This window comes from Tenrec ecaudatus, chromosome X (genome assembly GCF_050624435.1).
Source record: "Tenrec ecaudatus isolate mTenEca1 chromosome X, mTenEca1.hap1, whole genome shotgun sequence".
Taxonomy (NCBI): Eukaryota; Metazoa; Chordata; class Mammalia; order Afrosoricida; family Tenrecidae; genus Tenrec; species Tenrec ecaudatus.
Genome location: NC_134548.1, coordinates 143,177,802 through 143,288,897, shown reverse-complemented (window position 1 = coordinate 143,288,897; position 111,096 = coordinate 143,177,802). Strand labels below are relative to the sequence as shown.

The following is a 111,096-nucleotide window of genomic DNA, read 5'->3' as shown; positions in this document are numbered from 1 at the left end:
AACCCCACAGAGACAGTGGCTATACGTTGAAACCAACTCGTTGGAAGTGAGGATTTTGTTTTGTTCGAGAGATGAGTAAATGCCCTGTGATTTGGAAAGGATGGACTTACTGGGTTTGCTGTTTTGATTATTGTTTTTTCTGGTGAATCTTATTTGCAGGACCAGAAGCAAAGGACATACTGCATAGGTAGTATCTGAGCCTCAAGCAGAAGATTCATCTGTCTCTAAGAGTGGTTTTTCTGGCTTTGCACGAGTTTCCGGTGACATTTTGTGGAAATTAATCTGGGAATCAATAATGAGGTTAGAAGCAAGGGCAGTCTACATGAGAAAGAAAAAAAGGAGCTCTAATGAGAGCAATTGACAGACTTCAGTGACAGGACTGGATTTATGTGTTTGTTAGGGAACAAAAGTGACAAAAATTCAAGTTTGAGTCATTCTTGTGAACCAGGAGTGTCATAAATCTAGTGAGGAAAATGGGGAGAGGAAACTGTCTTTACCGCTCAGAACAGAATCTTTTTTAAAAGGTTTACCCAAGTAGTGTCCTGCATAAATGTTTCACCAACATGTTTTTGCGAGCAGTTCTTCTTGTAATGTACTTTGTATCAACATTTTTAAAAGTATCCATCCAGATGCCATTAAAAGCAACAAGGCGATTCGAGCAAATCTAAGTTTAAGACAACTTTGCTGAAATTGACCTATTAGCGTAAATAACCTTTCTTCGACTCATTTGGTCTTCACCTCAGTCTTTTTTTTTTAAGTGTTTTGGTTACTTTTGAAATGGCGCCTCTAACCCATACCCCCAGAATTCATGTTAGATTTCGGTATTGCAACCAGGTACGGAACTGCGTGCTTGCAGAGAAGGTCCAGAACTGCGGGCGGGACCCTTATCCTCGCAGCTGGCGGCACGCAGCTGGTTGCCGCGCGCCGCTGCCTTCGCGAGTCTGACTGGCGGGCACTTGTCCACGCCCCCCATACCCCCCGCCCCCCGCCCCCCGAGTCTGTTGAGAAAGAAACCCGGATGTGCAGAGGAGGAGGCGGTGTCTACCCATAAAGCAGCGCGCTTCTTTATATATGCACACGCCTGCCCCCGCCTTAGACGCTCATTCCACGCTGGGAACCGCCGCCGCTGCTAACCCTGCTGCAGCCGCTACCGCCGCCGCTTCGTGTTTTCGCGCTCTTCCCTTCCCTTCCCTTCCCTTGCCGCTGCCGCCGCCGCCGCCGCCGCCGCCGCCGCCGCCTTTCGAGACTCCTCCGGGCTAATCTCTCCGCCGGGTAAGCGTCCCCCGCCGCCCCGGGAAGGCAGCGACTCGCCTTCCCAACCGCGGCGCCGCCGTGAGGGTGGCGGGATGGGGGACTCCATGCTGGCGCGAATCCCCGGGAGCGCCCCAGGCGCGGGGGAGGGGATGGATGGCGCGATGGCGACCGGGCCACCATCTTGTGCCGGCTCCAGCGGGAGGGCTGGCTTCGCGGGGGCCGCTCGGTGGTCCGCTGCGTTGTGGCGGCGGGCCTCCGCCCGCGGGTCCATCGCCCCTGCCGCATCTCCCTTCCCGGGGCCTGTGTGGCTGTTGCCACCGGCATGGTTTGGGCCCCTCCCGTGGACTGCCTCCTTTTAGTGTTAGGGACGTGTGGTGCCTGTGCTTGAGGAGACCCGCCCACCCCCAAGGCTCTTTAGTGGAAGAAAAGAGCCCCGAGGGGGTTCCAAACTTTCCGGCCTTGAGGCCTCAAGGGTCCTTTCCTTCCTTCCCGGTTGCTTCTCACCCGGGTGACCGGTTAGTCCTCACAACCTCATCCTTCCCAAAGGGACTTCCCTCCTCTGTCATCCCGTTATTGTCTAGAGAAGAAACACTGGGAGTTTGATACCCAGTTGGCAGGTTTGACCTCTGGAGACTTTACGGGGGGAAAATGACCTCATTGTGAGGTTGTAGCCAGATTCAGAGATGGAGGGAGTTTTCGTCGTTCTGAGTTTGGATGCTTCTGAGGTGAAAGCAGAGCGAAAATGTGACAGTAAGGCAGCTTCTGCAAGTACAGACGACCTTCCTCCAAAGGATTCTCTTTGTTTGCAAATTTTTGGTCATTTAGAAAGCAAACAAATCTTTGAAGTCAACTTTTGCTTTTTTACTGTTCTCAGGTTTGGACTGAGGGTGGTCATGTCTTTTAGTGCCATTAACCAGAAAATGGAGCTCCAGAGGTAGGGTTTTTAAGCCCCGAAAGCATCCCTCAGTATTTGTGAGGTATCGTGCTTTGGGAGTTACCATGCAAACTCACTCCCTTTCCAGCAGACAAACTTTACTGAGCCTGTGAAGGCCCTGGTTTGCTTGGGGATTTTTTTTACTAAACAAACTCCGTGTACTCTTGGTGTGGTAATAACCCTAGTTAAATTATTGTATCTTGCGTTTGTGTTCTTTACTGCTTTCAGTCTCTTGGACAAAGGCCTTGGGGTGTTAGAGAACTGACTTGAAGAGGAAACAACTTACTGGGAGAAAACTTTCCTGAGATCATGTGCTTAGAGAGTGACGGAATCAATTCTAGATCTAGGTCTTAGGACTTTGCATCCATTGCTCATTTCACTACTGTATTTTTTGTATATAATACATCCACAAAAGTAATGTACACAGGCATAGAAACTAATGTATGAGGTTTGTGCCGCTTGCCCCCTCTCCAAAATTAATTGGTATAAAAATATGGTATAGTCCCTGGTGGAGGGTGGGGGTCTGCGAGTGAGGCGATTACAGGGACTTGGCAAGGAGATTCACTTAATAAAATGTAAGAAATACTATTCAGTTCTGTCTTGTATATTTTTAAGGCGTCCATTTCGTTTTCACTTTTTATTATTGAAATAATACTGTGATCTTATTTCCAAGCATGGTGAGAAATCAAAGCCCACTGATTGGCTACCTGTAATTTCACCAGTTGCTACCAGCTTGCTGTATCTGTCTTATACTCTTTGCTGAACCAAATTAAAATTTAAACCAAAATAAATTAATGCTTTAAATTTTGCAGTTAAAATGGCACTTAGCCCCTAAATATTGCATGGCAGTACCTGTTGTAAAATCTAGGACCTTCTTTTCACTGTCAAATCTAAAAAAACCAGATTGAGAATGTTCCTTAATATCTAGTGTGTGCGCACACACACACACACACACACACACATACACACACACACATGAGGCTTCAAAATATGTGTGGTTAAATAGTAATAGATTTTTTTCCACCAACTTTTGGAAGCACCTTACATAAATACGTATTCAGGTGTTCCTAATTTCCCCTCAAATGTCTTTCTTATTTTGTATTAGTTTCCTAACTTTGAATAGTCCCCCCCCCATAACATTAAAAAGCACCATCTCCTGTATTTAACTGACATTTTCCTCCACATGGTATTTAACATGTGCCCTCTAGTCCAGTGGTTCTGGACCTGTGGGTCATGACCCCTTTGGGGGTCGAACGACCCTTCTCACAGGGGCTACCCGATTAATAACGGTAGCAAAATTACAATTATGAAGTAGCAATGAAAATAATTTTCTGGTTGGGGGGGTCACCACAACATGAACTGTATCAAAAGGGTCACTGCATTAGGAAGGTTGAGATCCACTGCTATAGTCCTATGAACTAGTAGTTAGTTCCAACTAACCCCCACCCCCCAAAAGAACCGTTTATAGCTATTGTCGATTCTGACAGCTAGCTACCTTATAGGGCAGGTTTCTGGAAAGTTTTTCTGCAGAGCGGCTGGTGGCTTTGAACTGCAGTTAAAAACTCTGTATAGCCACTATACCACCAGTGCCCCTCAGAGCTAAAGACTTCAGTAAATTTAATGTTTGATTTTATATAAATCATTTTATTGGGGGCTTTTACACCTCTTAAAACCATCCACGTACCAAGCATATGTTGCCATCATCATTGTCTTTCTACTTGGTATCAGCTCCTGGGTTCGATTTTTTTTTTTTGCAATAACACTCTCATAATTCATCCTGTGTACTTAAAATTCTATAATGTTAAACTCAAAAAAACTCAGCAACCCCACTACTAATGAGTTAATTCTGCCTCATAGAAACCCTATAGGAAAAAGTAAAACTGCTCCTTAGGTCTTCTGAGACTAAATCTCTACTTGATTATAAAGTCCCATCTTTCTCTCAGAGCAGCTGCTCGAGTTAAACCACCAAACTTGTGGTTGGCATTCTAACCTTTAACTCAAGACATCACCTAGGCTCCTTTTTAAGTTAAACCCAAAACTCAATGCTCTGACTTAATGGAACCCTTATGAGACAGTACAGCTGCCCCTGTGGCACTCTGAGACTGAAATTTGATGGGAGTAGAAAGCCTCATCTTTCTCCCTCAAAGCAGCTGGTGGCTCCAAACTGCTGACCTTCAAGTTAACCCAATGTATAACCTATGCCACCAGTGCTCCCCCTATATGTTAAGAGGCACATAAAGTTGACTTTTTCTAGGAAAGGGAGGGCATTAACACTTAGCATGAGTTTACCTGTAATAACTTAATATACACAGTAGAGACCAGCCTACTAGAAATGGGTAGTTGGGAATTAAGAACGAAGGGGGCAATTTTGGAGGACACAGATTTCCATAACTAGAATTGCTGCCCCCAGCTACACGGAGGCATTGGGATGATAGGGGAAAAGAAGTAGAAAATAGGAAACGATTAGAATAAGAGACTGCCTCCCCTGGAAGTATGCCTAGGACCAGGAAAGAAGAGGCTTTCTACTCCTGGCAAGAGCTAAAATTTCAGAAACCCGTGAGGGACAGTTCTACCCTGTTCTTTTATAGAGGAAATGAACTAAAAGAAGAGTTGTGATGTGGGAGGACTACAAATCACAGCTTCCCCAGTTTAACTCATTTTCTTCAGGTTATCTAGTCCAATCTGGCTTCTTTAGCCTACTGTCTTAATTGCTAGGCGTTGGCTTTTAGATTAGAGAAGCCCTGGAGGAATTCTTGATTACACAGGGGACTGCTAACCACAGGGTCAGTAGTTAGGATTCAGCCGCCACTCCTTCGAAGAAAGATGAGGGCTTTGTAAGGGAGATTAATTAGCCTTAGACACTCACAAGGGCAGTGCTATTCTGTCCCCTTGGACTGCTATGAGTCAGTCAAGTCTATGGTAGTGAGCTTGGAGTTTATACTCCCATGAAGATTTACTGCCTCCAAACCCTGGAGAACAATTCGAGCCTCCCCTTTGGGTCACTGTAGATCAGATTGGTCACCATGGCAGTTGTTAAGTTTTTAGTAGAAGAGGCTCGGCGGAAAGAAAGAAACCTTGTAGGCTCCTCTGCTACTTGTTTTCTTTATTCAAGAGATTAAACCCTGCCAATATTTTGTTGTTATGACTTGGGGGTGGAAAATACCCAAATGAAATGCAAATTTTGAAGAGAGAAAGTAATCTACATATATTAAACTCTTTTAAATAATCTTTGTTATTTTTAATCGTATTTTAAAGAGAAGAAACATTTGGAGATTAATATTGAAAACATACAAGGGGGCTTAAAATTTTGTGGAAAAAAATAAAAGATAATGACATTTTTCCATGGCCTTTTAGAAGCTTAGTCCTATTTTACTATCTTAAGAGTGACTTTTCTAAGAATGGAAATATTTGTGTTATATTCACTAATTACAGATATATATATTCCCAACTTTTTCATTTTTTACATTGCATCTTCTAAGAAAGACTTGAAAATAACTTCTTTTCTATATGGTCAGTTTAAATGAAAGCATTGGTGGTGTCCTACTTCTAACCCAAAGGTCTATCTTGCAGTTCCATTTTCCATGTTCACAAACAGGAGAGCTTGTTAAGATGGCATGGCGTATGTTCTCTTGCACATAGGGTTGTAGACCTTCGGACTGACACAATGGCACCTAACAACAACATACATAGGGAGGGGGCTTCAAAAAGTGCAGGGGGAAATTCCATTATCTTAATTCCAATGTTGAGCCAATTGCTGAAGCGCAGCATTCTTTTCTCTTCTGCCTGTTTGGAGTCCACTCAGAGACACTCTGGAGTTGGTGTCTAGATGTTCTAAGATCCCCCTGCATATCTTTGGTGGACATTCGTTTCCTTTCTTACAGCTGATTCAGTCGCCCCTAGAATTCCAGGACCTGCCACAAAAACATTGAAATAATAACCTAGAGATTACTATTTTTTTGGTATGTGGGGTGATAGTTTTGGAGGACTCCTGTAGCTGAGATTCTACGGGAATCTCTGAACGTTTGCATTTTAAACTAGAGTTGAGCATGGCTGTGGTTCTTTCGACCGGCACTAGCCAGTGGAAATGTATAGCTTCACTGCCCAGTATAGTAGCCCAGTAGTCACTTGTGGCTTCTGAGTACTTGAAATATAGCTAGTGTTCCTGAGCTGACTATTTTAATTCATCTTAATTTAAGTAGCCTTATGTAATGAGTGGCCACCTTCTTGCAGTAATGTAGCTTTAGACAGAAGGTAAGGTGGTTCTAGTGGCAGTTAAGGATTTCCTTGTTTGGGGAGTATTTACTAATGGATTAATTTGAGGTCCACTCTTTGATGGCAGTCAGGGGCCTCAAAAGGCCCGTTACAGTCATAGGCTGGATACATGAGTGTGTATGGCCAGACCCCAGAACTAGGGAAATTTACTTAAACACAAAATTCACTCAGAATTCTCATAGTAATTCATTTACACCATACCATCTTCTAGAATTCGCATAATATCTTTTTCCTTTAGACTAATTTAGTCCAAATAATTAGCAATTGGAAAAATCAGGATAACTTATTTTTGCCAGTCTGAGGATAAAAATGAAATGTGAAGATTGAATTGACTCTAGTATCCTAATGTTTAACTTTGGCCTTTTTGTTTCATAACTAAAATTGTTTCTATGACATACTACTTTGTAAAGTATGATTTTGTATGTGCATGAAAATCCATTAATACAAATTCCTGTTTTAGATGAAGCAATTCAAATGTTTTTTGGTAAGGTTTACTGTAACAGATTTTTTTTTATTGGGGGCTCATACAACTGCTTATTACAATCCTTCACATACATTCACTGTGTCGAGCACATTTGTAGATTTGTTGCTATCATCATTCTGAAAACGTTTTCTTTCTACTTGAGCCCTTGGTATAAGCTCCTCATTTTCCCCCGCTCCCTCCCTCCCTCACTCTTGAAAATTTATGAAAATAAGTTTCATGTCTTACACTGACCAATGTCTCCCTTCACCCAACCACTTTTCTTTTGTTCTCCCCCACCAGCAAAATGAAAAGGAAAAATGTATAGAACGTGTTTCTTATATTAATAATTAGATTTATTTCTGAAATATGAATGGGTCACAGTTAAAGATTAAAATTCAGGAAGCAAGTGTGGTGAAGAAGGCTGATGGTATCCGGCTACTGAGAGTATAGCGTCTGGGGACTTAAAGGCTTGAAAGCAAACAAGCGGCCATCTAGCCCCAGAAGCAACCAAGCCCACACGGAAGCAGGACACCAACATAGGTGACCGTGAAGGGCAGAGGAGACCAGGTCTCCAACAACAAAGGTGGGGTGGTGGTGAGAATCACATCACCGTGAAAGAGGGGGAGTGCGTGATGGAGACCCAATGCCCATCTGTAGACAGCTGGACACCCCTTCCAGAGGGGTAGTGTAGAGGAGATGGGCCACTCAGGGTTCAGTGTAGCAACAATGAAACTCAAAACCTTCCTCTAGTTCCTGAACGCTTCCTCCCCTCCCAATCATCATGACCCCAATTCTACCTTGCCTTGCAGACCTGGTTATACCAGAGGATGTGCAGCGGTGCAGTGGGGATCTGGAGGCACAGGGAATCTAGGACAGACGAAACCCTCAACACCAGCGGTGGGAGTGGCGACACCAGGAGGGAAGGGGGTATAGAAAGGGAGAACCGATCTTGGAGATCTATGTGTAACCTCCTCTCTGGGAGATGGGCAATGGGGAGGCGGGTGAGGGGAGACGCTGGGGAGTGTAAGATAAGATATAATAATTATTTATAAACTATTAAGGGACCAGGGGTGGGATCGGGGAGGGAGGGGAATGGGGGAAAAAAAGGGAAACCGAGCTGATTCCAGGAACCCAAGTGGAAGGTGAATTATGAGAATGACGAGTGCAACGAATGTATAAGGGTGCTTTGCTCAATTGATGTATGTACAGACTGTGATAAGAGCCTTATGAAAAAAAAAGAGCCTTATGAGCCCCAATAAAAAGATTTTAAAAAAATCAACAATTAAAAAAAAAGATTAAAATTCAGGTTTACTAAGATGGTGAATATTCATTTTTACAAAAGAATGCCTTTACATATTATTGGTAATTTAATCATGGAGATTTCAGGTTGTAAGTACGTAGTAATTCAACCTGTTTACTTGTGTTCATTCATAAATGAACAAGTTATGGAAGATAATCAAACTCACATAGTGTTGATTTTGTTGGCAAATAGATTACCTTAAATACATGTTTGCAGTTAATTTCATGAACTGCATCGTAATCACAGGTACGTTTTATCTTATAGGGAGGGAAATAGACCTACTTGCTGCTTTGTCGGGAGGCACATGGTGAGTTTGCTGGAGATCAAAATTAGACTCAAGGATTTCTGAAATGTATGTTTCAATATTTGGTGATGCTTAGTGTGGCTCATAAAACTGACATGTCATGTGTTGGTTCTTAGGTGATAATTTAAAGTCAACTCAGCAACTTGATGGATAACGACAATTCTTTGCAACCCAGAAGTAAGTATCGCCACCACAACTCATAGACAAATCTGTGGGGCTCTTGGAGAAGAGAGACAGAAGTGGGCACATTTTTTCTCTAACAACATTTACTGAAGTCACACGCACTCAGTAAAAAATGAACAGTATACAATAAATCTGTCAGCAATGTCAAAAGGAATTGTTTCCACCTCATCCCTAGGAATAACTACTGTTATCACTCTAGTGTTTATAATTACATTGATTTCGTATGCATAGACAAGAAAGCTTCTTGTTAAATAAGATCATGCTATCTATACATGTGATATTATGTGCCCTCTTAAAATTTTACTTAACCCGTTTCTGAGATGGGCTGTGTGTGTTTCTTTAAAAAGAACCAGAAACTCCTCCCGGATTCCTTATCCCTGAAACCTAAATAGTGGTCTGAGTTTTTTTTTTTTTTTTTAAGGAGAGTAAAAATGAAGTGGACTTGGAGTCTTTACCGCCAAACAAGTTCATCTCAACTCCTGCCCCCTCCAATTTTTCCCCTCAACATAAAAACTGATGAGACTGTGTTGCAGAGTAGAACTGTTCAGTAGGGTTTTCTTGGCTGGAGTCTTTTAGGCAGACCTTCCGGAATTGAACCACCAGTCTTTTTAGATTCACAGCCACTCTCAAACTGCTTGCACCACTTAGGTTCCCAAGCAACATTATAACTTGACTATGTTGGTAATGGAAGTGCCCAGTTAACCTCCCTGGCGGTCTAATTATGTCAGTAATTTTGTACCCAAAGCAGTACGTTGTTTTGCATAACATTTGTTTTACATTGTAGGCCTGTAATTCTTAAGAAATTACTAATTTTAATCAATCTAGTAGACATTCCAGGTGTGATAAACTTCTTCTGACAGGTAACATTTACCCCAAGCCACACTTGGGATTACCACCAGGGAGGTTACACAGAGTAGAAATGACCTGTGTCTGCCAATGCGGGTGTAAGAGTTTTCATCATTATTGGTATGCTACCCTAATTTTTAAAATTTTAAATCAGACTGCCTAACGTCACCTTTTCTAGCCCATATATTATCATGTGTGTTTTTTGCGGGGTTGGGGGGTGAGGGTATATGCAAGAGACTCCTGTGGATGGGAAGTAGTAGCAAAAGGAGAACTAGAAAGAAACGAACTTCCTTTGGAGTTGGCTGTATGCGATTAAGATGTTGAGAAATACCAAGCTTAAAGTCTAGTTTAGAAAAGAGGGAAGTCTTTTTTACATATAGGAGGGCGGGGAGGGCATTTTGGTTTTGATGAGTTTGGTTGGGGTAGGTGGACTGCAAAACAGCCAATATTATGGCATTCCCTTCTTTGTTACATGAAACTCATGGCCGTGAGTTTGATCTCCGAGGCATGTCCTTCATGGCATGAACCCAAAAACCAAACTCACTGCCACCGAGTTGGATGTCAACTCCTAGTGACTCCATAGGACAAGGTGGAACTAACTGCCTTGTGGGTTTCCAGGACGATTGAAAGCCCTGTCTCCTGCAGCGCAGCTGGTGGTTTTAAACTGCTGACCTTGAGGCAAGTGCAGCCTGATGCATAATGCCCCCAGGGCTTGTGGCCTGTAAAGAACCTAATTATGCGCCCTTCTGGAGGCATTGCCTTCAGAACAGACCACATTTAAAGAGGGAGCGGTTTTGTGTGAAAGTTTTCCTTTCCTTCCTTTTTTAGCGGCCACCTCCCTTCTTCATGTTAGCGCATTCTACATGTCTGCCACTGCTCTTATCCATCCCCTGTTGCTATCCCTTTAGCTTAGGTGTCTTCTCCCCACCCACACCCCCCACACTTCCTTGTTTTTAACCAAACCAATGTACACCCAGTAAATGGCATCCTGAAATAGTAGGAATAGTCATTTCTTACCGGGAGGGAGGGGAGCAGAGCCGAGCTCCTGTCTACTTGAGTTTATTGTTGGCTCCTCAGACTCGCTGCCATCAGTCAGTTCTGACTCATGCCTAAGGTTACCTCTTGTCTTTTCTGGAACTATTCCAGGATCCTCTGTCAAACAAGGGGACGGTTTTCCTAGTTACCCTTTCTCCAAGCACCTCCCAATATTCCTCTTAGCTTTTCCTTAACATCATATTTGGTGTCTTCATTATGATGATCACAATAAATACTGATGAGCATATAATTACCATGTGAAGATGCTATGGACACATCTCCTTGTTCCTCTTTGTAGATCTAGATCCTGTACTGAGGTGTTTTTTCCTCAGTTTTATTAAAGATGGATAGCTAAGTCTTCCCAACCCTGCCACTGTTCAGGGTTCTACCCAGTAAGACTTGCCAGATGCTCTCCACAATTTCATTTTAAATCCTTTCTTTTCCTCTTTTTTTTTTTTGTCTCCTGGAAGCATCCTTCGGGGAGTAATGTTTTCCTCTTCTACTCCAGCTGGGCTACTCTCTGGGTCTCCCAAATAGCTGGATTGTCCTGGGACTTTCCTTTGGCTTTGCATTGTGTTTAATGCTAGGCTTGCTGCACTCTGTCTCTTCCTCCGTACTGGTGAGGTCTCTCTCTCTCTCTTTTTTTTTTGGGGGGGGTGGGGGGTCCTGTAGCAGCAGCTTCCTGAAAAGGATAGGGGGAATGAGTGGTGACTACACAACATTGCTTCTCTTTATTCTGTCATGATTGATGAAAAAATTTGGCTGTGGGAAGAATTCCAGGTTGGATATATTTTTCTATGAATAGTGAAGGCATGTTTCTCCTTTGCTCTTAGCATGAACACTGTCAAAAATATTCTTACTCTCTGTAAGGAGCCACAGTAGTTCTGTTGGGTAAACATTGGCCTGATAACCACAAGGTCGACGATTCAAACCCACTAGCCACTCTGCTGGAGAAAGTTGCCGATGTAAAGCTCCTGTAAAGACTTAACAAGTTCAGAAACCCTAGGTTTGGTCACTACGAGTCAGGAATGACCGATGGCAGCGAGTTTAGTTTTCCAGTTCCTCTGTGGCAGATTTTTAGAACACACATCATCTAAAGTATACTGAGGTGTTCTGAAATCTCATGACTGCAGGTCCCTGCAGTGTAGGGTTTTTTTCTTCATTGGTGTGTTGGGTGAGGGTGGGCCTTTTCACTATATGGACATTTCTATCCTTTAGAACTGAGACATTTGCTACATTAGTAATCTCCCTTTTTCTCAATTTTTTTTCCTGGAACTTTTATTTGGTAAGTGTTGGGCCTTTGACATTTGTTTCCTAACTATTTTGATGTCAGTCTAAAAGGATATTCCCATTTGCTCAACTTGGGGTGCTTGATTTACTTTCTTAATAGACTGAAAATTTTATAGCTGTCATATTATTGATCCAAAAGCTATTTTCTGGTTTCTGTATGTTATTATTATAGCTTTTTTTCTGTTTCTAAAGATGCTAATTATACTTTCTCTAGTAGTTTCTCTTCCCCTCTGTACTGCCTGTCTCTTTTCAAAAGATCCTCTCAACTATTTTATTGCTTTGGTCTTTCATGTCGGAGGTTTTCTTTAAATTATCCAGTGCCTGTGAGTTGTCCACCCATAGCATGAAGCACCTAAATGTTTCTTGGGAACTCTGTCCTGGGTCAGAACTAATAGGCTGGTAGTATATTCACAGTATGCTCCTTTGATGGTTTCTTCAGGTAAAAGAAATTGATTTTTCCTTGAGATAGAAAAAAAAACGAAACAAAAAAAAACTTAAACTCACTGTCTTGGAAGTGATTCCAACACAGAACAACCCTATAGGCCAGCACAGAACTGCTCTTCATGTTTTTAAGGCTGCAAAATTTTATAAGAACAGAGAGCCTAATTTTTTTTTTGCTCAGAGCACCTGGTGGTTCAAACTGCTGAGTTTTCAGTTAGTATCCTAGTATATAACACTACCACCAGGGCTTCAGAGATGTGATAGACCTTATTTAATCCCCCTATTTTCAGTCTCTTATCTCGTCCCTGCTTTGCTCTGCATGGCACCTCCGAGTCTGTTTTTTTTTTTTTTCTAGTATATTACCCATCTATTGGCTCCTTTTCTTAGTTTACCTCCTTTGGTGTTGATAATGTGTGTGTGTGTGTGTGTGTTGGGGGGGCATGTTTTTTTCCTTAGAATGATTAAGTATCATGCTTCTATGCCAATATAATTGTATTCCAGTCACTTTGATTGGATTTAATTTTTCTAAAATTTGACCATTATAAATGAGTATTGCCCATTAACTAGCTCACTAAACCCCAAACCAAACTCTCTGCTATCAAGTCAATCCTGACTCGCACATAGCAACCCTATAGGACAGGGCACAACTTCCCTTGTGAGTTTCTGAACTTGTAACTTTTTATGGGAGTAGAAAGCTTAGTCTTTCTCCCAAGGAGCTGGTTGGTGGTTTTGAACCGCTGACCTTGAGGTTAGCAGCCCAATACATAACTACTATGCTACCAGGGCTCTCACCTAGCTCACGAAATAGTAATTTAGATCTTAGAGCTCTGAGTTTCTTACTGTGGTTACCATGTACTGCCTACAAATGGCAATGCAATAGAAGCTACTAGGATTATTTCAGTACGTCAAATCTCTTTTTGCGTATTCTTCAAAATATTTTGCTTTTGAAAATAAGGTTTACTTCCCTTCTGCTGAAAATTAGGTAATTCAAAAATGGCAGAACTCTTCATGGAATGTGAAGAAGAAGAGCTGGAGCCATGGCAGAAAAGAGCAGAAGAAACTGAGGATGAAGATGATGATGAACTAATCTTTGTTGGGGAGATATCAAGTTCAAAGCCAGCCATCTCAAGTAAGCGTTTACTTTGAATCAACCTTCCATTGAGTCAATTCCTACTCAAAGCAACCCTATGTAGGGTTCCTGAAAGTGCAAATCTTTACAAGAATAGATAGCCTCAACTTCCCCCACTAGGGCCAAGTTTTATAAGGTGTTGCTACTAATCAGCTCTTTTATATGCCTCAATGCCCTTACCATGCTGTTGGAAGAGTGTTGAAGCTCTGTGCACCTGTGAGGATTCACAACCTCGGAAACCTTATACAGGGTCCCTATGATTTGGAATTGCCTCAATGGCCGTGGGTTTTTTCCTGTGTGGAATGTCTTTTTCCCCTCCACAAGGAGGTAATTGAGGGAAGCTGGAGATAAGGTTGATAAGAACTTGTTCAAATCAGGATGGAGATATGGCTGAGGACTTGAGAAGCAGATAAACAATTAAGATATACGATGTGAGAAAAAGGGAAAGGTTAACTAAGGGTCTGGGTTACCTGGTGGCATTGAGAGCTTGCTAAATTAGAAATCATAATTTGTAGTATTCGCTAAGTAGCTTATTGATGTGTTTGTTCATTCACAGACAAGGAAGTGTTTGGAAGGCTTTGCTGAAAGTAGCAGAAGGTCCTAAATAAATAAATAAGTTTGTGGTGGTACCGCTGATATTTGTGAAGACTTCTGTTCAAGGTGTAAAGTAGCTCATGGGATTTCAAGGGAGGAAAATGAAACCGATATTTTCCCATACGCTATTGTTTTCCTAAGCCAGTTTTATTTACAACCGCCCCCCAAAAGAAAACAACAGTATGCCACTGTTTGACTACTTCCCATGGCAGTTTGTAAACTGCTGGTTAAGATACCAGTTTTACATTACTATCATCAGAAACCACTGGGTGGGATCTGGTGCTTTTTCTCCAGTGGTCGTGCTTGTAGTTGTTAATTGCCATCCATTCAAATTGTACTCATGGCAACTCTGTGTGCAATGTCAGAAGATCGCTAGCCTGGCCATCAGAAGTGCCTCTGAGCAGGTATGAACTGTCAACCTTTGGGGCTTAACCGTCTATGCCACCCAAGAGCTATCTTTTCTGCTGGGGAGAAAGGAAACATTTTGAGTAATTATGTTTTTCTTGCCATGTGTTTGTTGCTTTGTACCTTCTCCTGACCAGCCATTTTCAGTAGAGCTCTACTTTTCCAATTTTTTATTGAGTTCTTAGTAATCTTGAAAGTAATGGGACTTGTGTGAGTGCAAGAGAGAGCAACCTTAAACTGACACAGAGACACATCCCATTCAATATTTTCAGGTTTACTTCTGGTATGAGCATTGTTTTGAAATCATTTTACTTTTAAGATACTCTAGTACATTCTAGGTTCAACTCCGTCTGAAGGCTCTGGTAGCTTGCCTTTCAGAACTTCAAAATACTGTTGCAGATACTCCAATCAATCAGCTGTCCCATAATGAAACTTCTAGGCTTTCACGATTGTGAATGGGGCATGCGAGTTGGAGAAGGCTTGACTGTTGAGTCAATGTAGATTGTATTTGAATGTTTTTGAGAAAAAAATTTCTATTATGAATGTTTCATTCCAACAATAAAGTGTAAATGTTTTCGTAGATATCTTGAACAGAGGAAACTCTGGCAGCTCATCTCAAAGGTCAATAAAAAGTGAGTCGCTCAATCCAGGTACAGTACTACTGTGCTCGTTTCATCTTAAAGTTGACTGTTTTGACATAATTGATAAAATCAAAATATATTCAATATATTGTATCATTTTTAAACTCAGGTATTCCTGAGTTATTCAGGTCTACAAGTCAACGTTTTGGAAACCAAACACCAAGTCCAACACACTCGACTAAGTCAAAATCATCTTTGCAGAGTTCTTCTGCTCAGAATCTGCCTAAACCGGTAAGTGTGTCTGGAGGAACACAGCCAGTGCTCAGGGATTCTTTGACTCTTTTTTGACACCATAAGGAAGGGCACTCTGAGCCTCAGAAAATGACTCCTTCTTTATGAGACCTAAGCCCCAAGTTATAATTGCCAGAACTAATTACCACCTTTTATTTATTTATTTTTAAACTACCACCTTTTAATAAAGTAAGTTTAATAAATTAAGGAGTTAACGTGTTTAACTTCTTATGCCCTGGTGGCACATTGGTTAAGTGCTCAGGGGAAAGTAGGACTCACCCAGAGGTTCCCTGGCAGAAATGCTTGCCCATCCGCTGCCATACAGATCGCAGACTCGAGGACATTCCAACTCTGTCCCGTCGTGTCAGTCACTGTACGTTGAAAAATGGATTCAGTGGCACTTAATAGTTACATATTTAAATTATCCTATCAGAATATGAGTGAAAGCATAATGGAAATTTAGTTAAGACTGTAAACCGAGCCATGTATTCTTAAATAGGGCAATGTTTCAGAGGTTATTCATTTTGCAAACAACATAACTTTTCATTGCTTTGATTTTTAAAACGTTTTCAGAAGTAATAGATAATGGCAAGAGTTGCCATTTCTTGTACTATTAATGTGTGCAAGCCTTTGTGCTGAATGCAATATGTAAAAGAAGTCTTACTTAATCCCTATGGAGTGGGCGTTGCCCCCATGAATGACATGTTGCCTCTTCCTAGTCCCACGTTTTGGTGGTCACTGCTATGTTTGAGTCCGTTGTTGTGATTATTTTGTAGTGCTTTCCAACCCAGGGGATTCTTCTTCCAGCACTCTATCAGACAGTATTCTAGCAGAATCCATCTGGTGTTCATTTGTTAATTTTAGAATATCAACAAATCTTCCTAGTCTCAGTCTGAAAATTCCTCTAAAACCTGTCCCCCAGGGGTGGCCCTGCTGGGATTGGATATACTGATGGCATAGCTTCCAGCCGCACACCAATACACAAATCACCGGAGTCGGACAGACTTGCAGCCAAGGGAGTAGAGGCACCATCAGCATCATCCCTATGTTGTAGCTGAAGAGAAAGGCTCAGAGGTTAAACTATACATCCAAGGTCACACACCTGGCAAATGATGCATCTGATCCAAGCTGCCACACAGTTTAAAAAATAATGGGTATACACAGATCTCTTGATCAGTACATTTATATCTAAATACTCATTTTAAAAAATAGCATTCTCTTAGAGCAATGGAGTCTCTGACTCTTAGGGTGCTGGGAATTTCTGGGGTCTATGAGTTTAAAACTATTCTCGTTATTATGAATTCAACCTTCGAATACACATTTTTAAAAATAGTTTGAGATTGAATGGGTCACATGCCCAAAACGTTTCTATATCTGGAGAAATTTGGAAGACCGCTACCTTGAAAACAGGAAGAGATTTATATTTGTGCCCATTCCAAAGAAGGGCGATCCAACATAAAGCGAAAATCATTGAACTAGATAATTAATATTGTACGCATTCAATTTTCCTGAGAATCATTTTGAAATGGTTGCAGCAGTACATTGATAGGAAACTAGCAGAAATTCGAGTTGTGATCAGAGGATGTGAGACAAGGAATATAATTGCTGATGTCAGATGAAAGCAAAGAATGCCAGACAGAAAGACCTTTTGTTTTAGTGATTATGCGAAGAAATTTATGTGGATCATAGCAAATTGTGGATAACATTGCAAAGATTGAGGAGACCAAAAGACTTAGTTATGCTCATGTAATAGCTGTGCATAGACCAGGGGGAAGACTTAAAAACAGAACAAGAGGACACTGCATGTTTTCAGATCAGGAAAGGTTGTATCCTTTCACCATAAGTATTCCATCTGTATGCTGAGCAAATAATTCAAGAAACTGGGACTGTGTGAGGATGAGTATGGCAACAGAACTGGAGGAAGACTTATTAATAGCCTTTGATAGGTTAAATGACACAACCTTGCTAAAAACGAAGAAGATTTGAAGCACTAACAGAATTACAGCCTTCAATATGGATTACATCTCAACATAGAACAAAAATCTTTAGTGTTTTAAACTCAACTGCCATCCGGTCAATGCTGACAGAGTGACCCTGTAGGACAGCCTAGAACCATCCCTGTGAGGTTCTGAAACTGTTACTGTGACAGGAGAAGAAATTCCCAACTTTCTCAAACTAACTGGCTGGTGTTTGGAAACTACTGACCTTGCAGATGGCAGCCCAATTCATAACCACTGTGCCACCAGGGTTCCTTCTTAATGTCTTAAGGCAACACACATTTGCCTTCACGAAACCAGGCTTCTGTGGATCAGAACTCAAGGAGTGGCTTAGCTGAGACCGGGGTCAGGGTCTCACAGGGCCAACAAGCTAGAGCAGCCAAACATAGAGTTTTCATTTGAGGCTTGCCCAGGAAGCTAGCTGTGAGTTGTCAGAATGTGTGCCTTAGTTTTGTTTCATACTGTGAGTTGAAGGCTACCCTCAGACCCTTCCTTGCTACATGGGTCTGCCTAACAAAACTTGTTGCTTCCTCAAAGCCAGCAAAGTAGAGTTGTCAGCTAGGTACTTCCTGATCAAAGACAGCTGCCACAAAGACAGCTGCCAACTCTGTAAAGAAAACAAAAATCCTTACTACTGACCCATTAGACAATCTCATGATAAGTGGCAAAGATTACTGTTGTCAAGGATTTCATTTTATTTGGATCCACAATCAAGGCTTATGGAAGCAGCGGTCAAGAAATCCAACTGCACACTGGGCAAAAGTGCTGCAAAAGATGGCTTGAAGGTAAACAAGTGGCAATCTAGCTCACAAGCAACAAAGCACACCAGCCTGTGCGATCACAAGGTGTTGAAGGGATCAGGTATCAGGGATCACCAGAACAAAAAAAATCTTACCATAGTAATGGGGGGGTGGTGGCAGAGTGGAAACCCAAAGTCCATTTGTAGGCCACTGGAGATCCCCTTGCCAGAGGGGTCTTAGGGAGGAGATAAGCCAGACAGGGTGCGATGTAGCAACAAGGAAAAACACAACTTTCCTCTAGTTCCTAAATGCTTCCTTCCCTCCGCCCCCCCCCACTATCATGATCTGAATTCTGCCTTGCAAGTCTGGCTAGACCAGAGGAGGTACGTGAGTGGCGATACTGGGAGGGTAGGGGGTTGGAAAGCGGGGACCGGATTACAAGGATCTACATGTGACTTCCTCCTTGGGGGAAGGACAACAGAAAAGTGGATAAAGGGAGACGTGGGACAGGGCAATATATGACAAAATAATAATTTATAAATTATCAAGGGTTCATGAGGGAAGGGGCAGCTGGGAGGGAAGGGGCAAAATGTGAGGGCCTGATGCCAGGGGCTTAGGTGGAGAGCAAATGTTTTGAGAATGATGAGGGCAATGAATGTACAAATGTGCTTTACACAATTGATGTATGTATGGATTGTAATAAGAGTTGTATGAGCCCCTAATAAAATGATTTTAAAAAATCCATCCAAAAAAAAAATCTCTAAAGTGTTAAAGAACAAAGATGTCAGTTGGAGGACTAAGGTGCTTCCTGACCCAAGCCATGATGTTTTAAACAGCCTCTTAGCATATGAAAGGTGAACAATGAATAAGAAAGACCAGAGAGGAACTGGTACATTTAAATTAGGGTGCAGGCAAAGAGTACTTTGGACTGTCAAGAGAATGAACAAATCAAGTCTTGGAAGAAATATACCCAGAATGCACTTTCAAGTTGAGGATGGCCAGACTGTATCATGTCCTCTGGACATGCTTGATAAAGTTAGAGGGTCAACAAAAAAGAGGAGGGCACTCAATAAGATGGATTGACACAGTAGCTCCAACAGTAGGCTCAAGTATCACCAATTGTGAGGATGACGCTGGAGCAGGCATCGTTTCCCTTCTGGTGTATGTAGGGCTGGTGCGAGTCATCACCAACTCAACAGCACATAACAGCAATAGTGGGTCCGTTCCTAATTGATTTGCAATGGGACTATATTTTAGCTTGAGAAAACCACAGACTAATAATTGACTCATCATGGCTAGCTTTATAGTACTGACATGCAGCTAAATTTACCTTTATAAAAGTTTATGAAAGAAAATAATTATAACGATATTGAATAAATACACCATTTTTCCTTTGAAACATTTTATAGGATTGTTCTAATGATTCGTCACAAGCTGATTCATATCATTCTTCACTGTTACTATATGACTTGACCCAGGAGACACCACCACAGAACCAAGTGGTACAAACACCTCCAAAAGGTTTGTTTTCGCACCTTTTCAGAGAAATTACAAAATGAAACTTCATGGCTGTGCATATGAAAGTGCTTTTGTTTTGAAGCCCATACCTTGATGTTACATTTTTCATTTGTTGTAAAATGGAATGCAGTGAATAGTTTTTTAATATCTTTGCTGGGTGATTTTATTTAGTATCTTACATAAGATTAGAATCTTTCATTTCTATTTAGTTGGCTAACATGTATGAGGGGCTTCCGAAAGTTTGTTGGAAAATTCCATTCTCTTGTAGTTCCATTTATTCAGTATCCTTTCTTTTAATCATTTTATTGGGGGGGGGTCATACATCTCTTATCACAATCCATACGTATATCCATTGTGTCAAGCACATTTGTACATTTGTTGCCATCATCATTCTCAAAACATTTTCTTTTCTCCTTGAGCCCTTGGTATCAGCTCCCCTTTTTTCCCCGCCCTCCACTCCCCCTTCCCTCACGAGCCCTTGATAATTAATAAATTATTATTTTGTCATGTCTTACACTGTCTGACATCTCCTTTCACCCACTTTTCTATCCAGAATTTTTTTTTAGCTCAAAACTGACTAGGGACCAAAAATCTTAATAAAACTTTTGAGAATTAAGAAAGTTCCTTAATGGTCTAATAGTTTAGTTTCAGTTTTTAGTTAAAAATTTAGAAGGTTATTACTGTCAAAAAAAGTCTAATAGTGACTTTCTTAATAGGCTTAACAAGGCTACTGTCTTTCTATCCAAATTATGAAGATCGAATAATTATGTATATATATGTACTATAAAATGGCAGTCCTAAAGAAATTACTGGTTTGCATATGGTAAATACTAAGTCAAGGTCCACTGAAGTATTAATGAAATTTTCTAATTCATTAACAAATTTTTACTGATAAATCAGTATAAAACAAACCAAAAACCTCTTGTAATAGAAGTGCCAAAAATGTTTTCCTGGTTTTTTTTTTGTTTGTTTTTTTGTTTTCCTGTTTTGTTGAGAATTGGTTTGCTATTTAACTAGCCAAGAACCGCAAGAAACAGGGAAATAAAATAGTTGTCTCATTTTATAAAGTACATGGATTGTATTAATAAAAACAAGTTGAATTGTTGCAACTTGTAGAGAGTACAGACAATAGCTCTTACTCTCCTTTGCAGTTTTTATACCACAGTAATTGGGACTTCGACATTAAGAGTAAGCAGGATTATCCACGTACTCTTCACTTACAAAACAAAGACCAGGTCATTATGTGAAAATTGGCTTTAAGGAAAAATGGAGGGTGCCCACCTCAGATCACAAACCAGATGATGACTTCATTCATTACATGGCTGCTGAATTACATCATCACATAACTGCCAAACTATTGAGAATCGAGGCCCAATCAAGTTGACACATTTCAACTATCACAGTCAGTATAACCCTTAACTTGCCCCTCAGCATTTGTTAGTGCCAGACATACGGCATTAATGTGTAAAATAGATAGTAGGTTTTTTTGTTCGGTCGGTTGTTTTTTTACTAGTATATGTATGAAATGTTAGGTATTGAGATAATCAGTAAATGAGGAGGAATTATGGTTATGAATCTTTATTGCTGAACCTCATTTTTATCATATTATTGTGTCTATTAAAATAATTAGTACCAAACTAATCGCGAGAAGATGGGGATGGATAAAACACAAATGTCCAACTCTTCCAACATGCTAGTCGGCTCCATTTCCCCAAATTCTTCCCTTAAGTATATGTGAATCTCTACAGTGCCCACACAGAAACTTATAAAAGTTTAAAGAAACGTCTCACATGGTGGTAGGTACTGTTTAGTCCAAACACCGAAGGTTAGACAGCGGGAAGCCAGCTGCTGAATCCAGAGGACAAGAGGACAAGCTCCACTCCAGGCTCTTGCTGGTAATGAGATCATACTTCCTGCTTCTCTGGGGGTTCATTTTATACACAGCAAGATGGCATTGCAGAGAATCCTGTTCTCAATTACTCATAGGTGAATCCTATCAATTATCTTCCCCCACCTTACCAGACCCATTCAGGGAAAGGTTGTTTGGTATCAATAATGTATTCAAATTAACATACAACCTTTCACTTTTTTAATGTTACTCAAATAGGAAAATCTATTCTACACCCTTGAATTGTATCTTATTTATGCACATTTGACCTGGGGTCCCAGGTTTTTTACCCAGGCCACACCAGAAGCAGTGTTTCTCCTCTCAGCTGTAGCACATACGGTCAGACATTAATCTCAGCCTGTTCATTACCTTGTAATGGTTTTCGAAATGGGAACGTATCAATATATGTATGCAGTCCACAATTATAATCTATCCTGTACATGATTATGACTGGAAGGGCCATTTTAACTGATTATCATTCAATTATTAAAATTGATTACCCCCCACAAGTAATGTATTCATTTTTCAGACCTGAAATCAGCCATTTGGATGTATAATTTTAATTCTTAAATATATATCTTAGAAATTTTAATGTTAAACATTTTTTATGTATCAGAAAGGTTCTTTAATGTTTTATTTTATTTTTTATTTTTATTATTTTTTTAAATGTTTTCTTTAAACATTTTATTAGGGACTCATACAACTCTTATCACAATCCATGCATATACATACATCAATTGTATAAAGCACATCTGTACATTCTTTGCCCTAATCATTTCCTTTTTTTTTTTCTTTTTTTACATTAAATTAGGGGCTCATACAACTCTTATCTCAATCCACACATATACATACATCAATTGTATAAAGCACGTCCGTACATTCTTTGCCCTAATCACTCTCAAAGCATTTGCTCTCCACTTAAGCCGGTTCTTTAATGTTTTTAATGCATAGACTAACATTAACTTTTGACAGATTGATGTTAGATACCATACAAATCCCATTAAAGACAGACTTGGGAATGGAATGCATATGTATTTGGGGATTGCCTATATAAACTTTCAATGACTTAATAATAAGCAGCCAATGGAATGATAATTGTGAATGATAATATGTGCTGTGGGTTCGGAAGCATGATTGATTTCCTCCTGTGGAGGGTGAGCACGGAGTCCTGGTGGCACATGGATTAGGTGTTGAGATGCTAATAACAACCTACCAGCCGCTCTTTAAGAGGAACATGAAGTTATTTGCTCCTGTAAAGATTTACAGTCTGAGAAACCTTATATAGGGTTCCTAGAAGTTGGAATTGATTCAAATTCTATTTTCTTGCCCCCCCCAAAATGAGAACTATTGAGAGTAGGCAATAGTAGATTCCAAAGGCAGCAGAGTTAAATAAATCAAAGGGTCAGAATAAAAAACTTTTAAATTTAGCATATTTTTATGTTGGATATTTCCTCATGCTTAAAACAGTGCCTAGTAAAGCATCTAGTTTTACTATCCATTCTATTATTTTGTCAAATGCCTAGTTCAAAATGCCAGCGATCACTGGTTGTTCAAGTAACTTAAGCATTGTAGTAGAACATTAATGTGATGGCACAAAATAATTCACAATACCTGCAGCATGGCATTACTGCTGTTAGATGCCATGGAATTGGTTCTGATTCATAGCAACCCTATTTTCAAGCGAACAAAATATTACCTGGTCCTGATCATCCTCACAATGTTACCTCTGTTTGAGTCTATTAGAAATGCAGCTATGGTGTCAGTCCACCTCATTGAGAGTCTTTGTCTTTTTCCCTGACTCTGCTTTACCATGAATGATGTCTTTCTCCAAGGGACCTCGTCTCTTTTGATAACATACCCAAAGTTGGTAAGACAGTCTTGTTATCCTCACTTCTAGGGAATCTTCTAGCTGTACTTCTTCCCAGAAAGATTTGTTTATTCTTACGGTAAAGCATAATCTTGAACACCATAACTCAAATGCATCAATGTGTCTGTGGTCTTCCTTGTTCATTTTCTAGCTTTGTATACAATGGAAAGTACCTTAGGTACACCTTAGTCTTCAAAGTGACACCTTTGCTTTAAATGTTCTAAAGATATCTTTTGCAGAAGATTTGCCCAAGCAACATATCTTTTGACATTTTGACTGCTTCTGCCATGGGTGTGGATCTACATAAAATTAAATCCTTGACAGATTCCATCTTTTTCTCACAGTTTATGAGTTTCGAAATATGAATGTAGGTTGCTGGGTCTAGTGAAAAGAGTTCTCGGCTTTAGAGAAAGTCTTTGGCTCTCTTTCCAGTATCTGTGGACCTGACACTCCTTGGAGATAACCTGTGTCTTGACATCAGTTTTTCCCTGGGTCAAGGAGATTCTTAGCACAGGGACTATGGGTCCAAAGGACACTCTGCTCCTGGCTCTCTCTGGTTGCTTCTCTCTCCTTTTATCTCTTGTAAGTCAAAAGGTGTGTCTCAAGCAAGGATATGACTTGAATATTTGAGTCAGGATTCTGACTTCAGATATACCCCACACATTACATATTTTAAAAAGCCAAAACCAAATTCACTCCCAGCCATTCAATTCTGAATCATAGCAACCCTTTCATATAGAGTAGAACTGCCCCTGTGGGATTCTGAGGCTGTAGACCTTTAGTGGAGCAACAGGCTTCAGCTTTCTATAGAGGAACAGATGGTGTTTGCAGCCCAATACATAGCCCACTATACCATTCGAGCTCCATATATTAACATATAACGGTTAGGATTTATGGTAAATAACAAAATGGAGGCGAATCACTAAATATGGGGAATAATGGCCTAGCCAAATGGGCATGCATTTCTTGGGGGGGGGACACAGTGCAATCCCTATTGCTGACAGTACAAACAAACCCTTGAGTTAATTCCGCATCATGCTTATGCACATGTGCTTCAGTGTTCTCAGTGCCGGCACTCTTACAGAATGAGACCCTGAGTATTGCAGATGGCGAAACAACCAGTAGGTTAACTACAATTTGAACCTGCCCAGAGACTCCTCAGAACAAAGGCCTGGTGATCCACCTGCAAAACATAGCATCGAAAACCTGTTGGAATTTTAGGGGGATTCCCAGGCCTTTCTTTACTGGCACTACTGGGTGGACTCAACCGTTGACACCCCCTAGATTTAGTATCACCTAGTAACGATAATAACTCCCATATGTGCCAAGCGCTGTGTTGGGTATTGGAAGTACATTATCTTATGTGAGCCTTAAAAGTGTCCTTTAGAGGAAAATCACTCCTATTTACAAACCAGGAATAAATGACCCAGAGAAGCTTAATAGGCCAAAAAGATACACAGCTATTGAGTGACAGAGTCGTGATTTGAATTGACCTCCTCTGGCTTGGAGGTCTGGAATATTTCTAAAATATCTATTTGCTAAATTTCCCCATTAGTGTGTAGTAGAGAACTTCAAAATGAGATGTGCTGTTTAGAATCTTTATTATAAATTATTTTCAGAATGGACTTTTTGCCTTCTCTGGTTAAGTAGCCTCAGTAGCCCCATTTCTCTTGCTAATGCTTAGTTAAGTCATCCGGGAGCCTTTGAAGTGAGAATTTTCAAGCTTGGAGTGATTTTTAGCAATGAAATCTCTTACTTAAAGTTTAATGAAAAAGTTTAATAAATAAATATAAACGGAGAGCTATCCTCTCTGGCTTGCCCCATTATATGCTCTAAGCTGAGCCCATTAGGCTCTGGGGAGCATGGCTTTAAAGTCATTTTACTAACTCCTTGCCTTTCCATATGACAGGGTGAGGTGTTGCTCAAGACAAGTCCTACTTTTTACATAGGGAACCAACACATGATTTCATCTAAACCCATGAGAAAATTATTTGCCGATTTCTTAGGTGGAAAAGGTGTTAACTTCCACGTTTTTCACTATAAATATTAAATTGTTATAGAAAAACTCTTTCAGAGGGTCTCTAATTTTTAGAATAAATAAAAATTGCTTTGTTTTCCTTTGTAAACTCAAGCCTCTCTAGATTATTTGCTTATACGAATTTAGGTCAGTGTGTTCTCTGTGCTTTAACTGTGGGAGGGGGGCACTTGGGATTTCGGGTTCTGATGTGTATTATAGCTGTTTATATATTTCTTTATTTGAAACATTGATAATTTCCTGCATAAAAAGTAGTGAATGGCTTAAATATATGTAATTGATAATAGCCGTACAGTTCATTCCTTTCCACCCCTTTACTATATACTTTTTATCATTCTTTATTGTTTGTGCGATACAAGAATTTAATGCTATTTCATTTCACGCCAAGGAATTTTTACTTCGTTTTTAAACTTGTGACCATTTTAATAGTGGTGCGCAATATTCTGTAATAAAGCGTTTACAAGTCTTATTTCACTGTTTACATTACTGTAGATGCAGATCCCAGTTTGCCTTCATTAAAACGTTCTTCTAGTTCTGAAGTAAACAGTGTTAATTCAAAAAAGCCAAAGACCAGCACAAGTGTGTCTCACACACGTACCTCATCTTCGGCAACATCTTCCCGGGCTGTACTGTCACAAGGTAAATATGAAATCCAGCCTATGAAAGAGAAATGAATCTGTGGGTACATTTTAGGAATCATGGTGGTCAATTCTGCAAATATTCTTAACAATTCTTTTAGATTTTAAAGATATATTTGAGATATAAAAGCCTTTAATTGGTTTCAGGTTCAAATACCTCAGCAAATCCCAATGAAACTGGAACACCTCAAAGAGCTTGTCCAAAATGTAATGCTAAATTCAATCTTTTGGATCCTTTTAAATATCACATGAAGGTAAGACTTTTACAAAACCTATTTTTAAAACTGGTCATCAGATTGTGATAGACAGTGAGTGCTGGCTTGTGTAGCTATGTAGATAAGAATTTTTGCCTGCAAATATTTCTATATAAGTAAAAATGTTGATTCATATTATCTGTAAAGGATTTGGAATGTCTTCTTAATTGTAATATTATCAACTATCAAGTTTTATAGAGTAAGATCATATGTGCTGCATCATGCCCTTACAACTTCCTATATTTGTTATATGTTTCATTTTACTAGATGCTTAAGCTTTTCTTGGAAATTCCCATTATTTAATCCCCAGCGTTAAATAATGCATCATATCTTTGACTTTTTATAGTTAAATGTTACAAGTTTTACTTTTTACCCTATGTAATCGTGTATTAGCCTAATTTTCAGCAAATTTTTAATGCAGTTTTTGGGGTAAAATTTGGTGCCTCGGCTGATACTCAGGTCAGTGTATACTCAAGTATATACGGTTATCTAGTGTCATTTTGAAATTCATTCTCACTTTACACCGGTTGAAGAAGCTCTAGAAATTAGATTGTAGATACTTGTCATAATACTAGTGAGGTATGTGGCTTAAGCAGTACTCAAAATATTTTAGTAAATAGTTGAAGGTCCTCTTGTGCTATTGTAAAAGTTGTCTGTATTGTTACATGCCCAGCATAAATGGCAGGAAGGAAAACAGGAGCCATGAAGACAGTGTAGCTTATATGAGCCTAGGATGGAGATGAGTGCAAGCCAAAGAACTTGGAAGTGTCATTGCTCACTGTTTCGAAGATGGGCACATTTTTATTAAAATTCAACCTTTTGTGTAAATAAAAGGAAATGTAGGGAGTTTCCTAAAAATCCCCAAATGTCATTTCTGTTTTCTTAGGCAACTCTGTATTTGATCTATCACTACTACCTCCCAGAGGAGCTTCTGAAAACGGGACTTTGTGATTTGGATTTAGGGAAGAAGTATTCTTTCTAAACACTTAGTTTGCCTATCTATATAATGTTATCACTAGATAATTAATGTTTTGTTAACTTTGTTTCCCATCTTTTTTGTACACAAATCATAGCATACTATATGTATATCTATGAGGAAGAGGCAACCATCTTCTAAAATGTGGCTTTTATTTCTTGTAGCATTGTTTGTGTATAAGCTGATAGGGAGAATTTCTAGCTTATATAACAATTTATTGATCAGGACCAAGTGTCAGATAGAGCAGCGAGCTATAAAATATTGTGGTGTTAATCCCTTGAAGATTCTTTATAATTGACATTTTTCTCATTGTCTTAACAACCAATTTCATTTTTATTTTATTGGGGGCTCATACAACTCTTAACACGACCCATACATACATCCATTGTATCAACCACATCTGTACATTTGTTGCCATCATTCTTTTCTTTTTTGCCATCATTATTTTCAAAACATTTTCTTTCTACTTGAGCCCTTGGTATCAGCAAATCATTTTCCCCTCCCTCCTCTCCCCTACATTCCTCATGAACCCTTGATAATTTATAAGTTAATTGTTTTTTCATGTCTTACACTGACCGATGTTTCCTTTCACCCACTTTTCTGACAGCCGTCCCCCTGGGAGGGGGTTATATGTAGATCATTGTGATCGGTTCCCCCTTTCTCCCCCCACCTTCCCCTTAACTTCCTGGTATCACTACTCTCGATATTGGTCCTGAGGAGTTTATCTGTCCCAGATTCCCTGTGTTTCCAGCTCTTATGTGTACCTGTGTACATACTCTAGTCTAATTGGATTTGTAAGGCAGAATTGGGGTCATGATAGTGGGTGGGGGCAAGCATTAAAGAGCTAGAGGAAAGTTGTATGTTTCATTGGTGCTATAGCGCACCCTGACTGGCTGTCTCTTCCTTATGATCCTTCTGGAAGGGAATGTCAGTTGTCTACAGATGGGCGTTGAGTCTCCACTCTCCTTCATTCACAATAATAAGATTTTGTTTGTTCTGGGGCTTTGATGCCTGATACCTCATCCCATCGACATGACACTTCATGATCGCATAGGTGGTGTGCTTTGTTGCTTCTCAGCTAGATGGCCACTTGTTTATCTTCAAGCCTTTGAGACCCCAGATGTCATATCTTTTGACAGCTGAGCACCATCTTCTTTCTTCACCACATTTGCTTAGGCACCCTTTTTGTCTTCAGCAATCCTATTGAGAAGGTGAGCATCACGGAATGCCAGCTTATTAGAACAAAGTGTTTTTGCATTGAGGGAGTACTTGAGGAGAGGCCCAATGTCTGTCTGCTACCTTGATACATAACATATAAATATATGTACATAGATCTATTTCGCTATCGTCAGATATAAATATATTTACATATGTACATACCTGTATTTTGACCTCTATAAATGCCCTTTGGCTCCTACTTCTTTCCTTTATTTCCTCTTATTTTCCTGTTGTCCCATTATCATGTTCGACGTTCATTCTGGCTTCATTAATGCTGTTCGGTTTCATTGTCCTTGATTACGCCCTACCAGGCCTCCCCCTCTCTTTTGCCCTCTGCCCACCCAAACATTGGTCCCGTTGTTTTTTTCCAGATTGTTTATCCTACCTATCTTATCTAGATAGACATGCAGAGACAGTAATAATCAAAAGCACACAAAGCAACAGCAACCCAAAAAATGACCCAAAAAAGAAAAAGGCGTGAAATTGTTTCAGGTATGTTTGTTGACCTTTAGGAGTGTTTTCCAGTTGAGTCTGATGGGATTCCACGCCCTGGCCCCAAAGTCTATTTTTGGTGTTCCCCGGGGACTTCGTTGCTTTGCTCCCCTTGCTGCTCTGTTGCATGCCCTAGACATTTGGCCTCCAGTGTGATGGGGTCAGATCGGGCACAATTCATGCACTGTGCTTCCAGTGTTATACCTCAGTGAGGGATGGATGCCATGTGTCGTGGTGGAGTCAGGCCTATGGTCCTCTCTGTGCATTGGCTGCTCTGTGCAGGAATATTGTCCGTGGGGCTTGGTGGGCCAGGATGTGCTCCACTCTCTCTCCCCTGTTCGTTTGCTCCTGTGTGCTCTGATCCGTAGTGCCTGTCTCCCTGAACTGTAGCTTCAGTGCTGTCCTCTGAAGTGAATTTTGTGGGGAGGGGAGTGTCCACGTAGTTGGCTTTGGGGCCGACCCCAAAGACCTCTCTATTGCTTCTCTGCTTCATGCTGATATGTTGCATTCACATCTTGGTGCACCTGGTTTAACAGCAAATTTCAATCTCTGGTGGTAAAGCCCAATATCTCACAAATACTATATGTTTTTTTTATCATTCTCAAAAACACTAGGACTATTTTCTTGAATGTTATCTGGCATTTTGATTCTTAATTTTGTTTAGAGTATGGAATTTGATTACCAATCAGATTTAACTTATAATTAGGTGGCTTAAATTTCTACATTTTCATGTATATTTTGTCTATTCAGTCTCATGGTTGGAGAAAGGTGATTCCAAGTCTACTACTATTTTCTCTGATGTTTTCCAATCTGTCTTATGGCTGTTGCTATTATTTGGGATGTTTATTATAGTTTCAATACTTAGAAGACTTCGTGAAGAACACACTCTTTAGTGTTTTTGTAAAGTGTGTCTTTTTTTCACTTCATGTTTAGTACATTGTAGCCCGGATTCTACTTTATTTGGTAGCGGGCTCACAACCCTTGCTTTTTAAAAACTTTTTATGATGATGTAGGTCAAAGTTTACAGGACAAATTGGTATTCCACTCAACAATTCAGACACATTATTTTGTGTCATTGATTGCAATCCTACTTCCTCCCTGTGTTTACCCTTCGCTTTCTCGTTCCTTTCCATCCATTCCTGCCTTCTGAGCTGCGTCCCTGCACAAATGCTACCCTTTGGATCTCATGTGGTTGGTTGTTCTAAGGAGTATGTACTTCCCTGGTTTTGTTCAATTTATAGGCCTGTCTATTATTTGCCTGAAAGTTGTGCTGTGGTTGTGCATATAGTTCTAGACTCAAAGGGTGCTTCGGGGCCTTAGACCTGAATGAGCCCAGGTTTTTTTTTCTGTGTCCATTTGCTCGTGGTAGCCTTTTATATCCTTTTATGTGAGCCTATATGAAAAAAAAAATCTCTTTTCTTTTAGTAGCCCAGGTAACCCGTTTACATTTGTTTACATGATAGATGAATTGGCTCTGTCACAGTTATTTTTTTCATTATACTTTCCAAGTTTTTCACCATGTGATTGCTTTATGTAGTTTTGAGCTTTTAGGAAAATTGTCCTGGTTATTCATAAAGGGAATTCTTTCGAAGAAATCTTAAAACTGAAAATGTGTACCTAAGCAAACTCACTGCCATCAGTCAATGCAGACTCCATTGTGCCCCTGTAGAGTGGGGTCATATTGCCCCTGGCGTTTCCGAGAGTGGAACTCTATGGGAGTAGAAACCCTCCTGTTTATCCCTCCAAGTGGCTGGTGGTTTCTAACTACTGACCTAGTGGATGGTAAACCTAACTTGTAACCACTGCATCACCAGGACTCCGAAAATGTGTACAGTAAATGGATTAATTTTATATTGGAAGGGGGAAAAGCTCATGTTTGAAAGTCTCTCACATTAAGATCCGTTTATATAGAAGATCTTCATTTTAGTATTGAGGTGAATGGTAAATGCCTCCTTCTGCTATTTACCGAGTGTTGATAGAATGTGCTGGTTACAAGATCTACCCAGTGCTTCTTCTCTATTTGTGTCTCAGACAATTTCTAGCACCTTGAATCCAGGGAATGGCAGGGTAGCTGTGCTCATATCCATTTTTAAGCAGGTTTACTGATGGAATACTGGTATATAGAACTGCCTCCTGGTACACAAGGTCTGAACACAGGTATGACAAGAATGACTCTTGGCTGACGGAAAAATATGCTTATGTACCTCTTAGAAGGTACATTGCAAGGCATGAAGGAGTTTAATCCATAGCCAGTCCTGATCTTAGTAGGTTTTCCATTTACCTGGGGGATTATTTCTTGGTGAATTGAAAATGACCATTATTTACTATTTGAATATGTTTTTTTTCTCTTGCAGCGTTGTTGTCCTGACATGGTAAATAACACACTGGACAGTAATACAGACGAACTTTCAAATGCAGAGAAGGGAAAATTGGTCATGTTAGTGACGGACTTTTATTACGGAAGACATGAAGGAACCTGCGAAGAACAGAAGACGTACACAACCTTTAAATGCTTCAGCTGCTTGAAAGTCCTCAAAAATAATATCAGGTGAGCCAGGAGTTATTTTTGTGTTCAAAATGAAATGCTAAAGCTGTAGAAATAAAAGAATTTTTCCTTCACAGTTTCCTCCATCGTCCTTGATGAGCAATTTTAGCATTTTTTACTAAAATCCAAGGCAGAATATCTAGTAAAACTTGCCTTATGTTTTAGGAGTCTGGGTACTTTACCCACTCAGCCATCTCTTTGAGATAATTTAAGCATGGACAAATTTTATTTTAACTTGAGGAAGAAGTACTTCTTTTTTCCCACTCTATTAGCATTAAAGTATAAATTCTCAAGGACTACTTTGTTATTTTCTAGCTAATTTTGAATCTTTATCTTCACATTACAAGAAGGTCACTCTATACCTTTGGCCTCTTTCCTCGTAGCCATATGTGTAATATTCACATGTTTACATTCATAGGGATCATTCTTAGTATACAAGGAGGTACCCCCCAAAATAGAAGTTTCCACCCAAAGCTATATACTTAATTTTTTTTATAAAGCCTTATCCCCAGGGACAAAGAAAAGCATGTGATCTAAAATCAATGACGAGGAGGGCATAGGATGCCTGGTAGGGCTTGATCAATGGCAGTGTAACCGAAAGGAATTACTGAAACCTGAATGAAAGCTGAACATGACAGTGTGGCAAGAGGAAAATAAAAGAAAATAGAGGGGAAGAGTAGGAGGCAAATGGGCATTTATACAGGTCTAAATACAGGCATGTATACAAGTAATTATGTTTATACTTGATGGGGAAATAGATGTGTAGATACATTTATATGTTAAGTATTAAGGTAGCAGATGAACATTGGGTCTCTACTCAAGTACTCCCTCAATGCAAGAACACTATGTTCTAATAACCTGGCATTCTGTGATGCTCACCTTCTTGACAGGATCGCTGAAGACAAAATGGGTACATAAGCAAATGTGGTGAAGAAACCTGGTGGTACTCTGCTATCAAAAGATACTGTATATATTCATGTATAAGCTGAGTTATCCAGCGCATTTTTAATGCAGTTTTGTGGTGAAATTAGGTGCCTCAGCTGATAATCGGATCGGCTTATACTCGAGTATATATGGTATAGCATCTGGGTTCTTAAAGGCTTGAAGATAAACAAGTCGCCATCTAACTGAGAAACACCAAAGTCCACATGGAAGAAGCGCACCAGCCTATGTGATCTTGAGGTGGTGTCGATGGGATCAAGTATCAGGCATCAAAACCCCAGAACAAAAAAATCCTTTCATTGTGAATGAGGGGGAGTGCAGAGTGGAGACCCAAAGCACATCACAGAAGGATCACAAGGAAGAGCCGAGACAGTCAGGGTGCAGTATAGCACCAGTGAAACATACAACTTTCCTCTAGTTCTTTATTGCTTTCTCTCCCTGCACCCATTATCATGATCCCAATTTTACCTTACAAATCCGGCTAGACCAGAGCATGTACACGGGTACAGATAGGAACTGGAAACACAGGGACTCTAGGACAGATAAATCCCTCAGGACCAATAATGAGAGTGGCAATACCAGGAGGGAAAGGGGAAAGTGGGGAGTGATAAGTGGGGACCGATCACAACAATCTACATATAACCCCCTCCCAGGGGGACAGACAACAGAAAATTGGGTGAAGGGAAACATCGGTCAGTGTAAGGCATGAAAAACCAGTTATATATAAATTATCAAGGATGAGGGAGGCAGAAAAAAATGAGCCGATACCAAGGGCTCAAATAGAAAGAAAATGTTTTGAAAATGATGGCAACAAATGTATAAATATGCTTGACACGATGGATTGATGGATGGATTGTGATAAGAGCTGTACGAACCCCCAATAAAATGATTTTTTAATGGATGTGCATTAAAAAAATACATGACCTTATCACCTACAAAGTACTTTCCATTACATTTGATATATTTATCAAATGTATTCTTGAAAATCTGCAATGCCATTTTTGAAAACATTTTTCAAACTCACTTGTTTGGATGACTGATAAGTACCTCCCTCGTTTTTTCCTTCATATCTTCTACGTCCTCATATCGCTGTCCTTTCATGTCCCTCTTCATCCTCATAACTGAAGTTACAGAGTAAGGACAGGTGAGTAAGGTGCACGGGGCAAGAGAGGCATGCTATTTTTTGCCAAAAATGGCGCACTGAGATGGCTGCTTGAGCAGGTGCATTTTCGTGGTGGCAAAACAGTCTCCTGTCTGCCACACATCAGGCCTTGTTAGTTGCATACTGGTAACACTGTTTTTAGAACTTCTAAATAGACAGGTTAACATCTGACCTGATGGAACCAATTCCAAATGCACTATCTCCACACACATTACATCCAGATTTGGGGGGCACCCCCTTGTATTTATATTGCAGAAAACATGATTTCTTTGTGGTTGTCTTGAAAAATAATGAAGAAACCTGCTTTGATTTGTATATTTAAGACATATAAAAAATTGATAGACTTCCCAATTGAATCTTGAAGTTCTTTTAATACATGTGTGCTTTAAAATTTTAGGTAAATGTACTTTTCCGTCTTTGAATTAGATGACTTTCTTTGTTTATTGTGGGGATTTTCCTGCTACATGGAATGTCCTCAAAACCAATTAGGGTTTTTTAATTTTGTGTGGATCCGTGCACGAGGCCTGCTGCTTACTTTGTATGCTCATCCACTGGTTTGAGAAGTATGAGCTGCTGCTGGGAGCTAATATCGTAATTGAGAGACAGCTAAGATAATGACCTCATGTGGGTGGACTCTTAAGTACTTGAATTTGTGGGCTGTGAGATTATTGGCTCATGGCCTTTTGAAGATCTGTGTGTAAATGTTTAGCCAAGACTAGAATTTTAAATAGGTTCTGTAGTAGAGCTGGTATCTAGAACCCCAAAAGATGTTTCGGGGTGTATCACAGCCAGCTAAAAGAGAAAACTGTGTTTTGGGAGATATATGGACTAAGGTTAAAACCTCCATTAGGTTGATAAATAGGCTGATGGCATTTTAAAAATGTGTTTATCTTTTATTAATAGTATTTGGAGTTCTTACAGATCTTATAACAATCCATAAATCAATTGTATCAAGCACACTTGTACATATGTTGCCATCATCATTATCAAAACATTTTCTTTCTATTTGAACCCTTAGTATCAGCTCTTCCTGTTCTGTCTCCCTCGCCCACACTCATGAATCCTTCATCAATTATATATTATTCTTCCTTTTGTATCTTACACCGTCCACTGTCCCCTTTCACTCACTTTTGTTATTTGTCTCACTTGGTGGGGATTATATATCTATTGTGATCGGTTCCCCCTTTTTCCCACTCCACCTACCCTCATGGTGTCACTACTGCTTATGAGGGGTTTATCTGTCCCGGATTCCATGTGTCGAGAGATCTTGTCTGTACCAATTTTTGTACTCCAGTCTAGCAGGATTTGTAAAATAGAACTGGGATCATGGTTGGAAGCATTCAAGAAGTAGAGGGATGTTGTATGTTCCATCAGTGCTATATTGTACTCTGGTTGGCACATCCCTTCTTGACTTGTTTTTTCTGTGTGATGCTTCTGTGAGGGGATGTTCAATTGTCCTAATATGGACTTTTTGTCTCTATTTAGACCCTCTGTTTGCATCGATAAAATTGTTTTGGATCTTTTGATGCCCGCTACTTGATGCTGTCAATGCCTCATGATCACACAGGCTTGTGTGATTCTTCCATGTGGGCTTTGTTGCTTCCCTGTCAGATGGCTGCTTGTTTAACTGCAAGTTTTTTAGATCCTAGATGCTGTGTCTTTTGATAGGGGGGCACTTGATGGCATTTTTAAAGACAACGTGAACAATTGTTAATAGGTGACAGTCTAAAAATAGGAGTCTTGGTTGAATGACTTTCGAATTTAGCAAATAGCTTTAATAAACTCTTTGAAATAGGTGTTCCATTAAAAACATTTAATAGGGGGCTCGTACAACATTTTTTCCTTTTTTTAAAACTTAATCATTTTATTAGGGGCTCGTACAACTGTTATCACAATCCATTGTGTCAAGCACATTTGTACATTTGTTGCCATCATCGTTCTCAAAACATTTGCTTTCAACTTGAGCCCTTGGCATCAGCTCTTCATTTTTCCCTCTCCCACCCCGTTCCCCCTCCCTCGTGAACCCTTGATTATTTATAAACTATTATTACGTCATATCTTACTGTCCAACATCTCCCTTCACCCACTTTTCTGTTGTCCATCCGCTAGGGAGGAGGCTATACGTAGATCCTTTTAATTGGTTCCCCCTCTCTACCCCACCTTCCCTCCAACCTCCCAGTATAATACGCCACTCTAACCACTGGCCCTGAAGGGATCATCTGTCCTGGATTCCCTGTGTTTCCAGTTCCTATTTGTACTAGTTTAGTGTACATGCGCTGGTCTAGCCAGCTTTTAAGAACTAGAGGAAAGTTGTATGTTTCATGGTTGCTACACTGCACCCTTACTGGCTCGTCTCTTCCCCGTGACCCTTCTGTAAGAGGATGTCCAGTTGCTTACAGATGGACTTTGGGTTCCCACTCTGTACCCCCCCTGATGCCATTTTTATTGCATTCGATGCTTTGAAGGTCATAATTCCTGCTCATAAGACCTTTTAGGGATGCTGAAATAGCAGACCCTGAAACTGAAACCTAAATGAATATTCTGTTAATAGTAAACTAATGTCATTAAATAAAGCAAGCGGGTCTTATAGCCATTAATTTTGCTATGGCATGCTTGTAGAAATCAAGGAGCGAGTGAAAATATGAATAAGTTGTCTTTTAAGCTACTGGGACCTACTAAGAGATCTGGCAGGTCGACAAAATATTTCTCTCATGACTCTTAACTGCTTTCGTTGGTAGTTTATTTCAAGTATTTTATTTTCAAATACTAGGAGTACATCATGCATGGAAAAGAAGAAGCTTGCTCTTTTTCTTTGGCGCGAACACACACATACTTTAATGTGAAATAATTGTTAAGAATTACAGCTGATTCATGATACTTTATACTAATTAGATGAATAGCTTCTTTTCAAGCAGATGAAATGAAAAGTGTTAAGGGAGCCACTTAATAAATGTGATGATTTTAAGTGTGTACATTTTCTGGATGACTGCGATTTTTCACCCCTTCTGAGTTTTTCTCCTTGTTGACATCCTGAACAGGTTCATGAACCACATGAAGCACCATTTGGAACTTGAGAAGCAGAACAGTGAGAGCTGGGACAACCACACCACCTGCCAGCACTGCTACCGCCAGTACCCGACGCCCTTCCAGCTCCAGTGCCACATTGAGAGCACACACACCCCCCATGACTTCGCTAGTAAGTCATATCATAGAGTGTGGCTTTTCATGTGGACTTTGAGGAACCTTAGAATTCTGAAGGCAGACAAAAACAAGAAAACAGGCTTAGTTCCATGAGGTCAAGATTAAATTATAAACTTCGAATTTTTCAGATAAACTTATAATATATTGCTAAAATTGTAGGCCTTTTGGGAAAGAATTCATTTGGAGAGGCTTTCTTGGCCCAACTCACGCATTGTACAAACTCAAAAATTCACTGCCCACGAGTTGATTCCAATTCATAGAGCCCTACAGGACGGGTTAGAATTGCCCCTGTGGGGGTTTCTGAGACTCTGCAGCAGCCGAAAGCTTCACCTTTCTATTGCATTATGTGAAAGAGAGGCTCTTAGAGAACTCAGATCCCATGGGTTTCCAATATGAAACAGGACCTTGGTTTTAGACTTTCAATAAGAAAAGGACCAAAACCCAAACCAAACTCACTGCCATCCAGTCCGTTCTGACTCACGGCAACTCGACAGGGCGGGGGAGGGCTGTCCCTGAGGGTCTCTAAGACACTAACTCTTCACCGGAGTGCAAGATAACTCTTTCTCTTACAGAACAGCTGGTCGTTTCAAACTGCTGATCTCGCTGGTAGCAGCCTAAAGAGTAACCACTACTCCAGCAATAGTAGCTGAAATCAGTCTAGAGCTAGACATTTTGAATTGAAATCCCAGCTCTATTTCTTAAATATAGAGAGCTCAGACAAATAACTGATTCCTTTTATACTTCAGGTTCCTCTTCTGACAAATGAAAATCATAGTAGTGTCTTTCTCGGGGATGATGTGAGAATTAAGTAAGTTAATAAAATTTAGTAAAATAATGTAGTATCATTTAAGTAAGTTAGTAGAATTCAAGTGCTTCAAAACACTGGAGGAATATTAGATCTGCCATCCTTGCCCCATCAATTATTACTGTAAGCAGTGCTAGGGATGATTTTTTAATGTATAGATTATAGTTTCTATATCCATCCTTAAATATCATATAATGTCCCCCTTTTTTCCTGCTTCCAGCTATTTGCAAAATCTGTGAATTGTCATTTGAATCAGAGCATACTCTTTTACAACATATGAAGGACACTCATAAGCCTGGGGAGATGCCATACATTTGCCAGGTACACACACATTTTATTGTGCTTATGTAATGTCCCTCCACCATGAAAGAATATTCTTTTGATCTTTTTCTAAAAGTATTTAAGTAAAATTAGTTACTATAAATTGAAGTCCCTCTTCTAAGTAATTCATTAGTGAAAACTTGCATGGCACCAAGCCAATGGTGGCCAGGATTGGACCTGGGGGGTACTCATTTGACCACATAAGAAAGTGAAAAAGGTATTTCTAGAAACCCAATTCGGTTATTAGGGACCATTATTTTGCTGGAATTTGAAGTGGCTCCCAGTCATAGAAAAACAACACAAAGTTTTTTTTTATTTTTAACTGGTGGAACATGGATGCCATTGAAAATCCAGAGAAGTATAGGGGGTGAAAATTCCTATTAGAGATGTCCAAGCTTGAAAATCCAAGTGGAGCTAGGGATTTATAGACCTACAAGGAAGAAGGGAGGGGGTCTCGTCATGTTTTGGAATGCGTCCCTAAACTTGGAAAGACAACTTTTCCATCAACAAAGACTTAACGTTATGTGCCAGTGATGGGGTTTTTTGTCATGTAGATCGCAGAGTTACATTAATAGTAAATATATACTGTTCTTCTCAACAAATGGCTTATCACTGCTATTGTATTGTCAGTGCATAGCAGTTACAATTTTTCCCTGTGAGCTAAACCCTCTTTGTCTTTCTAGGTATGCCAGTATAGATCATCCCACTTTTCTGAAGTAGAAACTCATTTTAGAGCAGCTCATGAAAACACTAAGAACTTGCTATGCCCATTTTGCCTCAAAGTGAGTAAGATGGCAACTCCCTACATGAATCATTACATGAAGCATCAGGTGAGCTTTCCATGTTCTTCACTGCTTGTATTGACTTTGCGAAGACTGCTGATCATTTGGAACACTGGGCAGAAAGAAAGCAGAGTGGTTCTCAGTAACTGAGTTCCTCTGTAATTGACGCAAAATTACATGTGAAACTTCCTTGTCTGCTTTTTGGTCATTATAACTTATCACTGCCATTGAGTGATATCACTGCCATTGAGTCGATGCTGACCTTAGAGGACAGGGTCTAACTGCCCTCTGAGCTTCCAAGACTAACTTTTTGATGGGAGTAGAAAGCCTCATCTTTCTCCCGAAGAGTGGCTGTTAATATCAAACTACTGACCATGCTGTTTACCAGCCCAAAAGTAACCATTACGCCACCAGGGGTTCTTCTTTGGTGATTAAGTGGGCTCATAAATAAAAACAATATACAAGATGTCTACCAATAGGAATCAAAAAGTGGAAGGAAGAAAGCAACATCAGTGGAAATGTCTACTGAGCTTGTCTATTTCAGGGTGGGAATGATAGGTATGGGAATGATTTTGAAAATAATTGTCCAAAGTAGGGACGAGGATTCAATTTGAAGTAAGGAAGGTAGCATTGAAGAAGACACTTATCTTCAAAAGTTTATTTTCACTGCCTAGCACCCTTTTTTTTAATGGGTGTTTTCATTGGTGACAAAGTAGTATTTTAACAGCCAATGACAAAGGAAATAACAGTGGCACTTAGTACTAGATAACGTGAACTATGCCAACAAACTATATCTAAGCTTGTTCCCTGCATGACTCCTGCCATTTACCCTGTGTCATTCCTGGGACACCAGTCTTTACACTTAACCCTTAGCTTAAATTCTTCATTTGTGCTTACTGTTGTTTAGGTTTTTTTTCTTCTGAAGCAATTGTGCCTTCCTATATTTAAAATGAAAACATTGTTGAAATGCTACAAATGTCAGTGAAGTTACTGAACTCGATCATGTAATCAAGTTTGGCAGCCTACTTTAATCCGTTCATTTGCACGTATGCCGCCATCATCATTTTCAAAGCATTCTTTTCCTACTTGAGCCGCTGATATCAGCTCCCCATTTCTTCCCCCTCCCTCCCACACCTGCTCTCCCTCTGGAACGCTTGATAAATTATAGATTATTATTTTCATATCTTACATCACCCTCCATTGCCCCACACCCACTTTTCCATTGTTCATCCCGAGTGGGGTTGATCCTTGTGATTGATTCCCCCTTTCTCCCCCTCCCCTCCCCTCATCCTCCTGGTCTCTCTACTCTCATTATTGGCCCTGAAGGATTTATCTATCCTGGATACCCTGTGTTGCGGGCTCTTATCTGTAGCAGTGTGCATGCTCTGGTCTAATCCGATTTGTAAGGTAGAATTGAGGTCAGGAAAGTAGGGTGAAGCAAGCACCAAAGAACTAGAGGAAAGTTGTGTATTTCATCAGTGCTATACTGTACCCTGAATGACTCATCTCTTCCCTGTGACTGACTCCTGTGAAGGGATGTCCAATTGCTTATCATTGATTGCTTTGTTAATGGCCAGTTTATTCAGCATTGTCACTCACCTTGCTTTCACTCATAGTCATTGGATACTCATGAAATCCCCTCCTGGCTGTTCATTAGAAAACAAATTCTAAAAGGAGAAATTTTCAAATATGTTCAACATCACCTATGTTGTGGCTGGAATAGTATTGACATGGCTGCCAAAATTCTATTCTGGTGTATCAACTCACCCTTGGGAACCTCTGACAAGATCTTTTTATCCTGGTGGAACCCACCATGTTCCATCAGATATGGATAGGTATTCCCTTCACAAATGTCCTAGCATCCAGTATCAGGCATCAGAAGACCCAAAGCCAAACAATCATCGATGCAAATGAGCGGGATCAGGGTGGAAACCCAAAGCCCATCTGTAGACAATTCGATATTCCCTCCCAGAAGAGTCACAAGGCAAGGATGAACCAGCCAGGGTGCAGTATAGCACTGATGAAACACACAGTTCTACCTACAAAGCTGGCGAGATTGGAGCATGTCCATTGGTACAGATTTGAGATCTATATACACAGAATCCAGGACAGGTAAACCTTTCAGGAACAGTAATGGGAATAGCAATACCATGAGTGTAGAGGGGGAAAGGTAGGAGAAAGAGGGAACCTATTGCAATGATTGACATATAACCACCACTCGAGGGTCTCAAATAACCGAAACATGGGTGAAGGCAGACAGTGGACTTTATAAGATATTAAACTAATATATAATTGATGACGGTTTCACAAGGGCACAGGACAGGGGAGGGAGGGCAAAAATAGGTGATACCAAGGGCTCAAGTAGAAAGATAATGTCTTGAAAATGATGGCAACGTGTACAAATGTGCTTGATACAATTCATGTATGGATTGCTATAAGAGCCCTGATCAAATGGTTAAAAAAGTCCTGGGTAAAATAAGCTTCATCTGCAGCTAGATTTAAAAAGTTAAGTATTAAGTTTGGTTTCTAAAATAGGGCTACTCAGAGTTTTTGATATGATAATGGACATTGTAAGCCTCTAAACTTATTTAGTATAAATTGTTCCCCACATTTACTAGACCCTTCATTTACATAAAACCTGTTAACATGTCTCCAGGACATAGTTGGGAACTTGGAAGGATGAGATCAAGCAGTCACTCTGAATGGTTCCTTAAGAATTTTTTTAACATGATTCTTTCCTGGATGCTTTACCAAGCTCAATAGTGAAAGGCAGATATGAGGAGACTAATAATATGCTTAGTAAGGAAAGAAAGAGGTAGGTGGGTCCACTATGTGGGCTGTACCTTAAGTAGTCTACATGGCCGACACTCATGTAGTCATATCCTGAGTTTTGTACATCTCAATTACCACATGTTTAAGAAAGAGTGGATCTGACAAGTATTTTGTGTTTGTTTCTTTCTTTGAATTTACATATAAATATATGATTGTTTTCATCTTTTTACATTGAAAGTATAAACATAAAGATTACGATTGATCATCTATAGTAGAAAGTCAAGAACCACCTATGAGCAACTAACAATTCCCTTGGGCCATATTTCTTTCTTTTTTAAAAATGATTTTATTGGGGGCTCATACAACTCTTATCACAATCTGTACATCCATCTATTGTGTCAAGTACATTTGTTGCCATCATTGTTCTCAAAACATTTGCCTTATGCTTTAGCCCTTGGTATCAGTTCCTCGTTTTCCCTTACCTTCCCGCTCTCCCTTCCCTCATAACCCTTGATAATTTCTAAATTATTATTTTGTCATGTCTTACACTGGTCCGATATTTCCCTTCACCCACTTTTGTGTTGTCTGTCCCCCAGGAAGGGGTTATATATACACATCCTTGTGATCGTTTCCCCCTTTCTACCCCGCCTTCCCTCCACCCTCCCGGTATCGCCACTCTCACCACTGGTACTGAGGGGTTCATCTGTCCTGGATTCCCTGTGTTTCCAGTTCCTATGTGTACCAGTGTACATGCTCTGGTCTAGCCAGATTTGTAAGGTAGAATTGGGATCATGATAGTGGCGGGGGGTGGGGGGAAAGCATTTAGGAACTAGAGAAAAGTTGTATGTTTCATCATTGCTACACAGCACCCTGACTGGCTCGTCTCCTCCCCGTGACCCTTCTGTAAGGGGATGTCCAGTTGCCTACAAATGGGTCTTGTGTCCCCTATATGTACTCCCCCTCCTTCGGGATCATATTTCTCATCTGTGACCTAGAAACAAGATGTTTGAAGAAGGACGCACTCAAGCAGATTAGGATCCATTGTTCTAATGCATGCCTATGTGTACATACTATCTAATACCAAAACCACTAGCCACATGGGCCCTTTTTTGTTTTAATTTTTATAGGAAAGAACTTTATATAAAAGAACAATTGTATATTGAGAAACATCCCAGCCAGGTCCAGATCAAGTCCATAAGTCTGATAATAGCCCATACTGTCTGATACCAGTCTATAAATGCCTTTTCAGACTCATGCAACACAGGCAATGACACTGACTGCAGGAAGATCACAGGCCAGGTGGGGGGAAAGTCTTGTGGATCCAGCGGCGGTGGAAGCATTTAAGCACTGGTGTGGGTCTCCACATGGTTCTTCCAGCTCCAGGGTTCAGGCTCCATTAGCATAGCTCCCTGTGGCTTGTCAACAGGAATGTGTAGCAGAGAGAAAGTATGTGTTCTGCCTCCAGGGAGGAAGAATAGTTTCCAGAATCCATAGTCTTGGAGATTGACTTTGAAGAGAGGGCTCAGAGGTGAGCAGGGCCATAATCGCAAAGTGTGAAGATGCTGCCTCCTGGGAATCTTTTGTGCCTGGGCCTAAGCCATAGTGAGTGAAGGGGGAAGTGCAGAGTGGAGACCCAAGGTCCATTTGTCGGCCACTGGAGATCCCCTCACAGAGGGGTTTAGTCACATGCCTCTTCTGATGGCAGGCTCCAGAGAGAGCTTGTTTTAATTTTTAAAGATCATTTTATTGGAGGCTCTTAGAACAATCCATACATCAATTGTATCAATCATATTTGTACACATGTCGTCAAAATTTTCTAAATATTTACTTTCTATTTGAGTCCTTGGTTATTTTAAAATAAAGCTAATTGTAGATAGAAAGAACCCTGGTAGCATAGTGGGCTAGTGACTTCTATCCACCAGATTAACAGTTCGAACCCATCAACCTGAGAAAGATGAGGCTACCTGATTGCATAAATATTGACAGCACAAGAATACTTTGTTCTAATAACCTGGAACTCTTTGATATCCTTCCGTCATGATTGCTAAAAACAAAATGGGTGCATAAGCAAATGTGATGAAGAAAGTTGATGGTGGTGCCTGGTTTGAAGATAAACAAGCAGTTATCTAGCAGGGAACCAAATAAGCCCACGTGGAAGATGCACACTAGCCTGTGTGATCATCAGGTGTAGGGTATCAGGTATCAAATGATCCCAAACAATTGTATCAGTGTTAAACAGGGGGATTAGAGTGGAGACCCAAAGGCCATCTGTAGACAATTGGACATGCCCACAGAAAGGTCACAAAGAAGGAAGGATTCAACTAGGGTACACAGCACCGATGAAACACATATCATTCCTCTAGTTCCTGGATGCTTCCCCCACCCCCACTAACATGACCCAGTTCTACCTTACAAATCTAACTATAATGGAGTGCACACAATGATACAGATAAAAGCTCTCGACACATGGAACTTAAGATAGATAAAATCCTCAGGAACCAATTAGTGGGAATAGTGAGAGCATGTGGATGGGGGATGGCGGGAGCAGGGGGAGAAAGAGGAAACCCATCACAAGGTTGGATATATAGCTCCCCCACCCCCAGGGAGATGAATAACAGAAAGATGTGTTAAGGCAACGGACAGTGTGAGACATGAAAGAATAATCATGTATAAGGAAAGTTTCACGCAGGTGGGAGGGAGAGGAGGGGCGAAAGGAACTGATACCAAGGACTCAAGTAGAAAGAAACTGTCTTGGAAATGTTATGGCAACATATGTACAAATGTGTATAATACCATTGAATGATGGATTGTTATAAGCCTTGTAAAAGCTCACCAATAAAATGATTAAAAATGATAATTAAAAAGTTTTTAAAAAGATTTACAGCCTCAAACCAACAAAGGGCAATTCTACTCTCCTGTAGATGCATTATGAGTTGGGATCAACCTGATGGCTGTGTTTTTTCTTGTAATTTGAATAGTGGATAAAAGCAGCTGATTTCGTGTGTTTGGCTAGTCCGTTCAAATTCACAATTAAACGATCTTCTGATAGAATTTTCATGTCATATGCCTATGTAATAACATGCTTCTGGAACCCAATCACTGAGGCAAGGATTGGTTCACTTTTTAAGGGAGTCATATTTTGATAATTATGATGTAAGTGGGTAAAGTACTTGTTTAATATGTAAGTATTTGAATAAAGAGCCATTTTAGATCCTTGGATTTGTTTGGTAGGGGAAAAAATTCTTTTTCTATTAACAGAAAAAAGGAATACATCGTTGCTCAAAATGCAGACTACAATTTTTGACCTCCAAGGAGAAGGCTGACCACAAAGCACAGCATCGGACATTTTTAAAGCCGAAAGAACTAGAAGGATTGCCTCCTGGAACAAAAGTGAGTTTTGAATTTTTCAGATTTAATATTTTTGTATGATACAATATCGGAACTCCCGTCAGTTTTTTACTGATTGAATGAATGAACATTAAAATTTAATTTCTAGACCCTGTTAAAGCTTTTTATTTTCAGTTTTATGTTTATATTGGGGAAGACTAACCTTTGTCAGTTCACTCACACGTGGTATAGTATTCTTCCCTAGTGATATATCTAGATGAACTGTAGTCTGAGGCAATCTGCTTTCATTGTGATAGAGACTGTCTTTGAATTATGTCCCTTGGTAGTGCACCTATCTGTTTTACCGCCAGACTGTCAGGTGCTTGCAATAGAACCTTATGCTTACTCCATCTTTATGTCTTCAGCTCTGGCATTGTCACTTAAATACCATAGGTTTGCTGATGGTGGTATTATGGAATCTTCTCTCAAGAAATAAGGTCTGCCCCGGGTAGCATTGCTATTTTAAGTGAGCAAACACATGTCTGAATATGTACACATGATCCTTGTCATTTCCTTCTCCCTGATTGCCTTATATGTAACTGTTTTCTCTGACTTCTCTTAAATACTTGCTCCGGTGGAGGGACACAGAGGTATGCATAAGCCCAAATGAAATAATCCCCAAACAGCTTTGTTTGCCTTTAAATACTTAACCTTTGAATGTGAATATATCCCCTATTTGAATTAAATAAAAGACTGTCAAGCCATACTCTGAAGACCTAGAGCGAGAGACTTTCTCCGGTGTTTACAATGCAGCCATTCCGTACTGACACTTGCCATTTAGAACACTAATGTAAGCAGGAGAGCCTTCCTCGTAGCTGCGCTTCATGACACGGATACTCAATGTGTCAGAGCACTTTAAGCCTTCAATGTGCTCTTTATGCGTTTCTATTCTTCAATTTGGAGTCCTGGTGATAAAGTGTATTCAGCAGTGGACTGCTGACCGCAAGGTCATCAGTTGAGTCCACCAATTCCTCTGAGAGAAAGTTGAAGGTAGCTGCTCCCGTGAAGATTTACAGCTTTGGGAGCCCTAAGGAGCAGTTCTGCTCTGTCCTGTTGGGCTGCTATGAGTTGGAAATGGCTAAATGGCAATGGGGTTGGTTGTATTATTTAATCCATACGACTAGTGAGGTACGCAAGGCAGATATCATTTCCCTGTTACAGATGTGGAGGCTTGGAGATGATCAGTCACTTGGCTGGGAAAAGGCAGTACTGAGATTTAGCCTACAGTCTTGACTCCTCGCCCAGTGCTTTCTGTATTTCATAGGCTACTTCCTCAAGTACATGGGATGGGGGAAGGGACAGAGTATAGTCCCACAATTAAAAAGCATGCTTGCGGGGTGATGGTTTTCCATGATCAACCAATGGATGCAATCAAATATTTCCCTTTTCTGAATAGTAAATGATAGATGTTAGATATCATCTAAGGAAATTCTGAATATCATTAAATTCTCCCTGCTGTAATGTGAATTTGTCATCTGTTACGTAATCTTCGGAAAACAATCGTGCCTCATGATCCCTTGGAAAGAGAAGGTCAAGTTTCCAGAGACATGCTTGTTTTCAATAGTTACCAGGGGGCACTGGTTTTCAATAGTTACCAGGGGGCATTGCAAGCCTTTCGAGAGTGAATGTTTCTGGCTCTGAGATTTCCCTGTTCACTTCTATAGCTGTAGGAGTCTCAGTATGGCTTCTTTTGATACTCATATAATCTGCATTAGCTCCTAATTAGCCATCAGTATTTAGGTTAACATATAACTGTTCTGTGGTGTTACTACCGCTGTAACAAATGCCAAGGTAATTTTCACTCAATGATATAACTTTTTAGATGTAATTCAAAACTTACCTGATGATAGATTTTGGTGGAGAAGACTCAGCACAGATCCAATCTCCAGAATAGAAAGATTGATCTGATCTATATTTTCCCATTTTTCAAATCATGTCTGACCCTAGCCACCTACTGAAATATGCTGACACAACCAAAGGTTTGGAGAGGCCCCATAATACCCTCATTGTCACCTCCTGGTCACCCCTTCTTTGGTCTTGGAAATTTGCTGGAACAACCCCCAGAAAGCACTGTACACGTTTCTCTTTACTTCCCAGATTTATATATATATATATAATTGTGCATGTTTTTACAGTAGCTCAAAATCTTGAGATATTTTTCGAGTTAGTGACTTCAACATCTTTGTCAATGAGGCTGAGATGTAGGGCAAGAGGGATGCTCGCTCTGATGGTTAAGATTATGCATCCATTTGGCTGGGCTGTGATTCTCCGTGATTCATTGGTCATGTAATGATGTGGCCAGACCCTAGTTTTACCTAACACCAATTTTGCAAAATGACCTGCTCCCTGAAACTTAATTGAGTCCCTAAGTGAGAAATGGGTGTGCTTACAACCATGCATTTATTAATGGTAAAAGGATAGGAATCAGGATCGTTGTACACCTGGGAGGATTCCCAAAGAGGTACTTCTGGTTCTCTGAGTGGGTATGTCACCTTCCCTTTGCCAATCAGGAAATTCTCTGGGCCTTTCTGGTCTGGGCTTCTGTGGCCCAGTCCTTCATAACGATTGAGTCATGCCTTCTGAGGCTAGTTGATATTGGTCTCCCAGGTAAGTCTTCTCTGGCTTGACAAACCCCTTGCCTGCCAGCACAGCTCCTTAGGTGCGGCCTCAAGGTCCCAGACCAAGACACTTTCATTGAGGGTTTTTCTCAGGAACCAAGTTTGGTAAAGCCCATTTGACTATTGAGCTATGTATTGCGATACTGTTTTCATCATAGCTTTTTTTTTTTTACAGTTTAAAATTTTTTTAACAATTTATTGGGGCTCATACAATTCTTAGCATAGTTCATACATATACATACATCAATTGTATAAAGCACATCTGTACAGTCTTTGCCCTAATCATTTTTTTCTCCTTTTTTCTTGTTTTACATTTTATTAGGGACTCATGCAACTCTTATCACAATCCATACATATATATACATCAATTGTATAAAGCACATCCATACATTCCCTGCCCCAATCATTCTCAAAGCATTTGCTCTCCACTTAAGCCCCTTGCATCAGGTCCTCTTTTTTTCCCCTCCCTCCCCCTTCCCCCCTCCCTCATGTGCCCTTGGTAATTTATACATTGTTATTTTGTCATATCTTGCCCTATCCGGAGTCTCCCTTCCCCCCCTTCTCTGCCGTCCCTCTCCCAGGGAAGAGGTCACATGTGGATCCTTGTAATCAGTTCCCCCTTTCCAACCCACTCACCCTCTACTCTCCCAGCATCGCCCCTCACACCCTTGGTCCTGAAGGTATCGTCCACCCTGGATTCCCTGTACCTCCAGCCCTCATATGTACCAGTGTACAGCCTCTGCCCTATCCAGCCCTGCAAGGTAGAATTCGGATCATGGTAGTTGGGGAGAGGAAGCAACCAGGATCTGGGGGAAAGCTGTGTTCTTCATCGGTACTACCTCGCACCCTAATTAACCCATCTCCTCTCCTAAATCCCTCTATGAGGGGATCTCCATTGGCCGACACTTGGGCCTTGGGTCTCCACTCTGTACTTCCCCTTTCATTTAATATGGTATATGTGTATATATATATATATATACACACACACACACACACACTTATATCTTCTTTTTTTTTTTGCAAGATGCCTTATACCTGGTCCCTTGGCACCTCGTGATCGCACTGGCCGGTGTGCTTCTTCCATGTGGGCTTTTTTGCTTCTGAGCTAGATGGCCGCTTGTTCACCTTCAAGCCTTTAAGACCCCAGACACTATCTCTTTTGATAGCCGGGCACCATCAGCTTTCTTCACCACATTTGCTTATGCATCCATTTGTCTTCAGCTATCCTTTCATGGAGGTGTGCAGTCAATGATAATGATTTTTTGTTCTTTGATGCCTGGTAACTGATCCCTTCAGGACCACTCGATCACACAGGCTGATGTGTTCTTCCATGTGGACTTTGTTGCTTCTGTCATCATAGCTTTATTGAAATAAAATTCACGCAGTTTGATTAATTCGCCCACTTAAATCATAGAATCCCATGTTTTTTTCTCATATTCAGAGCTGAGTAAATGCAACCAATTAAAGAACATACTCATTACCTTCACAGAAGCCCCATACCCATTAGCAGTACCGCTCCCTCTCCCTGGCTTCCAGGCTCTGACAACCATTAATTTGTGTTTTGTGTCTTCACTTGCTGACTACTCAGGATCTCTCTTAGCAGTGGAATCATGCATTATGTGGTCTTTGGGGACTGGCTTCTTTTCCTTAGCAGAATGTTTCCAAGGTTCAACCATATTGTTGTATGTACAAGGGGGCTGCAAAAAGTTTATGGGAGAGTGGAATTGAAAGAGAAAAGAATTTTCCCATGAACTGTTTGGAATCTCCTCATATATAAGCACTCCATTGGTCAAAGAATATTCTCCATTATATGAATGTACCATATTTTGTTTACCCATTTCTTGTGGGTATTTAAATGCTTGTTGCCTATGCTTGTTGCCTATGCTTGTTGCCTATCGTGAATAATATTGCTGTGAGTGTTCATGTGCAAGTTTTTCTGTGAACATAGGTTTTTCCTTTTCCTGAGTCTATAACTCAGGATCACAGTCCTGGTGGTACGGTGGGTTATGTGTTGATCTGCTAACCACAAGGTCATCAGTTTGAAACCACCAGCCACTCGATGGGAGAAAAATGAGGCTCCCTACACCTGTTAAGATGTATAGCTCAGAAACCCACGGGGCAGTTCTACTTTGTCTTATAAAGTTGCTATGAGTTGAAATTGACTGAATGGAATTGAATTTTTTATTTTAGAATTGCTGGGTCATGTGGTACCCCCTAAAGTGGTACAGTGAGAGGGGTGGGGGGGTAAGCATTGGACTCCTATCCTAAAGGTCAGTGGTTCAAATCCTATAGAAATTCCATAAGAGAAAGATGAGGTAGTTTGCTTCCAAAAATGTTTACAGCCTTAGAAACCCAGTGAAGTAGTTGTGTTCTGTCCCAGCAAGCTGCTATGAGTTAGAATCAACTCAATGGCAGTGTGTTTGTTTTTTTGGTAAGGTGGTTCTACCTCAGTCTTTTTGAGGAAATGCCAACCTGTTTCCCAAAGTTACTGTTAATCATTTTTTTTCTATTCACATATATTAGGTGTCATATTTTTAAAATGTATTTCCTGACCCTAGGGTACATTTTCTTCTAAGAGTTTTAGAGTTTTTAGCTCTTACAATTTAGTCTTTGATCTTTTGAGTGAATTTTTAATCATAGGATGAGAAGTGGGTCAAGTTCATTCTTTTGCATGTGGATACCCAATTGTCCCAACACCATCTGTTGAGAAGACTTTTCTTTCCTCGTTGAATTGTGTTGGCATCCTTTAATAGCAGTTGCCTCTGCTTCTCCAATTAGTTTATGAGTAATAAAGTGATATCCTCGTACTGATGAGATCGCATGAATTCGCTAAAACCCTATGTCACCTTGACTTTTATAGGTAACTATCCGTGCTTCATATGCACCTGTCCCTTCAAAACCAGACACTTCTCCTCCGAGTACTGCTCCAAGCACTTCTCTTCAGGTCTCATCTCCCAAGTCTAAAATTAAACCTGCTAGAAATGTCACCAAAGTGAATGTAACTAAGTCTAAGACAAGTAAATCTCGGGCAACTTCATCCACTGCAAATAAGCGTAAAGCCCGGAAGGCCAGCGGAATAAGAGCTAAACGCAAACCCCAGGCCACTTACAACAAACAAAAGAGACAGCGCAACAGAACAAATAAACTCAGCACAGCTTTGAAGAACCTAAGGTAACTGCTTTTGTTCCTAATAAACAATACTAATTTCATTTCAGATATCCACCTGTCGTGTTGAACTTATTTGCCCATATTCACGTGATACCATTGCTCTGGCTTTAAGGCCAAGCAAAAAATTTAAAATAGTTAACTCTGTCGTCATCATCTGCTACACTAGCCCTGCAGTCCATCCCACATTATTTGAGTGGGTTCACTTGTTCTCTTTTATTCCTAATCTAGCTTGCTCTAAAACAGTATTTAGCTACTAAGTATTTGCAGATATTAATTTAAATGTATTAACCTCAATCGATCAACTGTTACTACGGCCAGCCCTCATTACTGTTTCTTCTCAAATCGTGAGCATTTTCTCTTGTCTCCATCAGGTTTCGTCGGGGAACTCACAAGTGTATTGAGTGCCGTTGGAAAATAAAAGATTTTGCAAGCCACTTTTCTACGTTTGTCCACTGTAATGTTTGCAAATACAACACCAACTGTAACAAAGCTTTTGTAAATCACATGATGAGGTGAGTTAAACATGTAAATCGCCCAGTAGCATTTGCCTTGAGGAAGTTTGTGTCTGCAAAACAGTTATCCGAGTGGAAGCCAGTTTGGCTCTGCCCGGATCTAAAACGGTGTAGCATCAACAGGACGCTTCTGCTATATGCTCCCCAGCTCCTTCCCCGCATCCACCAGGACTGATTTCTAGCAGATTAATAAAATTAGTATCGATTTGTGAGGGAACTTTGGGTTGCTGTGGGTATTTGTTTTTTCTTACCACAGCCCCATTTGAACCTCCATTCATTTCGAATTCTTACTCCCCTGTGACTTTTTCAGGACCTGTTCCCTCTTCTAGCCCAGCAGCTCCCATCATACTTAATAGTTGCTCCTCAGCCTCTGAGTTATCTCTCTAGGATACGACTTTGTTTGATCATGGAGGCCAGCCCGTCCTCAGTCTTCCCTCCTGGCTGATTTGCCTCTTGGATCTTTCTCTGTGCTCGGCTCTTAAATGACCACACAACTTAATTTAAAACAGCTCTGAATTCATGATCCTTGCCTCTGATTGGGAGCCCTGGTGGCACAGTGGTTGCACATCTAATGGTTACATGTCGGGCTGCTAACTGCAAGGTCGGCACTTGGAAACCACTGGCCAGTTGGGTGAGAAAGACCCTGCTTTCAAGTCCCGTAAAGAGTTTGAGTCTCCGAAACTCACAGGGGCAGTTCAGCCCTGTCCTCTAGTGTCACTAGGAGTCAGTTCAATTGCAGTGAGTTAGGTTGTTTATTTCTCTCTTTTTTTTTTTAGTGAGTGAGGCAGTGAGTTAGTGAGTCAGTGGGTTAGGTTTTAATACTTCATTTTTATCTCTAAATGTCAGTATAAACTTTTCAGTAACGTCATGATTTTATGCTTGTCTCAGTTGTTAACCTTGTCCTACTAGTTACTGTTTATCCTCTTCATTGTACCCAAATTACTTTTCTTTTGAAGTCACTCTTTGCTCTCCATCTAAATGTCAATCTCAGAAAGCTCACACTTTTTTCCAGAATCGGCCCTGTCCCACATCCTCTCCAATTCCATTCACCTTATTTCTTGTCTCTCCCACGGGCCTGATGCCTTTCCTAGACTTAGTTTCTTGTCTTCTTTCTGCCGTCAGCATTTGCAAATGGCTTGTTATTTTTCTTACCCTTTGCGATTCAAGGAGTGCCCGTACTTAACCAGTTAAAACTGCCCCTGGACACATCAGCCACCATGTCCTAATCAATAAGTAAAAGGATGGTATATGGCAGCTAGGCCTAGTGCTTTTCCAGCTTTTAGCTTGCAAGAGACTAACCTGAAGGACTTGTTTCAGAAAATTCTTGGAGGCTACTAACCGCAAAGTTGGCAGTTCAAAATCACCAGTCACTCTGCAGGAGAAAGATGAGGCTTTCTACTCCTGTAAAGAGTTAGAATCTTGGAAGCTCACATGGGGTGGTTCTACCCTGTCCTACAGGGGCACTGAGTCAAAATGGACTCAAGGGCAGGGAGTTTGGTTTGGGAATTTGAGAGCCATAATGGCGGCGAGTGTGCAAAATGTGATTGCGACAAAAGTTGTTGGATCAGCAAATGTTTGGGTGTGTATATTTTCACCCCAATAATTTTTTTACAGATTCCTGAACCCCATTTTCCGAGATAGCTTTCAGTCGTTTGCATTTCTAGTGAGCTCTTAAGTGATAAGGATACTGCCAGTGCTGTTACCGCCCTTCTCTGTCTTCTGCCTCCGCCTTTCTTTTTTTTAAAACATTTTATTAGGGACTCATACAACTCTCATCACAATCCATACATATACATACATCAATTGTATAAAGCACATCCGTACATTCTTTGCCCTCATCATTTTCACAGCATTTGCTCTCCACGTAAGCCCTTTGCATCAGGTCCTCTTTTTTCCCCTCCCTCCCTGCTCCTCCCCCCCTCATGAGCCCTTGATAATTTATAAATTATTATTTTGTCATATTTTGCACTGGCTGACGTGTCCCTTCACCCCCTTTTCTGTTGTCCGGCCCCCAGGGAGGAGGTCACATGTAGATCCTTGTAACCGGTTCCCTCTTTCCAACCCACTCACCCTCTACTCTCCCAATATCGCCCCTCACACCCCTGGTCCTGAAGGTATCATCCACCCTGAATTCCCTGTGCCTCCAGCTCCTATCTGCACCATTGTACATCCTACTTGCAAGGTAGAATTTGGATCGTGGTAGTGGGGCAGGGGGGGAAGCATTTAGGATGTGGAGGAAAGCTGTATTCTTCATCGGTGCTACATCGCACCCTGACTGACACATCTCCTCCTCTAGACCCCTCTGCAAGGGGATCTCCAGTGGCCAACAAATGTACCGCCCTTCTCTTAACACTGCTGGGCTAATTTCACACCTGGCTCTCCAGTCCTGGAAAACTGTCCCTATCCTCTTCAGAGGTGTCGGCTCTCACCAGTGATGATCAACTGTGGCTAATGCCAAGCTATTTGTTGCTTAGGAGAAGCATTGCTTCAGCTTGGGAGCTCTGCTTCGCTTCAGTTGCTTTCCTTTAACGTGACCCATCCTCAAAGAACTTTCTAAATGTTTGGTTTTCACAAAGATAAACAGTGGCAGTTGCCTCAGGTGGTGATTCCTTCTAAGATCTTAGGGCTTCTCCACCCCCACCCTCTTCCCTCACATTAAGAAAATAATTTTTATTACCATTAACAATTAATATTGTAAGCATAAGTTATTAGCAAGTACTTAGTAACTTGCCTTAAAAGAAAAGTAATCCGGTCTTTCTTGTCTCTCATCTGTCCAGCTCCCATAGCAACCATCCCAGTAAACGGTTTTACATTTTTAAGAACAGTACGGGAACTCCCAGGTAACCAGTTGATTTTCTTTCCTTCTTTCCATAGATAAACAGTGGTCACTTTGAACCCTTAATGTTGGGGTGCTTAGTTTGGAAATGTAAATGATTGCTGTTGGGCTGAACAGCCCCTTGGTTCTGGTCATTAGATTCTGAAACCAAAGTTGGGGTGGGGTGGTGAGTAGCCTGTCTTCTCAGGCTAGACTTGATGCCAATGATGTCAGTCCTTAAGGTGAGAATCTCATTTACCTTGCAAAATAAGAATAAAAATCAAGTCTTCCTGCAACATGCATGTATTAAAAAGACGTTTAAGAGACCCAATCAAGTAACTCCACCCTTCCCCCAACCACTGCCTGTTTGTCGCACAGCAGCACGGCATGTGTGTGTCACAGGGATGCTAGGAGCTAGGTCACTAGCATATCAAATAGCAGGAGCACCTGTGGTAGATGATAGGTTCCAGCAGAACTGCCAGCCAAGGAGAAAAGGCTTATCAGGCTACTTCTGAAAATTAGCCACAGAAAATATTCCAGATCACAGCATACTATCGTGTGAGAAAGTACTGGAAGATGAGCCCCCTAGGTGGAAAGACACTCAAGATACACAGCAACAGTGGGCTTGCTAATGCCAACCAGCATGAGAATGGGGCAGGGGGAGGCTGGAAGATACAGCGATAATGGCTCTTGTGAGGTTCTATATGAGGGTCGCTATGAGTTTTAATCGACTCGGCGACAAGTCATAGGAAAGTGCCTACCACTTATTCTACTTTGAAGTAAATTATAAAAACCCGAGTGGTTCTTGAACTATACAACCTTAATAATTTGGTAGTTTTTGTTCTTTTTGAAGTCAAAATCCACAGCCTATTCTCAGCAAAAACCTTTGATGAATGAATGGTTAGGGTTACACCACACACCTCAGCATTCACTGGTTTCCCCTGTCCTCGCTTTCTTTAGTTATTTTGCTCATGTACCAGATGTAGATATATGTAAGCTTAGCCACTACTTGTTTTCATGCTTTGGTTCATGGAAAAGATGGAAGAAGGAACAATGTTGTCACAGGGTCTTTGTATCTGTCATTCCCTCTGCCTGTTTTACTAGTTCGAGACCAGCCTGGTTAACTCCCTCACCCCCCATCCCTCTCTTCCACTCTTGCCTTTTCTTGATAGCCACCTTTTCACTACCTGCCATAATCTACATTGTGCTGTTTTGTTTATGGCGATGTCCTCTTGCTATATTGGTTTATTTGCCAGGCATTGAACAATGCCTGGCACAGAGTAGGCACTCCGTAATTAGGTGATGAATCAATTAGTGTCCGTGTTGAAACCAACCTCTGTGAGTGGTGGGCTCCATCTACAAAGTTGGACCAATCAGAAGACTATGTCTTCTAAAGAAGTTGGACCAATCAGAAGACTATGTCTTCTAAATAGGCTAGTGCAATTGTTAAAGCTGAGTCCACTTACTACTGGAAGCAGAGAATGAGAAAAGAATAAGCAATCTTAGCTGGCATTCCTGTAAAGCGTGTGCCACAATGGGAGGGCTGCGGTGCATTTCTAAAGATGCACGTGGAATTGTCCCCTGCGCTTTCCAAGCTTAGTTGTGTGCTGCTTAGTGTTTAAGTGAACTGCATGGTTTTGAAGGCCTGAGAAGGCTTTTCTCAACCTGAGGAGGGCTCTAATTTGGGAGTATGGGACTTAGCATATTTTCATGTGGCATCATTCTGTCAGACCATAATTTTGGGAGATAACTCATATATTGTCAGGATGAAATGTTCATTCTTTAGCTATTTATAGTGCACTTATCATGTATAACCCAGCATAAAGAAGGCAGTGAAAAACGCAGCCCTCAGAGTATGTATAGTGTAGTGATTGAAAATAACAGCATATGTGAGCATAACTGCAAGAATACAAGGAGGTTTGTTAAAGTGCACTGAGTCTTTAAAGGAAGAGAGGCTTCTTCTGATCAAAAGAGGCATGAGAGTATTCCAGTTGGAAGAAATACCCTGCATAAAGATCCCAAAATGAAAATGTAGAGAGCATACATGGAGAACTGCTAATGAAAAAGTTGAGTCCAAGATCCGCGTCATGTAGTAGTAAGACCCAAATCTGGGGGAAAGAGCATTTCTCCGCCCTTTGGTGTAGATCAAGTGTAACATCCAAGGGGAAATGTTTTTTGAGCATAGATGTCAATTGCAAATGCCTCAAAAACAAGGCTAGGAAGTTTGGCCTGACTTTAGAGGCCAGAGATAAACCAGCAATGTACCGAGTAGCCTTAAAAGCTTTGACAGGGATGCCAGGTGGGTTGTAGTTGCATGGAACACAGAGACTAGTTAGGACCATTGTTAATGGCTGGCTTACTACATACCCAGGTCAAGACAGGAGATAGGTGATATTAGAGCTTGTTTAATAACATGAACTCCAGAGTTGTGGATGGGGGGATGGGAGGACATAGGGTTCAAACTGATCTTGGCCCTTACCTGACTCTCCCCTTTATAAAAAAAGGCCATTATTTATAGCACTTGCCTCTTTAGATTGTAAAGTTTTGATGAGAAATAGCTGAGCCCTCAGTCTGGCCAGGCTAGTGGTGCTCAATAAGTGTTAAAAATGAATCTTTTATCCTGTATTTCCTTTTACTTTCCTCCTATCCCACTATCATGTTCAGCCTTCACTCGGGTTTTGGTAATTCCTCTTGGCTACATTGCCCTTATTGAGCCCCCACTCACCCCCCCCCAAAATTAATCTTCTAAAATATTTGAACGACTAAATGTTTTAAGGACGAAGGGAGTCTAAGGCAGCTACAGCTGTGCCACCTCGGTGCCAGGGTCAATAGCACCTGAAGCTGATTTTCATTGGATGGGGTCCCTGATTTTAGTTTTTTTTTAATATTTTATTAGGGGCTCATACAACTCTTATCACAATCCATACATATACATACATCAATTGTATAAAGCACATCCGCACATTCCCTGCCCCAATCATTCTCAAAGCATTTGCTCTCCACTTAAGCCCTTTGCATCAGGTCCTCTTTTTTCCCCTCCCTCCCCGCTCCCCTCCCCCCCCCCCCCCCGATTTTAGTTTTACGAAGATCACGTTCAGTGTGTAAATACACAGGAGCCTCAGGGGAGCCAGGAGTGTAAGATCTATTTCTTGTTACTCCTGTGCACGACGAACTTCAAAGATATATACTCAGCTACCGTGCTCTTTTCATCAAGCCTGCATGTTTCTTTTCTCATTTTATCCTCATTTAAATAAGACACCAGACTGTCGGCTCCATTAGCACACAGGCTATCCCCTTCTTTGTTAACCGGCGTATCCACAATACCTACTAGCACAGTATGTATGTGAAGCAGGTCCTCAGTAAACATAGAATTGGGTGAAGAAATGTTCCCTTCCATCTCAGCTCTGCAGATGCGCAAAGGCACAAGCAGGTGATGGATTTCCCCGGTTACTCACAAGACTAGGCTGTTGGGCTGTTGGCTACTAGCTATTCACAACTACTGTGAGGAGGCATGATTTCTAGACACAGACCGTTTTCTGGAAATAAATGGGAGCATACTGGGGACTAGGTGGTGGCATTTTCTAGAGAAGTGTGTCAGTTACCTCAAGTTTATATAACAAATAGGCAAGTGCCGGCTGTGACAGATAAAAGGGAAAGTGGGGGTTATTGCAGAGAAAAGTTCTTATCGAATGTGTCCGTGGAGTTTCTTAAAGGCTGAAACCTCTTACTGTCCTGCTTTCTTTTTCATAGGGGCATTACTCTCGTGTGCCTTAACTGTGACTTCCTAGTGGATGCTTCTGGCTTAGATCTTATGGCTAAACACTTAAGCCAACGTAAAACTCATACCTGCCAAGTTATAAAAGAGAGTGGTATGTATGTAATGCTTTGGATTTGTTTCTTGTTCTTTAAAAACTACTTATTCCAGTCCTGTTGTTCTGTCCCAATCACGGGTTCTTTACGTATTAAATCAATGCCCATTGTGTATACTGTTTTAAATATCTGAAACTCTGCTTCTTCCTTTCAGTTTCGGACACTCCCTTGAGATCCAGATCTGCTTCAGCGTAAGTTTCCTATTCTGTTTCATGCGTTTTCTTCTGATGGATTTTAGCACTGTTAACATTTGTTTAACGTATCATGAAGAGAAATGACGAATATTAAAGTATTTTGTTTTTGTTTTTGTTTTAAAGCTGCTTGTTGAAATAGATTCCTGCTCTATGGAGCTCGTGCAACCTGGTGCAAGACAAGTTGGAATTTCCTAAGTTCACAGTTGTGAAGTGTTTTCTTACACAGAGGCAGTTAAACGGCCATGTTCATGACACTAGCTCTCATTTACTCAGCTCTTTTCAGCTTTCAGATGGCACTAGATTCCTATTCCACCTTATCTTTGTGTCAGGTTAACATGTCTTAACGTATGTTTCGGGGTTTGTTTTTTTATCCCCCTGGTTTATTTGTTGTTGTTGTTATTGTTGTTTTTCCTTCCAGTTGGCCTCTTCCAAAAAATTACTTGTGTTGCTCGGGCCTTTTCTTAATTTGCTTAAAGTGATTGGTGGTGTTCTCTGCTGTGTACTTACTTCCCTCCCGAATATTACATTCCAAACAGTTATGATGGTGCATCTCTCTGTCTGACCTGCTTTCTCAGTCCATTTCCAAGAAGTCTTCTTGGTCCATTTCCTAGAAGTCTTACCATTTTAAAATCAGGTAGCCATTTCTCCCCCTCTCCTTGCTCCCCCCCCCCAACCCCCCCCATTCCTTGTCTGTCATTGTTCTGTTTTCCTATTTTTCAGATGCAGAAGCAACACAGAAATTTCCAAATCTATCCAGGGTACTCCTGGACAGTGTCCTCCGATGGACACAACTGATGGCTGTTCTTTCTGGCCGAGGAATGTGAATAATTTGACTGTGAGACCTCCTATAGTTTGTGGCCTCAAGAATTCCCACCTTAGGGAGAATCCCTTGATCCCTGGCTAGCCTGACAGAAGACTGGTGCTGACTGGGCCCAAGATGACCTCAGAACCCACTGAATTGAGCACAGTGGGCTCATGATATTAAGCTTGTGAGTCGGTTCTGACTGAGAAGAGTCTGTCAGAGCAGTGCTTTGGCTGCCGAGTCGGGCTTGGAGCATTCTAGCTCCTGCCCACAGAAAGCTAGGCTCCTGGAGGTGCTGAGGCTGAGGTCCCGTTCACATTCTGAAACTTGAGTTTCTCAAGTGACAGTTCCAAAGTTAACAGCTCTTTGTACTGTCACTGGAAATTTTATCTCCAGTATTTATTAGCCCTTAGGAATTAATCAACAGTACTAATATTCTGGGTTTTTAAAAATTTTAATAATTTTGGTTTTGCCTTTGATTTTTTTTTTATTTTGGCATGGGTTTGCCTATTTTTTATACGTCTTTTTATACTGTTCTGTCTAAAACTTTGTTGCGTGCTTTTTTTTCTGTGAAGAACTCTGAATTTCCTTAGACTCCTACACAGAGTTTTAACTAACTGCTAGGTCACCACGATGAGTCAGGAAAGAGATTGACAGCACATGACAAGAACAGCGACATTTGACAGTTGTACACTTAAGACATCCTCTGTCTGTCTCGGAACCATCCTTATTCAGTATCCTAACCATTTGTGAGTTCATAGATACAAAGAATTGGCGCAAACTCTTTGGCAAAACATTTCTGTACATTTAATACACAGTATCTTCTTAGCCATTAATGTAATTGCTTTGGATAAAGATAATATATTCAAAAATATTAGGACCAAAAATGCACTTGTTTCTTGTCCATATATATAGAGATGGATGTATATTTTTTTTAATTTGGTGTCTGTTTATTTTGGTTACCTTGAATAGAGATTTGCTGAACAGTTTTGATGTTATTACTTATTTTTTTAATAAAAGTTGAATTCTTCAAGTGCCCTGGAAATTACTTTCTAAGAAGTGACTTCCTATAAAAAGTATAGTCTTTGTACAGTTGTTTCTTTCCTGTAAAGAGGACCAATGCTTTGCTCGTCTCAGGGAAGGCTGCTTGCTTTATCTCCTGAATGCATCTTGCAGTCTTTCCTGCAGCACCCATTTATACTTCCCTGACTTCTTGAATATGCTCAGTAACCACGAAGGTAGTCAGGCTCAGGAGTTGTTCCCACTCAATCTCAAGTCGTGTTTTCCTGGAACATCAGAATCTTTCTAATTGGATTTTTAAATAGATTGTTCCTGGTCATTTATAATGAAAAATATATACATTTGTTTTACCTTTACCAACTTATATCTGCTGAGAATGATTTCCTGAAGTCTCCCATTTCTCGGTAGTAGATGTGGGGATATTTCTTTTTTTTCCTTATGCAGCTCTTATTTTGAGTTTAAAAATGCGTTTATTGCAGAATGCTGGTAGGAAGGCAACAACCTCTGATTTGTCATTTTTTTATAAAGTTCGTTTATTCCATGCTGTATAATAAAGATAATGTGGCTACAGTTAAAAGCTTCGTTCTATGGGAATTCTGTACTGGCATAACAGTGCAGTCATTTCTGCATTGCTAGAATAAATTTTAAAAGGCTCTTGTATGTTTCTTTTCAAAAAATGATGAATAGAAGATGGCACAAAAAAGTCTTTTTTTTTCCTTACTCATTTTGTAGGAGGCAGTATTTTTACAGGCCACAGTTTTCACTGCATCTATTTTTAATACGCCCTGTCATCTCTGAATTCAGCATCATTCAAAACAGAAGTCCACACCTTATCGCAGAATTTGTATGTATTTAGAGAGCCCCTGACATTGGCTATGCCTGACTCTCTGAACCACAGCTGGAATTTATTGCCTTATCAAACTGAAGAACTTGAAGAGCAAGTTGGGGGGGTGATCTGTTGAGACTATCTGAGTTCATCTAGGCTCTAAGACTATTTCCCATTGTGGTATTTCTGTGTAACTGTTCAGCCACGGCTTAAGTGGAAGATGTCATTTCTCTTACTCAGACTTGCACTGATATCCTGTAGGGAAGGCAGAGTCGTATATTTCCTGTCTATTTTTTTTTATTTTTTCAAGTTTCAAACGTTTATCCAGAAAAAATTGTTACTCACATAATGCCACTCTGCATTTGCCCATACTTTCTCGGCCTGGGCCATTCTTGAGAACTACAGTAAGCCACATTCGAACTGTACTGATATTGTAGGTAAACAGCTACTTTCTGGGTGTGGAGGGAGTAGAAGATGGGGGCCTGAGAGATGAAATAGACCATGTAGGGCCTTCTATACAAGTGCCCAGTTTTGGCATCTACTTGGAAATAGAAAGATATAAAGGAATATTATATACCTCAGTATATAGAAAACAAAGATATTAAAAAATGTGTAACATAATCAAGGGCTCATGAGAGGGAGGAGAAAATGAGCAGATACAATGACACAAGTAGAAATGTTTTGAAAATGATAATAATATGTACAAATGTGTTTGACACAATAGATGTATTTATCGATTGTGTTAAGAGCTGCAAGAGCTCCCAATCAAATGGTTTTTAAAAAGAAAGAAATGTAAACATACAGAATAGTGTCATCAGGATTGATCTAGAACAGTGGTTGCATAGGTGCTTAAGTGTTGCGTTTTGGAGAGACCCATCCTGAAGATTGCACCAACAGACTCCATTGCTGGTTTGAATGTGAGGGGCGAGAGTGGTGAGGGCAATGCAGCTGTTGGCCTTTGCAATTGGGTAGAAGGTATTGGTATTTACTGGGAAGACAGATTTTGGGTGGGGGGAGATGAGGGAGGGTTTTTTAGTTGGGACATGTTTTGAGTTGGAGATGCCCATGAGAGATCCATGCGTGCCTTCGGAGTTCAGGGCAGAGGTTCAGTCTTGTCAGTAAAATAGTGTTTCTACAAGTCAGGAGACGAGATGACCTGAGGGATAAAGACTGAGACAAGGGGAAGATAAACTCGGGGGCATCCCGGCAGTTGAGATGTTCCTGATGTACCTAAACCATACCATACCAAACTCACTGCCATAGAGTCGATTCGGACTCATAGCAACCCCTCTAGGACAGGCAAAACTGCCCCTGTGGCTTTCTGAGACTATAATTCTTTCCCGGACTAGAAAGCCGCCACTTTTTTCATTGGAAACTACCAGCTGCTCTGTGTACCCACTGCCACCAGGGCTCCTTCCTGTTGCACTAAGGGACGGTGAATTCTCAACATGTTGCCATACAGATGCTTCTATTTATAATATCAGAAAGTTGTAGACTCATTGTTAGACTTTCAAAAATCTAAGCTCATCTCCCAAATCTATCGAAAATAACATCTTAACCACAAAAAGACAATCCAATGGAAAAACTAGGCACAAGACAAACAAGGTATCCAGGAGGTCAAAAACCATAGGAAGAAAGGTTCAAGGTCATTAGCATTAAGTGGTGAAAGAACTAAGAACACTGCACACCCAACACTTTCGGCAAAAGTCACTAAATAATGCTGGAGAGGAGGTGGAGAGATTGGGATGCTTTTATATTGCTGATGGGACTGAAGAATTGTGTAAGCACTATGAAAATTAGGGTGATACTTCAATGTAAATCAGTACCTTACGGTCCAGCAATCTCTCTGCTGGGTCTATACTCGAAAGAAAGTGTAAAACACGGACATGTACACAGTTATGTTTCTCTATTGCAGCAATTTCCACAATACCTAGAACAACCAAAAACTAGCATACATAAACAAGCTCTGGTATAGAGGGAGTATTGTGTCAATAAAAACAATGAGAACTCTAAACAATATAAGACTTGGACAAAACTAAACATTATACTTGGCAAGCTCAATCTTGCAAAGATAAATATTTAATATCACCATTTTTAAAAGGTGAACCAAGAAGTAATGTACTTTACACACCAATAGACAAAACGACTATAAGGAGACCAAGAATGGGGTCAAGGTGGGTGAGAATGGAGGGTTTAACAGGATATGTTTAATTTCTTTAGATGGGCTGTGTAATACATATTTTAAAAGAAGCTAAATTCAAAGGTTTGACAGTTTGGGGCATATATTTCAAAGCACATCCCAAAATGCTACATTCAGTACATACTAAAAAAGAACAAAGTTATGTTGGGACACAAATTTTTTTTTTTAAGTCTAAGCACTACAAACCCAGGGTTTTTTGTTTGTTTTAATCATGGTTGCTTTCGATGACTTACAACTCAATGCAGCTTACAATGTTCTTAATGCTTGCCTGCCACTTCCTTGTAACTCATGCTGAGTTTACCACTCTACCTACTTACCTGCTTTTCTTGAAACTATTTTTGACTTAATTATAAATGACCGACTTCATCTCAAATACTTCAAGCCTTCAGCAGCTTGCTAAGAAGCCGAGGAGATTTGCTAACCAAGTCCACAGGAAACCCTTAAGAACGGTCAGCGTGGTGGAGTGGTTATGAGCCCAGACTGCTGTAAACTTGCCAGTGTGTGACTGGGGGCTTTTGACTTGACTCCTGTGCCCCAGTTTTCTCATTTGTAAAATGCAGATTTTCATAACACTTATTAGGGCTAATGAAAGAAGGAGAGCAGTTCATCTATATATAGCTCTTAGAACCAGGACTTGACAAACACTGCAAGTGTGAGCCTTCATAGATACCATTAATGTGTTTCTGCCATTCATGATACTGTTTATTGCATATTTTTATCTGATGAAAATAATGTGACCCCTTGACAAGTACAACTACATCATTGGGTTGTCAATGACGGATTTTTCAGAAGTAGGTTCCCAGGCCTTTCTTCTGTGGGGCTTCTAGGTGGTGTCAACCCTCCAACCTTTTCAGTGAAGCCCTAGGCTCCAGCCTACCGTGTTTCCCCGAAAATAAGACATACCCATAAAATAAGACATAGCAGGATTTCTAAGTATTTGCACAATAAAGCCATCCCCCGATAATAAGACAAAGTGATAGGCGTGGCTCTGCAGCATACTGGCGCTGCATGGTCACAAAGACGGGCAGCCCGTCTCATCTGCCCCATAGTGTCAGCTGCTATTGTGGAGGTGACTGGAGGGGTGTGGGCAGCCCCATCAACAAGGTCGGCTCCCCCTGTCAGGTCCCGGTCGTTTTGTGCATGCTGCAAGCTGAGGCAGAGAGGGAGACACGGACAGTGAGAGTAACAGTCTCCGTGAAGTGAGGAGCAGGATGCTCTGCTTTAGGTGGTACTGTGTCCTCGGGGAAGAAGGAAAGCCATGGCTGCCGTTTGATTCAGCACTGTGGGCCCATGTTCCAGAAGAAGATGGCATATGTGAGTACATGTAGATTGTTACACCATATTTATTAAAAATAAGACATCCCGTGAAAATAAGCCATAGTGTGTCGAGGAAAACTATGACTGTCTTATTTTCGGGGAAACACGGTACTTTGCCTTGCAATTGTAGCTTTTTTCTTTTCTCCGCAAATAAGATCTTTTATTTGTCACCATTAAAAACGAATTTTACACAGGTCCTTGAAGGTGACATATAGCCCTTAGTTCATTCCACTTGAGTGCCTGTCTCCAGTAACTTCCAGAAGGACTACAGTCAGCAGCATCGGAGGCCATCTCTTAACACCTCCGACTTCCCTACAGCCACCGGGTAGGGGTCAGACGCCTCCCTCCATCCTTTACCTATTCTGTGGCCATTATCTATTGCAGTGGCCACACAGAATTCACACACACTACAAGCAATTATGGAGGTCTATGAAGGAAGTTACTAGCTTACCACAGGTTATGTCGCAGTCATTGGTCCACAGCAACACCTCTCCTCAGCCAGTAAGTAGCCAAGTCTCTCCAGTTCACAGCCTCTCAACCACAGGGTCCCTTGCCTTTTGCTTCTGAGACAGACAGCCATTCTGGCTGTCACTGGCCCACAGTTCCATAGTCTAAGGCTAGATGAGAAGGTACCCTCTGCTTTGTGTGTCTGCGTCTCGGGGGAGCGCTATGCCGTGAAGGGAGCGCAGCCCTAAAGTACAACGAGCTGTGTGTCTCACCATCTGTTAACCTTGCCGAGCCTCCACTGCCTCATCAGGGAAAGACAATACTTGTTTTCTCTCGAGGTTGCTGTTTAAGCATTAGAATATATGTTCAATAAATGTTACTGTCACGCTATGTTTAGCTGTAAGAGGTTCCCATCCACCTTGGGAGAAAGATGAGGCTGTCTGCTTCCATAAAGATTGGCAGCCTCAAACATTTTTACTATGTCTCAGGCTCGCTATGAGCCAGCATTGACTCAATGGCAGTGGGGATATGGTTTGGGGTTGCTACTACTGAGAGAACACCCTGGAAACCACCCCTCCAGGGAATCTTCTCCTCAGGAGTTTTAATAGCCACCCACCAGCACTGGCCCCCCCAAAACTGCCATCAAGGCAATGCCCATTCATGGTGACCCTATAGGAAAGACTAGAACTGCCCCTGTGGGTTTCCAAGACTGCCTCGCCTTTCCTCCTAGGAGAGGTTGATGGTTTCTAACTGCTGACCTTTCAGTCATCAGCCCAGTGCATTCTTTATCAAGATAAGCAAACCCTTTAAAAAGGCATGGGAGGTCAGAGAACATTGTCCTCCACCCACTCCCCAAAAAACATTGTTGACCAGTATCCTTTTACTGAAAACTTCTTGTGTATTATTATTACTAAAGATTCAATGCTTCCCCAAATCTTGGCTACTTACTTATTCAACATACTCTTAGTTTTGTGACAACGTGTCACTGCCATGGGTGCTTTACGCAAGCGATCTTTCCCTTGGAACCTTGGGTTGACAAGATTTGAGATGGGGTGGCTCAGTCATGGAATGGGTCCGACTCTTCACCTAATTTCTGACTTCCCCAGTCTTCATCTTTTCTAGGTCTGAACCTGAAGAGACTCGTTATAACAGAATAGAACTAAAAGTTTGATGTTGGACCAGTTGCTTTTTGTTTGCTTGTTTGATTGTTTTTTTTTGGGGGGCATAGAGAATGAAATATAGCAGATCTTCAGAGCATAAGAATCCTTGGTCAATCTGTAGTTACTTCCAGCATGGAAAGAAAACGAGGCTACTTAGCCCAGTTGTCCACTTTATTGGTGGAATAAATGTGAAGCGATTTGAAAAGTTGGCCTTGTCCTCAGCCACTTCCAGTTTCGTTCTAAGTGAAGTGCAATGGAAAGAATGTCACCAAGAGTCAGAATACCAGAGTGAAAAATCCAGCGCTCTCACTCACTATGTGGTCCTGTGACCTCTTCTGAATATCAAACATGAATCTAGTCAACTCAGCTGTTTTTTTCTAACTGAATGATTGGGATCAGGGTGGAGGGAGACCTTAAAATTCTTTAAAATTTCCTAAAACCCCAAAATCTCATTGCCTTCTAGTTGCTTCTGATTCATTGTGAGCTTATAGGACAATGTGGAACTGCCATCTTGGCTGTCACAGCTTTCTCCTGCGGAGCGACTAGTGGCTTCAAACCACAGAACAGACCTTTCAGTGAGCAGTTGAGTACTTAACCACTGTCACCAGGGCTCTTCTGATGTCCTCCTCTTGTTAGGTGGCAGGCGTTAAGTGGGTGACGCAACAGCTCAATGTACAACAGAGTGAGACACTGTCTGGTCCTGCACCATCCTCACAATTGTTTGAGCCCATTGCTTCAACCACTGGGTCAGTCCCTGTCCTTGCGGGCCTTCCTCTTTTTTACTGACCCTCCACTTTACCCAGCATGATGTCTTTCTCCAAAGTCTGTGAGATTAAAGTCTCATCATTGTTACTTCCAAATGAGCATTCCAGCTGTATTTTGTCCCAAACAAATGGATTCATTGCTCTGGCAGTCCCTGGAATAGTCAATATTCGTCACCATAACTGAATTCAAAGACATTGATGCTTCTCCTCCACTCTTCCTAGTGGTAAAGGATAGTACCCAAAAGTTTGCCCCTATGCAACATTTCACGTGCATCGTCTCATTAAAGGTGGTGTCATGGTTATATGTTGGCCTGCTTAACCACAAGGTCAGCATTTTAAAGTGACCAGCCTCTCCGAGGGAGAAAGACACGGCTTTCTACTTGCGTTAATAAGGTCAGCAGTTCGAGACAACCAGCCGCCCCACTGGAGAAAGATGAGGCTCTAGTTCCGTTAACAGCAACACTTTGGGAGACTCTACCCTGTCTTACAGGGTCACCACAGATCAGCATCAACTCAGTGTCAGTAAGCTTAGGTTTGGTTTGGATCTCATTTAAAGTTTCCCCCAAGATCCTGTGAAAAGGAATTTCAAGCCCATTTTAGAGACAAGGGGTTTTTCTGAAAATTAAATGATATCAAGAAACACTCAAGTACTCATGCCTTATATTACAGAACCCCCATTTCCCTGTCCCACCTCCCTCCCACCCCAAGTTAGTTTTTAAAGAGAGAATCTGTACTCTTCATAACTCATTTCTGATCCATGGACAACTGAGCACCTCACCCAGAGACCTAAAGCCCCATTGTCTATAGCTGGACTCCACACTCACTGCCATCGAGTCCATGCTGAATCAAGGCAACCCTATAAGACAGGGCTGAACGAGAATTTTCCAAGCAGGTAACTGTTTATGAGAGTAGAAAGCCTCGTCTTTCTCCCATGGAGTGGCTGGTGGAGTCCACCTCCTGGCTCTTCGGTTTGACAGTCCACCAGGAAACCATTCTGCCACCAAGGCTCCTTCCTCAGATCCCAGCAATCCCTGCCCCAGGTTTTAGGCCAAAGCCTGAATGAAGAGAACATTTTACCAGAACAAACCCTGGCATCTCACCCCAGTGGCCAGCTGCTTCTTAGTCCTCAGTAAAGCCAAGATGGAACCAGCAGCCTCAGCATGCCCTCCTCTCCGGCTTGAGAGAAGAAGTTGAAGAGTTAGTCTTTGCTTTGGGATCTGTAATTTGACATTCATATGTTTAACCCCTGGTCTCATTTGGTGTCTGTGTGTGCCTCAGAGGCTGCTATGAAGATTAAGCACACACTAGTAGTTATTAGGAACCCTGGTGGGGTAGTGGTTTTAAGTTGGGCTGTGATCTGCATGGTCGGCAGTTTGAAATCACCATCAGCTCCTCGGGAAAAAGATTGGGCTTTCTACTCCCAGAAACTGACCGTCTCAGAAACCCACAGGGGTGCTGTCAGTCCACATGGACTCAGGCAGGGAGTAGTAGTAAGTAGAACCAAGATGCTCAATCCATTTTATCTGCTGAATGTAGAGCCCCCAAACCAGGCTAGGTTTGACAGCACCTATGATAGGTAGATTTTTTTTTTCTGCCAACATGGCACCTATAAGAAGATATGGGTGGAGGTTAGTCTGTCAATCAGATACATGGTTCTCTGGAGGTACTCTCCTCTTTTCTCTCTCTCTCTCTCTCTCTCTCTCTCTCTCTCTCTCTCTCTCTCTCTCTCTCTCTCTCTCTCTCTCTCTCTCTCTCTCTCTCTTCCCTCCCCCACCCCTTTCTCTCCTTCACCTTCCCGCTGGTGAGCCATGCTGAGGCCCACCAGAACCCTGTGATGAATTGCACCATTGGATCCACACAGCCTTGCACCCACCGGCCTGTGATGTTCCTGCATTCTACATCCCTGCAGGTGGCTGCGTGAGTCTGAAGAGGGACTTACGGACTAGTATCAGACTTATGGATTAGTATCAGACTGAATAGATTTGATGTGGACTGGGCTGGGATGTTTGCTTGATATAGAATTACTCCCAAATATAAAGTTTTCTCTTGCACATATATGAATGTCACTAGGTTTGTTTATCTAGTCAGACCGCCCTAACACAGCATCCTTCCCACTGAAAGACGTCGTCAGATGCTATCGAGTCAGTTCCAACTCGTAGTGACCCAGACGCACAGCAAAATGACACTGCCAGGTCTTGTCCCAGCCTCACAATTGTTCTTTGGTTTGAGCCCACTATTGCAGCCACTATGTTCATGCATCTCCTGGAGGACCTTCCTTTTTTGCTGCCCTTCTTCTACTTTATCAAGCATGATGTCCTTCTTCAGATACTGGTCTCTCCTGAGAACATGTCCAGAGTACATTAGGCGAATGAAGTCTCTCCATCCATGCCTCTGAGAAGAATTCTTGACCAGCACCACAATACAAATGTGTCGATTCTGTTTCTTCAGCCTTCCTTATTCAATGTCCAGTGCTCCCACGCATATGAGGCGATAAAAAATACCGTGGGTTGGATCAGGCATGCCTTAGTGCTCAGTGTGACATCCTTGCTCTAGGAGGACCTCCCCTCTATCTGGGTTTCCATCAACAGTTGGTGGGTAAGGATCCAGTAGGTCAGGTTTCTTTATTTCTTTTTGGATATAAAGATCTTGTATCAGCTGATTCCAGGAACCCAAGTGGAAGACGAATTTTGAGAATGAGGAGGGCAACGAATGTATAAGTGTGCTTTGCACAATTGATGTATGTATGGATTGTGATAAGAGTTGTATGAGCCCCACTAAAATGATTTATTTAAAAAAGAAAGTCCTTTCAAAAAAATATTTAATCAAGTTAAGCACTTCTTTTATGATGCATCAATACAAAATAAGGAAACATGAGAAAAGTTATGTTAGTCATTTTATTCGGGGCTTGCACAACTCTCATCACCATCCATCCACCCATTGTTTCAAGCACACTTGTACAGTTGTTGTCATCATCATTCTCAAAACATTTGCTTTCTACTGGAGCCCTTCGTATCAGCTCCTCGTGTTCCCCTCCCTCCCCCGCTCCCCTCCCCCATGAACCCTTGATAATTTATATATTATTATTATTTTGTCATTCTGCACTGTCCAACATCTCCCTTCACCCACTTCTCAGCTGTCTATCCCCCAGGGAGGAGTTATATGTAGAACCTTGTCATCGGTTCCCCCTTTCTCCCTCACCTTCCCTCCACCCTCCTGGTCTCTGCTTTTACCTTAAGCTTCCTCTTGTACAAGATTCAATCCGAAAACATTGTGACTAGCATTCCAGTTCATAGCTGCCTGCGTGGGCTTATTCCACATACAGTGTGTTTAAACATTGTCTCTGCGATCAGAACCTTGAAAGTACTGTGGAGTGCCAGAAGAACGAACAAATCTCCCTTGGAAGACGTACAGCCAGAATGCTCCTTAGTGGCAAGGATGGCAAGACTTCGTCTCACGTACTTCGGACATGTTGTAGGGAGAGACCTGGCCCTCGAGGAGGAACATGAAGCTTGGTAAAGCAGCAGAGCAGTGAGCAAGAGGAAGAGCTGCGGCAAGAGGGATGGACACGGGCTGCAGCAATGGGCTGCAGCTGTGAGGATGACACAGGCCCAGTGGTGTTTGGGTCTGTTGTGCATGGGGTCAACTTGACAGCACCTAACAACAACTGTGATCCGTGAATGGTTGCAGACAAATTCTCTCTGTAATACACATGTCTTGGTCCTATTGGGGTACCTTCAACACAACCATCAAAACTGGCTTCGTGGGGCTAGGGCACGCCAGTAAAAATCAAAAGGCAGAGAAGTCCCCTCAGGAGACATAAAATCAAAACTGCTTTCGTGAGCAAAAGGCCAGGAAGGTCATGTAGGGGAATCTTTCTTCCATCAAGACAATGTACCTGCTCAGCCTTCAGGGCTGTAATTCTAAGATAAGAGAATTTCCTTGGGAAACCTGACCCCATGCACCCTACAGCCATGATCCCGTCCCGTCAGGCATTTTCAATGATGGCCAAACTGTTGATTTGACATGGTGCAGATTGAGGAGCACAAAATTATTCGGGGAAGGGTTAGAGAGATGAAAATTCACGTTAGAAGTGGATAGCCTTAACTGGAGGTTATGTGGAGAAACAATGGTTTCAAGTTTTATATTTTTGTTGAACAAAAGTCTCTAGGAGTTCTGTTGGCATAGTAGGTTGCGAGTTGAACAGCTAATCACAAGGTCAGCAGTTCAAACCCACCAGCCACTCCACAGGGAAAAAGGGAAGCTTGCTATGCTCGTAAAGGGTTACCGTTTAGGAAACCCACAAAGGGACAACTCTACCCTGTCCTAAAGGATACCTAAGAATCAGAATTGGCTTGATTGGCAGTGAGTGATTTTGCAGCAATACCTTTAGACTTCCTCTCCTACCTTAATATGAAGTACATGGGTCTCCATCGTTACTGGGGGTGCAATTATGTGCCAGGCTCCGGTCAGGGCATGAGGTCCATTTCTCATTCTCTTTGAACTGGCTCATGACAGGGGACTCCCTTTGTGTCCACAGTGGCTTCTCATAAGACCACCAAGCCTGTTTACTTAATCAGCTTCAAAATCTACTTCCCTGGCCAGGTGGGGGCCTTCTTAATTGCTCCCCTCCTACTCCTTTAGGAGAGGTAAGTCCCAGAGACTTGAGGGAGGTAGCTTCAGGGCACCCTTCTTGCTCCTAGCAACCCTGGTGGACCAGTGATTATGAGTTGGACTGCTAACCTCGGCAGTTTGAAACCACCAGTGTCTCCATGGGAGAAAGACAAGGCTTTCTACTCCTGTGCAGACTTACAGTCTCGGGAGAGGAGAGGGTAAAAGGGGAGCTAATATTAAGGAATTCAAGAAGGAAGAGAATGTCTTGAAACTGGTAGCAATTGTACAATACTGCTTGATGTGATTGAACTATGGAATGGTATGATATCTGTATTAGCTCCCAATAAAGTGGTTTTAGGGGGAAAATAAAAAGGTACAGTCTCAAACTGTCTCATCTTTGTTTATACATAGATTATTATATATGTGAATAATGAGAAATTTGCTTTTTGTTTTCCCAATTGTATTACTCTTAAGTCATTTTGTTATGTAATATTTCACACTAAGATTTCCAGCACAAAGGTGAATAAGTGTTAATAAGGAACATGTTTGTCTGGCTCCTGTTTTCAAGGAGCACAATGTTTGAAGTAAATCAATGGCACCAAACAGCAACAATGAAAATGTGCATCAACCACGTATATATGAACAAAAATTGCTACAAGGTTTCAGATAACTCACAGTTCTGCCCAGTCCCGTAGGAGTACTGAGAGTCGGAATTAACTTGAAGCAGAGAAGGCTCTTTTTTGTTTGTTTTGGGCTGGTGGGGGGTCATGATAGGCATGTAGCCCACAGGGAAACGGGAACACTTGCCTCACTGCACCAACTCTACCAGCAGGGGGCGCGCAGCAACCAGGTAACAGACTCATGGTTTGCTTGTAGAGTCGGGCCAGAGAGGAAGTGTTTTAACTTTAGATTTAGGATGAATATTTAGGTGCCTCTCATGGTTATAAGAGGCTCTACCTACTTGGTTCAGGCGAACAGCCCAAGGACATTAGGAAGGACTGGAAGTTCCGTTGATTTCCCAGCCTGCGATCCGGCTGTGAGTCCTCCTTACCCAGACTGCCCTGGGGCCCACAGCCAGTGTTGAACGGAGGTGGGGCGGGGTTTCGGGAAACTCCCTTTCTGATTGGAGGTTACATCAGACAGCCTGCAGGGAGGCGCACACAGACCTGGCGGCATACCTGACCTTTTAAAAACCACACTTCTCATTTGCAAATGTGATATTTATTTACTTACAGCACTTAAAAACTTTTTTCCGAGATGATACCAAGGGCTCAAGTAGAACATGCTTTGGAAATGATGATGGCAATATATGGACAAATGTGTTTGTTGCAATTGATGTATGGATTGTTATAAGAGCTGTAAGAGCCCCCAATAAAATGATATATTAAAAAAAAAAACAACCCTTTTTTCCCCCTGAGACCTGCCCCCAGATCTACTGAATCCAAGGGATTGGGGTTAGTGCCACAAGAACCTGTGCTTTAAAACAGGACCAAAACAACTTATTGCCATTGAGTCTATTCTGACTGATAGAGACCCTATAAGACAGGGTAGACTTCTGAGATTGTAACTCTTAACAGCAGTAGAAAACCTCTTTCTTCCGCAGAGCAGCTGCTCCAGCAGGGCTCCATTCTGCACTTTCACAAGCTCCCAATGACTCCCCACCCCCACCCCAGTAGGTTATGTGCGAGTATTCAGCAAGCAGTAAGCTAGAGACATCTCTGGAGTCCCACCGTGGCCTTGCCACGGTCCCAGCATCAGCCCTGGGAGGTGTGGCTTTTCGAGGTACTTGGAGTCAAAACAAGGTGTTCGGATCAGTGGCGGCTTCATTTGAATCAAGCTGAGGTTGCTATGAGTCAGAATCAACTTCATAGCATGGAGTTTTTAAGGGACCCTGCTGCTATAGTGGTCATGCGTTGGGCTGCGATCTGCAAGGTGGGCAGTTCAAAATGACCAGCTGCTCCTTCTGAGAAAAATGAGGCTTTCCACTTTTTGTTTTCTGTTTTTCTTGTTTCAGTAAGGTTTCCCAGTTGATGAAGCGCAGAAGGAGTGGATGCATAGAGGCAGTAACTGATGTAATGGTTTGGCAGGAATGAAGGGAGATGTGTGGAGAGGATGAGAGGAATTGGGAAGCAAACAATGAATATGGGAGGGGAGAGGGAGCACTAGAACAGATTGTGATGATGTGTATACAACTCTTAAAAGCGACTTAAATATGGATGTGTACATTATGTGAATATTATATCAAGAAAAAATACTAAAACAATCTATCCTTAATGCATGGAATGATGTTCATATATATATATGCAAAGAAAAACTGGATGAAAAACGTTTTTTAAATGCTTCCCCCCCCCTTACTATCATGATCCCAATTTTTCCTTACAAATCTGGCTAAACCAGAGGATGTACACTGGTACAGATAGGAACCGGAAACACAGGGAATGCAGGACAGATGACCCCTTCAGGACCAGTGGTGAGGGTGGCGGGATATAAAGGGGGTTAGAGATTACAGGGATCTACATATAAACCCCTCCCTGGGGCATAGACAACCAAAAAGTGGGTGAAGGGAGACGTTGGACAGTATAAGATATGACAAAATAATAATTTATAAATTTTCAAGGGTTCATGAGGGAGAGGGTAGCAGGGAGGGATGGGGAAAATGAGCTGATAACCAAGGGCTCAAGTAGAAATCAAATGATGAGGGAAACAAATGCACAAACGTACTTGACACAATGGAGGTATGTATGGATTATGATAAGAATTGTGTGAGCCCCCAACAAAATGATTTTTCATAAAAGTTTTGAAAATTTTTAAAAAAGCTTTGGAGACTCCAAGGGGCAGTTCTAGCCTGCCCTGTAGGGTGAGTCAGCATTGACTCAATAGCAGTGAGTTTGGTTTTGGTTTGGGGGTCTTCCAGGGCCTTGGGTGGCTCAGGAGTCAAGGCCAGCTCTTCTAGAGAGGGACAAGGCCCTGGCAAGCTTTCTCTCTTCAGATGTTGTGTGGTCCATTTAGAGTCATAGTGATCTCATGTGATGAAGTAGAACTTTCTAATCGGGTCTTATTAGCATTCATCTTTCTGGAAGCGTGTCACCAGGCCTTTCACCTGCAGAGCTTCTGGGGGTAGGGAGGATAGGATTTGAACTTCCAACTCTTCTGTTAGCAGCTTAGCGCTTCACTGCTGCAACACCAGGGCACCTTCCTCAGATGTTACAAGAGAATGATTGCCAGCCTCTCTGTAGCTAGGAGTCCTGGTGGCCTAGTGGTTCTGTGTTGCGCTGCTCACTGGGAGGTCAGCCATGCAAAATTGCCAGTTGAGTGGGTTTGGGGAGTTGGGGCAATTAATTTTTCTACTCCCCAAAAGAGTTGCAGTTCTGGAAACCCACAGGGGCAGTTTGACCTTGTCCTATCGGATCACCTTGAATCAGAATTGACTTGATGGCAGTGAGTTTGGTTTGGGTTTGATCTCTGCAGCTGCTGCTCAGATTGCAGGAGAAGCGAGGACACACATACATGCATGCACACACACGCACTGCTCCACTGGTCTGGGGTTTCCCTCCCAATATTGTTCCAGTCTAGATGACAGTGGTCAGGGCAGCATCTGACCTTGGGTTCTCTGACAAGTGTACTCTGCCGAGAGAAGCCTCCAGCTGGATCCGGTGGCCTGAGCAAATGTGCAGGTGTGGGGCAGGGGGAGTCCCAAGGGAGCCCTTCAACCTCAGAAACTGAGCACCCAGTAGAGCTGGCCGCAGGGCTCCCAGCTGTTGTTCAAGGCAAGGACCGCGCAGGGGTTCCTTGGTGGTACCTGGTCAGGGCACCCTACTAGAGGAATGTCTGGCCACGTGGATTTTGAACGGCTTGCTGACCCGTCATCCCCAGAGGTCAGCAGGACCTGGCTGGGGTCCCAATTTGCACAGTTGTTACTTTCCCACCTCTGCCCTGGGACAAGTGACACCATCTCACAGGACATCCACTGCATCTGGTTTCTTATCTGCGAGGAGGGGCTGGCTCCTGGGACTGAACGTCCAGTGCTTTCACACAGTGTTGGGCAAGGAAGAGGCCCTGGGCTGTTCTCCATCCAGGTCCGGTCTCCATAACACAGGCAAAGCCCCAAGACTACAAGCCTGGCAAGTGAAGAGAAAGTGTTGAGAAGAGATAGTGGCCATCCTGGAGAGTTCCAGAAATACAAGCCAGATGAGCTGGAAACATTCTGCTTCCCTAGTACCCTTCCCCCCTGCCCCTTTCTCAGAAATGTCTCAGGGATCTCTGCTGTCTGGGTTGGCTTCTGGCAGATAAGCTGAGTACAAGCCCTGCCCCTCAAAATGAGACCTAAGCACCTCCCTGCCACCTGCACTGGGGCTAGACAAGGAATCTTAGCAAGCATGCTAATTGGTACTTAGCACACAAGCTAATTGGTACTTAACCATGGCAAGCCCATGGGTATTAAATGCGGAAAGAGTCTGAGACAGGCTTCAGAGTTCCGGTTCTAAGGTGGGGGGACCTGAACTCACCACTCAGGAGTCCCCAGGAAGCGTGTCTATCCCTTTGTAAAAAGCAAGCCCAACTCCCTACCCTTTCTCACTCAGTGGTCTGATAAGGCAGAGTAGAACTGCCCCGGTAGCTTTCCGACACAGGAGATCTTGATAATAGCAAAAAGCCCTGTCTTCCTTCTGCAGAGCCACAAGTGGATTTGAACTGCTAACCTTGTCCACTTAGCAGCCTAATGTTGCAACCCACTCTGCCACCAGGCACCCTTTGACTCTTTCAGAAGGGCTCAAAAAATGTGGAAGCTTTTCTCCTTGCAGGTCAGTGAGCTGCTCAGTCTTGCCATAGAAACAGATAGTGGGTGGTGCTTACACCGCCTGCCGGATGCCCACCACGTTCAACTAAGGCCACACTCCCTGCCTGGCCCCCAGGAGTCCACGTGACCTGGCATCATCTACCTCATCCCTGCCGTTCCCACTCTCTGTGTCTTCAGCACTCTACTCCAGTCACCAGACTCCCACTATCTCTTCCACTTGGGTCCTCCCCTCCTTGTGCTTTTGATTTGCTGCACTCCGGCCCTGCTGGAATGCTCTCTTTCAGAACGTCTTGGCTGACAGCTCTGTCCAATGCGTGCCTCTTCCCGGCACCCTCCCTCCCAGCCGCAGCCTTCAGAGTTCTTATCTGTGCCTCTGATGAGCTCATTTCTTTCTTTCCTCACTTGATACCTGAATCCTTTGTGAGGGTGGGGTATTGTTTCAGTCTACTAGTGGCGCCGTGCTTCAAGCATCCAGCAGCTGAAAGTCTGGCCGCATCTGTTGCTTCACGGAAGTAGTGAAAAGGACTCTAAAGTGGATCCTCTTAATGATTATGCAACTCTTCTTGATATGATTGAGCCATTGAATGTGTGTAAGACGTGCATTATGTGCCAATAAAATTGTTTTAAAAACTGGTAATAGTTCACATGTTATGATTCGGAGCATTTTAGGAATCATTTCTTAGAAACTATGGTGCTGTCCCATTCTGCCTCTCATTCCCTAAAAAAAATTCCGCCAAAAGAAAAAAAAAAAAGATCTGACAGCTTCAGAAACTCTAGGGGGCAGTGTTACTCTGCCCTGTGCAGTCATGAATCTACTGGGGGGGGGGGACGAGGAAGACACGTGGACGGAGGGGGGGGAGGGGGGGTGCAGGGCTTATCAAGTGCGCCCAGTGGGTGCGCAGGAGGCAGACCGGGATGGAGGACTTTGTCTTGTCATATCTTGGAGAATCAAGATTATAGCACGCGCTCGCGCGCGCGCACACACACACACACACAATGCAGAAACTGAAATGCAGCCATTAAGCCAGGCCACAGGGTGCCAAACAATGTCCTCACAGCAAAGCATGCCCTGGACAAGGAGTCCGCAACTGGAATCTGACACAGGTCATGGGGCAGGCCCTCTGTCAAGGGAGGCACATCACACGGAAGAGAACAGCAGCAGACAACAGGCACAGGCGTTTGCTTGAGCTTCAGGGGCAGGGCGTTGGAGGGGGTCAACTGGGATAAAGATGCAGTCCTTGCTGGGGGCTGTGCCGCTAACGGACTCAGCAGCTAACAGGAAGGGTGGAGTCCACCCAGAGGCATCTGGCAAAAAGGCCTGGCCATCAACAGCTGAACAATAGTCTGTCGAAGCCCCATGGACTCATGAGAGGTCACACTGAGCTGGAAGCAAATTTGTGGCAACTGCTTACTGGGCAGAGTCCCAAGACCAGGCCCTGCCCGTGTCAGGTCAGGCAGAAGCGGGCAAAACGGATGGTCAGGACCAGGGCAGGAGGAAAAGCGCTGCCCAGATGCAGCAGTTAAAAGCCTGGGCTGTGAATTGGTGGGAGCACATCTGGGGTCTGACCTGCCTAGCCCCACAGTGGGGAAGAGTTCTAGAACTTTCTACCTGGATCTTCTCACAGCGGAGTTCTAACAAGAAGCAGCCCTTCCCTGCGGCTTTTGTAGTTCTCCCTGTTCTGGCTACTTCTGGGACTTTAACATTCCAACAAGAGCTTCCACGTCCATAGGAAGAAGGACGGAATGTAGGTGACACGTGACGGGACTCTACTGCTCAAGAACTACCCTAGCCTCCCTGTGGTGGGGAAACAAACACTCCCCCATCTCTGCCTCCCCATTGTGGCTGCTCTCCTGTCCTCCTGCCCAACCACTAAATCCATCCCTAACCCACCCCACCCTGTTCAGTACCAACCCAAACGGGGCGCTCCATTCAAACACATAAAACAAGCTCTATTCTCTTTCTGTGAACCTTCTGCAGCATCAAGGCCCCAAAGCACATTGTGGTTCTCAAGTAGTTTCCACAGGCATATCATTCCGAAACTCGATAATAAAGAAATTGAAGATAGGGGGCATAGCCACCTCTTGTTACATTTCTTCTGTGGCACCCAGCAAAGAGCAGAGACAGACTCAATTAGTTGTTAGCCTGACCAAAAAAAGGGGGACAGGGGTAAAGAAACAAAACGAACCCAAGCCAAACCCTACTTTTGAGGTCAGGGATAACTTGAAGGAAAACGGGACACAGCATTTGGGTCTGTTGGGCAACTCAAGACTTATTGTTTCTGAACTTTGATTAATACGGGGTGGTGATGGAGGGGGTCCAGTAAGCAGCCCCCTTTCAACATTGCAGGCACACAATCCTGGAATCCTGATGAGTCAGCATCTCCCCTGAAGGTGTCCCTAACCTTCCACCTGCAATGCCTCACTCAGAAAATAGACCTGGCTGGGGCCCATCCCCCTCCAGGTGCTTCTTCCTTCCCACTGAGCCAACAGAGAGAAAGAATGAGTCCCAAAGGAGTGACACAAACCATGAGCATTTCAGGTGGCAGAGAAAGCTGGCAGGGGGGCTGTATCTTGGCACGGGTCTGCTACTTTAGTAGGGCCAGTCGCCTCTTCTCATCCCAAACAAAAATGTCATCTGAGAGGAAAGCAAGACACGAAGGCATGTTATAATCTATACAAATTTTTATTGTAATAGCAACTTGTATGGAAACAAGTGGTGTCAGCTTGACTGCAGGCACAAGAGAAAAAGAACAAGAAAAAAAAGGGAAAGAAGAAAATTCCAGTGGAACCTTAGCTTGTATTTACACCATGTGGTTTCAACAGGGACAGGAGGCTTTACTGTTGGTTTCCTGTGGGAACTCAAGTTTCTGCACCTTCCCCTGCTGCCGCTCAGCATCACGGTACAGCAGGGATTTTTGGGCCTTCAAACGGCACGCCAGGCACATGAAAATGGACTCCACGTTCTGGCTCTCTTGGGGGTCCTTAGCTGATGTCTCAAACAAGAGCATGTTGTGGGCGTCAGCAAATTTCAGAGCTAGGTTGGAGGGTACCTGGATCTGTTCCCTCAAGTCACACTTGTTGCCCACAAGCACTTTGGGGACAAGGGGGGGCACGGCATGCCCGTTGCACTCCTGGATCCACATTTTGAGATTGGTGAAGGATGTCATCTTGGTAACATCATAGACAAAGACCACGGCATGCACATTGCGGTAGTAATGTTCTACCATGCTCTTCCGGAAGCGTTCCTGACCCGCCGTGTCCCACACCTGGACCTGGAGGAGAGCAGAGCCCAGAGAGGGAGTCAGAAAAGGAAACACGAACAGAGAGGAGAAAGTCTGGGTCTGTGGAATCATAAAAAGCGACCCCCGTCCTGGTAGAGGAAGCGGGGCTCTGGCACATGGATGAACACGGGACCTCGCAAGGGAGATGAACAAGTGCATTTCAGGGTTTAGCAAGGCACTCCTTTGACACTTTTCTTGTGGAAGAGCTGCGATGTCAACTGTTCAACCTTTGTGGCAGGCAAGATGGCAGTAGGAATACCCCAAACCTTTAGAGCCTGTAATCACATTCCCCAAAACCTAAACCGAAGAATCAGCAGAGAAAGAATCACAACTCTGAGCACCAACTGCCCCACTGGTGCGCTACTACCAGCAAGGATAGCGAGATTTCCTCTCCCGTACTTTGGACATGTCAGGAGAGCCCAGTCCCTGCAGAAGGACATCGTGGTTGGTAAAGTGGAGGGCGGCACAAAGAGGAAGAAGGTCCTCAAGGACATGGAGTGACAGTGGCGGCAACAACAGGATCCGGCTACTAGCAACAATTGTGAGGAGGGCACGGGACCAGGCAGTGTTTCATTCTGCTGTTAAAGGGTGTTGCTGTGGGTCATCATGGACTCGAGGGCACCTCACAACAACAATAAGAATGACAAAACCGGGCAAGAGCCTAACTAACAAAGTAACTGCTCCAGGGTACACACCTCTGTGGGCGTTGTCGTCGGGTGCTGTTGAGTTGATTCTAGCTCGGTGTGACCCTTGTAGGCTCAAGAGGTTGGCAGCTGGAAAACACCCAGATGATCTTTGGAAGAAATCCCTTCTGATCTGCTCCAGTGAGTGAAGACGTCAGACCAGAAAACCCTATGAGGTGTGATTTCAGGGGGCTCCCAAGTCAAATGGCACAGCAGTGCACACAAAAACAAGTGTACAAAGGTGCATGACACGATGGATTGTGATGAGAGTTGTACGAGGCTCCAATAAAATGATTTTAAAATGTTTTTTTATGTAGGCTTGACAACAGTTATTTCAACATGGGTCTTTCTTTCTCTTTGTTGCAACTCTACCCATGAATGCGGTGGAGCATACAGGAAACAACATTACAGAAAACTTATTAAACATAGCCAAATACTTAGGGGGCTCAGGATGCTAGACTCAGGGGGCACCTAGGTCAACTGGCACGGCAGTGAACAGAAAGACGAGGTTCGACATCCTACTTTGGTGAACAGCAACTGGGGTCTTCAAACTTGTGAGCGACTGGCTGCCTGAAGGGCAGCCCTTGGCCTCTCTGTGTCTGGAGGAAAAAACCATGAAGAAAATCACACACACAGAAACAATCCATCCAACAGGTCAACGGGACACACCCACATCAGGCTTCCGGACCCTGGGACCAGAAAAACTAGATGGTGCCTGGCCACCACTGCCTACCACACTGCAAGGGATCACAGTAGAAGGTTCTGCATGGGGGGTGGGGGCGCAGGGGGTGGGGAGGAGTGGAATAAAACTCAAAGTCATCCCAAGACCAGCCTTACTGCTTGGACAGAGTCTGGTGGAACTCCGGAGACTATGGGCCACAGGCACCCTTCTGGCCTGGAACTGAACTCAGCTCCAAGGCTCGGCTTTCAGCCAAACCACAGGCAGCTCTATTCGGGGACTGCTGGCCCGAGGGAGGGAGGGAGGGAGGAAAGAAGGAAGGGAGGGAGGCACACCTCACAGCAGTCCAGCCTTTGAGCACAATCTACTCAAGGGTGACCTTCAGCAGGGGAAGAGAGGAGGAAGACCAGAGACAGGAAGCACCGAGAAGGCATTTGAGATAAGCAATGATACACGGGAAGAGACAAAATGTGCTTCCATGTGGAGTGTAAAACCGATTAGCCACTCAGCAAGCTTTCACCCAGTTCCCGGTCAGACCGTGTTGGAGGAAAAATCAAACCAACAAAAACAAAGTTTAGGAAACCCTGTAGGGCAGGCCTTCCACTCGCCGCCACGTGGGTCACGGGGCTGCACAGCCACGGAGGGGGTGGGGGTGGGGGAGAGGCTCACAAAAGACAGGAGGAAAAATGCAGGACACCCGCAACGTCCAAGGGGCGGGGCGGGGGTCTCCATTTTGACAATGCAGGAAACATAAGCAAATGGAGAGGAAAGAGACCACAAGCATTTGTCCCAGCACACTCATGGCTATGTCTAGGAGGCGCGCCTACCGCACACGATATTGGCTTTCTTCTTCCCTGTCCTACAAGGTCATTCTTTTTCTGCTGCAAGCATGCAGTCTTGACTTTTTGCTTTGTTCTGCTTACATCACGTTTTAGAGAGCAAGCTGAGGTGTACACGTCACCTTGGCGCTCCGTTTCGAAGGGCGTTTCACTGGTGTGGAAGAGGGCCTGCTGCTGGCTTGCTGCGTTCCCGTGGGCACCACAGCTTCGGGGAGGAAGGCCGGGTTAGGAGGACGGAAAAGCTGCGAGCAGAACATATACAAAGAAGCCAGTCCCCGAGAGGCTCTCAGGTCTACACCTACTCAGCCCCCTCCCTGGCCTTTCAGGCCTCCAACGTCTTGGACAATTGAAATTCCAGTTCAGAATCATGGTCCCAAGGCCCTGTCCAACTCTCAGTTATCAAAGACAAGGTGATTATGGCCACTTATTGAGGGCTCTGGCTCTTAAGACGAAGCAGAGCCTTAATTGGGAGGGAGCAGTGTGTACAGGCACTTTGGAGAGGTTCTCTGTGCCGTACAGAAAGACGAGGACACAGGAAGGTTGGAGACAGGACCGTTATGTGATGTGATGTGATGTTACGTTACGTTATTATGCTATGTTATGTGATGTGATGTTGTTATGTGATGTGATGTTATGTTACTTGGTGGGGACTGCTATCAACTAGCGTAAACTGTGCATCCTTGCACAGGAAGCTCACACCTGCTCCGTAAACCTTTACCCCATGCACAATAGAAAAGCCCCTCTAAAAGGCAAAACAAAACATTAAGACAGACCTTCTGAGACGGTTTGCATTTGAAATGTGATAGCAAACACTTAGCCATGTCACTTGCACACAAATTTAAGTGCCGAACCACACCGTTTAAGATTCCAACTTCTGTTGTCCATCCCCAAGGGAGGAGGTCACATCTAGATCCTTGTAATCGGTTCCCTTTTTCCAATCCACCCTCCCTCTACCCTCCTAGTACCGCCACTCACACCACTGGTCCTGAAGGGATCATCTACCCTGGATTCCCTGCGTTTCCAGTTCCTATCTGTACCAGTATACATCTTCTGGTCTAGCCAGACTTGCAAAGCAGGATTCGGATCATGATGGCGGGGGGGTGGGGGGGTGGTGAGGAGCATTTAGGAACTAGAGAAAAGTTGTATGTTTCATTGTTGCTGCATTGTGCCCTGACTGGCTCGTCTCCTCCCCAAGACCCCTCTGCAAGGAGATCTCCAGTGGCCGACAAATGGGCTTTGGGTCTTCACCCTGCACTATCCCTCTCATTCACTATGGTACGATTTTTTGTTCTGGTGATGCCTTATACCTGATCCCTTCGACACCTCGTGATCACACCGACTGGTGTGCTTCTTCCATGTGGGTTTTGTTACTTCTGAGCTAGATGGCTGCTTGTTTACCTTCAAGGCTTTAAGACCCCAGACACTATATCTTTTGATAGCCGGGCACCATCAGCTTTCTTCGCCACATTTGCTTATTCACCCACTTTGTCTTCAGCGGTTGTGTCGGGAAGGTGAGCATCATAGAATGCCAATTTAATAGAGGAAAGTATTCTTGTATTGGGGGAGTACTTGAGTGGAGGCTCAATGTCCTGCTACCTTAATACTAAACCTATAAATATAAGCACATAGATCTATTTCCCCCATCCTCATATATAATTATATAAATATAGTTGCATATGTACATGTCTTTATCTAGACCTCTATGAATGCCCTTTGCCTCCCAGCTCTTTCCTCTAGTTCCCTTGTCTTTCCTCCTGTTCCACTACCATTCACCACTATCATGCTCAGTCCCCACCATCAGCAATTCTTCTTCGTTACATTACCCTTGGTCATGCCCTACCAGACCTCCCACACCCTCCTCACCACCAATTTGGATCACTTGTTCCCTTGTCGGACAGGGCAAGATATGACAAAATAATAATTTATAAATTATCAAGGGTTCATGTGGGGGGAGAGGAGCTGATGCCAGGGGCTTATGTGGAGACAAAAGTTTTGAGAATGATGAGGGAAATGAATGTAAAAATGTGCTGACTCAATCGATGTATGCATGGATTGTGATAAGAGTTGTGTGAGCCCCCCCATAAAAAGATTTTTTTTAAAAAGGACACTTGATCATTGTAAAAACTGGTTGTTGTTGTTATTATTGGGGGGCGGGGCAGTGTGCAGCATTTCCATGATCTTGGTGAAAGCTTCATTGATTTGGGAGCATGTCCATGTTCACCTGGGTCTTATTTGAAAGGTGATATTAGCCCTGCTGCCCACATCCTTGCCTCTAAGGAGCATGCTGACCATACTTCTCCCAAGCAGAATTGTTTGTCTTTTATTAGCCCGTGGTATTTTCAATATTCTTGGTAGACGGGCATTGATAAAAGTGGAAGAACGTCAACCAGATGTATTGCCACAATGCCTGTAGCAACCGGCGCAATGGGTTGGAACACAGGAACAATTGTGAGGGTGGTGCAGGGCTGGACAGGGCAGGGTTTCATGCTGTTTGTACGTAGGATTACTCTAAGTTGGAATTGACTTGACAAGACCCAACAACAAATCTCTTTGCTGAGTGAGCAATCTCACAGGAACCCTGGGTCATCATGGTGATTACGGATTTTCATGGTCTGGGCTCCCCTTAATGTCCTCTATCAACACAAATGGTCAAATCCTGGGGTACAACCTTCAGCTATCTCTCCCTTCTCCATTTTTATGTAAGTGTCTCTAAACTAGACTCTCCTCTTCTCCCTCCTGCAATCCAGCGATGTATTCAGGATCCTGGATGCCTCCACTCCAGCCTTGTTTGCATTGGTAGTGTGTCATCAGTCTCTTCAGAACATTTCCATACTCCTCTATTGCATATAGAGAGAACAGCAAAGAGGAAGCCCTTGGTCATAATTTGACAAGTTGATCATTTGGACATCATACTTGGTAAAGTGGAGGGGCAGCGAGATAAAGCAAGGCCCTGGACAAGATGGACTGATATAGCGTCTGCAACATCAGAACCATTGTGAGGATGGCGCCGGGCCACCCAGATTTCATTCAGTTGTATATCGGTAGGGTTGCTATGCGTCAGAATGGACTCCACCTCACCCAACAACTACCACAATCTGATCCCACTCAACCTAATTCCAAACCACTGACCTCTGCCCAGTATCCTCCCGCCTCTGGCCCCTTGCTCATGCTAGGCCACCCCCGTCCCCTGACAGACCCGGCCACTCCTCTCAGCTTCATCCCAAGTCTCACCTATTTTCCAAGACTCCAGCTCCTTCCTACAACCTCCTGCACCTTCCCTTCAAGTCTCTTGTCTTAGGCCTTTTCTATTGCACTTTGCTATGTTTTTTTTAATCATTTGGGGGGAGGGGGGTTCCTCTTACAGCTTTTATAATAATTCATTCAATTGTATCAAGCACATTTGTACATATGTCATATAAGTTTCCTTCATCATTTCTGAGACACTTTCTACTAGAGCCCTTGGTATCAGCTTCTCTTACTTACCCACCCTCGTGAACCCTTGGTAATTTATAAATTATTTCTATTTTCATATTTTACACCATCCACTTTCTCCCTTCACTCACACTTTCTGTTTTTTGTTATCCTGGTGAGGCGGTGGGGGGGGGGATGTTGATCATTGCTATTGGTTACTCCTTTCTCCCCCTTCTTCCCCCTTCCTCCTACCCTCATGGTATCGCTACTCTTATTATTGGTCTTGAAGGGTTTATCTATGTTGGATTCTGTGTATTGAGAGCTCTTATCTGTACCAGTGTAAATGCTCCAGTCTAGCTGGATTTGTAAGGTAGAACTGGGGCCATGATAGTGGGGGGGGGGGGTAGCATTCAAGAACTAGAGGGATGTTATGTGTTTTGTCAGTACTATACTGCACTCTGGCTGGCTTATTCTTTCCTTGTGACCCCTCTGTGCAGGGATGTCCAGTTGTCTACAGATGTGCTTTGGGTCTCCATTCTGACTCCCTTCATTCACATCAAAATGGTTGTTTGGGGTTGTTGATGCCTGATACCTGATCTCATCGACACTTTGTGATCACACAGGCTGGTGTGCTCCTGCCATGTGGGCTTTGTTGCTTCTGAGCTAAATGGCTGCTTGTTTATCTTCAAGACTTTATGACATCAGATGCTATATCTTTTGATAGCCAGGCACCATCAGCTTTCTTCACCACATTTGCTTATGCACCGATTTTGTCTTCAGCGATTGTGTTGGAAAGGTGAGCATCACAGAATACCAGGTTATTAGAACAAAGAGTTCTTGCATTGAGGGAGGACTTGAGTAGAGGTCCAATATCACATTTTTAATCTAAAACTATATGCACATTGACCTATATCCCTATTGTTATATATTAATATATTTAGACATGTACATGCCTATGTGTATACCTCTATAAATGTTGCTTGCTTCCTAGTTCTTTCCTCAATTTCCTTTTACTTTCCTCCTGTCCTGCTATCATGATCAACCTTCATGCTGCTCTCTGTCCTTCCTCTCGGCTACATTGCACTTGATCGAATGCCATCAGGCATTCTACACCCTCCTCGCCATCAATTTTAGATCTCTTGTTGTTTCCCTAGGTATTGGTTCTTGAATTGTTTCATTAGCTAAACCAGTAGCTAAACCAGTTCCTGGGCTAATCCGGTAGCAGTCTTCTGCCTCAGGGCATCTCAACTGATGTCTGTATGGACTTCACCAACCACTAGCACTGCCTTGAGCCACTAAAAGAAGCCATCAAGCCAATGACTGAAGCTACTTCAGAGATAACACCAGATTTAGTGACTAACATAGAAAAGCAGCAATCTGCCTTCCTTTAGGAAGAGAAAAAGATAGATTTGCTTCTCCAAGCAGAGCAAGAGAAGGGGTTGCCGAGTCTTCCACCTACATGGGGCTCTGAACAGGAAGAAAGGGTTGGCAGGTAGAGGGAATGGGCATTAGTGGGAAGAGAGCACTGCCAGAGGCCCCGCATCCCCCTAAGCTTGCCTGAGTGTGAGCTGACTTCCTGCCAGCCCTCAGGCGGGTGACAGATGCTTTAACACCATGAGCTCAGGACTCTAAATATACTTGCCACCAGCAGGAAGAGAGGTGAGTGGGTGTGAGGAGTTCTGGGCTGAGTGAGTTGGCTGTTTCTCTTTCCCTGGGCTTCGGAATGCTGTATGCTGCCCGGGATGCTGGAATGGCCGTGGGGAGGGCCTTGTCAATGGAGTCGGAAACTGGGAGTTACAGTGCAGTGGCTGCTTCCGCCCCGCTCTTCAGAAACCCCACCCCAAGTGCTTTGCACCCCCCCAAAACAGGAAAGCCAATGGGATGGGGCCATCTCAAGTCACCAGAGAGGCCCCAATCCCCAGGACCCGGTTCTTTGTTAGGGCCCCTGGTTTCTGTTCTTCTTAGCACTCCCATATGCCCTGGTGCCTGCTGCCACAGAGGGGAAGCATCGCCTCCCTGCACTTTCAACTCAACGTGAGATTCGCCTAACAGAGAAGCAAATTGTTTTACAGAGAACAACTCCATTCAGCACGTTCACAATAGTGTGTCACCACCACCACCGCCTTGTTTCAAATAGTTTCATCACCCTAAAAGGAAACCCTGCTCCCCGATGGAGTTGTCACTCCCCACCTGGTCTTCATGCCCTTGTCCATGCTGGACACATCGTGTACCAGATTGTGCACAAACAATGCTCATTGTACATGTTTTGATTTGTGATTTTTTGCCGATTGCTATGCCAGAGCTATTTTAAGATACCACCCCTCTGCCCACGCCACCCCTTCCCCACAAGAAACATACCCAGGCACAGAATGAGATTGAGTGAAACCGGTCTTCCCTAGCGGATGGCAAGAAATGTACTCCGTGCCAGTTTTTGGCATAAACCTATGGTAAGTGAGCTCATGCAACATTGGTTCTCTCGTGGCTGACTGAGATGGCTGAGTGGAATGTTTTCAAGGTCCATCTAGGACAGAGTCTCTTTGCTCTTTAGGTGGATCTACAGAAAGCACGTCCTCTATCCCTTCATCTGGTGGTGCACACAGGTCATTGTACAGAATGCCATGCCGAGCATTTGAGTACCTGTTGTCAGGTGTCTTGGGTGTGTGCCTATCTCCTCCATCATTTGACACTGGCTCTCCTCACGCCTACCCCCCTTTCCTTTGGCACAGGATACCCGGGGGGCAACTGCCCCTGAGTGGAGTCTAGTGGCATCAAAGCAACTTGGGTTCAAATTAGAGCCTCGCCTTCTTCGTCTGTTCAATGGGAACTTGATTCTCCCCTGGCTGCAGGGAAGAGCAAATGCAATCAATACACGAGCAAGCATTTTGGCAAAATGGATTATGCTCTCCACATATCGTTATTGTTTGTTAGTTGCCATGGGAACCTGGCTGGCGTAGTGGGTTATGAGTGGGGCTGCTGCCCACAAGGTCAGCAGTTCTAGATCACTGGCGACTAGCAACTCCACAAGAGAAAGATGAGGCTTCCGGCTCCTGTGAAAAGTTAGTCTTGGAAACAGGGGCTGTTCTACCCTGTCCTATAGGGTCACTATGAATCAGAATCGACCCGATGGCAGTGAGTGGAGGAGTTCACGCCCATCAAGTCAACTCCAATGGAGGGTGCTTCCATGTGCACAGAGAGGAAGAGCTCCTTTGGGTCTGCAAGGCGGGGCCCTTTAGGAAGCAGATGGCCACACCTAGCTTCTGGGCCCTCTGCTGAGTTCCACTGCTCAACCTTTTGGGGAGTGATTGGGCTTTGACTCATTTGCCCCCCCAAGGAGCCTTGCCAACATTAGATGCCTGCTAGCCCTCACTTGTGGTCGTGGGCCTTGGATTTGGAGCCTGCCCTGCTGGAAGTTTGGGCTTAGGGAAGACGAGCTAGTCCCAAAGCAAAGGCATTTCAGTGAGAAGGGAGGAGAAAGGAATTCCAGCAACAAGACCCGGGTGACAGGGGACAAGCCTAAATGTGTGGGGTGCTGGAGTGGGTCAAGGATCACAAGTTAGGGAACCTCTCAAGTGAAAGCTAGCCTTTGTCCCCCACCTTCCTAGAGCCCCGCCCCCTGCGTGAGCACTTTCCAGCATAGCCCCGCCTCCGGCACATGCTCTTCGCTGGCAAGGGCATTTCTTTGCCCTAAAGAACATATATCAGGCACCTTTCTATTTCTTGCTGAGGCATGAAGGTTCCTTTGTTAGAAGCCCATGGGGGAGGGTTGGTCATGTAGAAAGGGGAGCCAAATACATTTGTAACATTTGGGGGGTGCCGAAGTCAATGAGGGGAAAAGTTGAAAACAGTATGTGTATATATATATAAAACACAGAGTTTACACAGGGACTGTTGAGGGAGGACATTATATATATATATATATATATAACAAAAGGACTGCTGCGGGAGGACAGACAAAGAGAACTTCACACCCAGAAAGAGAGGCTGCAAGAGAAGCACACGCGGATGGCTAATGGGCCACTCCGCTAACTGGCAGAGGCTGGAAGCCCAGGAAGCCCAGGAAGACAGGATATCTTTTGACTGTAGGCTGCTTCCCTGGGCGCACTGAGCTCAGCCGGCCTCCACTGGGAGAGGTAACCCAGGAAGGTGTTTTTCCACAGAATCAGCCAAGCAAGAGAAATCCGAGCCCAGGGCCACCCTTGCTTGCAGCCACCGCTGTCCTGAGCCGTCCAGCTCCCCAGGGCTTGCCCAGCAGGGATGCTTAGCCAGCCAGCAAGACTCCAGTGACCTCCAAGGAGGGGCACTGCTCAGAGAATTGACAAAGAATGACCCAGAAATTCATCTCTGAGCAGCCCAATGACTCCCCCTTCCGCCACCACCCCAGCCTCCCCAAGCTGAGACAGGCACACGAGGATGCAGCCCTGGTGGTGCCATGGGACAAGCAGTCTGCCAACCACAAGAGCAGCGATTCAAACCCCCAGGCACTCCACAGGTGAAAGATGAGGCCACCTGCTCCCAGGAAGATGCAGTCGCAGAAACTCTGCTCAGGGTCACTGTGAGTCAGAATCAGCTCAATGACAGTGGATTTGGGGTGGGTTGGTAACAGACAAACTGGCCTTTTCGAAAAGCTCCAGATGTTTGCAAGTACTTCCACCCGTTTCAGGCTGCTATTCCTCCATGTGTCCCTCGAGGTAACTTGGGGTGGGGGTGGGGCGCCTGATGTCTGGAAAGAACACTGAAAAGGGAATTTTTGGTGTGATCTTTAGGGAGTCACATTCCCCCTAGGACGTCCCATTGTCTGTCCTTTCATGAGGGCGGTGGGTTTGCAGAAGTCTGTAGATGGCAGTGAACACCAGAAGCCAATTCGCAGAGTCCCCACAGGGATCACGCCTCCAGTAAACTCCCTCAGACCATGGACCAGGGATGTGAAAAGGCCTGCCCTCAGACCGCGTGCATCCCCCAGTGAATGACCCACTATTGCTAGGTTGGTTACATTTGAACGGCTTTTCATTTCTTTCCCCCTTTTGACCAATTTTTTATTTACTCTAGATTTTAGTATATTTTTCTTTCTTTTTGGATTACGTGTTTTCTGTATTTAATTTTGCTATTGTTGGGGTGTTTTTTTGTTTCGGTTTTTTTTTTTTTTTTTTACAAATCTAAATGAAGAGTTTCGTAGGATTATGGCAGGGGAGATTGGGGGGGATGCGGAGCTCATCATAATGGGTACAAGAAGGAAGAAATTGTTCTAAAATCGATTATGATGATGATGGCACAACTCTTCTTAATCGAGTCAAGCCATTGAATTGTATGGTATGTGAATCATGTGCCACTACAACTGTTAGAAATTAATTTACAAACAGCATGCTGGAATTGCAGGGAGAGAGGTGCCTCTAGTGCCACAGTCACCTCAGGAGCCCAGGTGACTGCTCTCACTCTGACCATCATGTCCACATTCCATCCGGCACACTCCCTTCATTAACAATGGCTCTCAGAAGTGGGACAAGCCAGTTGAGCGGACCACTGTCACTTCTAGTCCATCATCGGCATTTAGTCATAGAACCACGCCTAGGGTCAGATTACCTAATAAGTAAAGTGCCAGCCCAAGCCAAACTCCCTGCTATTGAGATACTTCTGACAGGGGTCCGACTGTGCCTTTCTGCCAAAATGCAGTGCCAACTTTCATCAGAGAAGGGGTGAAACGCGTGTGAAATCTCTACCCACAGATTAGCAATCAAACAATAAATAAATAAATAATGTGAAGCAAGAATGCTGGTTTGGAGACTCGATGGTCTCTTCCACCTCTGAACACTGGCTGATTCTCACCTACAAGGTGAAACTGAGAAGGCTCGAAAACCAAAATCCAGGCCCTCCATTTGGGCTCCTAGGTGTAGAGGAAAAAGACATCTTGAAGGCACTTGGGTCCTCAGGCCATATGACCCTAGGTCCCGGGTCTAAAAGGAAGGCCCTGCCTGCCTTCCACCTGCCTCCTACCTCCCCACCAGCACCCCTCAGGCTCTCCCTATATTGCCTCCTGTATGAGAATGTGGTGTTAAAGAGTGCGGACTCTGATTGGGCCCTGTCACCAAAAAGTAAGTTAGTACGATGCGAAAGCAAGTTCTTGGGCTTAAGAGTCAAAGGCTGAGTGAGGCTGAGATCCACGTGACACTGGGAAAGTGAGGGTGAATCTCTCTCAATGGTAGTTGGAGTCCCTGGCAAGGGAAAATGGTTAATGCACTCCACTGTTAACCGGAAGGTTGGGATTTTGAGTCTACCCAGAGGGGCCTCATGTGAAAGGCCAGGCTAGCTGCTTCTAAAAAAGCAGCCATCGAAAACCCCGTGGAGCACAATTCTCCCCAGCCACGCAAGAGGTGGCCATGGGGTTGGCGTGGATGCCATGACCACTGGTCTGGTTTGAACCCCAGTCTGGTTTCTATCAAATGAGGATGATAGAAGTAATGGTGGTGAGGTTACATGGCTGTTATGAAGATCAAATAAAATAAAACAGAGGTGCCTAACCTGGGCTCTTTGTTTTACAAGAGGTTGTTGTTGTTGTTGTTACCTGCTGCTGAGTTACCCCCAACTCACAGGGACCCCAGGTATCATAAGACCAGTCTGTTATGATCTATAGAGTTTTTTCATCAACTGAGTTTTCTGAAGGGGACCTCCAGGCCTTTCTTGGTAGACTCAGTTGAAACCTATTAAGCATTATAGCAGCACACACGCTTGAACTGACAGGCGGGTGGTGGCTGCGCACAAGGTGCCCTGGTCTGGAGTCAAACCCACATGTCCTGCATAGAAGGCAAGGATTCTATTACTGAACCACCACTGCCCCCATGGATTAAACAGAAAGCAGCAACAGTAGCAGTACTGCCTAGTGATTGGAAGCTTTTCTGAGTGGTCTCGTTCCGTGGAAACATGGATCTTCAAGGCTGTGCTAGGGTGGGAGACTCATGGACTGGAGATACCAAATGGGCTTCAAGACCCTAGAGATGGCTGATAATGTCTCAGCTGGGGCTGCCCTGCACTTCCCATGGTGCCCAGGAACTCTGCCCCACGCTACTCTTGGACTGGAGAGAAGAGCTTACTGGGACAGCTCTATTCCTCGTGGGGGCCGGCTGGTATTTTAGAACTGAGAGCTTTCCATGTCTGGCCATGGGCTAGGGCTACCTGGACCTGTCACATTGGCTTGAGGTCTCTCTCTCAGAGGGAAAACCCTTGGCAGTCACCACCCAGAGTGCTTTTGGCTCTTGTTCCTTGAGGAACTCCAGGCCAGCAGGAGGGTGGAGCAAACTCTTCTAGCCAGCTCCAGTGCTGGCTGCCCAGTGGTCATGCTCTGCCATCTTCCCCAACCGTGTTGGCCTCTCACCTGTCTTGGTCCTGAGATTGCAGCAGTTTTTTTTGAGAGTCAGGGACACTGCTCCCTGCTCCCACTCCCTACCTTAAGCGCTGGAAGGAAGAATGTTTGGTCTTAGGTCACAAAGCTTTGCCTTCTTAAAAGCAATCACCTTCCCCCCAAAGCCTGTGTGCACGTGGTGTCCTGCTGGGCTCTTGTGAGTCACGCTGTCATAAGCTCTGCCCTTAGGGGAAAGATCTGGACTCGCTGACAAAGACAGCAAATCCCACTTTGGCTAAGTACTGACCTCTGGGGTGGGGGTAGAAGGGAAAATATGTTTTGAAAATGTCCCCAAGGTTGAGGGTGACGTCCTTCTTGCGCTACTTCCTGGCTTCCTTCTCTCTTCCCTCCTCCCCTAGAAACTCTAACACTTCCTTTCTCCGACATCGAAATGGGGGACTTCTTTCTCACCACCACCCTTAAATCCAGGGAGCACTTATGTGTGACAATTGAGCTTAAACAAATGCCAGCATTACATCTTAAGGGTTCCGAAGGTTTAAAAGCCCACGCACAAATACACTTCTACTTTGGATTTAAAAAGAAGGGCTAAAGAAAGCCGATCTCCTGAAATTCCAGAATCTTACAGCTTCCCCCTTGCAAGAAGCTAAACACCCCAGCGAAAGCTCTAACCCAGTGAGTAAGCCCTAGGAAAAGATAGAAACCTGGAGCCCTACCAAGACTTTCAAAGGAATGGAGGAATCCCCTCCACTTTCACCCCACCCATCCAGACAGCATCCTAAAAAGAACACACTCAGGAAAACAATGCCTGGGCTTCCTGCCCCGCCCTGGGGCCCAGCTGTTTGTGAGAGCTCGCTGTTAACCCCAGGCTGCCCATCTTTGTTGTCTTCTTAGCACTTAGTACCTCAGCCCATTTCTGAAGCCATTTTAAAACACATTCATCTTACTGACCCAGAAGGCAGGGGCCTGCACAGTGGATAGTCTCATTCGGCTCAGACCCTGATCCTGTCAAGGGTCCAACCATGGGAAAAGGCCACCATTCAATCTATTGACACCCTGGGGCCTTTTAAGGTGTGCTTCCATTCCAGTGACCCTTTCCCCCCTCCTCCCCATCCCCTGAAGTAGCCCTGGCCTGCCGCCCCCTCCCTAACCCCAGCATACAAATATGCTCCTGTCCTGTAGACTTAAGACTGAGAACAAATGGACAAGCATGTGCCCACTCCCAGTACGAGGTAAACGAGGTAAACTCCTCGGGCAGGGGGAGAGCCAGCCTGCCTGGGTGTTTGTACAATGGCCCTTGCAGACAATACCCTGCCTTGACCGGATGAGGCCATTAGCTGGCCCAGAATGCCAGCGAGATATCCTTGGGGAGGATGGCCCCAGAAGGGCAAGTTTTGCCTATTACGAAGGGCTAGTGAGTGACCCTGTCTCGATTTTTTTTCCAAGGGACTCATGGCTCTGAGCCAGAAACTGACCCCTTCTGCCCACTCCAAACTCAACCCTAATGTCAACTAGCAAACTGTCATTTCAGAGAAAGCAATCTTCAACCCCACTTTTAGCCCAAGACCTTTTTGGCCCCCCAGAGGTGGCTGATAGATACCTCCAGGTGTGCAAGTGCCTTAGGGTGGATCCCACAGACCCGGCTCTCCATCCTCCTTCTGCCCACAGGTGCCAAGGCACCCGCCCCAGGGTCCAGGGTGGGATCGAACCTGTGATTCCAGGCAGGATCAAACCAGCCAGGAGAAAGGAAATGGAAAAGAGAGACCACTGCCCTCGCCCTAATCAGGAGATCAAACCAGCCAGGAGAAAGGAAATGGAAAAGAGAGACCACTGCCCTAACCGGGAGTGAGGGTGGAGGTGAGAATGGGGCCATGGATTCACTCAAGAGGATGAAGAGATGCCAAGGGGCTTTGGCTCTGCCAGCGGGCGACACAGGCCTGTGCTGGACACCTCCCAGAGCCCTCCCGGCCCTGCCCAACCAGTGGGATCACCTTGATCTTCTCTCCTTCGATTTCCACCGTCTTCTCCCGGAAGTCCACACCGATGGTGGCTTCAGTCTTGTCCGGGAAGGTGCCCCCACAGAAGCGGAAGGTCAGGCAGGTCTTGCCCACGTTGGAGTCTCCGATCACGATGATTTTGAAGATGCGAATCTGCACGTACTGGTCCAATGACGAGTCAAGCTCCAGGCCAGCCAGGCCCGCGGCCGAGGCGGGCTGCAGACTGCCTTGGCCCAGGATGGGCTGCGCCATCTCTCCCGGACCGGCCCGGGGCCCGACCCCCCTCGAGGGCTCACACAAAGACAACGACAGCCACGCTCCTGCGCTCTGGACCAGCGAGCTGGGTGCGGGGGTGCGCGCGCGCGTCCGCCCGGGTGTGCGTGCGCCGGGAGCGCGTGCGTGCGCGCGGGGAGGGGGTGCTCATACCCTGGTCCCCTCCTGCAACGCACCCTCCCGGGAGCTTCCAGGCCCCAGCACAAAAGCCCCCAGAGGAGGAGCGATGGGGGAGAGTGGGCACGACGCTCGCCAGCCTCCTCCTGTGGAGCGGGGGTGGGGTGGGGACTCACACCCGAAGCTCGGGCGTGCCACCCCACGGCGCTCCCGGAGATGCCACTGTCAAGCCTGGGCCTAGACCCTCCTGCACCCCAGGGACACCCGGGAGGGAAGGAGTCCTAGGAAAGGAAGGAGCAGTGCAGTGGGGCTAGCACCACTCCTGGGCGGCCTTCCTCTCTGCGCGACACCATTTATGACATCGGTTGGGGGGGGGGCACTTCCATGTTCTCTCAGTGCGCAGAGTCTGCGGCAAGCTGGCACCACTGGGAAGGACAAAGAGCGAGACGCCTAAGGCATCTCTGAGCTCCCCTGCTTCCGAGTAAGGCCGCTCAGTGTTGGGAGGGGTGAGGATGCCTCTTTCACCTCCCGGAGTCTTAGGGAGTGAGCAGGTGCACCCGCGGAACACAAGGAGCCCGCAAGGGTATGTGTGTCTAGATATATAGGGCTGATGTGTGTGTGTGTGTGTGTGTGTGTAGGGCCAGATGTAAACGGGGGCGGGGGTGGGGGGGGCTAGTGCCAGGAGCCAACCTTCGCTCATCACACCACAAGCACCCATCCTGTGAATGTGCAGGAGAGCGTATCCCATTGGCTGTCACAGTCGGTTGTGTTTGGCTGGCCAATGGGGAGGGCCTGCCTTGAGAGAGGGCCAAGTGTGAGTAGGGGAAGGGGGAGAGCAGTGATGACAGCTTCAGTCAAAGGGGACTTTGTTTCAGGGCACTAACCATCACAGCTCCAGGTGGAGGGATCCGGGGACAGGGCATAAGCCCCACAGTGCCTTGCTTTCCCTGGTCCTCATGTCACCCTAACTCCTTGCAGCCTGGTGGAATTTCCAAGGGCATTGGAAAGCCCTGGGATCATCCACCCCCCTGCCACTGACAGGAGAGCTAAGTGGTTGAGTCTAATTTACCAGCAGCCTAGATTATGCTTGGAAGCTGATAAATGAACATAACTTTATTATGGGATTAGGAGGCAGTTTACCAAAGTTTACTAATAATCTCTTATCTTGGTCAACGCGTTATTTCCCTCTCCTGGCAGTGAGTTGCAGCCTCGTAGTTTGTTTGAAAGGATCAGTTCTAAGGAGTCACAGTGGAAATTCAATAGTGTGCATTCATTTCTGATTGCTTTTAAAGGATCCCCCTCCCACCCGTTTCATAGCTTAAGGTAATATTGACCTACACTAATAGCTCAACACAGGATTTAATACCTCCGAGGTCATGGGTTCAAGCAACTGCCATGCTATTTAAAAAAAATCATTTTATTGGGGACTCGTACAATTCTTATCACAATCTATGTATACATCCATTGTGTCAAGAACATATGTACATTTGTTGCCATCATCATTCTGAAAACATTTGTCTTCTACTTGAGCCCTTAATATCTGCTGCTCATTTTCCCCCTCCCTCCCCACTTCCCCTACCTCATGAGCCCTTCATCATTCATATATTATTAGTATTTTGTCATATATTACCTTCCATGCTATTTGTATATGAGGTTGAATTTCAGGACAAGGAGACAAATGGGGGTCAAAACCCATTCTCACCTAGAGAAACCCATTTCTATCTACCTGGGGCAGGTCTGTAACTGGATCGCGATATAGAATACTCAGTCCATTCCAAATTACTCAAAATGGTTGGTAAAAAGGTTTTTATAACTAAGTTAGTAGGTGTATTTATGGCTGACCCTTTTATCATATAAGTGGGTCATACATGTCTAAAACCCTAGATTATACTATTTCACAAGAAAACCATCCAGGGAGGATTTAATCCTAATTGACTAATCCAAAAATCATCATTTGGATACCAGTTCCCATCGCATATATGAATGAAAACTCAAAAATTCACTGCTAATGAATCAGTTCTTTACAGGACGGGGTGAAATTTCCCCAGTGGACTTTTGAGAGCAACTTTCTACAGGAGTCAAAAGCTTCATCTTTCCCCCACAGAGTGACTGGTGGTATTGAACAGCTAACTTTGTGGTTAGCAGCCCAGCGTGTAACCTAGTGTGCAAGATAACAATGTGCTTGATCATTGGCCTCTGGACTGGAGGAATATGTTCCTGGAGGCCATTATCTAGAGGATAGCTGTAGAAAACGTGGGAAGGGTAATTGTTAAGGTGGTATATTCTCTAGGTAGAGTGAGGTCAAGGACTCGTATAAATCACTTGTACAAAGTGCTCAACTGTGGCACAAGGTGCTAGCACTGCAGAAGAAACACCTGGCAATCTGCTTCTGTTAAGATAATGGCCAAGAAGATCCCATGGAGCAGTTGTACGCTGTAGAACATGGGGTCAACACAAGTTGAACAGCAATGGGTTTGGGGGTTATTTGTTTGGGTAGGGAGAACGGAAAAAGGCATCACTGACTCACAGCCTGAATTAATGCAAACTCCCTGAGAGATGTATTTTTAAAAATTATGTCCACCTAAGTTGTATGCATCTGACAAAAAAGCAGCACTGAGTGAGAAAACGGCCCACATTTGACTCTCTCCAGCTTCAGTCAAGGGAAAGAGAATCTGCCCAAAGATAGATCCTAAGTAGCAGGAGCCAGACATGCCTCCACTACCCACCCTTCTTTATCCTATTCTCACACCAACTGTTCTTCCCAAGGCACTCGACTTCTCTCTTGGGTTTTATAATCTGTTGCATGTCCACACATAACTCAACAGATAATGCTGCTGATGAAGGGGTTTATAAGATCAAAGGTTACAGATCAGGCTAGGAAAATAGGATACAGTCCTTCTGTCAGCAGTGTTTTTTCTCAGCCATGCCCACAGGCACATCTCTTTCTGGTCCCTAGCTTCTCAGTCCCAAGGCCACTTCCACCCCTGCCTTTCGCAGGGAAGGGCTACAAATATCCTTTAGTCCCGAAAAATTGCCCAAAGGGAGCCCTACTCTGCAAGTCAGCCTCCTGTCCAGAGGCACTCAGCTGCACTTAGGCGGGGAAGCTGTCGCTCCATGTCACGAGCTCTGCTTCTTCTTCGTCATGGTCTCAGGTACTGCAGTTCACCCAGGGATTCCGGGTAAGTATGACTCTTCCTTCCGCTGGCCCTGGGATTCTCTCTTCCAACTTCTGATATGGCTCACTTGATACCCAGTGCAGTAGCAAAATGGACCAATCCCCAAGTTAAATTCCTGTGCATTAGGCTAACCTCATTCAAAACTACCTGTTAATCTTCAGGGGGGAAATGAGGCTTTCTACTCCCGGAAAGAATTGCAAGTTAAGTCAACTTGTCTTAGAGGGTTACCAGGAGTTAGATTTGACTCTAGGGCTGTGAGTTTGGGTTTATACCTTATTTGCATGCTCCCACCCAGTCATTTGTTGAGAGTTACAAACACCAGGAATGGAAGAGCTATACTGAATAATTCCACCTCACTGCACTGCATCTGAGGATTCACGCCGCTTTTGAGGAGACACGTTGATTCCTGCACGTGTGGTGTCTCACAAGGGGCATCTTGTCATCTTACAAGTGGATGGATGTTAGCTCTGTGGGGTGACTTTTAGGGGACTTTCATTTATATTATTTTGGTAGTTACATCCTTTTGTGTCAACTTGAAGACATAAAACTACAGGTGGAATCTAGCCTGTCAATCAGGTCACAGCCTGATGGTGAATATCACCCGGAGTCTCTGTCTCGAGGCAAGAGGAGTAATGAAAATCAAAGACACATGGAAACAATTAGTCCAATAGATTACTTGGAGCATGTGAACATCAGTCTACACAACTCTGAGACCAGAAGAGCTAGATGGTGCCTAGATACCATTGTTTATTTCTCTGACAAAGATCACACAACAAGCAAGTCAAACTTGTAACTGGAAAAACAAATTATTCCAGAATCAGCGGGTCAAATGGCGGGCCAATGATGGCAGGCTATATGACAGACTGTTGGCCCAAATCATGAGAGATGACTAGGGTCACCTGCCAAACCACGGATGGTTCTGGCCCAGAGAAGCTGACACAGAGCAGAGCTATTGCAGTCCACTTCTTCTCAACTTTGTACTCGTACCCATCTCCTTAAGCCACACAGTCCCCAAAGACAACAGTATCATAACGTGCACCTAACATGATACAACTAACACAAGTACAGATAATTCATGACATATTTTATAAGTGAAAAAACAAAAATATTTGATGTTTACGTGTTGTTGTTACGAGGTGCCATCAAGTTGGTTCCAACTCTTAGTGACCCTGTGCACAACAGAATAAAACACTACCTAGTCTTGCGCAAGCCCCCACAATTGTCATGTTTGAGGCCATTGTTGCAGCCACTGTGTCAGTTCATCTTGTCGAGGGTGTTTCTTTTTTCCCTTGCCTCTCTACTTTACCAAGCATGATGTCTTAACATATTTAAGATGAGATCTTTCTGGTCATACTTCTTCTAACACAGAGCAGTTTGTCCTTTTGGCAGTCCATAGAAATTTCAATCTTCTTCTCCAGCACCACAATTCAAATGCATCAATTCTTTTCAGCCTTCCTTATGCAATGTCCAACTTCCACATGCAGATGAGGTCATTGAAAACCTTGGGTCAGGTGCACCGTTATTCTCAAAGGAACATCCTTTGTTTTGTTGTTGTTGTTTTTGAATCGTTTTATTAGGGGCTCATACAACTCCTATCGCAATCCATACATACATCAATTGTGTAAAGCACATTTGTACATTCATTGTCCTCATCATTCTCAAATCATTTGCTCTCCACCTAAGCCCCTGGCATCAGCTCCTCATGTTCCCCTTCCTTCCACAGACCATCCTTGTTTTCCAGCACTTTAAAGAGGTTTCATGCAGCAGATTTTTTCAATGCAATGCATTGTTAGAGCTTTTGATTGCTGTCCCTGAGCATTGATCCAAGTAAGACAAAATCCTTGACAACTTCAACCCTTTCTCCATTTATCCTGATGTTACCTATTGGTCTAGTTGTGAGGATTTTGGTCTTCCTTACATTGAGTAGTAATCCATCCTCCAGGCTTTAATCCATGATCTTTATCAGCAAGTGCTTCAAGTTCTCCTCACTTTCAGCAAGCAAGGTTGTGTCATCTGCATACAGCAGGTTGTGAATAAGCCGTCCTCCAATCCTGATGCCACATTCTTCTTCAGATAATCCAGCTTCTCTGACTATTTGCTGAGCACACAGATTGATGTATGGTGAGAAGGTTCAACCCTGACCACACCTCTCCTGATTCAAACCATGCAGTATTCCCTTGTTCTGTGTACACAACTCCCTCTTGATTTGTGTATAAGTTCTGCAATGAGCAGAATGAAATGCTCTGGACTTCCATTTTTCTCAAGGCTATTCATAGTCTGTTCTGATGGACCATGCATATCCTCCTGTCCACTTGGTTGTTCATGGCCTCCTCTTCAGAGGTAACTCTTGGTGAGCATTCACATGAGACAAAATATGCTAAACTAGGTTCTGAGAAGCAAAATCAGTGATACTTATGTATGTACATAAAGAAAGAAAATTATATTAGGAAAATGGCTCAAACAGTTATGGAAGCTGGTAAGGTCAGACCCATTTCAAATTCTCCAAACTCACATCGCTTTTGGGGCTGTTGAACCCAGGATAAACAGGAACACCCCAGGCTCCAGAGGCCAGTGAATCCAAGGTTAGCAGGTCAGGTTTGTGACTGGAGAGGCGAATACACATAAGATTGACAGGTCTGATAGCAGGTGAGTGAGGACTCCTAGAATTAGCCAGCAATATGGTAGGCTGTTGGCTCAAGTTCAAGAAACAGGAGATGGATGAGCCAGATACAGGATCCAGACCTCTGCAGAAAAGCAAGCAAGCTTTCCCACAGCATCTACTTACTATGCAAGAAATAAACCATGCCTTTCAGGAAACCTCCTTTTGATTGCATAGGGCTGTGTCCTACGCAAGGGGGTTGCAACTCACTGCCATCAAGTCTATTACAACCCACAGCAACCCCTGTAGGACAGGAGAGAACTGCCCCTGTGGGTTTCTGAATCTGTAACTCTTCATGGACTAGAAAGGCCAGTCTCTCTCACCCAGGGCGCCTTGTGGTTTCGAAGTGCTCACCTTGCAGTTAGCAGCCCAACACTTAACTACCATGCCACCAGGGCTCCTGAAGGGAATTGTACTCTATTCTAATTTTCCTACAATGATTTGATTACTCATAGCAGGTCCCATTATGGAGTCGATTACTTTATGTTAGGTTACATCATGGGGGATTTCTAGGCCCCAACTGCCAAATTATATGCTGAGTAAATAGGCTGAGAAGCTGGACTCTATGAAGAAGAACGTAGCATAGGGATTGGAGGAAGTCTTATTAATAACTAGTTATATGCAGATGACACAACCTTGCTTACTGAAAGTGAGGAGGACTTGAGGCACTTGCTGATAATGATCGAGGACTGCAGCCTTCAGTATGGATTACAACTCAATGCAAAGACGACCTAAATCCTCACAATTTGCGCCAATAGGGAACAGCATGATAGACGAAAAAAAACTTTGACATTGTCAAGGATTTCCTCTTGCTTGGCTCCACAATCAATGCTCATAGACAGTCAAGAGGTCAAACGATGCGTTGCATTGGGTACATATGCTGCATGAAACCTCTATAAGGTGGGGAAAAGGAAGGAGGTGACTTTGAGGACTAAGGTGCACCAGACCCTAGCCATGGCATTTTCAGTTGCCTCAGATGCATGTGAAAATTGGACATTAAATAAGGAAGACTGAGGAAGAATCGATGTATTTGAATTACAGTGCTGGCAATGATTATTTAAAGTACCACGGAGTTCCAAAAGAACTATCAAGTCTGCCTTGGGAAGAAATACAGCTAGAATTCTCTTTAGAAGGAAGAACAGTGAGACTTCGTCTCATCTCCTTTAGACATATTATCAGGAGAGACCGGTCGCTGAAAAGGACATCATGCCTCATAAACTAGGGGGTCAATGAAAACCAAAAGGAGTTGTTGACAAGATGGATTGACACAGTGGCTGCAATGATGGGTTTGGACATCACGACAATTGTGAGGATGGAGAACTGTGCAGAGTTTTGTTCTGTTGTACACACAATCAATATGAGTTGGAACCAACTCGACTGCACTTAAAAACAGCAGCAGCCACAGTGCTTTGGGAGTACAGCACATCTCTTCCTGGGTCACATTTGTTCTTAATCTTTTGTAATTCGCTGGGACTTAAGTCTAGTTATAAGTTTAGAAGCAATAATAAATGGTGCCGGCATTTTCTGGGAAAACAGCCATGTCTTGTAAGGCATATGCCTCAGGCAATGTAGATGAAGTAATCTCACCCAATGGACTGTTGGTTGAAGTGATTGGATGCAATTTGGGGGCCCAATGTCTCCAACTTCCAAATTATTGGCCCATGTGTCCACATCTCTCATTTTAGAGTTCCATTTCTTCCTAAGCACTGCCCTCACTTTAAATACAGACATCCTTCTAGGTGGGGAATTCAGTGTTGTTAATCAGCCACTCCTGATAAGACACTGGGTTTGGTTTTAGGCAATATCAGTTCTGTTATAAAGCTCTGGAAATAAGGTTTTCTTTCAAGGCGCCAGTGGAGACTTTTAAGATCATTTATGTGAAGCTTGAATTGTGACTTCAAAGCCCTGAGCTAAAGTATTTCTTCTACTACTTGTCTAAATTGTGCTAACCAGTGGTGGGAATAACATAAATTACCAACTGGTTTGCTGCTCTAATGACCATCTTAACTATACATACCGATATATAGTGACTGGTGAAGATATATACTGAAAGGTTTTTTATTTCATACAGATAACACTTAAATAAGAACAATAAAAGAGGTACACAAACTAGATTATAAGAGTTTTTAAATATTAATGAAAATATTCAATAGTGCCTGACAAAAAATCAATAAAACTGTTCAGCTATTTCCATATTGCTTCTTGATTGGCAGCCTGCCTTGGAATATCCTTTGCATTTATCCAAGTGCCATCAGCTGCATGATTCATCCTTAATCATCTTGTTACTGGTTGATGGGCACTTTTTCTTTAACTGAAGTAACAAACATAAGGGGATAAAAATGTAACCAGGGGTTCAAGTAGAAAGAAAATGTTTTGAAAATGATAATGGCAACACGTGCTCAAATGTGATTGAGAAGACAGATGTATGGATTGTTATAAAATCTTGATGGTGGATGATGTAAGATATGGAAAAAATAATCTATAACTTATCAAGGGTTCATGAGGGAGGGTGGGTCTGGGAGTGAGGGTAAAAATGGCGAGCAGATATCAGGGGCTCAGAGAATGTTTTGAAAATGATGATGGCGGCATATGTGCAAATGTGCTTGACAAACTGGAGGAATGTATGCATTGTGATAAAAGATGTAAGAGCTGCCAATGAAAGTATTTTTTAAAGTTATAAAATTCCCCAATAAAATTATTTATAAAAATAAATAAAGGATACAGTGTCTGGGGTCTTGGAGGCTTGAGGTTAAACAGGTGGCCATCTAGGTCAGAAGCAGCAAGGCCAACATGGAAGAAACACACCAGCCTGTGCGATCACGAGGTGTCGAAGGGATCAGGTATCAGGCATCAAAGAACAAAAATCATATAATTGTGAATGAGGGGAAGTACAGATTTGGGACACAAAGCCAATCTGTAGGCAACTGGACACCCCCTTACAGAAGGGTCGCTGAGAAGAGACGAGTCAGTCAGGGTGCAGTGTAGCAACGATGAAACATACAACTTTCCTCTAGTTCTTAAATGCTTCCTCCCCACCCACTATCATGATCCCAATTCTACCTTACAAATCAGGCTAGATCAGAGGATGTAATAGTACAGATAGGACCTGGAAACACAGGGAATCCAGGACAGATGATCCCTTCAGGATCGGAGGTGAGAGTGGAGATATCAGGAGGGTAGAGGGAGGGGGGTGGGAAATGGGGATTGCTGGGATCTACTTATAACCTCCTCCTTGGGGGATGGATGACAGAAAAGTGGGTGAAGGGACGTTGGGCAGTATAAAATATGACAAACTAATAATAATTTATAAATTATCAAGGGCTCATGAGGTAGAGGGGAGCTGGGAGAGAGGAGGAAATGAGGAGCTGATACCAGGGGTTCAAGCGGAAAGCAAATGTTTTGAAAATGATGATGGCAACATATGTACAAATGTGTTTGACAGAATGGATGGATGTATGGATTGTGGTAGGAGTTGAACGAACCCCCAATTAAATGATTATAAAAAATAAAGAAATGAAAAATGTATTTCACCAAAAGTATAATGAGCTTTATGAAATGAATAAATAAATAAATATTATAAGCATAGTTTCATCTAATTTTTTACAGCTTTGGACAAAATGAACATTCTTTTGGGGGCGTATTTTTTTCTACATCAAGGGGAATGAACATTTTTTTTAACCATTTTATTGGGGCTTGTTAAACTCTTATCACAATCCATACATACATTCATTGTGTTAAGTACATTTGTCTATTTGTTGCTATCATTTTTCAAAATATTTTCTTTCTACTCAAGCTCTTGGTATCAGCTCCTCATTTTTCCTCTCCCTCCTCCACCCTCACTCCCTCCCTTACCAACCCTTGATAATTTTAAAATTATTATTATTTTTTCATGTCTGACACAGACCGATATTTCCCTTCACCAGCTTTTGTGTTGTCCGTCCCCCAGGGAGGGGTTATATGTAGATCCTTGTGATCAGGTCCCCCTTTTTTCCTCCACCTTTCCTTTAACTTCCTGGTATGGCTACTCTCAATATTGGTACGGAGGGGTTTATCTATCCTGGATTCCCTGTGTTTCCAGCTCTTATCTGTACCCTTGTACATGCTTTGGTCTAGCTGGATTTGTCACGTAGAATTGGGGGTCATGATAGTGGGGGGGGAGGGAAAGCATTAAAGGACTAGAGGAAAGTTGTATGTTTTATCGATGCTATACTGCACCCTTACTGGCTCATCTCCTCCCCACAACCATTCTGCAAGGGGATGTCCAGTTGCCCCCAGATGAGCTTTAGGGCTCCACTCTGCACTTCCCCTCATTCACAACTTTGAGTCTTTGATGCCTGATACCTGATCCCATTGACACCTCATTATCACATAGGCTGGTGTGCTTCTTCCATGTGGGCTTTGTTGCTTCTGAGCTATATGGCCTCTTTTTTATCTTCAAGCCTTTAAGACCCAAGATGCTATATCTTTTTTTTTATGTTTGTGGGAAAATCCCGTTATCTTTTCTTTTTTTATTTATTTACATTTTATTAGGGGCTCATACAACTCTTATCACAATCCATAAATATACACACATCAATTGTATAAAGCACATCTGTACATTCTTTGCCCTAATCATTTTCAAAGCATTTGCTCTCCACTTAAGCCCTTTGCATCAGGTCCTCTTTTTTTTTGATGCTATATCTTCTGATAGCAGGCCACCATCAGCTTTCTTCATCACATTTGCTTATGCACCCACTTTGTCTTCAGCAATCATGTCAGGAAGGTGAGCGTCACAGAATGCTAGGTTAATAGAACAAAGTGTTCTTGTGTTGAGTAAGTACTTGAGTAGAGGCCCAATGGACTCTCCTACCTTAATACTAAACCTATAAATATATGTACATAGATCTATTTCCCCATAGTCATATATAAATATATTTACATATATACATGCTTGTGTTTACACCTCTATAAATGGCCTTTACGTCCTAGTTCTTTCCTCTATTTCCATTTTTTAAATTAAAATTTTATTTTGTTGGGGATTGTTACAGCTCTTATCACAATCCATACTTATATCCATTTTGTCAAACATATCTTTACATATGTTGTCATCATCTTTTTCAAAACATCTTCCTTTTACTTGAGCCCCTGGCATCAGCTCTTTCTTTTCCCCCTCCTTCCCCCACCTTTCCTGCCTCTCCCACGCCCGTCTAACAATCTATAAATTATTCTATTTTTTTCATGTTTTACACTGACTACTGTCCCATTTCACTCACCCTCTGATGTCTGTCCCCCTGGCATGGGGCCCACACGTTGATCATTGTGATCAGTTCTCCCCACTCCCCCACCACACTTACCCTCTTAGTATCGCTGCTCCCCTTATTGATCCTGAGGGGTTTATCTGTTCTGGATTCCCTGTGTTTTGAGCTGTTATCCCACTATCATGTTCACCCTTCATTTGGGTTTCAGTAATTCCTCTTGGTTACTTGCCCTTGATCAAACTCTACCAGGCCTCCTACACCCTCCTCACCATCAATTTTAGATTTCTTGTTGTTACCTTGTCCCTGGGTTTGTTGACACCCACTTCCTTTCCCCTGCCTCCCCCTCTTTTGTGTCCCCCAGGAACCGTTGGTTTTCTCCTCCGGATTGTTTGTCCCACTTATCTTATCTAGATAGATATGCAGAGACAATAATACGTATAAAAACAAGACAGCAAAACAAAGTCACAAAAGAAAACAAAACAACAATAACCAAAAAAAACCAATGACACACAAAGAAAAGCCTATATATAGTTCAAGATCTGTTTGTTGGCCTGTAGGAATAGTTTCTGGTCGAGTCTGATGGGGTGCCACACCCTGCCCGAACAGTCTATTTTTGGTATTCCCCAGGGACGCCCTTGCTCTGCTCCCCTTGCTGCTTTGTTGCATGCCCTTAGTGTTTTGCCTCGGTGTGGTGGGGTCAGATCGGGCACAATTCCTGCACTGTGTCTTCAGTGTTGTCTCCTGTATCGATATGGGTCAGTGAGGGACATCATGACTCATAATGGGGCTGACCATATGGTCATTTCTGTACATTGGCTGCTCTGAGCAGGAATATCATCCTCAGGGCTTGGTGGGCCAGGATGTGCCCCACTCTCACTTCCTCCTCTTTTATTTGGTCCTGTGTGCTCTGATCAGACATGTCCCTATCCCTGAGCTGTAGCTTCAGTGCTGTCCTCTGAAGTGAATTATTTTTCGAGGAGGGGGGACTGTCCACGTAGTTGGGATTGGGGTCGGCCCCTCAGACCTCTCTACTGGTTCCCTGCTTCATGCGAGTATGTTGCATTCACATCTTGGAGCACCGGGTTGAAGCCTGGTCCCTCTTTCCCTGTGGAGATATAAACAATACCCTCCCCTTGGGTGGGTTAGATCCCTGTTCCCCTGCTACCCATGTCTTTTTTCCCTCCCACCCCCCTTTTTAGTTGACTATCATATGTATCCCTGGAATTGGTCTGGCCCCTGCCATACTACCTGGATCTCACCCCAAGAATGTATGTATACAGGATCTTCTTCCCTATGCCTCTTTTGCATTTTTAAGCTTACCTCAGCGGGCTCATGTTGTACTTGTCCTTTTGTGCTTGGCTTACTTCGCTGAACATAATTTCCTCCAGTGCGGAATGAACATTCTTAATAGCGTTTAGAATACGCTGTTGAGCAGATGAACGCTAGAAAAATGTAAGGCTTGTGAATTTGTGGTTTCCACACTGGGAGGCTGTCCACAATCCACCTTATAGAGAACCCTTATCACAAGTGCCATTTTAACAACCAGTTAACTGAACTCAGGAAAAAAATTAGATATCGGCTCTGCTGAACCAATGGAAATCACTGGTGCCAATGAACCACCTTCTCAATATGTCTTCTCCGGACAAAATTGCAGAAAACTATTAAACACAGGCTCGTGCAAAGCCTCACTTCTCACCAATATTTCCTATACTGGTAGTGAAATTGCCACTTCACATCATGGGCTAACAGCAGCCTCTGTACTAATAGTGGCTAACTTATCAGTGCTAGTGGAGGTAATTACCAGTACTTTGAAAAATAATCAGACTTGAGGACCAATTTAGGAAACTCATCCTTACAATTTTGTTTCTCTAGAACCATTCCGTGTACTAAATGTTTTAGGCTACTGGTAAAGACCAATAGCACTACATTTCCATATAAATTTATATATCCATATAAAATTACATCAAGAAAATGGATCTGATAGTTGTATAAGAGAACAACTCCTGATCTAGTCCCCCACAGGCTGGTGACTGGAGAGACAAGTGATTCCAAGGTTGGCAGGGCAGATGACAGGGCATTTGGCAGGTCAATGATGGCTCCTGGGATCAGCAGATTAAATGGCAGGCCATTGGTTCAAGTCCAAACAGCAAGAGTTTAGGATACAGACCAGGCAAAAAGCAAGCAAGTGTTTTTTCATAATGTATACCTATATAGGAAGTAGGTTACATTTCTGTGGAAACTCCCTTTCAAGTGCATTCATCAGCTGCTCAAAGCAGATCCCATCATTGAGTTGATTATATTTTGTTAGGTTACATTATAGAGGTTTGCAGTGGTTCTTGTTAGGTGCCATCGAGTCGCTCTGACTCACAACAACCCTGTGTACAACAGAACGAAACACTCTCCTGGTCTGGCACCATACTCACAATTTTTCGATGTCTGAGCCCTTCAATGCAGTCACTGTGTCAATCCACCTTGTTGAAGAGCTTCCTCTTTCTTTCTTTTTTAAAGATCATTTTATTGGGGCCTCTTACAGTTCATATACCAATCCATACATCAATTGTGTCAAGCACATTTGTACTTATGCTGTCATCACATTTTGTACTTGGATACAAAAATCAATGATCAAAGATGCTTGTGAGTTGAGTTTGTTCTGACTTATATTGATCCTGTGTACACAAGAATCAAACGTTGCTTGGTACTGTACCATCTTCACAATCATACCTATGCTTGAGTCCCTTGAGTCCCCAAAACAGTTTCTTTCTATGTGAGCCCTTGGTATCAGCTCCTCTTTTTTCCCTCCCTCCTCCACCTTCCCACCGTCATGAACCTTTCATAAATTATAATTTGTTTTCATATCTTACACCATCTGCTGTCTCCTTGGCCCCTCTAATTTACCAAGCATGATGTTCTTTTCCAGAGACTGGTCCCTCCTGATGGCATATCCAAAGAAAGACAAAGTCTTGCCATCCTTGCCTCTAAGAATGAAACGTTGTTTGGTACTATGCCATCTTCACAATCATGCCAGTGCTTGAGTCCATTGTTGCAGCTACTGTGTCAAGCCATCTTATTGAAGGACTTCCTTTTTTTTGATCAAGCATGTTGTTCTAATTTACAAAGCATGATGTTCTTCTCCAGGGACTAATAACATGTTCAAAGAAAGAGAGACAGTCTTCCCATCCTCATTTCTATGGAGCATTCTGGCTGTACTTCTTTCAAGGATAAATTTATTTGTTTTTCTGGTTAAACTTAAACTCACTGCCATGGGAGAGATTCTGAATCAAAGCAATCCTATAGGACAGAGTAACACTGCCCCTGTTGATTTACAAAACTGTAAAGCTTACTAGGAGTAGAGGGCCTCATCTTTCTCCCAAGTGGCTGGTGGTCTTGAACTGCTGACCTTGAGGTTAGCAGCAGAACACATAATCCGTTTACCACCCATCCGTGGTATATTAAATATTTTTCACCAACACCATAATTAAAATATATCCATTTTCCTTCATTCATCCTTATTCATTATCCATTTTCACATGCGCATGAGGCTACTGAAAATACCATGACTTGGGTCAGATGTACCTTAATCCTCAAAGTGATATATTTACTTCTTCTTTTAAGTTTGTATAGTTTTATTGGCACTTAATACATCTTTTCTTTTTATAAATGCTTAACTACTAACAATTTTGGTTATAATATTCCTCCTCTTCCATTATATTTATGAATTTTAGTACTCATCCTGGAAGACACAGCTCACATAACATTTAAAAATATTTTATTTTATTGGGGGCTATTACAGGTCTTATCACAATCCATACATATATCCATTTTGTCAAGCACATCTATACATATGTTGTCATCATCTTTTTCAAAACATTTTCTTTCTGTTTGAGCCCCTGGCATCAGCTCCTCATTTCTGCCCTCTCTCCCCATGACCCCTTGATAATTTATAATTTTTTTTCATGTCTTACACCGACTGCTGTCTCATGTCATCCACTTTTCTGCTATCCGTCCCGCTGGGATGGGGGCCATATGTCGATCATTGTGATTGGTTCCCCTTACCCTCCTAGTATCGCTGCTCCCCTTATTGGTCCTGGGGGGCTTCTCTTCTGGATTCCCTGTGTTGGGAGGGAGCTCTTATCTGTACCAGTATATATGTTCTGGTCTACCCAGATTTGTAAGATGGAATTGGGGTCATGGACGTGGTGGGGTGGTTAGCACTAAAGAACTAGAGGAAGGTTGTGGGTTATATCGACACCTCATGATCACACGGGCTGGTGTGCTTCTTCCATGTGGACTTTGTTCCTTCTCAGCTAGATGGCTGCTTGTTTATCTTCAAGCCTTTAAAATCCCAGGTGCTATATCTTTTGATAGTCAGGCACCATCAACTTTCTTCACCACATTTGCTTATGCATCCATTTTGTCTTCAGTGATCATGTCAGGGAAGGTGAACACCACAAAATGTCGTGCTAGTAGAACAAATTGTTCTTGCGTTGAGGGAGTGCTTGAGTGGAGACTCAATGTCCATCTGCTACCATAATACTTTATAAATAAATATACGTACATAGCTCTATTCCTATACTTGTATATAAATGCATTTACATATATACATGCCTGCATTTAGACCTCTATAAATGTCCTATGCCTCCCAGTTCTTTCCTCTATTTATTTTTCATTTCCTCCTCTCCCACTATCATGTTTGGCCTTCATTAGAGTTTTGGTAATTCCTCTCAGCTACATTGCCCTTGATCGAGCCCCACCCAGCATCCTATACCCCACTCGTTATCAATTTTAGACCACTTATTTTTCCTTTGTCCTTGGGTTTGTTGACACCCCACTCCATTCTCCCCATCTTTCCCTCTCCTGTGTTCTCCCTGAACCGTCAATCCCATTGTTCTCTCCTCCAGATTGTTCATCCTGCCTATCTTGTTCAGATAGACGTACACAGATAATAATACACACAGAAACAAAACAGAGCAAAACATAACAAAAAAGAAGACAAAAAATAAATCAAGAACAGTTAATACAACAAAACAAGAAATAAATAAAGAGAAAAAGAAAAACCAACAACAAAAACTGAAAAGCACTCAAGCAATTCCAGGTCTGTCTGCTGACCTTTACGAGTGTTTTCCAGTTGAGTCCACTGGGGTGCCATTCCCTGGCCCCCACGTACAGCTTTGGCCTTCCTCGGGGACTTTGTTGCTTTGCTCCTCTTGCTGCTCCGCTGTACAACCTTCGTGTTCACCCTGGTGCAGTGGGGTCGTATCTGGCACATCTCCCACACCGTGTCCCCAGTGCTGTCCCCCTTAGCGCTATGTGTCAGTGAGGGACATATCATAGTGTCTCGTGATGAGGCTGGCCCTGTGGTCCTTTCTCTGCATTGGCTGTTCTGAGCTGGAATATTGTCCTCAGGGTTTGGTGGGC

The 111,096-nt window shown here is 43.2% G+C and overlaps 2 protein-coding genes and 1 pseudogene across 3 annotated transcripts; 1 reads left to right on the top strand and 2 right to left on the bottom strand.

Moving 5' to 3' along the window:
- The first annotated feature begins 1,094 nt into the window (after positions 1-1,094).
- Positions 1,095-59,436, top strand: ZNF280C (zinc finger protein 280C). Of its 2 annotated transcripts, none has more exons than XM_075538695.1 (20): positions 1,095-1,272; positions 8,488-8,530; positions 8,644-8,704; positions 13,305-13,451; positions 15,032-15,082; positions 15,201-15,322; positions 19,469-19,580; positions 25,860-26,006; positions 26,153-26,259; positions 31,300-31,493; positions 36,633-36,790; positions 37,821-37,921; positions 38,605-38,751; positions 44,734-44,865; positions 50,341-50,651; positions 51,020-51,160; positions 53,938-54,000; positions 57,726-57,844; positions 58,000-58,036; positions 58,163-59,436. In XM_075538695.1, exons 3-20 carry the CDS (start codon positions 8,674-8,676, stop codon positions 58,176-58,178), a joined length of 2,136 nt encoding a protein of 711 aa, XP_075394810.1. In that variant the 5' UTR covers positions 1,095-1,272; positions 8,488-8,530; positions 8,644-8,673; the 3' UTR covers positions 58,179-59,436. The 2 variants fall into 2 exon arrangements, with proteins under 2 accessions (XP_075394810.1, XP_075394808.1); XM_075538693.1 differs by having other exon boundaries at positions 15,032-15,100.
- LOC142433753 (transcription initiation factor IIA subunit 2 pseudogene) lies at positions 59,058-68,385 on the bottom strand (annotated as a pseudogene).
- A 10,320-nt stretch (positions 68,386-78,705) lies between these two features.
- Positions 78,706-94,532, bottom strand: RAB33A (RAB33A, member RAS oncogene family). Its single transcript, XM_075539097.1, has 2 exons — positions 94,214-94,532; positions 78,706-79,253 (listed from the first exon to the last, which is right to left on the bottom strand). Exons 1-2 carry the CDS (start codon positions 94,469-94,471, stop codon positions 78,798-78,800), a joined length of 714 nt encoding a protein of 237 aa, XP_075395212.1. The 5' UTR covers positions 94,472-94,532; the 3' UTR covers positions 78,706-78,797.
- Between the last annotated feature and the right edge of the window lie 16,564 nt (positions 94,533-111,096).

Bases quoted from the DNA above. Each gene is read 5' to 3' on its own strand.
- ZNF280C (XM_075538693.1), top strand. From the start codon at position 8,674: ATGGATAACGACAATTCTTTGCAACCCAGAA. The intron at 26,007-26,152 runs GTAAATATGAAA...AATTGGTTTCAG, and splicing joins CCGGGCTGTACTGTCACAAG to GTTCAAATACCTCAGCAAAT. The intron at 51,161-53,937 runs GTGAGTTAAACA...TCATCTGTCCAG, and splicing joins TTTGTAAATCACATGATGAG to CTCCCATAGCAACCATCCCA.
- RAB33A (XM_075539097.1), bottom strand. From the start codon at position 94,471: ATGGCGCAGCCCATCCTGGGCCAAGGCAGTCTGCAGCCCGCCTCGGCC. The intron at 79,254-94,213 runs GTGATCCCACTG...GCTCTCCTCCAG, and splicing joins TCGAAGGAGAGAAGATCAAG to GTCCAGGTGTGGGACACGGC.